The sequence below is a fragment of the Mobula birostris genome, chromosome 25 (assembly GCF_030028105.1).
Source record: "Mobula birostris isolate sMobBir1 chromosome 25, sMobBir1.hap1, whole genome shotgun sequence".
Lineage (NCBI taxonomy): Eukaryota > Metazoa > Chordata > Chondrichthyes > Myliobatiformes > Myliobatidae > Mobula > Mobula birostris.
This window is the reverse complement of record NC_092394.1, coordinates 8,439,845-8,584,023: the sequence shown is the minus strand read 5'-3', so window position 1 is coordinate 8,584,023 and position 144,179 is coordinate 8,439,845. Positions and strand designations below refer to the sequence as shown.

At 43.2% G+C, this 144,179-nt stretch overlaps 2 protein-coding genes, 1 long non-coding RNA gene and 2 other non-coding genes across 6 annotated transcripts in view; 3 read left to right on the top strand and 2 right to left on the bottom strand.

Annotated features, from left to right (window-relative positions):
- Positions 1 to 37,954, bottom strand: part of ppm1e (protein phosphatase, Mg2+/Mn2+ dependent, 1E) — a 168,351-nt gene extending 130,397 nt beyond the window's left edge. Inside the window, exon 1 of the mRNA XM_072242866.1 lies at positions 37,752 to 37,954. Coding sequence (XP_072098967.1) covers positions 37,752 to 37,933 — 182 coding nt within the window. The 5' untranslated portion in view covers positions 37,934 to 37,954. The remainder of the gene's footprint in view (positions 1 to 37,751) is intronic.
- A 14,694-nt stretch (positions 37,955 to 52,648) lies between these two features.
- rad51c (RAD51 paralog C) lies at positions 52,649 to 85,637 on the bottom strand. Of its 2 annotated transcripts, XM_072242854.1 has the most exons (9): positions 85,443 to 85,637; positions 84,447 to 84,705; positions 82,484 to 82,650; positions 72,152 to 72,285; positions 61,196 to 61,327; positions 59,629 to 59,695; positions 56,774 to 56,834; positions 55,669 to 55,729; positions 52,649 to 55,370 (listed from the first exon to the last, which is right to left on the bottom strand). In XM_072242854.1, exons 1-9 carry the CDS (start codon positions 85,558 to 85,560, stop codon positions 55,272 to 55,274), a joined length of 1,098 nt encoding a protein of 365 aa, XP_072098955.1. In that variant the 5' UTR covers positions 85,561 to 85,637; the 3' UTR covers positions 52,649 to 55,271. The 2 variants fall into 2 exon arrangements, with proteins under 2 accessions (XP_072098955.1, XP_072098956.1); XM_072242855.1 differs by lacking the exon at positions 55,669 to 55,729.
- A 5,734-nt stretch (positions 85,638 to 91,371) lies between these two features.
- LOC140187806 (uncharacterized) lies at positions 91,372 to 112,744 on the top strand. The gene is made up of 4 exons (XR_011883156.1): positions 91,372 to 91,445; positions 97,515 to 97,651; positions 112,182 to 112,296; positions 112,454 to 112,744. It is a non-coding gene; the product is annotated as an uncharacterized lncRNA (long non-coding RNA).
- On the top strand, positions 104,284 to 104,355 carry trnah-gug (transfer RNA histidin (anticodon GUG)). The gene has a single exon. It is a non-coding gene; the product is annotated as a tRNA-His (tRNA).
- On the top strand, positions 109,723 to 109,794 carry trnah-gug (transfer RNA histidin (anticodon GUG)). The gene has a single exon. It is a non-coding gene; the product is annotated as a tRNA-His (tRNA).
- Positions 112,745 to 144,179: the final 31,435 nt, after the last annotated feature.

Genomic DNA, 144,179 nt, shown 5'->3' with positions numbered 1-144,179 from the left:
GCTGGAAAAAAGATACAGAAAGAACAAGAGAGATAAAAGGGCAAAGGTTAATCGGCAGGGGGATAAAGAAAAAGTATGATGGCATGGGCAGAGAGTGCAAGACATACAGAAAGGGAAAGGAATGGAATGAGAAAGGAGAATGGACAGAAAAGAATAAGAGGTTGGAAAAGAAAGATGTTGGACAGAGTGGCAGATGGGAGAATGGACAGAATGGAGAAAAGAAGAGGTGTGAATACAGACATAGATGCAGGATGTTAAGGACAGCGGGTGCTTGTGAACGGTAGAGTTAGGCAAGTAAGAGGGAAGACATGCAGGGATGGCGAGGGCTCACGAGGGGTGCTTACAAAAGAATAAGCATGCAAGAGAAAGAGTGGTACACAGAAACAAAAGAGTAAAAGGGGGAGGCACAAGGAGAAAGATAGAGGAGCGTGCAAGAGGGAGAGCAGTTCGAGAGGGAGTGGGCAGAGAGGCTAGGTGGGGAGAGTGGTCAGGAGAGGGGGAGAGAATGGATGCAAGGAAGTGTGAATGGAACGGAATTGGGAAAAAGAAGACGTGGGGGATGCAGAGGACAGACAGTAAGAAAGGATAGGGTTGCAGAGAGAGAGAGAGAGAGAGAGAACAGAGTGACAGAAAGGGGGAAGAATAAGAGAGAATGAGGAAATTGAAGAGAGCAATGAATGAGAGAAGTGTACTCTGAGGAGAAAAGGAGTGGGGTGAAATTGCGAGGAGACAGAAAGGGACGGAGTAGATTTTGTAGGGCTGAGTGAGATGGGGAGCATCACAATAGGGTCAAGAGTTAGGTGGGTGAAGGATGGGATCAAATTGGGGCAGGATGAGGGGTGCAGGAACAGAGCATGAGCCAAGGAGTGGTAGAGAGAGAAAGCAAAAGAGAGGGAGAGAAAAGCCAATTAAATACAAGAGAGACAAAGAGGAGAGACAGAGAGAAAAGGGGACAGAGAGAGGCAGACAGACAAAGGGGAAGAGAGAGACAGGAAGACAGGAGAGAAAGAGAAAAGGGAGAAAGAGAGACAGTGGGGGAGAGAGACAGGGGAGAGAGTAAGGGGGAGAGACAGATAGAGAAGGGACAGAGACAGACGGGGGAGAGACAGACAGAGAGGGGGGAGAAATGGACAAAGAGGGAGGAGAGACAGACAGAGAGGGAGAGACAGAAAGGGGGAGAAAGAGGGAGGGGCAGAAGAGAGGGGGGGAGAGACAGAAGGGGAAGCAAGCTAAAAGGAAGCATAGAGAGAACAATTTTGAGGGAGGGAAAGAGAGCAGGGCAAAGAGAGAGGGAGTGACAGCGACAACCCTCTCACCATCGAGAAACCTTCAAGAAAGCAACATCCATCACTGATCCTCACCACCCAGGACACGCCCTCTTCTCATTACTACTGTCAGAGACGAGGTACGCAGCCTGAGAGCCCACTTTCAACAATCAGTTTCTTTCCCTCCATTATCAGATTTCTGATTGTCCATGAACCCATGAACACTCCCTCATTGTTCCTTTTATTTGTACTATTACGTATTGCAATGTACTGCCACAGCAAAACAACGAATTTCACTTCACATAAAGCTGTGATAACAAACCTAATTCTGATTCTGAGTGGGAGAGGCAGAGAGAGGGGGAGAGGCGGAGAGAGAGGGGGAGAGGGGGAGAGAGAGGGAGAGGCAGAGAGAGAGGGGGAGGCAGAGAGAGGGGGAGAGGCAGAGAGAGGGGAGCAGAGAGAGGGGGAGAGGCAGAGAGAGGAGGAGAGGCAGAGAGAGAGGGGGAGAGGGGGAGGGAGAGGGGGAGAGAGAGGGGGAGGCAGAGAGAGGGGGGAGGCAGAGAGAGAGGGGGAGAGGGGAAGAGAGAGAGGGAGAGGCAGAGAGGGGGGAGAGGCAGAGAGAGAGGGGGAGAGGGGGAGACAGAGGGGGAGAGGGGGAGAGGGGGAGAGAGAGGGAGAGGCAGAGAGGGGGGGAGAGGCAGAGAGAGAGGGGGAGAGGGGGAGAGAGAGGGAGAGGCAGAGAGAGTGGGAGAGGCAGAGAGAGAGGAGGAGAGGTAGAGAGAGTGGGAGCGGCAGAGAGAGAGGGAGAGACAGAGAGAGGCAGAGAGAGGGGGAGAGACAGAGAGAGGCAGAGAGAGGGGAGAGACAGAGAGAGAGGGAGAGGCAGAGAGGGGGAGAGACAGAGAGAGGCGGAGAGAGAGGGAGAGACAGAGAGAGGGGGAGAGGCAGAGAGAGGGGGAGAGACAGAGAGGGGGAGAGGCAGAGAGAGAGGGGGAGAGGCAGAGAGAGGGGGAGAGGCAGTGAGGGGGGGAGGCAGAGGGGGGAGAGAGAGAGGGGAGAGGCAGAGGGGGGAGAGAGAGAGGGGAGGCAGAGGGGGAGAGGCAGAGAGAGAGGGGGAGAGAGAGAGGGAGAGAGGCAGAGAGAGAGGGAGAGGCAGAGAGAGTGGGAGAGGGAGAGAGAGGGGGAGAGACAGAGGGGGGGAGAGGCAGAGAGAGAGGGGGAAGAGGCAGAGGGGGGGAGAGGCAGAGAGGGGGGGGAGAGAGAGAGAGGCACAGAGAGGGGGAGAAGCAGAGAAAGGGGGGAGAGGCAGAGAGAGGGGGAAGAGGCAGAGAGGGGGAACAGGCAGAGAGAGGGGGAGAGGTGGGGGGGGAGAGAGAGGGGGGAAGGCAGAGAGGGGGGAGAGGGAGGGGCAGAGGCAGAGAGAGAGGGGGAAGAGGCAGGGGGGAGAGGGAGAGGGACAGGGGGAGAGAGAGAGAGGGGGAGAGGCAGAGAGAGTGGGGAGAGAGGGGGAGAGGCAGAGAGGGGGAACAGGCAGAGGGTGGAGGAGAGGCAGAGAGGGAGGGAGGAAAGGCAGAGAGAGGGGAAGAAGCAGAGGGGGTGAGAAGCAGAGAGAGGCAGAGCGAAGGAGTTGGGCACACTAGGTTGTGTTTGTTCCATGATGCTCCTGCTCTTCAGCCCCACCCGGGTTCAGCCCCTAACTAATCAACACCAAAGCCCGGTTAGTTTAATATTACCTTGCAGTTCGCTCACTGTCCAAACAGCATTGCCTGAAATCTAACGCTTGTGTCCTGCCCTGTGCCTGCAACCTCTCCATGGTGGATACAGCCCAGTCCATCACAGGCAAAGTGCTCCCCATTGCTTCAAGTCGGTGGACATAGACTCACTGGAGATTCTTAATGAATACATTACAGTTATCATGGACTTTATTAAAACAGCTATAGATGACTGTGTCCCCACAAAATAATACAACCTTCCCCAAACAGAAGCCCTGGATGAACCAAGAGATCCACAATCTGCTGAGGGCCAGGTCTGGCAACCAAGTAAAATACCAGAAGTCCAGGTACAATCTCCAGAAAGCCATGTCACTGGTGAAGAGGCAATTCCAGACCAAACTTGAATCACTGAAGGATGCTCAAAGCTGTGGAAGGGCTTGAATGCCATCTCCTGCTACAGAGTGAAACCAACCGACATAGGTGACAACAAGGTTTCCCTCCCATATGAGTTCACTTTTGTGCTCGCTTTGACGATCAAAGCATGGAAGCACCATTGTGAGCCCGCAACGACTCTGTGATTTCAATCTAAGGCTGATGTGAGAGCATCTGTCAGGAGTGTGAACCCACAGAAAGTATCTGGCCCAGATGGGGTACTTGATCGAGTACTAAGGACCTGTGCTGATCAACTGGCTGGAGTGCTCACTGAGATCTTTAACCTCTCACTTCAGCAGTCTGAAGTATCCACCTGCTTCAAGTATACTTCAATCATACCAGTGCCTAAGAATAATATGGTAACTTGCCTCAATGACTATCATGTAGTAACACTTACATCCTCTGTGCTAAAGTGTATTGAGAACTTGGCAATGAAACATATCAACTCCTACCTGCGAAGCAACTTGGATCCGCTCTAATTTGCCTACTGTCACAACGGATCATGAGCAGATGCCATTTCATTGGCTCTTCACTCAACCCTGGAACATCTGGATGGCAAAGATGCAGACATCTGGATGCTCTTCACTGACTACAGCTTGGCATTCAATACCATCATTCCCGCAAAACTAATCGATAAGTTCCAAGACCTAAACCTCATTAGCCCCTTGTGCAACTGGATCCTCGATTTCCTCACTTGCAGACCCCAGTCAGTTCAGACAGGCAAGAACACCTCCTCCATTATCTCCATCAGCACAGGTGCACCACAAGGCTTTGTACCTAAACCCCTGCTCTACTCACTTTATACTTATAACTGTGTGGCTAAGCACAGCTCCAATGCCGTATTTAAGTTTGCTGACAACACCACTGTCGAAGGCCAAATCAAAGGTGGTGACAAATCAGCACACAGGAGGGAGATAGAAAATCTGGCTGAGTGGTACCACAATAACAACCTCTCACTCAATGTCAGCAAGACCAAAGAACTGATTATCAACTTCAGGAGGAGGAAACTAGAGGTCCATGAGCCAGTCCTCATCGGGGAATCAGAGGTGGAGAGGGCCAGCAACTTTAAATTCCTCGGTGTTGTCATTTCAGAGGACCTGTCCTCAGTCCAGCACTATGTACCATTACAAGGAAAGCATAGCAGTGCCTTTACTCTCTTAGATGCTCACAACGATCTAGCATACCATTTAAAACTTCTGTTGATGTGCAGTGGAGAGTATATAGACTGGTTCCGACATGGAACCACCAATGCCCTTGAACAGAAAAGCCTACAAAAAGTACTGGATACATGCCAGTCCATCAGGGTGAAGCCCTCCCCATCTACATGGAGCGCAGTCGCAGGAAAGCAGCGTCCATCATCAGGGACCCCCACCACCCAGGACATGCTCTCTTCTCACTGCTGCCATCAGGAAGAAAGTACAGGAGCCTCAGGACCCACACACCAGGTTCAGGAACAGTTATTATCCCTCAACTATCAGGCTCTTGAACAGGTAGGATAACTTCACTCAACTTCACTTGCCCCGTTACTGAAATGTTCCCACAACCTACGGACTCACTTTCAAGGACTCTATCTCATGTTCCCGATATTTATTGCTTTTTTTCATTTCTTTGTATTTACTGTGATTGCTCACAAATAATTGAATCTCAGGATTGTATATGGTGACATATATGTACTTCGATAATAAATTGACTGTGAATTTTCATTATTGAACACATTTATAAGGAGAACTGCCATAAGAAAGCAGCATCCATCAAGGACACCCACCATCCAGGTCACGCTCTCTTCTCACTAATACCATCAGGCAGGATCGACAGGAGCCTTAGGTCCCACAGCATCACACAGGTTCAGGAATAGTTATTAACCTTCAAACATCAGGCTCCTGAACCAACATGGGTAGTTTCACTCACCTCAACACTGAACTGATTCCACTGCCTACAGACTCACTTTCAAGGACTCCACAACTTGTGTTCTCAGTATTAGTTACTTACATTTTTTATTACTATTATTTGCACAATTTGTCTTCTTTTGCACATTGGTCATCATCAGTCTTTATGTATATTTCATTTCATAATTCTATTGTATTTTTTTATTTTCCTGTAAATGCCTGCACGAAAATGAATCTCAAGGTGGTAAATGGTGACATACAGAATAGGCACCTTGATAATGAACTTAATTTTGACTTTGATCTGTCCAGAGACCATGTGCCTGCACTGAAGTTATGGGGCTTTTGTGGCTACGTCTGTGCTGGAGGGAGGAGCTTGCTTGCTTGGCACCTTTAACACAGCACCAGGTTGTGGCTGCTTGTCAAAATGAGGCCAGAGCAAACAGTCAGGAGAGCTAATGGATGACTACATATTCTAAGGAGGTTAAGTGCATCGTCTGTTCTGAACAGTTTTCAAGCTGCTCGCCCTAAATCCTGTCCTGGGTTGTCAAACCCTTGTTCCAATTAAACACAGGCAGAACAAAGCCAACAGCTTCAGCCCACACCATATACCTTTTGCCACCCATCAGATCCTGGCTACTGAGTTAGGAAGTGCACTGACAACCGATCTGACTCCAGCTCACGTACCCCTCCCTGTTGCCCAGTACAAGACCATAGATCATAAGACAAAGGAGCAGAATTAGGCCATTCAGCCCAAGTCTGCTTCACCATTCAATGATGGCTGATTTATTTTCCCCCTCAACCCCATTCTCCCGCCTTCTTCCCATAACCTTTGACAACCCTATACTAATCAACAACCTATCAACCTCTCTTTCAAATATACCAATGACTTGGCCTCCACAGCCGTCTGGTACAATGAATTTCACAGATTCACAGAACTCTGGCTAAAGGAAGAAAGTGCAAACTCATTATAGACAAGGAGAAAGTGCAAACTCATTATAGACAAGGAGAAACTGCAAACTCATTATAGACAATGACACCAATTGAACCCGGATCGCTGGCACTGTAAAAGCATTACACTAACCGCTATACTACCATGCTGCCCCTGGGATGCCCGGGAATTGGAAATAAGTCATCAGTGGAAGTGTATTAATTCACCAAGTTATTGGCAGAATTCATTTTGTTTTGGAAAATCCCCACATGCTCTGGATTATTTTTTTAAAAGATGCTGGAGTATGCTACATGATCTCTGGATTAATTTGGACTGTTTTACACCCTCCTTGTAGCTGTAATTCACCTCTAATACACCAGTCACATGCTTTTAATCTTTCAGTTGCAATCTTTAACTTTGGGTGCCAAATTAAGAGGTGAGCATTCTAAGCCTTTAAGTGAGTACGTTGTGACGTGGATCCATGTGGGTCTCAGCCCTTTCGGAGTGGGGTCATAACTTTAGGAGGCGGATGTTCAACCCTCGAACAAGCTCCACCACTCTGCAGACACATAAGGCCGCGGATGCTTGAATCTGGAACAAGAAACAATCTGCTGGAGGAACTCAGTGGGTTGAGCACCATCTCTGGATGGTGGGGGTTGCAGGGGTGCAAGGAAGGAATTGCTGACATTTTGGGCATCTTGATTTGAAGCCCTGCATTGTCAGGAAATAGAAAGTCTTGTGACATGGTGTCATGACAATAACCTTTCCCTCTAGGTCAGTGAAACAAAAGAGCTGATCATTGACTTCCAGGAGTGGGCAGCGCACACACTCCTGTTTACATCAGCAGAGTTGGAGGTCGGGAGGACTGAGAGTTTCATGTTCCTAGGAATGAACATCACCGACTGTCCGTCTTGGTCCAACCATGTTGACATCACACCCAAGAAAGCTCACCAGTGTTTCTACTTCCTCAGGAGCCTAAAGAAATCTGCCATGTCCTCTTTGACCCTCACCAATTCTTATCAACACATCACAGAAAGCCTCCTATATGGCTGCATCACAAATTGGTGTGGCCACGGCTCTACCCATGATTACAAGGAACTGCAGGGAGTCATGGACACAGCTCAGCACATCACAGAAACCGACATCCCCTCCCTGGACTCTGTCTACAACACCAGTACCGGGCCACAAAGCACGTGCTACCGGGCCGCGAGGAAACGATATGAGTCAGCTGCACCTTTCCTCATTCCCTGTCACGCACTGTTGAACTTGAACATAGGGTTGCAAACCGTCCCATATTTGCTGGGACATCCCGTTGTATTGGGCTAAACTGGTTTGTCCCGTATTTCCCCCGCTAAGGTAGAGCGTTCCTATGAAACCTTTTGTGCCGAAATGGCGTGAAGCGAAGAAGCAATTACCAGTAATTTATATGGGGAAAATTTTTGAGCGTTCCCAGACCCAAAAAATAACCTAACAAATCATATCAAATAACACATAAAACTGAAAATAACACTAACAGATAGTGAAAGCAGGAATAATATGATAAATACACAGCCTATATAAAGTAGAAATAATGTATGTACAGTATAGTCGGGAAGATGAAGGCAAAACCAATTTGTGGGAAAAAAATCGGCACATACGCGCATGTGCACACAGGTGCCCGCGCAAGGCTTCATGGTCATGGTAGTCTTTCCTGGGGTAAAGTGTGCCGGGATTTGACTGCTACTTTTGTCCCTTATTTGGGAGTGGGAATGTTGGCAACCCTAACTGTAAAAGACATGTTGAGGTGAGTTTAACCTTACTTGAACACCTCCCCCCCCCCCCCCCACTGGTCGGCCAGTCCGCAAGAATATTGTCAATATTAAACCAGTCCGCGGTGCAAAACTGGTTGGGGACCCCTGGTCTACAATTCTCACTGCCTCGGTAAAGCAGCCAGAATGAAAAACTCCGGCAACCCCAGACATGCTCCTTCCTTCCCTCTTCCATCCGGCAAAAGATACAAAAGCCTGAAAGCACCAGGCTCAAGGACAGCATTTATCCTGCTGTATAAGACTAACTGAACGGTCCCTAGTACAATAAAAAAGCCTCTTGACCTCACAATCTATTGCATTATGGTCTTGCACCTTATTGTCTGCCTGCACTGCACTTTCTTTGAAACTGTAATACTTTATTCTGCATTCTGTTATTTTTAATTGTTCCATTTAACATCAGAGAACATATAACTATATAACAATTACAGCACGGAAACAGGTCATCTCGGCCCTTCTAGTCCATGCTGAACTCTTACTCTCACCTAGACCCACCGACCTGCACTCGGCCCATAACCCTCCATTCCCTTCCTGTCCATATATCTATCCAGTTTAACTTTAAATGACAATATCGAACCTGCCTCAACCACTTCTGCTGGAAGCTCGTACCACACAGCTACCACTCTCTGAGTAAAGAAGTTCCCCCTCATGTTACCCCTAAACTTTTGCCCTTTAACTCTCAACTCATGTCCCCTTGTTTGAATCTCTCCCATTCTCAATGGAAAAAGCCTATCCACGTCAACTCTGTCTATCCCCCTCATAATTTTAAATACCTCTATCAAGTCCCCCCTCAACCTTCTACGCTCCAAAGAATAAAGACCCAACTTGTTCAACCTTTCTCTGTAACTTAGGTGATGAAACAAACATGTACAATATACAACTGGAGATTCTTACTCTCAGCAGACATCCTCAAAACAGAAGACCCCCCCCCACAAAGAATGAATGGCAGAAAAAAGACATAAGAAACCCAAAGCCCCCTGCCCCCTCCCACGCACAAGTGGCAACAAGCAGTGTCAATGCTCCCTCCACTTGTTCTAGCATAAAGCATCAGCATTAGCATTCCCACTACCCACAATGCCAGCAACAGCAAAGCCCCCAAACAGAGACCATGGTTTACAGTACGTCAAAAACTAACTGTTAACTCCAACATTTTCAACATTCCACAGGCTCTCTCTCTCACTAACAAGGGAGAAACAGATATCGCTCCTTCCACAGCGACTGGTGAGACAAAAGTCGCTATTTCGATGTTACAGTCAGTCTGAAGCGTTGCTTTTTATTTCGAGTTCTCCGACTTGAGAATCAGCAAATTGATTACCAAGTGCAGGGCCCTCCGACAGCCGCTGTCATTGTCTCCCCTTGTACGACCTCAATGCACTGTTGTAATGAAATGATCTGTTTGAATTCCACTGTATCTCAGTACATGTAACAATATAAACCAATTTACCAATTTACAATTCATTTCTCTCCACAGATGTTGTTCAATCTGCTGAGTTTTGCTGGCAGATTGGTTTGTGCTGTTGGGACTCGAGCACAAATAATCTCAGCTGACAACAGGTATTGAAGGAGCCTTGCAATGTCTCTCCGATGAGCATCACCATCCTAACCTGGAATATATCGCCTTTTATTGTTACTGCCTCTAAGCCCTGTAGTTAACTTCCCAACACTGTGAGAGAATTCTCACCACTGCAAAAGCAGAAGGTCAAATAGATGACTCACCATCTCGTAATCAGAAGGTACAAACATTCTGCTGGAGGAACTCAGCAGGTCGAACAGCATCTGTGGGAGGAAGGGAACATTCTGGGTCGAAACCTTATATCATAAGTCCTGACAATTCCTTTCCACCCACAGATGCTGTGCTGAGTTTCTGCTGCAGGGTGCCACAGTAGCGCAATTACTGATTGGGGCGTCGGGGTTCGAAGTTCAATTCCGGTGCCATCTGTAACAAGCCGCTGTCCTCCCACAGATGCCACACGAACCACAGCGCTGTTCCAGCAGGGCGCAACGCAATTACAGCTTGGGGCGTCAAGAGTTCAGAGTTCACTTCTGGGGCTGTCTGTAACGAGTCTGTACGATCCTCCCCATGAATGAGTTTCCTCACACACTCCAAAGACGTACCGGTTAGTAGGTTAACTGGTCATTGTAAATTGTCCTGGGGTTGAATCGGTGGGTTGCTGGGCAGCTCAGCTCATTGGGCCAGAAGGGCCTGTACTGTGGGCATCTCTAAATAAATAAATTGTTGCTCCCAATTCCAATATCTGCAATCTCTCACTTGTCGGCACAGAATCAGGTGTGATGAGGGACAGACGGGGGTGACTAGGCCAGTCTCTCTCGTGGTCTGTGAATGAATTAATCCTATCACTGACTGACCTAACTGGGAGAAATTATTACCTCATTAATACTCTGCTGTCCGTAAGTGCTATATTTAGTTGCCATATTTTCCACATTATTTAAAAGGCCCCCCTCCAATGAGTGTATGTACGAGGAATGTAGAGCCATAGAGAAGTACAGCACAGAACCAGTCCCTTCAACCCGTCCAGTCCATGCTAAACCATTTAAACTGCATCGACCTGCACTGGGACCAAAACCCTCATACCCCTACCACCCATGTACCTATCCAAACTTCTCTTAAACATTGAAATCGAGCTCACATACACCACTCGGGTTGGCAGCTCATTCCACATTCTCACGGCCCTCTGAGTGAAGAACTTTCCCCTCTTATTCCCCTTAAACTTTTCACCTTTCACCCTTAAACCATGACCTTCAGTTGTAGTCCCACCCAACCTCAGTGGAAAAAGCCTGCTTGCATTTCCCCTATCTACACCGCTCATAATTTTGTAAACCTCTATCAAATCTCCTCTCAATCTTCTGTGTTCTAAAGAAGACGGTCCTAACCTATTCAATCTTTCCTTCTAACTCAGGTCCTCCAGACCCAGCAAAATCCTTCTAAATTTTCTCTGCACTCTTTCGACCTTGTTTACATCTTTCCCGTAGGCAGGTCACCAAAATTGTACACAATACTCCAAGTTAGGCCTCACCAACATCTTATACAACTTCAACATAACATCCCATCTTCCGTACTCAATACAATGATTTATGAAGGCCAACGCGCCACAAGCTTTCTTCAACCTGTGAAGCCACTTTCCATGAATTATGTACCTGTGAGTGCTGTAACAGGAAAGCTGCATCCATCATCAACGTCCCTAACTGTCCAGGCCAGCTCTCTTCTTGCTGCTGCCTCTGGGAAAGAGGTACAGGAAACTTAGGTCCCACACCATCAGGTTCAGGAACAGTTATATTTCAATCTTTAAGTTTATTGTCATAAGACCATAAGACATATGAACAGAATTAGGCCATTTGGTCCATTGAGTCTGCTCCACCATATCATCATGGTTGATCCATTTCCCTCTCAGCCCCAATCTCCAGCTTTCTCCTCCTACCCCTTCATGCCCCGACTAATCAGGAGTCTATCAACTCTGCCTTAAATATACTCAGTGACCTAGCCTCCACAGATGCCTGTGGCAATGAATTCCACAGACTCACCACCCTCTGGCTGAAGAAATTCCTTGTCATCTCTGTTCTAAATAGATATTATTCTATTCTGAGGCTGTGTCCTCTGGTCCTAGACTCCACTATAGGAAACAGCCTCTCCACATCCACTCTATCGAGACTCTTCAACATTCGATAGGTTTCAATGAGATTCTCCCTCATTCTTCTGAATTCTAGTAAATATCAGCCCAGAACCATCGAACGCTTAATATGATAAACCTTTCAATCCCAGGACATCCCTTTCAAGATAAGGGGCCCCAAAACTGCACACAATACTCCAAGTGAGGCTTCATCAGTGCCTTATAAAGCCTCAACATCAGACCACACAAAACGATGTAACTCTGCACCACGGTGCACCCACAATATCACACACAGCACATTAAACAAAATACTACCACAAGTAAGTTAATAAAATATAATTTAAAATGCATGTGAAGTGTGCAGCACAGGTAAACAGGAAATAGCTTGCTGGCTTAGCGACGAGACCTGGGCAGGGTACTCATCGGCCTCACAGGCTCCTGAATCAGTGTGGATAACTTCACTCACCTCAATGCTGAACTGATTCCACAACCTATGAGCAACACACTTAAACGCTGCTGGTGAACACAGCAGACCAGGCAGCAAAGTGTGTCACTTGAAATTAAAAGCATCTGCAGATTTCCTCGTGTTTGCCACAACCTATGAACTTATTTTCAAGGACTCTACGACTTGTGTTCTCAATATTATTTATTACTTATTTATTTGTTATTTACTTATTTATTTTTGCATTTGCATTTTGTTTTCTTCTGCACGTCGGTTGTTTGTTCGTCTTTACTTTTGTGTAACTTCTCATTGGTTCCATTGTATTTCTTTGTATCTACTGTGAATGCTCACAAGAAAATGAATCTCGAGAGTAGTGTATGCTGACATATAAATATTTTCAAAATAAGTTCACTTTGAACTTTGAACATTACCATAGTGATTATGATTCAAGAACTCTGCCAGCTGTGAAGGGACTTGGGAGATCCCGATAATCTGTAAGGCACAGTAGGAAGAGGCCTGCAGAAAGATCGACCTACCACTTCAGTAGAATTCTAAATGGTTTTGCCAAAGGATTTGCTTAGCACAGGCTCCTAGGACACAACCACGAAGGAATCCAAGTGTCATTGTGAATGCAGACTTTGTGTAAGTGTCTGGCTCTGACAAGCAGGAAGAGTTATGGCCTTGAAGCAGGTTGCACAGCTGACCGAATGCTAGACTGGGCTGATTCCCCTGCCAGCTGAGATTCTTGGCACCTCGGCTACAGTGTACGGTTGGTCAGGACAAGGAAGTGTTGGCTTTGTTTTCCCAGGCAGTTTGATGCTGTCACAGCCCACTGTTTGTTACTCAGGAAAATACCACTCACTCACAAAGACATTCTTCACATCGATCACTCCTGGGGGAAGCTAGCAGAAAGAAACAGCAAAGATATAAGAGCATCTTGGCCCCCAAGTGAAAACACAGACACACACAGGCTCACGTACATACATTCACACAGACACACTAACACACAGACTCAACACATAAGAGCCTCAGAAATACTCACACAAATGCATGCTCACGCCCTCCAATAGAAATTCCAAGTTTATTTGATGTATTGTTGGATTTGTTAGGGTTTATAGTGTTCTAAAGAAGGTGGATGGTGTGATGTGGGTGGCGGGGTGGAGATACGCTTCTACCAAAGGAGGTGTAAGACACTCCTTCCCTCCACAAGCCTGCAGGTCACCCTTGGGCAAGGTGTAGCACCTGCTTAGCCCCCCGATCAGGGTCACGTGAAGCCATGGGAGCAGGAGGCGGATGGTCATATGAGCAGCTGGTGCATATCACAAATCCTGGTTATGTGACCACTGATGCCAGGAAGATAATCCCTGAAGAGTATTGATAATGGCTCCGGTCACCCATCTTGTAAAGACACTGCCCAGAAGGTGGCAATGGCAAACCACTTCTGTAGAAAAATTTGCCAAGAGCAATCATGGTCGTGGAAAGATCATGATCGCCCACATCATATGACCCATCACATACTGAACAAACGATGGTGTGCTGGCCTTCGTTAGTCAGGCACTTGAGTCCCGGTTAGACTGCTTGGAGTATTGTGTCCAGTTCTGGTCGCCTCATTACAAGAAGGATGTGGAAGCTTTAGAAAAGTTGCAGAGGAGATTTACTAGGATGCTGCCTGTATGGGAGAGCATATTTTATGAGGAAAGTTTGAGTGAGCTAGGGCTTTTAGAGTGAAGGAGGATGAGAAGTGACTTGATAGAGGTGTACACGATGATAAGAGGCACAGATAGCCAGAGACTTTTCCCCAGGGTGGAAATGGCTAATACAAGGGGGCATAACTTTAAGGTGATTGTACGAGGGGGGGGATGTCAGGGGTAAATTCTCTTCACACAAAGAGTGCTGAGTGCATGGCGGATACATTAGGGACATTTAAGAAACTCTTTGATGGGCACATGGATGAAAGAAAAATGGAGGGCTATGCAGGAGGGAATGATTAGATTGATCTCAGAGTAGTTTAAAAAATTAGCACCACACCTGAGCTAAAGCCCTGTACTGCTCTATGTTCTATGAAAGTATTTTATATTTATTAGAAATTAGGCATGGTAACAGGCCCTTCTAGTCCAACGAGTCAGTGCCCATTTACATACCGTGTACTAAAAACACACAGCCACACATAGGTTCACTCACATGCCTGCAAGTTCACACAAAGGCACACTGTGACGTTCCTTCAGGAATGGCAGTGTAATCTAAGCGAGAGTGTGAGAACCTAATCTACCTTGTAATGTAGGGAACATAGTGGCCAGTTTGCCACAACAATGAGGCAGTGACACGATAGACTAGATTTGGGAATGTTGACTGAGGGATCAATGTTGGCCAGGAGACCATTGGGATCTCTTCCACTCCTCCTCAAGGTTATGCAACTGGATCGTCTATGTCCTGTAGAAATCACAAAGGGCCTTGATGTACCAAGAAAAGTGTTCTTCTGACACTTCCTCAATGCCAGGTTATATTTTTATGCATGAGTCCCAGAACCTCCCACTCAAGGGTTAATAACCCAAAACTGACATTTAAACAAAGGGATGGAAGTCACCTGTACTGAAATCCTTTTACACAGGCAACGTGAGCTCTCCAGGACATTTTGTGCAGAGACCCAAAAGCAGCTCAGACATTAACTGTTACTGTGTTCCTCTGTCAGTTGACTTTCATTGGCATTTCTGATGGGACAGTGCACACTGGGAACCTACTACCAGAGCTGAGAGTACATTGCTTGGAGATGAAAATACTAGGAGGAGAGATGACTGCAGGCTGGCCCCAGCACATTGACGCTAAACAACATATTTCACTGTCTGTTTCGATGTTTCGATGTACATGTGACAAATAAATTTTTATCTTTAGTGTAATAGATCTTTAGTGTTTTACTGGAACGGGGTTGCACGAGGACATATCCGATCAAAACTTTTCCATAACCGTTCAGGCTGACCGCAAGTGCACTGAGAACGGTAAGCGTAAAGGAGTTGGGGGCTTACTGTTCTGGTTAACAATGGATGGTGCATTCCTGGTCACATTACAATCGAGGAAAGTGTTTGTACACCGGATATTGAACTTTTTGCTGTTGGACTCCGGCCATATTCCACCGAGATACAACACTGGGCGTCACGGGAGGTTGTTCCTGCCTGTGGCCATTGACCTTTGCAGCTCCTCCCGTGGAGGGTCAGACACCCTGAGCCAATAGGCTGGTCCTGGACTTATTTCCATCTGGCATAGTCTGCATATTGTTGTTTGATTGTTTGTGGTTTTTGTATTGCTATATTGATGCTTTATTCGTGGTTGGTGCGGCTGTAACAAAACCCAATTTCCCTCGGGATCAATGAAGTATATCTATCTACCTATCTAGAACACATCACCCAGTTTGCAATGAAAGAGAAGACTGATAGTTCAGGTTGGCTGCTTGTTTGTAGGGTCATTCACTGAGCCTGGAGGTTAGATTGCAAACGTTTCATCACCAGTTGAGGTGACATCATCAGTGCACAATTGAGTGTTGTTTCCGCCAAGTGCTCGCGTTTATGTTGGTCCGACTTGTTCTGACTGGCCGGCTAGCCTTCGCTGAGCCCTGACCAACCAGAGACCCAGTCCCTTTCTTTCCTAAAGGATTTCAAGGTGATCTGCTGTTGTGGTTGGGAGCTCTAGAAACCAGAGTCACAGACTGAAGATTAAATGTTAGATATTTATCAAAAAACATGAAAAACCTGTTTGCTTAACCTTGAATCTTCAACACTAAAGCAGGCCATTCCTGCCCCTTTAGGCAAATTACAGGCTCCTGCTTGAGCCTGTCACTTGGGAACAGGCACACATTGCAAGATTTGCTTAAAAAATGTGAAAGAAAAAAAAATCCAAACCTGCTCTGAGTCCAGATGTCAATTGCATTGACTGAGAGAATCACAGATCATCCGCCCTCAATAACCGGGACATCTGCCAGATAGTAGATCTGCCTCTCTGTTCTCCTCCCGAGCAGAGTAAACGTGAGAAATCAGGGCATCCCATAAATACTAACACACTGCCAGATTGGTGGAACTGGACTTTAACATATGGCAAAATAAACTCTAACTTTCAAAGTCACCTCAGTTATCATTGAGTGAGGGTTGTTGCCGCCGTCTCACGTTAACACATATATTATCTTCTGGAACACACCAATGTTAAAGATGGAACGTTGGTCCAAACACATAGAACAAATCTCCCCAGAGTTGTGCCTCCATGTGTTTTAATTCCAGATGTTAAACAGTGCACTGTCTGTGTAGGGCTGTTGAGTTCAAAGTTCAAAGTGCAGCACATTTATCATCAAAGCATTTATAATCTTGAGAATCGCCTCCTTGAAAGCAGCCACAAAACAAAGAAACACAATAGAACCCTTTTAAAAAACCCTACACAAGAAAGACCGTTAAACACCTAATGTGTGAAAAGAGAACAAATCATGCAAACGATAAATAAGTAAATAAAGTAAAAGGTAAACACAGAACATTAGCTGCAGCATCCCCAAAAGCGAGTCCACAGAGCCAGTTCCGCGCTGAGGCGAGTGGCGATGGCCGCAGGCCACAGCTGCAGAGTCAGTTCAGCGCTGAAGTGAGTAAACCTCGCAGATTAGTGAGCTGAACACCAATTTGTCCTTAAACACAAGGAATTCTGCAGATGCTGGAAACTCAAGCAACACACATCAAAGTTGCTGGTGAACGCAGCAGGCCAGGCAGCATCTCTAGGAAGAGGTACAGTCGACGTTTCGGGCTGAGACCTGACGAAGAGTCTCAGCCTGAAGCGTTGACTGTACCTCTTCCTAGAGATGCTGCCTGGCCTGCTGCGTTCACCAGCAACTTTGATGTGTGTTGCACCAATTTGTCCTTCCCCTTCAGCCTTGATCAAGTCATACAAATCACACAAAAATAAGTACAGAGAAACATGTGGAACAGGAACCACAAAGTCCCTGAAAGTGAGTCCACAGCTGTGGAGCCCATTCAGCGCCAAGGCAAGTGAAGTCGGTCCAGGAGCCCAATGGGTGCAGGGCAACAACTGCTCCCGAACCTGGTGGCGTGGGACCCAAGACTCCTGCACCTCCCGCCTGACAGGGGTAGCGAGAAGAGAGAGAGACAGCCTTGAATACAATCTGCCTTCAGTAATGAACACTAAGCAGATGAGAAGTATCACCTGCCAGTCATACTTCAGACTAAGAGTTGGTTCTTCTGAAGTTATTGAGGAACTGCGCAAGGGGTTAGTGCACTCAGTAGCCAATACCATCGTGGCTTGCTTCATGACTATAGAAGGATTTATTAAATGGCATGGTAGTGTAACACTTCACAATGCCAACGACTGGAAGATAAGAATTCAATTTGCACCACTGTCCGTGAGGAATTTGTACATTCTCCCTGTGACCTTGCCGTTCTCCTCCAGGTGTTCCGGCTTCCACACACATTCCGAAAAATGAAGTTCATTTAAGGATACCAAGTGTTGGCTGCCCCCAGCACATTGCAAACAACCACAAACAGTGCACTTTGCTGCTTCGAGGTACATGTGACAAATAAATTTAACTGAAGGACATGTTGTGGAAACACTCGAGTGCAGAATACACAGATGGAGAAGTTTCTAATATCAGTAGGCGCAATCACCCTCACTCAGGTCTCAGATCCCACTGTACATCAGGCGCATGAGGTGGCAGCACATCGGTTAAGTCTCTGGATCAATATCGTAGAAGTCTGGTCTGAAAATCCGGAGTTCCGAGTTCAGATTCCAGCCCAGCAGCTGCGGAGTTTAAACCTGGTTCATATACACTCCAACAAAAACACAGCTGCCTTCAATAGTGATGACCACAGAACCAGTGAGGCATCTTAAAACCCCACTGGGTTACTAATGTCCTTCAGCACCGACATAACCGAATGGCAAAGTACTGCACACTGCAGGGGCTGAATGATCCGCAGCTCCTTCTATGTACTTACCCAGTCTAGCCCATTATGACTGGATGATACAAAAGTACAGTACTATGCATAAGTTTTAGGAATGTATATCGGGTGCCTAAGACTTTTGCACTATACTGTACTCCTGTCACAAACAAAAATCATGACATACGTGAGTGATGATAAACCTGATTCTAATATGAACACAAGAAAATTTGCAGATGATGGAAATCCAAGCAACAGACACAAAACGCTGGAGGAACTCAGCAGGTCAGGCAGCATCTATGGAAAAGAGTAAGCACTTGATGTTTCGGGCCGAGACCCTTCACCAGGACTGATGAATATGGTTCTCTAATAGAGACTGAGAGTGGGAAAGGAGCAGGGAGAGGGGAATCATGGTTGGGAAAAGGGGAAGGGAGAGGGGAGGGAGTGGGAAACACCAGAGAGGCATTCTGTAATTATCAATAAACCAATTGTTTGGAATCAAATGACCGTGCCTGGTGACTCAGGGATGGATGTGTCCTCACCCACGCCAATCTCCACCCCTGGCACTCCTCTGTCACCTGTCCCATACCCCTCCCTCAGCACTCCACCCTCCCTATTCCCAACATCCCCATTCCTGCCTGGTTTCAAATCTTGCTCTCTGCTCAATGATGACAAATACAGTACTATGCAAAAGGTTTAGACACCCTAACTACAAGCATGTGCCAAAGACTTTTGCACAGTACTGTAGGTGGAGGGATGGGTAGTGTTGAGAAAGCAGGGAGTCTGCAGAAGGACTTGGATAGATGAGGAGAATGTGCAAAGAAATAGCAGATGGAATAGAGAGTAAGGAAGTGTATGATCATGAACTTCGGGGGAATGAATAAAGGTGTTAACTATTTCCTAAACAGGGAGCAAATTCAGAAACTGGAGGTGCAAAGGGACTTGGGAGTCCTCAAGCAGAATTTCCTAAAGGTTAACTTGCACACAGAATCAGTAGCGTAGAAAGCAAATGCAATGTTAGCGTTCATTTCCAGAGGACTACAATATAAAAGCAAGAATGTAATCCTGAGGCTTTATAAGGCATTGGTCAGACCACATTTGGAGTACTGTGAGCAGCTTTTAGCCCTATTTCTAACAAAGGATTTGAGAGGGTCCAGAGGATGTTTACAAGAATGCTACATGAGAATGCAAGTTTGTCCTCTCTCCTCCAGCAAACAGCTCCATGCCAGTGACTGTGGGTCCGTGAGCTAACCCAGTAGCTTACTGTGTTGTGAGGCGGAAACCCTCATCATATTTTTTTTAAATGCCCAAATGGTAATTACTACAGCCACGCAGCATCTCTAGGAAGAGGTACAGTCGACGTTTCAGGCCGAGACCCTTCGTCAGGACTAACTGATGGAAGAGTTAGTAAGAAATCTCTTACTAACTCTTCCTTCAGTTAGTCCTCACAAAGGGTCTCGACCTGAAACGTTGACTGTACCTCTTCCTAGAGATGCTGCCTGGCCTGCTGCATTCACCAGCAACTTTGATGTATGTTGTTTGAATTTCCAGCACCTGCAGAATTCCTGTTGTTTGCATTACTAGAGCCACGATGTGCAGGGCTGAGAAGAGAAGCAAACACGAGATTCTACAAAAGCTGGAAAGAAATCCAGAGTAACAACACAAAAAATGTTGGAGGAACCCAGCAGGTCCAGCAGCATCTATGAAAATGAATGAACAGTCGACGTTTTGGGCCGAGACCCTGCTTCAGAAGTGGAGTATTTTTGAGCAGCCTCAACATGAAGGGCCGAATGGCCTTTTGCAGTACTTTCTATAATTCCATCAAACTGCAAGCTGGACTGACCAGTTAATTGGTTCTGGGGTGGCTCTGGCTGTGAGTTAAACGTTAACCTGATCTTCAAAGTTGTGCCCAGTGGGAGAAGCTGTTTGTCACCATTGCGCACTGAGCGACTCATCTGTTATGCTAACCTTTTGTTCTTTTGTTACTCTATCACCATCTGTTCTTTTGCAAAAGCATCCCTCTCTTTTATACCTCCTGATGCTAAGCTGCCTCTGGCACCTTTCCTCTTCCACAGACTCTCCACCTCCAATTCTGTTCCTTTGGCTTTGAGTCAACATCTCAAACACTGACTGTTCATCCCTTTGTCACACACTGTATCTTACAACACATTAAAGAGTTCTTCATTTACTTCAAAGCAAATGTATTATCTGAGTACTTATCTATTACCATATACTACCTTCACATTCATTTTCTTGTAGAAATTTCAAAGTTCAAGTTCAAAGTGCATTTATTACTAAAGTATGTATACTTCATACAACCCTGAGGTTTCGTCCCCTTACAGGCAGCCACAAAACAAAGAAGCCCAATAGCACTCATTAAAGACCGTCAAACACCCAAAGCGCAGAAAATAAAACACAAATCGTGTAAACAACAAAAACAAACAAACTGAAGTTAGAACATAAGACATAGGAGCAGAATTAGGCCATTCAGCCCATCGAGTCTGCTCCACCATTTCATCATGGCTGATCCCAGATCGCCATCAACCTCGTACACCATATCCCTTGATGTCCTGACCAAACAGGAATCTATCAACTTCTGCTCTAAATATACCCACAGACTTGACCTCCACCATAGACTGTGCACAGCATTCCACAGATTCACCATTCTTTCACTAAAAAAAATTCCTCCTTACTTCAGTTCTAAAAGCTTGCTCCTCAAGTTGAGGCTGTGCCCTCTAGTTCTCAATACCCCCACCAGAGGAAACATCCTCCCCACATCCACCTTATCTAATCCTGTCAACATTCAGTAGGTTTCAATGAGATCTCCACACGTTCTTCTAAATCACAATGAGTACAGGCCCAAAGCTGCTAGACACTCCTCATATGTTAACTCCTTCATTCCCAGAATCAGCCTCATGAACCTCCTCAGGACTCTCCCCAATGGTAACACACCCTGAGTTCATGAGAGTGAGCCCACAGCCATGAAGCCAGTCATCACTGCAGCTGATCCAGGAGCCCATTAGTTGCAGGCCACAGCCACTGTTCAGCACAGAGAGACAAGTAAACCTTGTGGAGCAGCGAGCTGAACTGGCCCATCCCTTGCCTCCAGCTCCGAAACCTTGACCTTTTCAATATTGCCTAGCGCTTAAACCGTCCAAACCTTGGATCACTCCTCAGTCTCAGACCCACTTCGCTATGCCCCCATTCCAAGTCCTGCCACCTGAATTCAGCCCGTACCTAACATTTCTAATTCAGCCTGGCGCTTAAATTGATCAAACTTCAGGTCGTTCCTTGCCCTCAGAACCGGGCCTGCTATTTCAATAGCTCTCAGGCCTGGGCCCTGCTATTTCAATAGCTCTCAGGCCTGGGCCATGCTATTTCAATAGCTCTCAGGCCTGGGCCTGGTCCCCTGCTGTCTCGACTTGGCTCAAACCTGACCTTTCCAATTTGGCCGGGTGCTTAAATTGACCAAACCATGATTGTTCTTGGGCCCGGGCCTGGGCCTGGGCCCTGCTGCTTCGACTCTGCTCTGCCTCCACTCAGCTCAGTTCTGCTGCATCAAATTGCCTCCAAGTTTGCTCCAGCAATGGCCAAACATTGGTTCATTCCCTGCCAATAGAATCTATGAAACAAAGACTAACAAACAACCAACCTGCAAAGCACAGTCACTTGACAAAGCCAACAATCACCAGTCGGGGTTCGATTCCGTCGCTGTCTATAAGGAGTTTGTACATTCTCCCCATGACTGTGTGGATTTCCTCTGGGTGCTCTGGTTTCCTCCCACATTCCAAAGACGTACAGGTTAGGGTTAATGAGTTGTTGGCATGCTGTGTTAGCACTGGATGCAAGGCAATACTTGCAGGCTGTCTCCAGCACAATCTTTGCTGATTTGACTTGACACAAACAACACACTTCACTGCATGTTTTATGTTTCAATGTACATGTAACAAATAAAGTTAATCAAAAGAAGACAAACTGTGCAAATAAGATAATGGTGAGAACATCAGTCATAAAAGAATCCTTCAGAGTGAGTCTAAGTTGTGAAATCAATTTTGTAGCCTTTTTCTTTCCTGGACATTGGTGCTACCATACCAGATCATGGATACTCACTACTGGTGCAACTACTGAAGTTTTTGATGACATGCCTTACAAATGTCTCCCTTGGAAAGCATTCACCCAACTCTCTTGGGTAATGAACCTGCAATGAACCTATATCGAACAGCAAGTTCAATTTCAGGGTCTCGACCCAAAATGTCAACTGTCCAATTCTCTCTACAAATGCCGCTTGATCAGCTGAGTTCTTCTAGTGGTCTGTCTGTTGCTCCAGGTTGGTAAATTGGTATATTATTGTCACATGCACCAAGGTGAAAAGCTTTATTGTTATTTAATTCAGAAATACAGCACAGTAATAGGCACTCCTGGCCCAACAAACCTATGCTACCCAATTACACCCATGTGACCAATTAACCTACTAACCCACATTCTTTGAAATGCAGCAGGAAACTGGAGCACCCAGAGGAAACCCACGCAGCCATGGGAAATAGTCCTTATATACCGTGGTGGGAATTGGACTCCTATCCTCCAATCACTGGCACTGTAAAGCTAACCACTACACTACCATGGCATACCTTGCGGCATGAAGCACCTTGGGACTTTTCCCATTGTTAAAGATTCTGTGTATATTCAGGTTACTAATTAGTGCAAGGTGCATCTGCAATTTCCACAGACAGGGATGACTCTGGGGAGGATGCATTTCATCAGAGGGACGCAATCCACAGGGAGCCTGCTTTTGACACACTGTGAGGATTCCACACATTAGAGGCTGGAAGTGCAAAGATTGTACGAGTTAGCAAGCTGTGGACTTATTAACCCTTACTAAATCATCCGTTGGCACTGGAAGCATGGCGACACTTGTGGGCTGACCCCGGCACACCTTCGGACTGTACTGGTCGTTGACGCAAACGATACATGTCACTGTGTGTTTCGCTGTGCATGTGACAAATAAAGCTATTCTAATTTGATCTGATTATCAAACAAAATTTACAACACTGGTGCTTGTTTGGAAAGCTGTGATCGACACAAAGATCTTGGTCAAGGCCCCAGTAAGTTCAAAGCTCAGGAGCCAGTGATTAAAATCAAGCACAGATGAGGGTTGAATTGATGGACCACGGAAATTTCAGGCCACTCTTAGGCTGTAGAAGGTTTACAAGGACTGGGGGGGGGGGGGGGGCAGGGAGTGTTGGACGGTGTTGTAGTTAGAGACTGCAGAGATTTGGAAACACCCTGGTGTTTAACTAAAGGAACCCTACAGTGCCAAAGGTACCACATTCCACGCAAATTTCAGCAATGCCTGTGCTGGCTTTGGAGAGAGTCCAGAGGAGTTCACAAGAATTATCCTGGGCATGAAAGGGTTAAGGTATGAGGAACATTTAATGGCTTTGGGCCTGTATTTGTTTAAGTTTATAAGAATAAGAGGGGATCTCATTGAAATCTACCAAATATTGGAAGGTCTAGATAGAGTGGACCTGGAGACGATGTTTCCAATAGTAGGGGAGTCTAGGACCAGAAGGCACAGCCTCAAAATACAAGGACCTCCTATTAGACCAGAGATGAGGATGAATTTCTTTAGCCAGAGGGTGGAGAACCTGTGGAATTCATTGCCACAAAAGGCTGAGGAAGCTAGGTCCATTGGCTATATTTTAAGTGGAGGTTGATAGGTTCTTGAATAGTAAGAGTATCAAAGGTTACGGGGAGAAAACAGGAGAATGGGGTTGAGAGGGATAATTAATCACCCATGACCGGATGGCAGAGCAGACCTGATGAGCTGAATGGCCTAATCCTATTCGTATGTCTTACGGTCTCATCGGTTCCCATGACTACCTGTCAGTGTGGAGGATGGGCCTACAATTATATTATTTTTAGTTCATTTATTTAGACATACAGAACGGTAACAGGCTCTTCCAATTACACAGTTTCCATACTGCCTGGCTAATTATACTCATGTGACCAATCATCACCTCACTAACATCTAAAACAGGAGAGCCAGTACTTGTGCATGAGATCTCGCTGAGCATTTCCTACAACACCGACTACAACTGGCTTAAGTCATATGAAATGTAACAGAAATAGATGCTTGGTTCTTTCTGACTCCTGTGGGTTAATGGCCAGAATAACTGAAGTATTTCTACAATATAGAAAACTCCACCTCAAGTTACCCAAGTTATAGGGAAAGGTTAAATAGGCTAGGGCTTTATTGTCTTTTGCACAATTGATGTGATCTTTCAGTAATTCCATTATGGATTTGAGTATTCCCACAAGAAAATGAATCTCAGGGTTGTATATAGTGACATGTATATACTAACGTAATAAATGTAATTTGAAGCTTTGAATCTTGCAGTGTAGGAGAATGAGATATTTGAGGGGTACAGATAGGGTAAATATCAGTAGGCCTTTTACACTGAGGTTAGGTGAGACTAGAACTAGAGGTCATGATTAAGGGTGAAAGGTGAAATTTAAGGGGAACGTGAGGGGAAATTTGTTCACTCAGAGGGTGGTGAGAGTGTGGAACAAGCTGCCAGTGAAAGCGGTGGATGTGAGTTTGATTTCAACATTTAGAGAAGTTTGGATAGGTACGTGGATGGGAGGGGTATGGCGAGCTATGGTACGGGTGCGGGTTGATGTGATTAGACAGAATATTATTTCAGCATGGACGAGATGGGCTGAAAGGCCTGTTTCTATGCTGTGATGTTCAATGACTCTATAACTCTAATAGCAATGAGATATTGTTTTGGTCATCTTGCCTGCGCACCAGGCTGCAGGAAGAGGTCGAAAGAGGGAAGAATTCTTCTGCTCAGCTGTGGGATCCTTTCAGTTTCACCCCCCCCCCAACCCCCTATGGAGATAGGTGGACCCATGGTTTAAAGCTTGATCCAAGAAGAAGCGAATCCAAGTGTGGTATCACCTCAGTGCTGCCTTAAGAGCGTCAGTATAGAGCTTGGAACTTGTTGTCACAAAATAAGAGCTTCTGCCATATTTGTGTAATGCCGAGCAATCAAATGTGGTTAAGAGTACCACACATCAAAGTTGCTGGTGAACGCAGCAGGCCAGGCAGCATCTCTAGGAAGAGGTACAGTCGACGTTTCGGGCCAAGACCCTTCGCCAGGACTAACTGAAGGAAGAGCTAGTAAGAGATTTGAAAGTGGGAGGGGGAGGAGGAGATCCAAAATAATAGGAGAAGACAGGAGGGGGAGGGATGGAGCCAAGAGCTGGACAGGTGATTGGCAAAAGGAATATGAGAGGATCATGGGCCAGGAGGCCTAGGGAGAAGGAAAAGGGGGACAGGGGAAAAAACCTAGAGGATGGGCAAGGGGTATAGTCAGAGGGACAGAGGAAGGAAAAGGAGAGAGAGGGAAAGAATGCGTGTATATAAATAAATAACAGATGGGGTACGAGGGGGAGGTGGGGCATCAGCGGAAGTTAGAGAAGTCAATGTTCATGCCATCAGGTTGGAGGCTACCCAGCCGGAATATAAGGTGCTGTTCCTCCAACCTGAGTGTGGCTTCATCTTTACAGCAGAGGAGGCCGTGGATAGACATATCAGAATGGGAATGGGATGTGGAATTAAAATGTGTGGCCACTGGGAGATCCTGCTTTCTCTGGCGGACAGAGCATAGGTGTTCAGCGAAACGATCTCCCAGTCTGCGTTGGGTCTCGCCAATACATAGAAGGCCACATCGGGAGCACCAGATGCAGTATATCACCCCAGCCGACTCACAGGTGAAGTGTCGCCTCACCTGGAAGGACTGTCTGGGGCCTTGAATGGTGGTTAAGAGTACGCTACCTTTGCCTCTTTCTGCCCTGCAGGTGAATACACTGTAGAACAAGACTGGCTCTGATAAGAAGTGTTGGCCTACAGGATGTGAATTTGCCACACAAGTCCCAAGGCTCGGGGCAGTGGAGTGGGGAATGGAAAATTAATGGGCCTCAGCTGTGACCGGGTTTTCAAAGGACTGAACCCGCCCTGCACACATCTACCGTCTGCTGGCCACTCGTGGAAGTGCTCAGATCCCTTTGTTGAGCCACGTTGCCCTCTAGTCGGAACAATAAGCAAGTGTAACAGGACACCACAAGCAAAGTACAAACGTACGTTGTGCAAGCTTCATTCATACTGAGGGTGTTTACACTCATAAAGCAGAATTTTTTTTTTAGAAGAATTTTTCCCCCCACTCAGGTTAGGTGAGACTAGAACTAGAGGTCATAGGTTAAGAGTGAAAGGTGAACTGTTTAAGGGGACACTCACAACATGCTGGAGGAACTCAGCAGGTCGGGCAGCATCTGTGGAAATGATCACTCAACGTTTCGGGCCAGAACCCTTCGTCAGGACTGAAGAGGGAAGGGGCAGAGGCCCTATAAAGAAGGTGGGGGGAGGGTGGGAAGGAGAAGGCTGGAAGGTATCAGGTGAAAAACCAGCAAGGGGAAAGATAAAGGGGTGGGGGAGGGGAAAAAGGGAGGGGATAGGCAGGAAAGGTGAAGGAGGAATAGGGGAAAGCACAATGGGTAGTAGAAGGAGGCAGAACCATAAAGGAGGTAGTAGGCAGCTGGGGGAGGGGGCAGAGTGAAATAGGGATAGGGGAAGGGAGGAGGAGGGAATTACCAGAAGTTGGAGAATTCTATGTTCATACCAAGGGGCTGGAGACTACCTAGACGGTAAATGAGGTGTTGCTCCTCCAGCCTGAGTTTAACCTCATCATGGCAGTAGAGGAGGCCATGTATGGACATATCCGAATGGGAATGTGGAGCAGAGTTGAAGTGGGTGGCAACTGGGAGATCTTGTCTGTTGTGGCGGATGGAGCGGAGGCAATGGTTCCGCCTCCTTCTACTACCCATTGTGCTTTCCCCTTTTCCTTCTTCACCTTCCCTGCCTATCAATCACCTCCCTGCTTCCCCTCCCCCACCCCTTTATTTTTCCCCTTACTGGTTTTTCACCTGGAACCTACCAGCCTTCTCCTTCCCACCCTCCCCCCACCTTCTTTATAGGACCTCTGCCCCTTCCCTCTTCAGTCCTGACGAAGGGTTCCGGCCTGAAACGTTGACTGATTGTTTCCATGGATGCTGCCCGACCTGCTGAGTTCCTCCAGCGTGTTGTGAGTGTTGCTTTGACCCCAGCATCTGCAGAGTATTTTGTGTTAACTGTTTTAAGGGGAGCATGAGGGGAAACTTCTTAACTCAGAGGGTAGTGAGAGCGTGGAACGAGCTGCCAGTGCAAGTGGCGGGCATGGGTTCGATTTCAACATTTCCGAAAAATGTGGATAGGTACATGGATAGGAGGGGTATGGAGGGCTATGGCCTACATGCAGTTCAATGGGAAAAGCGATAATAATAGTTCAGCACAGACGTGATATGCCAAAGAGCCTGTTTTATGTTGTTATATTCTATAACTCTATAATATTATTGTTTAATAAGTTCACAGAGTCCCCGCTAGTGTCTACAAGTAAAAATCAGCCATGACTTTGACAATACATGATGGACAAGGGAACAGGCAACACACCAAATGCTGGAGGAACTCAGCAAGTCAGTGAGCATCTACAGAGGGGAATAAAGTTGATATTTCTAGCCAAGACCCTTCATTAGGATGATAATTTGACCCAAAACAAGGAAACTGGGGTCTTATGTAAGGTCACAGAATTAAGCATCACAGAAACAGAACCTTTGGTCCAGCCCCACCATGCCAACCAAGGTGCCTCCCAGATTTACCTAGATTTGGCCCACATCCCTCTTAATCTTTCTGCTCCATGCATCTGTCCAATTATTTTGTAAATGTTCTTATTGTACTGGCCTCTACCATCTCTCCTGGCAGCTCATTCCATGTACCCACCACCCTTGTTGTGAAAAACATGCCACTCCATTCACCTTTAAATCGCTCCCCTCTCAGCTTAAACCTGCGCCCTCTACTGTTAGACTCTCTGACCCCGAGAAAAAGACTGACAATCACCAATTTTATTCATGCCTCTCAGACTTTACAAACCTATGAAAAGTCACCCTTCAGCCTGCTTTGTTACGGGAAAAACAGTCCCATCTGTCCTTACAACTCAAGACCACTATCGTAAATACTTTTCGAACCCTTTCGACCTAAATTGCGTTATACCATATGACAATCAAAATGTACGCAACATTCAGGTATAGCCTCACCGACATCTTGTACAGTTGTAACATGACATCCCAATTCTTGGACTCATGCCCTGCCTGATGCAGGCAAGCCTTCTTTTCCACCACCCTGTCTATCTGTGTCACCACTTTCAGAAAGTTATGTGCTTATACACTTATATCTCTCTGTTCTATGACACTCTCCAGGGTCCTTCCATTTGCTGTGTAAGTTCTGGCCTGGTTTCACATCTCAAAATGCGTCACATTCCATTTGTCTGAGTTAAATTCCATCTGCCGTTTATTTTGTCCACTTTCACAGTCAATCTCAACTTTGTGGTAACCATTGACAACCTTCTTCATTGTTCACTACACCAGCAATTTTGGTGTCATCTGCAAACTTACTAATCATGCCAGTTACATTCTCGTTCAAATCATTAATATACGGTATACACTCAGTGGCCACTTTATTAGGTACACTTGCTCATTAATGCAAATATCTAACCAGCCAATCATGTGGCAGCAACTCAATGCATAAAAGCATGCAGACATGGTTAAGAGGTTCAGTTGTTGTTCAGACCAAGTATCAGAATGGGAGAAGAAAACATAATTTAAGTGACTTTGACCGTGGAATGATTGTTGGTGCTAGATGGGGTGGTTTGACTATCTCAGAAACTGTTGATCTCCTGGGATTTTCACGCAAAAGTCTTGAGAGTTTACAGAGAATGGTACGAGAAGCAAAACTCGTTCAGTGAATGGCAGCTCTGTGAGTGAAGACGCCTTGTTAATGACAGAATGGCCAGACTGGTTCAAGCTGACAGGAAAGTGACACCAACTCAAATAGCCACATGTTTCAAAAGTGGTGTGCAGAACATCTCCAAATGCACAACACGTCAAACCTTGAAATGGATCGACTATAGCAGCAGAAGACCACAGACATACAGAAATACACTTGGTGGCCACTTTATTAGGTATCTCCTGGACCTAATGAAGTGGTCATCAAGTGTATATACAACAAACAACAGGAATCCCAGCACCAGTCGGTCACAGGGCTCCATCTGAGGAATAACCCTTCAATATCATCCTCTGATTCCTTCCACCAAACCAATCTTGTATCCAATTCACTATCTCACTCTGGATCCCAAGTGACCTCAACTTCAAGTGTAAACGTAACTTTGCTACTTATCGTTACTTATCTTTTCACCCGTTTATTTCTTCGAGCTCAGCCGATGAGTGAACTCGGACCCGACATCAGGGAGAGACCCTTTCTCATCTCCCCGGCGGTTCTACAAGTTCACTGCCCGATGTCAGAATTGTCAGAAGTTATAAGGCCACCGATACAAAAGAACAATCAGTTTGATAACCATTCCGGTCAAGTCAATGGACTATTGATACAGAGAACAATCAGTTTGATGACTATTCCGGCCAAGTCAATGGACTATTGATACAAAAGTACAATCAATTTGTTAGACACTCCAGCCACCTTAATTAAAGAAAAGAATGTCCTACCTGGCTTGCTGGAGCCACAACTTAATGACAAAGACATCTGTCAAATTTATGCTTTAATTAAGAAAGGAATGTTCTGTCTAATTTCCATCAGGTACTGCTTTTTGTCAAAATCAAAAGGTGTGAAAAGCCCAGAGACATCTATGTGGATATGGGCAAACTTTAATCATCTTGCTCCAAAGAAAGCAGCTGTGAGACATTATTCAAGCACACTGCAGTCACAGACACAGTCAGTACTGAATCCATTGTTTACAGGAATCTTGAGAATCCCCCATTCCCTTAAACTTTATCACAAGAACCAGTCTACTGTGTGGGACCTTGTCAAAAGCCACGTAGACAACATCTACCACATTCCCTCATCAATCCTCTTCAAAACTACTTGATTCTAGTTACAAGATGTCTATAACACAGAAATAGGCCAGTTAAACTACTACTGTCTAGATGAGGGGCTCCCAACCTTTTTTATGCCATGGACCCCTACCATTAACCATGGACCCCAGGTTGGGAAGACCTGCTCTAAACACACACAAAATGCTGGAGGACCTCAGCAGGTCCAGCACTATTTATGAAGAAGAATAAACAGCCGATGTTTCAGGCCAAAACCTTTCATAAATGCTGGTGAAGGGTCTCAGCCCAAAATGTTGACTTCTTATTCCTCTCCATCAATGCTGCTTGACCTGCTGAATTCTTCCAGCCTTTTGTGTGTGCTAAACACAAAATAATCAGCAAATGCTGGGGTCAACCCTCCTGACGAAGGGTTCCGGCCCGAAACGTCCACCAATCTTTTCCACGGATGCTGCCCGACCTGCTGAGTTCCTCCAGCGTGTTGTATTTTGTGTGTGCTGCTTTGGATTTTCAAAATCTGCAGAATCTTTTGTGTTTAGTCTTTAGATATTTATGTTCCTTCTTCCATGTTGCTCCATGAGGTAATGGGTTTCATGTTCTCACTATACTCTAGCTGAATATGTTTATCCACAATTTCCCACTGGATGCATGGGAGCTAGATTACATGTTTGGGCTCTAGTTTTTGTCTGCCCTGTAAGTGAAGACAGCTCCTGTATCCAAATTATCAAATAACTCCAGAAGTTTTAAGATGACCATTATTCCCCTCATACATTTTTTGAGTGAAATTATCCCCAACTTGTTTACTTATCCCCAATACATAGGTACATTAGGGGTATAGATAGGGTTAATGCAAGCAGGCTTTTTCCATTGGGATTGGATGAGACTAGAACTAGATGTCATAGGTGAAAGGTGAAATATTTTAGAGGAACCTCTCCACCCAGAGGATAGTGAGAGTGTGGAGTTAGCTCAAATTCAAGTTTAATTATCAGTGATCCATACATGAATATGGCCAAACAAAACAGCATTCCCCCAAGGCCAAGGTGCAAAACAGATTACCAACAGCACACAGCACATATGGTTACGGTAGAAGAAAAACATACAGCCACAAAAATATAACCCAAGTCCCCAAATGGCATGGCCCATAGACTGCTGGTGCATGGTTGCTGTCCTGCTCCACCTTGTTCTTCCACCAAGCAAACACTGAAGGGCAGCACCAAGTCTACACCGAAGGGCAGCACCATCCGGAAAGGGCAGCCTCCAACCCAGTATGGGTTCCAGCGCACTCACACAGGCCTCTGTTCTCTCACATACTGCCTCTAGCGTCTCCTCCCCTGGGCGACTGCAACAACAACCTGGCGACAACCAAGGCAATGCAGCTCACTCATTGTTGGTCTCGCCAATGAACCAGTGAACCAGACCTGCAGTATTCTACGCTACCAATGTCCAACAGGGCGTTGCGATCAAAAGAAAAACGTCTATAGTTCATGTTGAATTATCAGTCAATCATACATGAATACAGCTGAACAAAACAGTGTTCCTCCGGGGCCAAGGTACAAAACACACGGCACTTGACAGCACAAGGCACACATGCAGATTCAAGATAGCAAGCAAACATATAGTCATGCAAAAAATATATATATATAACCCAAGTCCCTGAGTGACATGTCCCGCAAGTTGATGGTACAGTTCCCGTAAGTCCACAGACGAACACATGCACAGATGCAATCCAGCTTGTCATTCTATCGATTGAACACTGGATGGCAGCACCCACAGGAAAGGCCAGCCCCTAACTGAGCATGACACCACCTCTGGTGACATCTTCCCTGAACTGCAGCAGCAGGCAAGCCCGTTACTTGAGGCCTGGTCTGTGCTACAACCAAAGCCATGCAGCTCCCCACTGTCTGTTGCACCAACAAACAAGGGAAATGGGCTTGCAGCATTTTACATTATCAATGTCCAATAGGGTCATGCAGTGGCAAGAGAAGCATCCAAGATAATCACCCGCCACTACACAGCATCCCGCTTTCACGCCCCAACTCCGATGTCTTCCTGTAGCAGACCCAACACGGTTCACAACAAGTCCAGCTCCTATGCCAACAAGCAGCATGCTGATGGGGTAGACAAGTAGTACCCAAAGTGTCTAAGACAATCATTCGCACTGCTTGTTGGACCACGCACTGTCTTGGCACAACAACGGTACACAACAAGTTCAAGCAACAACACAACAATGTACACAATAAGTCCAGCTCCATCACTATTGAGCAACTCACTGGTGGGTAGATCCGCAATACTTGATGTTCTCAATATCCAGCAGTGTCTTGTGATCATAAAACAGACATTACACCTTTGACTGGACCTGGAGTGGTCACTGCATCCGAGTGTGTCGCCACCTTACTGAAAGCAAGTGGTGGATGCCTAGAAGAGTAGTGGATGTGGGGTCGATTTGAACATTTAAGAGATGTTTTGATAAGTACATGGATGGGAGGGATCCATCCACGGAGGGCTATGGTCCAGGTGCAGGTCAATGGCACTGGGCAGAGTAACAGTTTGGCATGGACTAGATGGGCCAAAAGGCCTGTTTCTGTGGTGTGGTACTCTATGACTCTACTTAGAAAACTAGTTTTCTCTCTTTCTGGTTCTGATGAAGGATCACATATCCAAATCGGGAACTATCTCCTTTCACCGATGATATCTGGCCTGCTGAGTTTACCTAACACTTAACATTTTTTAATTTTAATTTTCCACAATCTGCAGAACAACTGAGACTCAGCTCAGCATCTCACAGGAACCTGCCTCCACTCTATGGACCGCCTACACTTCTTGCTGCCTCAGTAAAGCAGCCAGCATAATCAAAGACCCCACCCATCCCAGACATTCTCTCTTCCCCCATTCCGTTGGGCAGAGGATAGAAAAGCCTGAAAGCACATACCACCAGGCTCAAGCATAGCTTCTGTCCTACTGTTGTCAGACTCTTGAATGGACCTTTTGTAAAGTAAGATGGACTCTGAGCCTCACACTCTACCTCATTATGATCTTGCTCTTTATTGTTTACCTACTTCTACCATCAGGCAGAAGGTACAGAAGCCTTGGGTCCCATACCATCAGGTTCAAGAAGTTATTACCTTACAACCATCAGGCTCCTGAACTACCATGGATAACCTCACTGACCTCAACTCTGGACTGATTCCACAACCTATGGACTCACTTTCAAGGACTCTACAACTCATGCTTCTCAGTATTATTTATATACATTTTTTCAGCACATTTTATCTTCTTTTGCACATTGGTTGTTTGTCAGACTTTGTTTACGTATAGTTTTTCATAAATTCTATTCTATTTCTTTATTTTCTTGTAAATGCTTGCAAGAAAATGAATCTCAAGATATGGTTATATATACACACGCTTTGATAATAAAAAGCACTTTGACTTTGCACTAGGTATTTTTCGATAGCTTTTATGCTTTATTCTGCATTGTTATAGCTTTATCTAATCTAGCTCAATGCATCGTGTTATGATTCTATCTGTATTAACAGTATACAAGATAAGCTTTCAACTGTATCCTGGTAAGTGACAATAATAAACCCATATCAACAGCACCAAAATCAATAGTATCATTTTTTAACTTTTGTCTTTTAAGTCCTTTTACTACTTCTAGCAGAGCCTTTTTACACCAGGATGACCAGAACTGGGCTCAATCTGAAACAAACTAGTGCCAAGACTCATTAAATAGGAATCTGGAGGACCTTTATTGAGACAGCAGCTGAAGAAACATAATGGGATGACAGACTTCATAAGTAAGACAGAACGCAAAAGCAGAGAGGTTAGGTTATAAAGGACTGCTTTTATAATAAGTAAGATTGGGTGAGACTAGAACTCAATGGTCATAGTGGGCATAGGTTCAAGGTGAAACATGAAATATTTAAGGGGAACTCAAAGGTAGGCCATGACCAGAGCTTCTACACCCAAATCTAATTACTACACATTAGGAAGGATAAGAGTCCCTGAACAGATATCAGAATCCACAAGTTCAGACAGAAACAAGGGGGTTGTTTTCTTTGAAGCAAAGAAGATTGAGAGGAGATATGACAGAAATATGCAAGATCAGGATGGTTCAATTAGGGTCTTCTTCTTCTTGGATCCTTAGCTCACAGTGGAGGGTAGTCTATTGATGACCTCCCGTCTCCAATCACTCTCTATTCTAAGCCAGTTTCCCCAGGGTGGACCACAAGAGTCCCCATCGTCTAATTTCTGCCTCAATGTCTCTTCTTCATATGTGTTTTGGATGTTCCTTTTCCCTCTTTCCTTGGGGATTCCATTTTAATGTCTGCCCGATGATGTCGTTGGTTGGCTTCCTCAAGGTGGGGCCAATCCACCTCCATTTCTGTTTGCGTATGGACTCCTGGTTGGTGTTTTCCCACAGTGTCTGGTTTGTTACTATATCAGTCTATCTGATGTTGAGGATCCTTCTCAGGCACGGTGCCAAGAACTTTGGCCCACAAGTTTGAACAGAAACAGGTGGGTTGTTTCCTTTGGAGCAAAGAATATTGGGAGGAGATATGACAGAAATGTACAAGATCAGTATAGTTCAGACAGGGTGAAGAGAGGAAAACCGTTCCTCTATCAGTGGATGGTTTATGGACCAGGGCACATGGAAAGACGTGCGACAAATGCAAGAAAAAACTTCTTTAATGCTGAAAACAATTGTGATCTGGAATTTACTCATGTAAGGATGAAAGGCACAAATTTAACGCAGATCTTCAAAACAGAATTGAATAGACACTCAATAATAATTTGCAAAGTTACACTTTGAAATAATTTGCAAAGTTACAGTAAAAATTTGAGAAATGAGAATGAGTTTTATAAAGAGTGGAAATGAAATCAAGGGGCCAATGGCCTTTTTTCTATGGCATTGTAATGATGCTGTTTTATAACTGAGCAGTACCAAAACCACAATACTAGCTAAACTGAGCTTCCTTCCCAATGGAACAAATACAAAATGCTGGAGGAGTTCAGCAGGTCAGGCAGTATCTATGGGGAGGAATAAATAGTTTGTGCCAAAAGCTTTCTTCGGGACTGGGAAGGAAGAGGGAGGAAACCAGAATAAGATGTGGGGGAAGGGAAGGAGTACAAGCTGGCAGGTGATTGGTGACACCAGTTGAGGGGCAAGGAGTACATGCTGGCTTGTGATCAGTGACACCAGGTGAGGGAGAAGGTGGGTGGGTGGGGGAGGATGTTATGAAGTGAGAAGCGGGGAGGAGGTCGGTGGAAGAGGTAAAGGGTTGTAGAAGAAATCTGATAGGAGAGGAGGGTAGAACATGGGAGAAAGGGATGGAGGAGAGGCACCACAAGGAGTTGATGGGCAGGTGAGGGGGAGGGGGATACATCACCATAATTTAGAAAAGTCGATGTTCAATCCTTCCCAATTGACATTGTGACCAAGTTATGTTCCTGTACTGTGCTGATGTAATAAAACGTCCATAGAGTTGGCACACTCTGGGAAACTTGGAGAATAGCAGGGTTACCTGGCCCTTACACACTACAAGTAGAAGGTGGAGCGTTCTGAGCCTGGATTCTCCATGGATACATTCAACGGAATGCCTTGGTTACTGAAACTATGAGGTAGGAACACTCGACTTTGACCTATACTAAAGCTGAGCCTGAAACTTTCAAGAGTTGTGTAATGGTCTCGTCGATACATAGAAATAACAACTTCTGTACCCCATGCACAGTATCCCCTGCTTGTAGAACAGGTTTAAGAGGCATAGTCAGAATGGGTAGAAAGGCATCAGAGGAACTCGTGAAGTTAAGAATGGTCGGGATCAAATTGTCTCAAATTCCAGAGCTAGCTCTTCAACCAGTTCCTCTTTCAAATATCCTGACTCCCTTCGAACGATGTACAAATGAAAGTCTTTAATCCTCTAACACATTGTAAAGAAACCCTCATGCTAACAATTCAGAGCAGGAAAAATGTGTGGTGATTTTAAACAAACACAGGTAACACATTCATCGTGAGCGCGCGCGCGTGTGTGTACGGGGAGGGAACCGTTATCATACGACCGGAACAAAAAACAGTTACAACGAGAAAACTGAAAAGGCCTTTGTTCTCATAAATAAAATATTACTGTCCCTGTACTTAACCGATCAAATATTGTTCAGTTTATTTTGAATACAATTGGCAATAAAAAAAAATGAAACCAATGGTCACCACAAGAAGAGATAAATAGTTGGAGGCAGCGGGCGCGCGTCAAGCCGGGGACGCGCCTGTCAGCTTCTGAAGGCAGAATGTACACCCTCAAGTGGGGATACAGTACAGTATCCTGTCTTCACTGTGAGACAACAGTAGGAACTGGGAGAGGACAGGGAACCAATCTCCTGCACAGATTGAGGGCGCCAAGACTCAGGAATCCAGTCACCTGTACAGCCTGCTTTGAACAATTGTACAGGGATTCTCCGGCAAGACACCACGGGCAAAACCAGCCGGGTTAAAGCCATTTATTTTTTTTCTGCCTCGTCAGAGAAGATTTCCCCAGTCAGTGAAGAGTGAAGTGCGAAGCTTCGATCAGACAGCCCTCGTGGGAGGGGGTCTTCGAGCCGTCTGTGTTCTGATTTAGGACAGCTCGGAATACAACAATTAAAAACGAGCACAATCGCCACAAAATTGAAAATTAGGCTACATCCCCTACATTCCACATCTTATTTGGGGGGGGGAGGAGTCTTTAAATAAACCAAGGTCACACAATAATCGGTCAGACATGGATACAATACTCAGACGAAACACTCGCCTTAAAAATACACCGCTACAACTTCACTGTTAACTGTAACTTTTACTCTTTTTAAACAACTCTAGGGAACACAACCGGCTCAAAGCCTCTCGCCAACGAGGTCGGTCCAACCGACCGTAGACTCACACTTCGCCGAATGGGGAAGTCCTTTCTGACTAGGCAGAAAACTAAGTGGCTCTGACCCGGTGGATTTTGCCCACTGTACATTGGTTTACATATTGTTCAAACCAGAGTGCATTGACGATTGCGTTTGCAGCCTACATCAATAAATTTGCGTTAAATGGTAGGAATCCCTGCCAACGTCAGGCGCTGTGAGTCTTAAAACTAACAGGAGATTAAACGGTTCCCCCGGGTCACGCTTATCCTTTCCGAATTAGTGGCTAAGGATAAACTCCGATCAAGGCACAGACTGCAATGTGCCTTTTTTGGTTTTCAATTACTCCTGAGTGCAGGGGGAGTTACAAACTGCTATCATTTACGTCACTCTCCCCCGCGATATAGACCCCAATAATCCCGGTCCCTTGTACAGGATACCACGCCAGGGCTTTCAATATCATATTCCCGTTTTTCCCCACACGAAATCCACAATGCAAAGACAGTTTTCTTCATAACCACGATCAGCGCGTTTAAATCCCCGTCAATCTAACAAATACTCTCCCTTTTATCAATCATCTCCAATTGCATTATATTTAAAGCAAGCATCACATTCTAATGCAATCACTAGTTTGCCCCCAAGACGAATTTAATTTGCTCTCAGCCCTCCCCGAGGTGACCACAGTTCTGCAAAGGCTGCATTTTGTTTGACGTTTTGACCTTCAGTTCACGCCGGCTGGCGAACACTTCAAACCATCCAAAAGGGGCTCCCCGATCTCACTTTTTTGCTTACACTGCAATTGTTTCCAAAGCCTCTCGCTCAATGCAACGCTGACTATTGTTATACATTTGAAGTCTAACATCGATACTTAACTATCTGCAGAGATGCTGGAGACACAGATCTAGGCACTCTCCTTCGACCTCCTCCTCAGTGATGTGGTTCGAGACAGGCCGGAGTGGCAACGGGTCGTCCTCGCCGAAGGGCCCTCGGAATTCCCGCAGCAGGAGCTCCAGGAACCTCCTAAAGGCTTTCTCCTCGCTTGCCGACGATGCCATCGCTTCGCATTCCCGGAGCCCGGCAGCCCGCACGCGATCTGGGCTCAGCGTTCGTCTGCTTCCAGTGACAAGAAGGTGCGCGCCCCCGCCCTCCCCACAAGCAGACAATGCTCGGGCGTGCGCGTCCCCGGCAGCTGTACGCGCGCGCACCCCCCCCCCCCCGTCTCCCAGCAGACGTGGGCGCGCCTCCAGGTGCCATGGGTAGCTCCCACCTTGGCTTCCTTCAGCTTCATCTTGAGTTCCTCCAGCATTTTGTGTGCGTTGCTTGGCTTCATTTGGATATTTTTTCCTTGACAAAATCGGTACATAACATATATTAAAACAAATTAAAATGTTGTAAACGTTCAGCAAGTCAGGCAGCATCAACGGAGAGAGAAACAGAGTGGACCTCCTTTGAAATTGCAGATGGGTCCTGGATACTCTAAGGTCAGAAGATATAGGAGCAAATTAGGCCATTTAGCCCATCGAATCTGCTCCACCATTCCATCGTGGCTGATTTATTATCCTTCTCAAACCCATTCTCCTGCTTTCTCCCTGTAACCTTTGTCGCCCTTACTAATCAAGAACCTATCAACCTCCGCTTTAAATATCCTCAGTGAATTGGCCTCCACAGCAGTCTGTGGCAATGAATTCCACAGATTCACCACCCTCTGGTTAAAGAAATTCCTCTTCATCCCTGTTCTAAATGGACAACATCCTGCAAACATAAGAGAGTCTGCAGATGCTGGAACATGCTGGAGGAACTCAGCAGGTCAGGCAGCACCAATGGAAATGAATAAACAGTTCACATTTGCAGATGCTGGAAATGCAGAACAACACATACAAAACGCTGGAGGAACTCAGCAGGTCAGGCAGCACCAATGGAAATGAATAAACAGTTCACATTTGCAGATGCTGGAAATGCAGAACTACACATACAAAACGCTGGAGGAACTCAGCAGGTCAGGGAGCACCTATGGAAATGAATAAACAGTTGACATTTCAGGCTGAGACCCTTCATTGGGACTGGAAGGAAGAGGAAAGATGCCAGAATACAGAAGTGGGAGAGAGGATGGAGTACAAGCTAGAAATTGATACGTGGAAGGTGGGGGAGGGGGATGAAGAAAGAATCTGGGAGGTGATAGGTAGAAAAGGTGAAGGGCTGAGGGAGATAATCAATCAAAGTTACAGGGAAGTAGTTACCCCAAAGTTGCAGGAGACGGGTAGCTGGGTGACTGTCGGGAGAAATGCAAATGTGAATAGAAAGTTAGTGCAGAGCACCCTGTGGCCATTTCCCTCAAAAATAAGTATACAGTTTTGGATAGAGTTTTGGGGGATGACCTCCCAAGGGAACGCCATTGAGACCAGGTTGCTGGCACTGAGTATAGGTCCATGTTGCAAAAGATAAAGAGGGGGAAGAGGGCAGCAGTAGTGATAGTGGGCTCAACAGTCATAGGGCCAGACTAGAGATTCTGTGGACACCCAGATGGTATGGTGGGGAGGGAGGGAGGGAAGGAGGGAGGGAGGGGGAGAGAGAGAGAGAGAGATAGAGACAGAGAAAGAGAGAGAGATAGAGAGGGAGAAAGAAAGAAAAAGCCTTGGTACATATTGGTAACAATGACATATGAAGAATCTTAGAAAATATCAATGACTATCTTAGAAAAATAGAGGGCTATGGGTAACCCTAGGTAATTTCTAAAGTAAGCACATGTTCGGCACAGCATTGTGGGCCAAAGGGCCTGTATTGTGCTGTAGGTTTTCTATGTTTCTAAGAAGGAATCTGATAGGAGAGGAGAGTGGATCATAGGAAAAAGGGAATGTGGAGCGGCACCAGGGGCAGGTGAGGAGAAGAGATATGAGGGGAGCCATAATGGGGAAATAAATAAGAGGGAAGAGTGAGAGAAGGATGAGGGGGAAGGGAAGAGATGGGGAGGGAAGAGAAGGGGGAAGGAAGGGGAAGAGAAAAGGAAGAGAAGGGGAAGGGAAAGGAAGAGAAGGGAGGGAAGGGGAAGAGAAAAGGAAGAGAAGGGAGGGAAGGGGAAGGGAAAAGGAAGAGAAGGGAGAGAAGAGGAAGGGAAAAGGAAGAGAAGAGTGGGAAGGGGAAGAGAGAAGGGAAAGAGAAGAAGAGAAGGGAGGGAAGAGGAAGAGAAGGGAGAGGGAAGAGTGAGGGGAGGGAAGATGGAGGGGTGGAAAGAGTGAGGGGAGGGAAGGGGAAGGGTGAGGGAAGAGTAAGGGGAAGAGGAGGGGGAGGGGGTAGATGTGGAGGGGAGGGGAGAGGGGAAGGGCAGCGGTTAGAGGGAGGGGAGGAGTAGTGGGAAGGATGAAGGGTGGGAAGAGTGAGGGTGAGGTGGAGGGGAAGGGTATGGTAGGGAAGGACAGGGAAGAGTGAGGGGAGGGAAGAGTAGGTGGAGGGAAGAGAAGGGGAGGGAGGAGTGAGGGGAGTGGAGGGGGAGGGGAGGGAGACAAAATTACCATAGGTTGGAGAAATCAATGTTCATGCCATCAGGTTGGAGGCTATCTAGATGATCTATATGGTGTTAATCCTCCAACCTGAGAGTGGTCTCATCATGGCAGACTTGGGGGGGGGGGCGCGGTGGGGAGAGGAGGAGAGTGGAGAGGGGGGAGGGATTGAATTTGGGTCACTGGCACTGTAGAAGTTTGATGCCACACTTCATCAGATGCTTCAGGACTTGGTCAGTATGGAGGTGCCAATAAACCACTCCTGGTGATGGACGTACGTGGGGCAATTTGGTAGGACAGCAGTTAGCATAATGTTTCACAGTGCCAGCAATTGGAAGATCAGGGTTCAATTCCTGCTGCTGTCTGTAAGGAGTTTGTACATTCTCCCCGTGACCACATGGGTTTTCTCTGGATGCTCCAGTTTCCTCCGAAATTCCAAGGACATACAGGTTAGGGTTAGTAAACTGTGGGCATGCTATGTTAGTGCCAGAAAGCATGGCAACACTTGCGGGCTGCCCCCAGCACATCCCCAGACTGTGTCGGTCAGTGATACAATCGACCCATATCACTGTATGTTTCAATTGACATGCAGTAAATAAACCTAATCTTAATCTTGTGCTCTGATGACTGTTAATTTCCATCCACGTATTCTGCCTGACCTGCTGAGTTCCTCCAGCTTTTTGTCTAGTTCCCAGCATCTGCAGTCTCTTGTGCCCAGGCTGCTTTCAGTGCTTCTTCACAAGGAGCACTGCCAGAAGAAAACAACACCCATCATCGAGGATCCAGGGCAGGGGGTACAGAGTGGTAGTTCCCATACTACCACATTCAGGAACAGCTATTACCCTTCAATCATCAGGCTCCTGAACCGGCGTGGATAACTTCATTCACCTCAGCCCGGAGCGAATTCCACAACCACGGTAGCGGAGTAGTTAGTGCGATGCTATTACAGCTCAGGGCATCGGATTTCGGGGTTCAATTCTGGCATCACCTCCAAGGAGTCTGTCCGTCCTCCCCGTGGAAGGCATGGGTTTTCCCCTGGGTGCTCTAGATTCCCCCCACAGTCCAAAGACAGACGCATTGTAAATTGTACCGTGATTAGATGAGGGTTGAAGTGGGGTTGTCAGGTGCAGCAGTGGGGCAGCATGGCTCGAAGGGCCGGAAGGGTCCATTCTGCTCTGTGTCACTCAATACAATAAAGATAAACCTATGGACTGTATAGCTGTATTCATGTATTGCTGAATGACAATTAAACTCAAACTTGAATTCACTTTCAAGGCCACAACTCCTGTTCTCAGTATTATCTATCTAGCTATTTTTATTTGTAGAATTTCTCTCCTTTTGCATATGGTTGTCAGTCTTTGTTTATGTATACTATAGTTTTTCATAAATTCTATTGCTGGGGCGGGGTCGAAGCGCTCGGCAGAGGTGGTGCCAGAGGCTTGAAGTTTTTGGACGGGCTCAGAGTTGGCTGCGGTCGGGTGCTTCCAATGCATCGGCAATTTTGCGGCGCTTGGAGGTTCATGGCAGGGAGAGTTTCTCCCTTCTACCGTCTGCGTGAGATGACGGGGCTATCGGGACTTGAGACTTTTTTTTACCGTGCCCATGGTCTGCTCTTTATCAAATTACGGTATTGCTTTGCACTGTTGTAACTATATGTTATAATTATGTGGTTTTTTCAGTTTTAGTCTTGGTTTGTCCTGTGTTTCTGTGATATCTTTCTGGAGGAACATTGTATCATTTTTTAATGCATGCATTTCTAAATGACAATAAACGAGGACTGAGTGTCCTCATAATCTGATCTAATTTCTCTAATTTCCTGTGCATGCCTGCAAGAAAATTAATCACTATGGTGACATTCACGAACTTTGATAATAAATTTAATCTGAACTTTGTTTAAAAAGGGGCACTGGTTCAATGGTTGAGAGGGGGACAGTGGGCAGTAATTAGCAGGTAGCTATACCTGTTTGATCTGATGTTACAAGATTTAAAGTGTGTCTGAAATCAAAGCTGAGGTGTTACTCCTTCGTAACGCTAAGTAAACATGCCCCCTCTCTTCCAGCAGGTCTGCCCCCCCCACCCCCCACCCCCTCAGTGAATGCGTCCTGCTGGTGGGACAAGACGGGCCCAGGAGATAAGATGGAAGTGAATACAGACCTATGAGCATAATTGTTCAGGTTGTTCCTGAGGACACCAGATCCCCAGATGTTTGTCAGATTTATAAGGTCGATGGTGGCCAGCTGCAGATTTGCCACAACTGAACCTGCTGCCTTGATTGATGTCAGGTCAATCACTCAAAACGCCAGCAGCTTGCTTGTAGAACCAGGGTGATACTGTAATTGTGTTAAGGGAAGTACTTCCACAAACCATCCGGCACACCCTTAAAGTTTTCCAATACTTCAGAAATATTGACACAATCGCAGTACGGGAAAGCCAGCAGCCAATTTGCATGTAGAAAGCTCCCCCCAACCCCCACCCCAGTAGTAATGTGATAATGACCAGATAATCTGCTTTAATACTGTTGGAGAGGTTTAAATGTAGGCCAGATCAGTGGAGAAAACTGTTCTGCTATTCTCCAAAATCATGTCATGAGACTTTTTACATTTGTTTAAGAGAGAAGTGAGACCTTGGTTTAAAATCTCGTCTGCTGTTCTTCCTCGGTACTACACCCCACTGTCCATTTGCAGATAGGAGGAAGAACACCTCGTATTCTGTACAGATGGCCTTCAACCTGACGGCATGAGCATTAGTTTTTCTAACTTCTAGTAATTTCTTCCCACTCCCTCCTCTCTACTTTTTCCATTCCCCGTTCCTGTTCCCCTCTCATCCCTTTATTTCTCTCTGGTGCCCCTCCTGCTTCCATTTCTCCATTGGTCTATTCTCCTCCCCTATCAGATTCCTTCTTCTTCAGCCCTTTACCTCTTCCACCTATCACCTCCCAGCTTCTGAATTCATCCTCCCTCCCCTACCCACCTACCTTCCCCCTCACCTGTCAGCTTGTACTCCTCCCCTCCCTCCACTTTATTCTGGCTTCCTCCCTCTTCTTTTCCGGTCCTGATGAGGGGACCTGGCCTGAAATGTTGACTGATTATTCCTCTCCATAGATGCTGCCTGATCTGTTGAGTTCCTCTAGCATTTTGTGTTACTTTCCAATATCAATTTTGTTTCTCTGTTCGAGTGACTACATCCAACTTAATTACAGTACATTGGAAAGGCAAAGGTCAGCACACTTCTGAACCTGTTCCACCATTCACTTAGACACTGCCTTAGGAGTTTACGAAGATTTGGCATGACATTCAAAACTTTGACAAACTTCTATAAATGTGTGGTACAGTATATTTTCTGGCTGCATCACTGCCTGGTATGGAAACACCAATGCTCTTGAACACAATATTTATGTAAATCTCCAGAAAGCCATAACACCAACACCACCAGAAAAGTCCTAAAATTCCTAGGAATTGAGAAATGAGTGTACTTGGCTATACCTGTACCTCAGGCCGAGATGTTCAGACTGAGACCCTTCGGCGGGACTCATAAATCACATATTCATCATTGAGGCCTATAGAATATCAAAAAGCCTAGATAGAGTGGATGTGGAGAGGATGTTTCCTATAGTGGGGGAGTCTAGGACCAGAGGGCACAGCCTCAGAATTAAGGGATGTCCATTTAGAATAGAGATGAGGAGAAATTTCTTTAGCCGTAGGGTGGTGACTCTGTGGGATTCATTGCCACAGACAGTTGAGCAAGCCAAATCATTGGGTGTATTTCAAGCGGAGGTTGATAGGTCTATAATTAGTCAGGATGTCAAAGGTTACAGGGTGAAGGCAGGAGAATGAGATTGAGAGGGCTGGACTGGATGAGCAGACTTGATGGGCCAAATGGCCTAATTCTGCTCCTATAGCTTATATATTATATATTATTACAAATTTTGGAGTAATTTGTCCCATCCAGTTTGTGCAGGCTTCCTAGCAGTGCAAATCCAGTTTTTGTCACCCCATTCCCCCATAGTTCTACATTTTATCCTCCCACTCGTGCAATTCCTGATTCTTTTGTAACAGTCCTGTACCAAAAGACTAATCAGCCACTATAAGTTACTCGCTGGCACATCTGCATGACCTGGGAGGAAACAGGAGCAAGCAGTGAGAAAATGCAATGACATAGTGCCCGAGAATCATGATCAGACCCTGGAGCCAGAAACTGTGCGACAGCGGCACTAACAGATGCACTGACCAACACAGCACTGACACTGTTGTGCCTGCATTCAGAGCAGCAGTGCCCACAGTTGCAAGGTAATGCGATACCCAGCCACTTCTGTGCCTATCACTGAAATCCAAATTGAGGTTCCTGGTCTTGAGTTCAATCCTGCTGTAAACTGACTATCAGGAAGAACATTTCTGTACATGGGAAACTGAGAACTCAAGGCAAATGCTATCATCCAGGAGGAGCTACAGGAGCCTGAAGACATACACTCAACATTTCAGGAACAGCTTCTTCCCCACTGCCATCAGATTCCTGAATGGACAATGAACCTACGTACACTACCTCACTACTTTTTTCACTTTTTTTTGTTCCATATATATATATTTCCTACTGTAAGTTATAGTTTTTTATTATGTATTGCAATGTACTGCTGCTGCAAAACAACAAATCTCATGACAAATGCCAGTGATATTAAACCCAATTCTGATTGTGATATTCTAAACTATTTAGCGTAATTGTGCAAACACGAGGAAATCTGCAGATGCTGGAATTTCAAGCAACACACATCAAAGTTGCTGGTGAACGCAGCAGGCCAGGCAGCATCTCTAGGAAGAGGTACAGTCGACATTTCGGGCCGAGACCCTTCGTCAGGATAAAGGGTCTCGGCCTGAACCGTCGACTGTGCCTCTTCCTAGAGATGCTGCCTGGCCTGCTGCGTTCACCAGCAACTTTTATGTGTGTTGCTTGGCATAATTGTGTTGCCCTGGCTTCAAACAGCTATCTGTAATATTTGATTGATGGCCTGGAGTTTGTGACTGGGATGAAGGAATCACTGACATCTCCCTCCAGGCCCACTGTTGTGACACATGGAACAACTTGCTTTGTACAGTGGCTACACCTGGAAAACACTTTGGTTGCAAGGTGCTTCAGGACGCCCTGAGGCACAATGGAAAAACAGGTTTGCCATTACTTTGAAATATAATCAGATATTTGTCTGGGTCAAGCATGACCTGTCTGAAAAATAATGTGGCGTTAACCTTTCATCAGCCCTTGACAATGACTTAAGCAATCATTTGCATATGATAAATATGCAAAGTGTCACAAGAATGATTCCATGACTGATCTAGTGGCCTGTATACCTTATGATAAAAAGGTGACTTCACTGCTGTCCGCGGCGTCATGTTTCAGCTCACCTCTCCCTTTAGTTTTCAGTTCAGTCTCCCATTCTATAAGGGTGTGACTGAGGGTCTGGTACGTACATCCCTCCTCCCACCACTTGAGAACATCCACCCGCTCTTTCCCCATATCTCTATAAATTAAACATTTTTAAAAAATTAGCTTTGTCATGTACATTGAAATGTATAATGAAATGTGTTGTTTTGCGTCAACGATCAACACAGTCTGAGGATTGCACTGGGGGCAGCCCGCAATGTCGCTATGCTTTCGGTGCAAACATGGCATGCTCATAACTTACTAACCCTCACTCTCACTTGGAATTCAAGTTTAAGTTTATTGTCAGTCAACTGTATACGTGTATACTGCTAAATGAAACAATGGTCATCCAGACCAAAGTGCACACACAGTACATCTTACTCACACACATACACATGAAGTAATATTACCACAAATAAATTAACAAATAATGAGATGCATATACAAGTTTTAAAGTAAACGGTATAATGCTTCTGGTGCTTCATACGTGATGAGACCTGGGTGGTGGCAGGCAGTTCAGTAGTCTTAATGGCCTAGGAGAAGAAGCTGTTTCCCATCCTAACAGTTCTTATCCTAAAGCTACAGTACCTCCTGCCTGATGGTAGGGGGGTCAGGGACTGTTGGACATATGGGAAGGATCACTGACAATGCTAAGGGCCTTGTGTACACAACACTCCTGATAAATATATCCCTAATGGTGGGAAGAGAGACCCCAATGATCCTTCCAGCAGTCCTTACAATCCTTAGTAGGGACTGCGGTCAGATGCCTCGCAATTTCCTTACTGGACGGTGATGCAGCTGGTCAGGACACTCTCAAGGGTGCTCCGGTAAAATCTGGTTAGAATGGGGTGGGGGGGGGAGGGAAGCCTTGCTCACCTCAACCTCCTCAAGGAGTGGAGACACTAGCTACTATGTGCGATTCCAGATACTTGGTGCTCCTAACTCTCGCCATGGAGGAGCTGTGTATATACAGAAAGCAGTGGTCACCCTGCACCCTCCTACAGTTCACAATCATGCTGAGACTCAAGTTGTTGCGCTCACACCATTGTATCAGCCACTCTACCTCCTTCTTGTACGCCGTTTCATTGTTGTTGTCAAATCAAGAAGGAATTTCTTTAGCCAGAAGGTGGTGATGCTGTGAAATTCATCGCCACGGATGCCTATGGAGGCCAAGTTATTGGGTACATTTAAAGCATAAGTTGAAAGGTTCTTGATAGCAAGGGCATCTGAAATTACAGGGAGAAAGAAGGAGAATGGGGTTGAAGGGGATAATAAATCAGACATGATAAAATAACAGAAGAGACTTGATGGGTTGAACTGTCTAATTATGTTCCTATGTTTTAGGGTCTTATGGAATGTGGGAGGAAATCAGACCATCTGGAGGAAAGCCACATGGTCACGGGGTGAACGTTCAAACTCCTTACAGACAGCAGCAGGAATTGAACCCTGATCGCTGGCACTATAAAGCATTTGCACTAACCGCTTTGCTATCATGCTGACCCTTTATTCTACATTGATATTACTGTCCTATGAAGGCAACAGGCGATTCTGTTTCCATCGTCCCAACAGGCAATGAATTCCAGACAAAACCACTCTTGGAGTAAAGTTCCTTGTCACATTTGTCATTTTGATATATCTATCAAATCTCCTCTCAGTTCTCATTATCAAAGGTCAACCCACACTTGACAGTTTAAGCTTATGACTGAAACCCTTCACTAACTGGACTCCTCTAATAAATCTTTTCTACTACCTTCAGATCTCCCTTAAGGTCAGGTAAATGGAATTTGCCACATATTGCCAATTTTGACCTAACCAAAGTTTTATAAAGGTTCAAAACATTTAAGGGGACTAAAAAGATTGTTCTTCTAGAAGCCGGCATGAAGACAATGCCCTGAATGTTCATCAACGATTTCTGGGGTCGAAAGTGAAGATCGAAGCCCAAAGGTTGTTTGGAAGTTGAGGTCTGGTGGCCTAAGCTCTGGGTCTGTGAGACCACAGGAGAAGTCAGAGGTCCAATGTCTGTGTGTCCATAAAACTATTGGAGGCCCGGAGGTAGCCTGACCTATGGTTGGACGACTATGTGTGCATGTGACCTGTGGTTGGAGGACAGTGTGCGCGTGTGAGTAGGTGGGAGGGAGGATAGAGGCTTGTTTCGCTACTGATACTTAGAATATAGAACAGCACAGGCCCTTCACCACCATGTCGTGCCGACTTTTTAAACTACTTCAAAAATCAATCTAACCCTTCCCTCCTACATAGCCCTCCATTTCTCTTTCATCCATGTGCCTATCTAATAACCTCTTAAATGTCCTTCATGCCTACTATTCTGTTGCTGATGTTGCTCACATTGTTCTGCAGAACAATGTGGGTATGCTGTGTTGGTGCCAGAATGTGTGACAACACTTGCAGGCTGCTCCCAGCACATCCTTGGGTAGTGTTGGTTGTCAAAGTGAATGATGCATTTCACTGTATGTTTTGATGTATATGTGATAAATAAATACGTAGTTGAATCTGAATGAATCTGTATCTGGTGGTGTTACAAGTTCAGTATTTATGCTGCTCAGGATCCCATACACTAAACTGACCAGCTAACATGCTAATGGATGGTATATAAAATCAGAGAAAGCAAAACTGCCCTTTGGCCTGCTGAATTCACGTAATCAGAATCAGAAACACAAGAGATTCCACAGATGCTGGAAATCTTGAGGAACAGGTTCAGAAGTATGCTCGCCTCTGTCACTACATTGGATGCAGTCACTTAAACAAAGGAAACAAGATTGACACTGGAGTGTAACACAATCAAAATGCTGGAAAAACTCAGCAGGTCAAGCAGCATCTACAGAGAGAAATTAACAGTCAACATTTTGGCCCAAGACCCTCATTCAAGAACCTGAACCAGAATCAAGTTTATTAACACTGACATAGAGAACATTGTTTAGTGGCAGTAATACAGTGCAACGTGTAAAATATGCTATCAATTACATACATATATATATATATATATATACACACACACACATACATACAGACATATATATATATTCATTTATATATACATAAAAATAGTTAAGCAACAATTTTTACTAATCCTGCATGAACCCTGTTGTATAGACCCCACATTCCCATCAACTAAGGGAATGTGGGAACACAATGCCAACATCTCCCTCTGTTCTCGCAATTACAAGCATCTGGGAGGTGCAGAGTTATGTCAAGAACGGTTGTTGCCCTACAACTACCAGGCTCCTGGACTGGTATGGATGGCTTCACTCTCTTCAGTACTGAACTGACTCACCTTCAGGAACTCTACCTTTGTTATGTATAGTTTTTTCATTGATTCTAATGCATTCTTTTATTTTCCTACAGGTGCCTGCAAAAAAAAAATCTCAAGGTTGTGCATGTTATGTATACTTTGAAAATAAATTTACTTTGAACTACTTCCCTGTTCTACCACTCATTACGGGAAATTTAGTGGCCAATTAACCTACCAATTCATACTTCCTTGGATGAAACACAGCAACTGGAGGAAACTCGTGCATTCACAGGGGAAAACATGCATTCACCATACAGACAGCACTGGAGATCAGGAACAAGAAAGCCGCCGGAAGGAGGGTGGGTGAGGGAGGGAGGGAGGGACAGTGAGGGAGACCATGTGAAATTGTGCATGTGTCAGACAGCAGGAGACGACTACCACCCGGGTAGGAGGTGGCTGCAAAGCAACAGGAGCAGCTGAAATCATGCTCCTTCAACAGAAATTACAGGATAATTGCAATGTATAAAATTATAAATGTTAAAAGGAAAAAGGGAGAAAATGTTCCTTTTTTAGACATGATGTTAAATCGAGGCACTGTCTGCTCTCTCCAAAAACTGCCACGTAACCTTGAGAATGAGAGCTCTCCCTAGTGACCTGGCCGACATTTATGCCTCAGACAATGATGGTGGGCAGGGCGAAGGACAGGACAACCGGATGACACAGATCTGTAATTGCCAAACAGCGAGATTGAGAATAAATTTCACAGTGATTTACGAGCTTCGCTCTACTGTATGAAAGGCCCCTGAAAGCATATTCGAAAATACCTTTCCTGAATGAATTTACATACAGTAGCAGAAAAGTGAAACGTGTGCAGAGAAGGGAAAGGTGAGAGGCGCCAACTTAGATCATTCCAAGAACCAGAATAGACAATGGGCTGAATGGCCTCCTCTATGATTTACACTCACAATTGATAGACTTCAAGCACATTCATCTCAAACAAACTTAAGTTAACAGTTGGGCAATGATGAGTAACAATTTGTTCTTTTCACTGTGATTTACTCTTCAATCCGAAACCTTAGTGACCAACAGCCTCAGCTCCTGAGAAGCAAATTTTCTACTCCTCTGTGTCTGATGCAGCTTCTATTCCCGAAGCCAGCATGCTTAATTACTAGTCTAGAACCAGTGGGCATAACCTCGGAATGGTAGAGCAGAGATGAGGAGGAATTTATTTATCCAGAGGGTGGTGAATCTGTGGAGGCCCAGTCATTGGGTATATTTAAAGCCGAGATTGATCAGTTCTTGATTCGTCAAGGTGTCAGAGGTTTCAAGAAGGCAGGAGAATGGGATTGAGGAGGTTTAATAAATCAGCTATGCTGGAAAGGTGGAGCAGAATCAATGGGCTGAATGGCCTAATTCTGCTCCCATGTCTTATGGAATTTGCAATTAGAATCCATTTTTCCTTATCCTTTCCTTTCTTTCGATGCATCTTGGTCAATATCCAGTCTCATTTATACACATATTTGGCTGGTAACAAATAAACAGTTTGGTGTCAGTTTCAAGGTTTGCTCAATCTCAGTGGCCAGTGGTGATATTCACTTCTTGTTTAATACTTCACTGGTAGCCTTGGTGGCTTTCATAGACATTGTTCCTGGTCACTGACTTAATCACACCAACAGCCACCGTCTGTCTCACATCATGGACAGCATCAAATTTAATCAAAATTATTATTGGGAACTACCAGATAACTGAAATTCCTTCCTCACTCCGCACAGATATTGCTTGACCCAGAGCAGAAATGGCTAATACGAGAGGCAAATACTTTTAAGGTGATTGGAGGATAGTATAGGGGGATGGCAGAGGTAAGTTTTTTTAACACAGTGGTGAGTGCATGAAGCGCCCTGCCAGGGGTGATGATAGAGGCCGATATATTAGGGACATTTACATGGGCACATGGATGATCGAAAAATGAAGAGTTATGTGGGAGGGGAGGGCAAGATTGATCTTGGAGTAGGTTAAAATATCAGCACAACATCTTGAGCCAAAGTGCCTGTACTGTTCTATATTCCAGGACCCGCAGACTTCCTGAAACAGACTGACTGTCACTTCAGGTTCCAGCATCTGCCATCTGTGGCACCAGAAGAGGAAGCTTAGTCTCAGCCTCACGCAAAGGAGTCCATGGGTTTGTGTCCCACACTTGTCACTGGAGTATGCAGCCAATACTCTCTGCATCGTGATGACGTGCTGCAATGCCATCTTTGATGAAGATCAGTTTAGCTTTACTTGTCACATATACATTGAAACATACAGCAAAATGCATCATTTGTGTCAACGACCACAATCCAAGGATGCACTGCGGACAGGCCACAAGGGTTGCCATGCTTCCAGTGCCAATACAACATGCCCACAACTCGTATGCCTTTGGAATGTGGGAGGAAACAAGAGCACCCAGAAGAAACCCATCCAGTCACAGGGAGAACATACACACACCTTACAGACAGCGGCAAGAATTGAACTCGATCTTACAGCCAGTGCCGTATAGTGTTACGCCAGTCGCTATGCTGCCATGCCGTCCCATCTTTTAGAGGAGCCACTGACCTGAGGCAGTGGACATGAAGGGTACAATGCTGGCGAAGAGCTTGCAGTGTGGTGGCCAATCAACTTCCCAAGAAAGTACGTCACCTCACCACTGATTTTTCCAAAGCAAAGATGTCCTCCTTCTTCAAAGAAAGGGGCTTCCCTTCCTCCACCATCAATGCTGCCCTCAACTGCATCTCTTCCATTTCACGCACGTCTGCTTTTACCCCATCCTCCCGCCACCCTACCAGGGATAGGGTTCCACTTCTCACCTACCACTCCACCAGCATCCAGCACGTAGTTCTCCAAAACTTCCACCACCTCCAACAGGATCTCACCACCAAGCACATCTTTCCCTCCCCCCAACCTTGTGCTTTCTGCAGGGATCACTCCCTACACAACTCCCTTGTCCATTTGTCCCTCCCCACTGATCTCTCCCTCCAGGCACTTATCCTTGCAGGCAGAACAAGTGCTACACCTCCTCCCTCACTACCATTCAGAGCCCTAAACAGTCCTTCCAGATGAGGTGACACTTCACATGTGAGTCTGTTGGGGTCATATACTGTGTTTGGTGCTCCCAGTGTGGCCTCCTGTATATCAGTGAGACCCGATGTACATTGGGAGACAGCTTCGCCGAGCACCTACACTCCGTCCATCAGAAAAAGCAGGATCTCCCAGTGGTCACCCATTTAAATTGCACTTCCCATTCCGATATGTCCATCCATGGCCTCCTTCACTGTCATGATGAGGCCACACTTAAGTTGGAAGAACAACACCTTATATTCAGTTTAGGCAGCCTCCAACCCAATGGCATGAACATCGATTTCTCAAACTTCCAGTAATGCCCCCACCTTCACCATTTCCGATCCCCTTTTCCCTCTCACCTTATCTCCTTGCCCGCCCATCGCCCCTTTCTGGTGCTCCTCCCCTCTTTTCTTTCTTCCATGGCTTTCTGTCCCTTTCAACAAAAATCTTCCCAGCTCTTTACTTCATCCTCCCCCTCCAGGTTTCACCTATCACCTTGTGTTTCTCTCTCCCCTCTCCCCACCTTTTAAATCTACTCCTCAGCTTTTTTCTCCAGTTCTGCCAAAGGGTTTCAACCCAAAACGTCGACCATACTCTTTTCCATAGATGCTGCCTGGCCTGTTGAGTTCCTCCAGTATTTTGTGTGTACTGTTTGTGGGAGCTTGTGTACATGAATATTTCCTACAACACTGCAGTGGCACATCAATGGTTGCAAAACACTTCAGACTACCCTGAAGTAGTAAAAGGTACTGTCAAAAGCAAGAACATATTCTCAGCACTTTATTTTGACTGCTTGCTGGGGGATAAGATGTTGTGAACACCTTAAAGTGGTCAGATAGAATGTCTGAAAAGAGCGAAAGCAAGTCTAGACATATAAACAATGTGGTGGCCAGACAGGGAATAGAGAAAATGAAATAGACTTTTACAACGCTTTTACACACACACACATTCATTATTTTAGAAGAATAATGAGCTAATGTTAATGGGTTCAGGGACTGTTAAGAAATCTAATGGCAGAGGGGAAGAAGTTGTTCCTAAAACATTAAGTGCTGTGTTTTCAGTCTCCTACACCTCCTCCCTGATGGTAGAAAGGACTGATTATACACAAGAACTGTCACTGGCTGCAGTGGGAAGGAATTGCATTTATGTAGTGCCTCAGAAACCTTTTACAAGAAGTCTAACACAAGAGGGCTAGTTTAAGGCAAACTAAGGTGAAAGGCAAGAACCAAAATCAGTATCAGGCTTATTATCACTGGCACAGGTCATGAAATTTGTTGTTCTGTGGCAGCAGTGTAGTGTAATACATAAACATTACCAGAAATTACAGTAAGAATATACAGTATATTAAAAAATAGTGCAAAAAAGAGAAAATTAATGAGCTAATGTTAACAGGTTCATTGCCCGTTCAGAATTCCAATAGCAGAGGGGGAAAAAGCTGTTTCTAAAACACTGAGTGTGTTTTCAAACTCCTGCACCAAGGAATAGAAGTTTGTTCACCAAGTTCTGTGGGAGAATAGTGCTCAATGCCGAACTGAAACACAGAACCAGCATTCTGACACAAGAGTCCTCATTTTCTAGGTGTGTTAGGGCCCGGCACACGGAAGATATCATAGCATCTGTCATAGAGCAGTTCTGTCAGTACGTTATATACCTGTCGGTGTCATATATATAAGTGACCACTCCTGCCATAGTGTTGAGAAAGCAGGGAGTCTGCAGAAGGACTTGGACAGATTGGAAGAATGGGCAATGAAAATGCAGATGGAATAGAGTGCAGGGAAACGCATGGACTTGCACTTTGGAATTCAGCAGAAGGAAAAAGAGGCGTAATTATTTTCTAAACGGGGTGCAAATTCAGAAATCAGGTGCAAAAGGCCCAGGGTGTCTTAGTACAGGACTCCCTAAAGGATTAGTAGTAAGAAGTCAAATACAATGTTAGAATTCATTTTGAATGGTCTGACTTTAGACAGACGCATTGGAGGGGGCTGAGAGGAGATTTACAAAAATGATCCCACAAATGAAAGGGTTGATGTATGAGAACTGTTTGATGGCTCTGGGGCTGTACTTACAGGCATTTAAAAGGGTGATGGGGGTATCTTGTGAAACCGACCAAATATTGAAAAGCCTAAATAGAGAGAACGTGGAAAGGATGTTTCTAATAGTAGCAGAGTCTAGAACCAGAGGGTATATCCTCAGAATAGAAGATTGTCCCTGTAGAGAAGGATTTATTTAGCCAGAGGGTGGTGATTCTGTGGAATTCATTGCCACAGATGGCCGTGGAGGCCAAATCATTGGGTATATTTAAAGTGGAGATTAATATCTTGATTAGTAAGAACATCAAAGATTAAGGTAGCAGGAAAATGAAGTTGAGAGGGAAAATATTCAGGCATAATCAAATGGCTGAGCACTCGATGGACCAAATGGCCTAATTCTGCTCCCAGTCCAACTGAGAACAAACTCCTGGCCTAAATAGCATTGAGGAACCTGCAGGTTATGTAATTTTCATGGTCAGATACCGATAATGGCTGTTTCTTTCACATTTATCTGATTAAAAGGATTTGAAATGTTTACGCGGGCCAGGATCACTGGTGTAGTATTTCAAATAGTATGCTATCAGATGTAGCAAAGCAGCAATCAGTGAGGGATAAACCAACACCACCATGACTTCAAAATACTTTTACTTGCAACATGTCAGAACGAGAGAGAGAAAATTATTATCACCTTAAATACAAAGGGAGATCAATGAGCAGATGCAAGGTTTTAATAAACTTTTGACTCAGGAACTTGCGATGCGCAGAGGTTTGGGCTTCTGAAGGTAGATAGTGAGGTCCAGAGTGCCTCAAGCCCACAAAACCAGGAAGATCAATCCTCCATCACAAGCCTCTACCCAACAATCCTCCAGTTCAGTGGGCAAGATAGGAAAACCCAGTGATGGGGTGGGGGAAAAAGAACCCAGAGCAGGTTCCTATTAGAAAGGGAATTTTTCCAGTTCTCCAGTCCAGCTGGATTCATGGAGCCGACTGCCACCTCAGGCCCCAATGCAATCCCGATGCAGTCACGGCTTGATAATGGATCCAAGACCATCCATCGTCGGCCACACTTGGTCCCCACTACACCGTGTGGAGCAGTACCTAGTGGACATCATCAACGCCCATCCTGGTCATCCGTCCGCGGACGTTTGCGTGGGTTGGCGGGTGAAGTTGAAGGTGCCTCCAATGATTGGACGTCACGAAACCCAAGTGACTGAAAAATGAGACAATGGGGACAGGAGAGAAGGGGGATTAACCAGCTCGGCAACAAGGACAAAAGCCTCAAACGAAGGAGAGCTTCTTCCCTCCCAATCACAGCCTGTGACCACTCCACAATCTTCCTTCTACTCCCCTACTAACAACTTCATTCTTGCCCTCACATTCTTTCCCGTCTTCCCTCTGCCTCTGTCTCCTCTTACCGTACCCAAGCTGCTCAAAGAGTAAAACAATCTCTGGCACCACAAAGCAAAACCAAGACAAAGGGAATACAGAATTACTGGCAGGTGACTCACAGTTATCTGGAATGGAACAGTCGCTTCTTTTTGCGTCGGCGATTTATAGAGGGAAGCAAACCTATTCAGAGAAAGCAAAGCAAAGTCTGGGAGTCAGGCTTTGAAAGTGCAGCTCATTTCATGCCAATGAGCAACCCTTAGTAAGCAGCAGTGACCAGGGGGGCAGCATTTTACACAGAAAATAGCAGGATTACACCATTCAGCCCTTCTAACTTGTTCTGCTATTCAGTATAATTACCATCTTTGCTTATGTTCCTGTTCTCTCCCTATGCCCCTTGATGTCTGGTAAACTACCTTAAATGCACACAGATTAACTGGCCTCCACTGTGGCAGAGAATTTCACAAGTTCACCTCCTTCTGCCTGAAGACATTTCTGCTGGGACTTGAGGGACTGAGTTACTGTGAGAGGATGAGATGCTTGGGACTTTATTCATTGGAGTGCTGGAGAATAAGGGGAGATCTTGCAAAGCTCTATAAAATTATAAGGTGAATCCACACAATTGTTTTCTCCACAGTTAGGGAATCAAGAACTAGTTAGGGTGAGAGAGGAGAGGAACAAGAGGGTGGTCAGTACATGGAGGGAGCTGATGGATGAAGTAGTTGAGGCAGGTACATCAACATTTAAAAGGCACCTGGACAGGTTCACAGAAAGGAAGGGTTTGCAGGAATATGGGCCAAATTTAGGCAAATGGGATGAGTTCATATCAGAACCTTAAACACAAGAGATTCTGCAGATGCTGGAAATCTTCAGCAACACAGACAAAATGCTGAAGGAGCTCAGCAAGTCAGGGAGCATCTATAGATGGGAACAAAGTGTCGACGTTGCAGGCCAACTCCTTCATTGGGACCGGGAAGAGGAAAGAAACTAGAATAAAAAGATAGAAGGAAGGGAAGGAGTACAAGCTGGCAGGTGATGCCAACTCACCCTTGTTATTGTCACTTGGACAGTGCAACATATCAGAAACAAGGCAGTGTCTATTCACACTGGAATGGTTCACCCCTCCGAGACTGGAAGTGACCAAGTCTTCCAGCTCATTGAGGACTGACAATTTCACTAATACTAATCCAGCTGCCTCATACACAACTCGAACAATTCACCCCTTACCTCAGTTTGCCTTCCCAGCGTAGAATTAAGCGAATGGTGGCCGCGTGACCCCAGCTTTCACCTAGACAAAACAAGAATCCGTCATTAGTGGGGTTGGACTTCAGTTAGCCCCAGGGTAACAGATGTAAGGGACAGAGGAGCTTTGGACAATTTCCACAAAATACATAGAACAGTACACTACAGATTCTTTGACTCACAACGTTGTGCTGATCTTTTAGCCCACTCCACGATCAATCTAAGACCTCCGACTTAGCCTTGCAGTTTTCTTTCTTCCATCTGCCTATCTAAGATTCTCTTAAGTATCCCTAATGTATCTGCCTCTACCACCACCTCTGACAGTGTGTTCCGTGCACTTATCACACCCTGTGAAAAATAAAAAAACATGGTGCTAGCCACTGCCATTCTGGAAAAAAGCCACTGGCTGCCCATTTTATTTCACCTTGTCACCTTTTTCAAGATGCCTCTAATCCTCCTTCATCCCAAAGATAAAATCACTTTCCTCACAAGACATGCTCTCCAATCCAGGCAGCAGCCTGGTAAATCTCCTCTGCAGCCTCTCTGGAGCTTCCACCTCTTTCCTATAATGAGGCAGCCAGAACTGAACGCAATATCCTAAGTGTGATCTAACCAGTTTTATAGAGCTGCAACATTACCTCGCATCTCTTGAACTCAATGCCCCAACTAATGAAGGCAAACACTGCGTACATCTTCTTAACCACCATATCAAATTGTAGGTTTTATGGTCTTGGACTCCATGATCCCTCTGCTCCAGCTCACTGCTAAGAATCTTTGCTTGTGACATAATACTGAGAAAGAAAAATCTGTACAACACTCACTCTACTCTGAGTAGGAAGGCAGGGTGAACTGTAACAGGAGAACTGAACTCGAACATTTTCCCTCTCAACCACACACACTGCAGAACGATTAATGCACCTATGGGGAGAAGGAAAGCTTTTTCCAGTTGAGGCACTGACCAATAATACAAAGAAGTAACAGCCAGGACAGAGTGAAACCTTTACTTTTAGACGGAGTTGTAGGAAGAATGGCAGACATTTTATGTTAAAGAAAGAAACTGCTGGGTTCTACTGAGTGAACAATGAAACTGGAACAATTAAGGGCGTGGGAGAAAATTATTTGTCAATATTGTCCATAAGATATCTTATAGATAATGTTCTAAGATTTTGCTCTTTGCACCATGCATTTGTGCCTGCTGTACAGTACTGGTCCAACAATACTTGCATAAATTATGTAACTGTAACATTTTTTAAGTCTCGAGAAAATACAAGGTTATGAAGATGAAGAAAATTGACATGGGAGGACTTGAACATAAGCTGATCCCATTACAAGAACGAGCTTTGCCCAAACTTTTTAGAATATCTTGTTGGCTATTGACTAGATAACATTATCCTGTTATAAACAACGAATGATTAACATAGCAGTCCAAGAACTCAAATGCTAGTATAAAGGTAATAATGGATGTTCATCATTAACCACTCACTACATCAGTTTAATATTCAAATATCACACACGCACACACATACACAAAATTAAGATGGAGTCATTCTAGCCATACCAAACATGTGACCTTTTAAAAAAAGGAAGTATGACCACTAGCTTGTAAGATTCAAGTCCAGTCCTTTATGAATGCTGTTACAGGGTCCTGTTATCCGTATTTAACAGTTCTGAACATAATGGTTTGCCACTTCTTTTAAAGAATAGCTTTGTCACATGTAGCTCTAGACTTACAGTAAAATGTTTCATTTGTGTCAACAACCAGCAGTCTGAGGATGTGCTGGGGGCAGCTCAAGAGTCGTCAAGCTTCTGGCGTCAATATAGCATGCCTAAATCTACTAACCGTAACCCGTACATCTTTGAAATGTGGGAGGTAACACCGTGGCCATGGGGAGAACATACAAACTCCTTACAGACAGCATGGAATTGAACTTGGATCACTGGCGCTGTAAAGCATTTCAATAGGTCTCAATGAGATTCTTCCTCATTCTTCTCAGCTCCAGTGAGTACATGCTTAGAGCCATCAAATATTCCTCATGTATAAATCCTTTCATTCCTGGGATTATACTTGTGAACCTCCTCTGGAACCTCAGGATGTCAGCACACCCTGGTGGCTTGCCATTAGATTCCAAGGATTTAAACTCCGAAATTTCATTCATGAACTTCTCCCCTTCCTCTCTTCTATTACGTCGCTACTAGGGTGGGACAGTTTGACTGCTGACAGAGTTGAAGACTCTCAGTTCCAGCGACTGGGTTCAATCAGGACCTCCTGCACTATTTCAGTGGAATTTACATGTCCGTCATCCTTCCCTGGCCTCTCCCCTTCCCCTCCTCCCCCATGTGAGATTCCTTGCACATCCCAAACACTCACAGGCTAGTAGGATAAATAGCCGTTGTAAATTTCCACCCACCCTGGTTCTGTGGACAACAGAACTGATGGTCATGTGGTGGAAAATAGATTACAGGGAATATTAATGGGGAATGGGACGGTTCTGAGATCCTGCAGTCTGGTTGGGCTGAAGGGCCTTCTTCTATCCTACAAGCAAATATGGAAATAATATGGAAAACTCCACCTCATTAACTATGTCATTGGTTACCTGTCCCAAGATCTGCCTGGCTAATGTCAAATTTAGCCTGATAACAATCACTGCTGTAGAATAATTTAAATTAAAGTGCTATATAAATGCAAATTGTTTTGCTACGTGAGTGCACATATGTGTGCTGTTGGGGAAGGGGAAGGAAAAGATGGTAAATAACCAAGATCCCGTGGCCCAGAGAAGATGCACCACTTGTTTTAATATAAAACTAGACCAAAAAAAAGAGAAGGAACTGGAGAGTCTCACCGAGGGCAGGCACCAACGAGGACTGGGCTTCTCCAAATCGTGTGGTCATCTGGTTGGTCAGCACCACCTTGAAGAGGACAACAGTAACTATTAAGCTTGTTATGTACTTACATAATCTATCAACTCAAAAGAGGCAGGTGAAGTAGAGCTCTAAAACCAGGTCATCAGGATAATACCATAAGATGTAAGAGCAGAATTAAGTCATTCAGCCCATCGAGTCTGATTTATTATCCCTCTCAATCTCATTCTCCTACCTTCTCCCCGTAACCTTTGATGCTCTAGCTAACTAAGAACCTATCAACCTCCGCTTTAAATATATTCAATGACTTGGCCTCCACAGTCGCCTGTGGCAATGAATTCCACAGATTCATCACCCACTGGCTAAAGAAATTTTGCCTCACCTTTGTTCGAAAGGGACACATTCTGAGGCTGTGCCCTCTGATCCTAGACTCCCCGGCCATAGGAAACATCCTCTCCATGTCCACTCTATCTATCTCTTTCAATATTCAATAGGTTTCAATGAAATCCTCCCATCATTCTTCAAAAATCCAAGTACAGGCCCAGAACCATCAAATGGATAATCCAGTCTTTCTCAATGGTTACTCTTTTCCATCAGATGTCAAGGGCAACAATTTAGCATTAAATCACTTTGTTGAGTCCAGTTCCAATGCAGGGTTGACTGAAACAAGATTTTAAAGAAGTTGCATGGAGGAACTCAGTGGGTCAGGCAACACATGGAGCCAAAGGGATGGTTGATACTTCAGGTCAAGACCCTTCATTAGGCTACAAAATGTACGTTATCCCTCTGCTTGCACAGGTGCTGCCTGACCTGCTGAGTTCTTCCAGCTACTTTTTTTTGCCATTGATTCCAGTGTCTGCAGGTCTCTCATGTCCCTTTGGCCAAAATGAGGTCTAGCCTGGTCTGGAAGCACATTCGATACAACTAGTAGAGCCACTACCTTGTAGCTGCAGAGATTCCGGTTTGATCCTACCCTCCAGTGCTGTCTGTGTGGAGTTTGAACGCTCTCCTAATGACCACAAGGGTTTCCTCCGCATGCTCTCATCTCATCCCATCCCATCTTCTAAAGACATGTGGATGAACAGGTTAATTGACCCCTGTTATGTGGGTGAGCAGAATCTGGGTAGTTAGACCATAAAACATAGGAGCAGAATTAGACAATTTGGCCCATTAAGTCTGCTTCACCATTTGATCATGGCTGATTTATTTTCCCTCTCAAACACATTCCCCTGCCTTCTCCCCATAATCTTTGGTGCCCTTACTAATTAAGTACCTATCAACCTCTGGTTTAAATACATCCATATTGATGGATATGTTGGGAGAACTAATAACAGGGAATATCTGTGGGGGAATGAGATTACTCTAAGAGCTGGCATTGACTCACTGGGCTGAATAGCCTTTGCTGTAAGGAAATTAGTAGTTCTGCTAGCCAAATTGAGGCCTTGTATTGAAGGGGAGTCTGGAAGATCTGGATAAATGGTATTTGTGTTTGACTGCTGCCACTCCACTCCACTCCTAGGTGATGACAAGATGTCAGGTTTTACTTACTGCCACACTGTGCTTGTTGGCCATGGTGATCAGCTGCTGAGCAAGTCCATTCAGTAACCGTGTCCGTAGCGACAGGTCCTCCAGGTGGTGGCGGAACGGGAACGCAATGCTGTCAATTACCACAATCCGGACCTAGAAAATCAACATGGAACACAGATTAGCCTCAAAATCTGGCCACATTCCATCTCCAAGCAAGATTCACTTCTGGGAGGGAACAATTCTCAGGGGCAGGTTAATGAGGGAGACCTGGCAGTATTGAACCTCCCTCTGCTCTCCCTGCTGCACCAGCTCCCAATTCAGAAACAACCTTAATCATGGGTCCAGCCACTCCTGATTTCCTCCAACCCCGAATTTGTTACTTACTCTCACAATCTAAAAGGCCCTTCAGCCCACAAAGTATGTGCTGAACACAAACGACACCTTTTCTACCTACAAAGACCCCCACAATCCAGGACATGTGCTCTTCTCACTACTACCATCGGGCAGGAGGTACAGAAACCTTAGGTCCCACACCACCAGCTTCAAGAACAGTTATTTCACTACAATCATCCTGTGCCAGCGTGGATAACTTCATTCACTACACTGAATTGATTCCATAACCTACAGACTCACTTTAGTGTTGGCCTGTGGCCAAGTGGTTAAGGCGTTCGTCTAGTGACCTGAAGGTCGCTAGTTCGAGCCTTGGCTGAGGCAGCGTGTTGTGTCCTTGAGCAAGGCACTTAACCACACATTGCTCTGTGACGACACTGGTCCCAAGCTGTATTGGTCCTAATGCCCTTCCCTTGGATAACATCGGTGGTGTAGAGAGGGGAGACTTGCAGCATGGGCAACTGCCGGTCTTCCGTACAACCTTGCCCAGGTCTGTGTCCTGGGTATCTTCCAAGGTGCAACTTCATGGTCTCATGAGACTAACGGATGCCTATGATAAGACTCACTTTCAAGCACTCTACAACTCGTTCTCTGTATTATACTTTATTTGCATTTTGTCTTCTTTTTCAGTTTGTCAGTATATATATCTGTGAGAAAGTGAATTTCAGTGTAGTATATGTTAACATACAAATACTTTGATAATAAATTTACTTTGAGCTTTGATATCTATTCATTCCCTGCATACCCATCTGCCTATTGAATACTACTATCATATTTGTGATGTGACGTTGCTGACATGAGGTATGGTTGTGGTGGCCAAGTCAGTGGGTGTGTTTAAGAGATACACAAGTTGCTGGTTGGTAAGAAGGTTAAGGGTTATGGGGAGAAGGTGGGAGAATGGGGACAAAGAGAAACCAGCCATGGTTCTGTTTTCATTTGACTTCCGCTCACATCTCCTGCACAGATCAACTGATTAACAGGCCAAAAGTACTTTCTCTCCACCAGCACTATACTACAATCTCTTTTGCTCTCCACCCCATCACAGATACTCATTTCCCCTTCACCACTCCTCACCCTTCTATGCAATGTAAAACAGGTTGGAATCCTAAACTGGTCCCAATTCTGATCTCCTCCGTCTCTACCTACAGATCCCCCCACAGCCGCTGAATATTCCCAGTGTTCTCTCCCACTGATAGGATCTTGGTGACATGGAATCAGGCCTTTCAGCCCACCATGTTGGTGCTAGCCACCAAGTACCTACCTAACACAACACCCCAAATGCTGAAGAAACTGTGGGTTAGACAGTATCTATAGAGGGAATTGGACAGAGGAGGCTTTGAGTTGAGACCCTACTCTTGGACTTAAAGACAGCCAGTATTAAAAAGAGGGAGACAAGGGATGGAATTTATTACCTCCACCCACATATACTAACACCATTCTCCTGCACTCCGTCAGGAGCCTTTTAAGTGCTCAGCTAACCACCTCTTGAACTTATTAATGTATCTGCCCCCCTCAGACGGTGCAGTCCAGATTTTGGCCACTCTTTCTCTCATCTCTTGCCTTCTGTTTATAGACACCTCTGCTAAGGGGGTAAAACTTCTTACTATTCCATTTATTCATCTCCATTTGTATACTTCAATCACATCCCGGCTCTGTCTTCTCCACTCCACAGAAAACAAACCTAGCCTTTCCTCATAGCTGAGGCGACCTCACTCCAGGCAAAGGTGGGAATCCTCTCTGTGCCCTTCCAATGCAGTCACATCTTTCCTATTATGTGGTGACCAGAACTGTACAGAGTACTCCAACTATGGCCTAATTAATACCTCAAACTTTTGCTCTGTTACAATTGACAACAGTCTGGGCCCTGAGCTCGAGCTTCCCCTCCCTTTATCTCCTCTTCACTTTTAACATACCCTTAATAGATCTAAAGCTTTTTCCTCAAACTGGTTCAGGTGCCTTAATTATTCCCCTGATGTGGTTTGGTGTTCTGTCTGATGATGCTCCTGTAGCAAATCTTAGGAATCATTTTGTTAAAAAACTGCAGATCATGAGCTATGAGCCAGATTGCAAAGCATCTAATAGCCACACTGAGCCCAGGGCTCCACCCAGTGGCCACATTGACTAATCTCAGACAGTGCTCAGTTTGTGTCCAGAGCCCCACCTCCCGTGGCCAAAGTGAGCAGCTGAAGCTGGAACTCCATCCAAGTTTAAGAGAAGAGTCCCAGCTTGTGCTTGTGCAGAGAAATTCAAGCTGTGCATTATTTTGTGATCCAGCAAAGATCTAACCAATTTAAAGGTGGCGTGGTAGCATAGCGGTTGGTGCTTTAACATTATTATAGTGCCATAGACCAGGGTTCTACTCCCGCCAGTGTCTGCAGAGAGTTTATTTTGTGTCCATGTGGGTTTCCTTTGGGTGCTCCAGTTTTCTCCACATTGCAAAGATGTAATGGTTAGTAGGTTAATTAAGTCACATGGGTACAATTCATTTCACGTAATTTTCTTTTAATTTACATTGCTCTACACTGAGATCTTAAAATAGGTAACTTGAATAAAGAGGAGTGGATATAGAAATGAACCAAAGGATACAAAACAAGAATGAAAATATTGCAGTGGATGCTGGCCTTTTACCTTAGAGGCAAGCGGACAAGGCAAGGGAAGTTACATGGTCAGATGTCACCTGGAATTGTTCAGCTTTAGTCATCACAGGAGGAACATGAATCTTGGAATCACAGATTCAGCTGAAAGAACACTGGGTTACAAACTTAAGTTACAAATGCAGAGTCTAAAAATATGGTATGTATTCCCACGAGCTTAGGAATTTGAAGAGTGTTTAGATAGATGAAAAGAATTAATGCAGCAGGATAACAGAAAGAGGAAAGAAGTTCAAAGTTAATTATCTAAGCACATATATGTCACCATATACTACCCAGAGATTCATTTCCTTGCTGACATTCACAGGAAAACAATGAAATACAACAGAACCAACGAAAAACCACAAATACCAATGATTGTCAAACAACCAGTGTGCAAAGGACCAAGTGAGCAAATAATAAAAAAAGTAGATAAATAATGCTGGAAACATGAGTTGTAGAGACCTTGAAAGTGGGTCTGTAGGTTGTGGAGTCAGTTCAAAGTTGAGGTGAGTGAAGTTATCCACACTGATTCAAGAGCTTGATGGTTGAAAGGTAATATCAGTTCCTGAACCTGGTGGTGTGGGACTCAAGGCTCTTGCCTGATGGTAGCAGTGAGAAGAGGGTACGGCATGGATGATGGGAGTCCTTGATGATAGATGCTGCTTTCTTAAGACAGTGCTCCACATAGTTCGCAGTAAAAATATCAAAGCACATATACATCACCAAATACAACCTTGAGATTCATTTTCTTGTAGGAATTCACAGCAAATACAAAGAAACACAAAAGAATCAATGAAAAACTACACACAAGATGGACAAACAACCAATGTGCAAGATAACAAACTATGCAGATACAAAAAAAATGAAATAATAATAAGCAATAATTATTGAGATCATGAGATGAAGAGTTCTTGAAAGTGAGTCCATAGGTTGAAAATGAGTATCAGGAAGCAAAGATGCTGGGATGCTCCCCAGCATTCAGGACAAGGACATCTTCAAGGAGCAATGCCTCAAAAAAGTAGCACCCATTCTTAAGGACCCCCATCACCCAGGACATGTCCTCTTCTCATTGCTACCATCAAGGTGGTGATACAGGAGCCTAAAGGCACACACTCAATGATTCAGGAACACCTTCCTTTCTGCCATCAGATTTCTGAATGCACATTGAACCCATGAAAACTACCTCAATACTTTTTGTTTCCCTTTTGCACTACTTAGTTAATTTAACATATATATATATATATACACACACACACTATAATTTACATTTTTTATTATGTGTTGCAATGTACTGCTTTCCACTGAACTCTGCAGATACTGAAGGATCTTGACTGTAAGAGCTAGATAGTTAGAGGGGAAAGGAATATTGTACAAGGGTACAAGAAGAGTCCAGGTGCTGGAATCTGAAGCAACAAAAACACACGGGAGGCACTCAGCAGTAAAGCAGCATCAGCGTGGGAAAAGAATAGTCAATTTTTTGGGAAGGAGCTACAGAAGCTTGAAGACCCACAACTTCCCTTCAACCATTTGGTTCTTGAGGCAATCAGCACAACCCTAACCACTGATAAAGGAATTTGGCCCGAAATGTTGACTGTCCATTCTCTTTCATAAATGCTGCCTGTCCTGCTGAGTTCCTCCAATATTGTGTGTGTGTATTGCTCAAGATTTCCTCATGTTCACTACAATTCAGTTACACTACGACCACCTTGATCTCTTTGACCAAAATGGATTTTTCTTTATTGCGTTCTAATTGTGCTGTTTCTTGTAAAAATTGCATATAATTTGTTTCTTAAGAATGCTACTAATATGATGTTATGTGCCTATGATGATGCTGTGTTTTTCACTGCACCTGTTTATATAGAGTCATAGAACACTACAGCACAGAAACAGGCCTTCCAGCCCACCTAGCCTGTGCTGAACCATGAACCTACCCAGTTCCATCGACCTGCACCCAGAGCAGAGCATTCCATACCCCTCTCATCCATGTACCTATAGAAATATCATCCCCACATCCACCACTTGCGCAGGCAGCTCATTCCACACTCTCACCGCCCTCTTAGTGAAGATGCTCTCCTTCATGCTTCCCTTAAACATTTCATATTTTACCCCTAACCCACAACCTCTAGTTGTAGTCTCACCTAACCTCAGTGGAAAAAGCTGGCTTGCATTTACTCTATGCCCCTCATAATTTGGTACAAGTCTATCAAATTTCTCCTCAATTTTCCAGGAAATAAAGTCCTAACCTATTAAATTTTCCACTACAACTCAGGTCCTCAAGTTCCAGCAATATCCTTATAAATTTTCTCTGCATTCTTTCAAACTAATTTGCATCTTTCCTGTAGGCAAGTGACCAAAACTGCACGCAGTACTCCAAATTAGGCCTCACCAATATCTTATTCAATTTCAACATAACATCACAACTCCTGTACTCATTACATTGATTTATGAAGACCAATGTGCCAAAAGCTTTATGACCTTATCTACTGTATCTGTGATGCCACTTTCAAGGAATTATAGATCTGTATTCCCAGATCCCTCTGTTCCCCTCAGTGCCCAACCACTCACTGTATAAGACTTACCCTGGTTGGTCCTCCCAAAGTGCAACAATTTGCACTTGTCTGCATTAAATTCCATCTGCCATTTTTTAGCCCATTTTTTCATCTGGTCCAGATCCTGTTACAAACTTTGATAGTCTTCAACACCATCCAATACACCCCCAACTTTGGTGTCATCTACAAACTTGTTGATTGAGTTTATCACATTATAATCCAGATCATTGATATAGTTGACCAACAACAAAGAACCCAGCTCCGATCACTGCAGCACACCGCTAGTCGCAGGCATCCAGTCAGAGAGGCAACCTTTTACCACCACTCTCTGTCTTCTCCCACAAAGCCAATATCTAATCCAATTTACTAACTCATCTTGAATGTGAAGCAACTGAAACTTCTTGACCAATCTTCCATACAGGAACTTGTCAAAAGCATTGCTAAGGTCCATGTAGGCAACATCCACTGCCTTGCCTTTATCAACTTTCCTGGTAACTTCCTTGAAAAACTGTAATATTGGTTAGATACCACACACAAAGCCATGTTGACTATCCCTAATCAGTTCCTGTCTATCCAAATAAATATGTTTCCAGTCCTTTTGAATCCCTTCCCTTTACTGATGTCTGGCTCACTGGCTTATAATTTTGCTGGCTTATTCTTAGATCCTTTCTTAAACAATGGAACATGATTAAACTTTTCTCCAATCCTCTGGTATCTCACCTGTGGCTAAGGATGACTTCAATATCTCTGCTAGGGCTCTTGCAGTTTCTGCACTTGCCTCTCGTAGGGTCTGAGGGAACACCTTGTCAAGCTCTGGGGACTTATCCACCTTGATTTGCTTCAAATCAGCAAACACCTTCTCCTCTGTAATCTGTATAAGGTCCATGATCTGACCACTGCATTGCCTCACATCCATAGACTTTGTGTTTGTCTCCCAAGTAAATACCGATGCAAAAAGTTCATTTAAGATCTCTATCTCTTTCAGCTCCACACATAGATTACCACTCTAATCTTCCAGAGGACTAATGTTGTCTTTTGCTATCCTTTTGCTTTTAATATATCTGTAGCAGCCCTTAGGATTCTCCTTCACCTTGTCTGCTCAAGCAACCTTGTGTCTTCTTCTAGGCCTCCTGATTTCCTTCTCAAGTATTCACTTGCATTTCTGATACTCCTCAAGAACCTCATTTGTTCCTGCCTGCCTATACCTGCTATGCACCTCCTTTTTCTTTTAAAACCTGGGCCTCAAAATCTTTTGAAAACTATGGTTCCATAAACCTGTTATCCTTGCCTTTTATTCTGAGAGGAACATGCAAACTCTGTACTCTCAAAATTACACTTTTGAAGGCCTCCTACTCACCAAGTACACCTTTGCCAGAAAACAATCTATCCCCATCCACACTTGCCATGTTCTTTCTAATAACATCAAAATTGTTTTTCTCCAATTTAGAATCTCAATCCGTGGACCAGACCTATCCTTCTCCATAATTCCCTTGAAACTAATGGCATTATGATCACTAGATGCAAAGTGTTCCCCTACACAAACCTTTCACCTGTCTTCTCATTCCCTAATAGAAGATCGGGTATCACTCTCTCTCTAGTTGGCACTTTTATGTACTGATTAAGGAAATTTTTCTGAACATATTTGACAAATTCTTTCCCATCTAACCCTTTTACAGTATGGGAGTCCCAGTCAATATGTGGAAAGTTTAAAATCACCTACCTTGTGCTTCCTGGAACAGTCTGCAATCTCTCTTATAAATTTGCTCCTCTAAATCCCAGTGACTGTTTGGTGGTTTATAATATAATCCTATTAAGATGGTCATACCTTTCTTATTCCTTATTTCTACCCACAAAGTCTCACTAGACGTGCTTTCCAGATTGAGCACTGCCATGACATTTTTCCTGCCTGGTAATGCCGACCCTCCCCATTTAACTCCTCCACTCTATCACGTCTAAAGCAATGGAATCCAGAATATTGAACTGCCAGTCCTGCACCTTCTGAAACCAAGGCTCACTAATGGCTATAATGCCATAATTTCATGTGCTGATCTATGCCCTAAGCTCAACCACCTTTCCTACAATATTCCATGCATTGAAATATACACAGCTCAGACTATTAGTCCCACCATGCTCACCTTTTGATTCCTAACCCTGTACGTAGGTTTAAAAACATCGTTCTCCACAAACACTCCACTATCTGTTCTGGCATTCAAGTTCCCATCCCCCTGCAACTCTAATTTTAACCCTACCGTGCAGCATTAACAAACCTTCTTACTATGATATTAGTCTCCCTCCAGTTTAGGTGCAAACCATCCCTTCTGTACAAGTCCCATCTTCCCTGGAAGAGAACCCAATGATCCAAAAATATGCACTCCCTCCTGCACCAACTCCTTAGTCATGATTTAAACTGTATGATCATCCTATTTTTGACCTCACTAGCACGGGTAGCAATCCTGAGATCACAGCCCAGGAGGCCCTGTCCTTTAACTTAGCACCTAACTCCCTGAACTCACTTTGTAGGACATCTTCACCCATCCTACCCATGTCATTGGTACTGACATAGACAACACCTTTGGCTACTCACCCTCCCACTAAACAATGCTGTGGACTCAATCTGAGAGTTCCCTGATCCTGGCACCTGGGAGGCAACAAACCATCCAGGAATTCTGTTTTGTCCACAGTACTTCCTTTCTGTTCCCCTAACTATGAATCCCCTAGCTCTACAGATTGTCTCTTCTCCCTCCTTCCCTCCTGAGCCACAGAGCCAATCTCTGTGCAAGAGACCTGCTCGCTGCGGCATCTCCCTAGTAGGTCGTCCACCCAGCAGTATCCAAAGCAGTATACTTATTATTGAGGAAAACAGCCCCAGGGGTACTCTGCACTGGCTACCCATTCCCCTTCCCTCGCCTGACAGTCACACAGATACTGACCTCCTGCAATCTAGGGGTAACTATCTTCCTGTAGCTTCCATCTATCACCTCATTTTCCGTAGGAGCTGAGGGTCATCAAGCTACAGCTCCAGTTTCTTAACATGATCTCTAAGGAGCTGTAACTCAATGCACTTCAGGCAGATGTAGTTATCAGGAAGACTGAAGGTCTCCCAAAATCCCACATTTCACACAAGAAACATACCACTAACTTGGGACCCATTGTCAGTGCACCAGCTGTGTACTAACAGAAAATAAATCTTACTGGAAACTTACTTAGCGCCTGCATCTGTGCTAGCCCAAGCCTGTTTTCACCAAAGTCTGTTGAGCCAAAGCCAGACCACTCTCACTCTAACAATGGCCACTCTGCTTACACCTCCTTTCTTTTTATTGGCTTAAATTCTCAGCAAGGCAGTTTTCAAATGGCTCTCTTTCTGCAAGGTGTTATTCTCTCACTCACTACTTCAGTGATTGTAATTCACTGCTTGAAGTAGCTAGTGAGTGGGCGACATCTTGCAGACTGGAGCCGGTTCACGTAATTGTGTGTAGGACAATAAACTTGACACTGACCCTGCAGTGGGACTGACAGAAAGAAGCCAAGTTATAGAAATCTTCCTCCTTTGCCCCATGAATGTTTCTTCTCTGAAGCAAGTACAAAGAAAACATCTCCTCTGATAAGACAATCAAGAACAAGGCACACAGAAGATAAAATGAAAGGCAGACTATTTGGAAATGAGTATCAGGAAGCACAGAAATGAATGAGGGATTCTGGAACTCTTCCACAGAACACTGCATATGCTGGAGGATTCTTGAAGCTTTTATGACTGAGGCTGCTAGTTAAAGAGGAGAGGGATACCAGCTCAGATTCAGATTTATCTATCATAGGTACAAAATAGATAGATAGATATACTTTATTCATCCCGAGGGAAATTGGGTTTCGTTACAGCTGCACCAACCACGAATAGAGCATAAACCTCCAGGCTCAGTGAATGGCCCTACAAACAAGCAGCCAACCTGAACTACCAATCTTCTCTTTCATTGCAAACTGGGTGATGTGTTCTAGATAGATAGATAGATGTACTTCATTGATCCCGAGGGAAACTGGGTTTCGTTACAGCCGCACCAACCACGAATAGAGCATAAATATAGCAATACAAAAACCACAAACAATCAAACAACAATATGCAGACTATGCCAGATGAAAATAAGTCCGGGACCAGTCTATTGGCTCAGGGTGTCTGACCCTCCATGGGAGGAGCTGCAAAGGTCGATGGCCACAGGCAGGAACAACCTCCCGTGACGCCCAGTGTTGTATCTCGGTGGAATATGGCCGGAGTCCAACAGCAAAAAGTTCAGTATCCGGTCTACAAACACGTTCCTCGATCATAATATGACCTGGATTGCACCATCCATTGTTAACCAGAACAGTAAGCCCCCAACTCCTTTACGCTTACCACTCTCAGTGCACTTCCAGTCAGCCCGAACGGTCTGGAAACCCTCCATGGAAAAGTTTTGGTCGGTATGTCCTCGTGCAGCCCCAGTAAAACACATAACACTGCTCTCCCGAAATGTTCTCTGACGCCTGGCTAGTGCCATCAACTCAACAATTTTATTACCCACCGAACTCCCCTTCTCCATAAGACTCTGTTGTCTCGACCCGGTCCTCTTTCCTCGCCTTTGTGATCCCCCTCTGCATCCTCTGTGTGTTTTCCTCCAGATTTCAGCAGGGGTGTCCGCCGCTCTGCTCACTAAACCGGACAGCATAAGCGCAATCAGCTGGTCCCTGGAATAAACAATGCGACCATACTGCTGCCCCGCTAATGAGACGTGTCGGAATGTAACTATTTCCAGCGCTAAAAAACCAAATAAAACTCTCTCTACCGGCATTATATGTACAGTATATGTACACTTGATAGGGAAATGCATCGTTTGCATTAATAACCAACACACCCAAGGACGTGCTGGGGGCAGTCCACAAGTATAGCTACACATTCTGCCACCAATAAGGCTGACCTACAAGTAAACCTCAGCAGAAATAAATGGTGCCACAGACCCAATGGGCTGAGTGACCTCCTCCTATTTCAAAGCTGCCATTCATGATGAGGTTGTAAAGGTGGATGCTGAGGGTCATCGGTACTTTGTGAGAATCTCCTCCCTCCAGTCTCTGATGGCCAATGCTGGGCTGCCCCAAGGCCCTGGCACTGTCCTCCACAGGACGGAACAGCCTGTTTGCACTTTTAAGGTCCATAACGTTGCCTCATCCCTTGAAACTGCAAACCTACTGAGCCCATGATCTCTGCCTCACTGGAGGAGCAGGGACACCTACATCTCCCTGTCCATTCCTTCATCCTAACTCCTGGAACTCTCTGCCCATCAGCACAGAGGTGGCCTTTGCCAGAAGGACTAGTGACTCAAGGAAGGAGATAATCCCAACAGCTTTATCTGCAAGGAATTATTTGGATGGTAACCACACCTTACCTTGTGATGTTCAGCTAGGAAGTCATCCAGCAGGTGAGCCTGAGCCAGTAGCTCTACGTAGTCATGGCAACGGAAGTAGTAGATGCGGGAGAGGATGCTTGAGACAGAGAACTCTTCGACTGCCTCTCGCTGGGCTGTGGGGCAAAAGCCATCATTCTCACTTTTGGCATTTGTTTTTGACCTCCCTCCCATCCCCCCTTGCTAGAGCCTCAAAAAGTTCTGACTTCCTTCCCATGGGAGAGATGGAAGTGCCTCTCAATCCCTCTTTCTGGACTCCCTCTGCCACAGGAAAAAGCTGGGCTCTCAAGCAACATAAAAAATAGTTGGAAGAACTCAGCAGGTCAGACAGCAGCTATGGAGGGGAATAAACAGTTGATATTTTGGGCCGACACCCTTCATCAGGACTGGAAAGGAAGGGGGCAGGAGCCAAAATAAGAAGGTGGGAGGAATGAAATCTTAATAATAATTTTTAATCTTCTAAACTCAAAGGAAGTACGGTCTCTTAATTCTCATGATTCTGTATGAGAACCTCAGGATGCATGTATTGATTTTTCTGAGGCTGTCTTTTTAATGCACAGCATATCCATTGAGGGAAGGGGAGGGGGAGAGACATGGCAGATCAGTACCTCTTCCTCCCCACTTCTCCCAATCTGTCAGAGAGCAAGGCCCACCAGCAGAACCAAACCAATCCCAGATTTCCTCTAACATCCCGGTCAGCAGGACTAAATTTGAGATTCAAGAACTACTGTCTTTGAGCTCAGGAAAATGAATGCTTGTTTCCCTGCTGTTCGAGTACTCCAGTGGTTGTGAGGTGCATTGGGGTATCCTGCAGTTGTGAAAGGACTTTAGAGAAAGCAAAGTTTCAACATGGTCATTCAACAGAAGAAAATCTTAAGAAGCGGTCTTTCATTGATTGTGTTATGGTTATTATTCTATTACTGATTTATTGAGTATGCCCACAGGAAAATGAATCTCAGGGCTGTATATAGTGACATATATGTATTTTGATAATAAATTTACTTTTGAACTTTGAAGGTCTCAGCCTGAAACACTGACTGTTTATTCCTTTCTGCACCAGTATTTTGCATCTGAACCCATTCAGCTGGCTCTGAGTTGCTCTTTTAATCCTTTTCTCCCATTCTTTCACCATAGGATAGCACATTTTTCTTTTACAAACATGCAACCTCTTTTGAAAGTCCCACCATTTAAGCTCCTTCCACTGCCCTCTCAGGTAGCATATTCCACATTAAAAACTCACTGCGTTGAAACAAAATTACACCCCCCCCCCCCAACTCCAAATCCACAATCAACAACCTTGCAGAAAGGACATGGGATAAAGAGAGGATCTGATGGACAATCACCATCATCGTGCTGGGGCGTTGAGGATGAGCAGAATGCTAACAACAGGCACTGTACATGTCCTTACAGCACCAGTGATCAGCAATCGGTTTTCAATTGCCACCACTCTCTGCTTGTACGTTCTCCCTGCGACCACACAGGGTTCATCCAGGTGCTCTAGTTTCCTCTCGCATTCCAAAGATGTACAGGTTAGTAAGTTGAGGGCATGCTATGCTAGTGCTGGAAGCATGGTGGGCTGCCCAAAGCACATCTTCGAAACAAGTGATGCATTTCACTGTATATTTTGATATACATGCAACAAATAAAGCTAGGGTAAGTACATTATCTAGGCTCTTTACAGAACTCAGAACTACACTAGGAGCCTAGCTTACCAATTCATCAAGTGATTCTGAACAGTAGCTAGCTCCCTATCCTCTGTCCCCTGAAATTGATCCTCTGGTGCTCTGGTTTTCTGCCACAGTCCAAAGACATACTGGTTGGTAGGTTAATTGGTCATTGTAAATTGTCCTGCGATTAGGCTAGGTTTACAGTAAATCGGGGGATTGCTAGGCAGCGCAGCTTTACTGATTAGAAGATTCAATTCCCACCACTGTCTATAACAAACAAAATATGAAATAAAGTGGGTTGGGGTATTAACTGAAGGATCATCCAATATTCCAGAAAATCTGCTCGTTTGGTACCAAGGTCCCGGGATACAGATTATACTAGAACAATACAGCACAGCACAGGCATGATGTTGTGCCAATTTCTTAACCTACTCCAATATCAATCTAATGCTTCCCTCCCATATAGCCCTCCATTTTGCTATCATCCATATGCCTCTCTAAATGTCCATAACCTATCTGCCTCTACCACCACCCCTGGAAGAGCATTCCATGCACTCGCCACTCTCTGTTGAAACAACCTACCAAAAAATACCATTCCTATGCTTTCCTCCAATCACCATAAAATTATGCCCCTGGTATTACCATCCTCTGAACGGTCTCTGAATACAATCAGCTCCAGATATGGAAGCAACTCACATAAAATGCTGGAGGAAGCCAGCAGGTCAGGCAGCATCTATGGGCAGGAATAAACAGTTAACATTTCGGGCCAAGACAGAGTCCTGAAGAAGGGTCTCAGCCCAAAACATCGACTGTTTACTCATTTCCATAGATACTGCCTGGCGTGCCGAGTTCCTCCAGCATTTTGTGTGCGTTGCTTTGGATTTCCAGCATCTGCAGATTTTCTTGTGTTCCAGATACGGAATGCTGATCTTCTCTGACAACAGGAGTACTGCGGACAACTCAACGTGGTCAACAAGGCACCCAACAAAGAGCTGGGGCTGACTGTTACCTTGATCCGGGACGCTGGCAACACTCAGAGAGCACCTGGGTCACGCATCGTGCTAGGCATCAGACCAGCGTCAGCAAAACTGGTGTACCAGGTTACAGGACATCTGAAGTGCATCTGCGCCTTGAACGAATGTGCAGTTGGACTGACTCATGAACCTGAAACCCATTACCTGGGGGACTTCCGGGTCATCAAGGGAATGGCGGCGTAAGGAAAAGGTCTCTCGACAAAAAAGAAGGTAAACTGCCCCATAATCGAATTTAGACAAATACTTAATATTGCATAACTATATTAATAAAAGGGGCAAGGATGATGTCTAAGAACAAGATTAAAAAGTCCGCTCCGAAGGCTGATAAACATAAAGAGACGCAGCAAGGCGACGGGCCTAGCTCCCCCACGGCATGCCAGGACGGAGATAATGAGGGGGAATCGGTGACTCTGTCCTTGATTCTCGCAGAGGTTTGCGAGTTCCGACAAGATAACAGCAAACAGCTGGAAGATATTAAAGGAGAAATAGTAAAAACTAACTCGCGGATAGATGAAGCCAAAGCGAGGATTGTTGGAATTGAAGAGAAGCTACAAAACGCAGAGGAGGCGATAGCAGAAATGATGAAGCTGCAAGACCAGCTCCAGTGGAAACTAATAGATCAAGAAGGCCGCTCGAGAAGGGAAAATGTGAGGATTTACGGAGTTCCCGAAGGAACTGAAGGTAAACCCGGATTGATGATTCCCTTCGTGGAGAAGCTACTTAGAGAGAACCTTGATATACCGGCCGCAAAAGACCTACAGATAGAAAGAGCTCACCGCGCGTTGGCACCACAGCCTCCGGCAGGCGCCCAGCCCAGATCGATTCTGGTCAGATTTCTCAGTTACAGAACGAAGGAAGAGGTGCTTAAAAGGGCATGGCAAAAGAAAGGTTTCATGTGGAACAACTGTAAAATCAGTTTAGACCACGACTACGCACCGGGGATTCTTGCCAGACGGAAGGAATATACGGAAACACGGAGGGTCCTGAAGGAAAACAACATCAGATTCCAGACCCTGTATCCAGCTCGGCTGAGAGTCTTTTATGACGAAGGGACAAAAACTTACGCTACGGTGGAGGAGGCAACATTGGACCTGGCGGACCGGGGACTACCTATTAAAGTTATCACCCAACCGGAGTCGCTACTGGAGAGGATTCGGCAGAAGTCCTGGCAGTTAGTGGGGCGAGGACGCTCCACTCGAACCAGAGTGTCAAACTACAAGGAAAAGCTGCAAATATTCAGACGCGAATGTACAGAGAACACAGATTAAGAGAAATGACTGAAAAGAGTAAATCGCACTTAAAGGTAAAATGAAAACTGGTAACTGAAAATAAACTAGACGGAATAACTTGAATGATAGCAATATGGTCGAGACATAAATAGGAGAAAATTCTCTATGATTATTCAAACTGCTGAGGGCCCTCTAACACAGGGTGAAGATAGAGGTTATCCCTCTGAACTGAGGTGGGTCGGTACTCAGGCCTCACTGTGGGAAGTCGGGAAAAATTTTCAAATGTTGCACGTTCAAAAATGTCTAGGGTGTGGTTATATGTCTTGGTTTACTGTTGAGAAGGGATTGCTTACTGTTTGGTTAGAAAAGGAGAGTGTTTTTTTTCTACTAGAGAAAAATGCAAACTGAATTGGTAAAAATAATTTCCTATAATGTTAATGGGGTTTTGAATCCAATTAAAAGAAATAAGATTATGTCTAATTTGAAAAAAGAGAGGGCACAAATAGCTTTCCTCCAGGAAACACATATGAGCCAATCTGAACATGGAAAATTAAAAAGAATGGGCTTTAAGCATGTATTTTATTCATCATATAAATTGAGTCACAAAAGAGGGGTAGCTACTTTAATATCAAGTACTCTTAATTATGAACATATTTCAGAGACTAGAGACAAGGAAGGACGGTTCGTAAAAATCACAGGAAGAATAGAAGGTACAGAAATAACATTGTTGAATGTTTATGCTCCTCCAGGTTGTGAATGGTCATTTTATAGACACATTTTTGACCTAATGGTCAGTTCTCAAAGGGTAGTAATTTGTGGAGGGGATTTTAATATTAGATTAAATCCTATATTAGATTCTTCAAGAATAGTTACTCAGAATAAACCTCTGACTCAGAAAGTGAATTCATTGATGGAGGAGTTGGGAATGATAGATGTCTGGAGGGAATTACACCCTACTAGTAAAGATTATACATATTACTCTTTCCCTCATTCAGCCTATTCAAGGATAGACTATTTCTTTATCTTTAATACAGATAGACTCAGGATAAAAAACTGTAATATTGCAACAATTGATCTGTCGGATCATAGCCCAGTCTCTGTGTCTCTAATCCTGGAAAGGAAAATGAAGAAAACACTATGGAGGCTAAACTCACATATACTCAATAACCCGAAAGTAATGGAGAGATTAAGGGGAGAAATCAAAGAATATCTGGACCTTAATGACACGGGAGAAACATCACCAGTGATCTTATGGGATACATTGAAAGCTGTACTGAGAGGGAAAATTATTTCCATTACCACTCACATGAAAAAAATCAATGCACAAAAATTAGCAGACCTTCAAGGAAAATTAAAACAACTTCAAGTTGTAGATAGCAACAAAAGTAATTCAAATCGAAAACAGGAAATTAGGAAATTGCAAAGTGAAATTGACGATATTTATACATTGGAAACTCAAAGAAATTTTCTTTACCTGAGACAAAAGAATTATGAAGTAGGAGGTAAATCAGCTAGATTACTAGCATATAAATTACGAAAACAACAAGCAGACAATACAATTCATAAAATAAAGAATCCAAAGACAAAGCTTGTGGAGAGTACAATAGGGAAAATTCAAGAGAGTTTTGAAACATATTATCGAGAGCTGTACTCCCAACCCCGGGCCCCCAATGAGCCCTATATAGACAGTGTATTGAATTTTTTAGATCTACCTAAACTTACAGATTTACAAAATGAAAGTTTATTAGAACCAGTAACTGTCAAAGAACTGAACGTGGCCATCTCTAGGTTAAAGACTGGAAAGTTCTCGGGTTCTGATGGGTTTACCTCAGAGTGGTACAAGTCCCTGAAGACACAGTTAGCCCCATTACTAATTAACACCTTTAATTGGATCTTGCAGAGAGGAGAAACTCCACCTTCCTGGAGAAAAGCGATTATTTCAGTTATTCCTAAAGAAGGTAAAGATAAACTAGAATGTGGCAATTATTGGCCAATTAGTGTTCTTAATTTAGATAACAAACTATTTACATCTATATTAGCGCGCACATTGGAAAAGCTTTTACCTGGCCTAATCCACTTAGACCAGACTGGATTTATTCAACAAAGACAAACACAGTACAACATAAGGAGAACTCTGCACATATTAGAACAGGTTAATAAGAACAAGACAGAGACAATGGTAGTAGAATTGGATGCTGAGAAAGCTTTTGATTCGGTTAGTTGGGCATTCCTATACAGAGTGTTAGGAAGATTCGGCTTTCAAGAAAAGTTTATTAAAGTAATTCAGACTCTATATGACACCCCTACAGCCCGAATTAAGATAAATGGGGACCTCTCTGACTCCTTCATCTTAGAGAGAGGCACTAGACAGGGATGCCCAATTTTTCCTCTCCTTTTTGCGCTATATATTGAACCGCTTGCCCAACTAATAGGACAGAGCGAAATCGTAAAAGGTATCAAGGTGGCAGGGATTGAACAGAAAGTGGCGTTATTCGCAGATGATGTTTTGGTCTATCTGAGTGAACCAGAAAAATCATTTATAGGATTGTTTACACTGTTGGATGACTTTAGGAAAATATCAGGTTATAAAATAAATGTAAAGAAAACGCAGGTTATGTCCCTAAATTATACACCATCCAAAAAATTGCAGGATACATATGATCTTAAGTGGGAAGCTAAATCATTAAAATATTTAGGAATAACCCTGCCGAAGGATCTTTCAACACTGTCACAGGTAAATTATGGGCCATTAATCTCAGAGATAAAAGCAGATATGCATAGATGGAATCTTATCCCCTTTTTAAGTTTAAATTCAAGGATAAATACTATAAAAATGAATATTCTTCCTCAGTTATTGTATCTTTTCCGTACTTTACCGGTGGAGGTGGATGATAATCGATTCAGGGAATGGGACTAATGGATTTCCCGCTTCATTTGGCAAGGAAAGAAACCTAGAATTCAATATAACACCTTACAGTTAGGGAAGGAAGGAGGAGGTATGGTTCTTCCTTGCCTGAGAAATTATTTTTATGCCTCACAGATAACCCCTCTGTTATATTGGTGTAATAGGGAATATAAGGCTAGATGGAAGGAAATAGAATTTGGATTAGTTGACAGTTTTCCTCTTCAGGCCTCAATAGCTGACAAAGGATTGATGGCCCAGTTGGAAAAATTTAAAAACGCTTGGATAAATCTTACATTAAAAGTATGGCAGAAGGTGGTTAATTCATGTGGAATTAATAACATGTTAAAACTCTTTAGATGGTGTGCATATGATACCGAATTCCTTCCCAACAGAGGAGATAAAAGATTTGAGCTATGGATAAAGAAAGGTCTTACAACCTACCTCTCATTTATAGATAAAAGAGTATTACAAAGTTTCCAAATCCTGCAGGACAAACATGGCCTAGAACATAATGACTTTTTTTAGGTACCTTCAAGTACGAAACTATGTTAACCAGAGTTGTAAATATACAGACCTATCAACAGTAGAATTAGAATTTTTCAAGATTCTGAATTCGGCTTGCAGTTCAATACCTAGTAAATCAGTTTCTCGATTATATAATGCACTCTCCCATGCTAAAAATGTAAATACACTGTATATTAAAGAGAAGTGGCAGAAAGAAGCGGGGTTGGTACTTTCAGAGGAGGCTTGGGAGAAAATCTGCAGCTTTCAATGGTCCTCGACTAATTCTTTGACTTGGAGAGAACATTGTTGGAAAAACATTATAAGATACTTCAAGACCCCATATCAGGAAAAATATAAAGATACAAATGCGATGTGTTGGAGAAGGTGCGGCTCCAAGGAGGCAAATCATTTTCATATTTTTTGGGATTGCCTTAATTAAGTCTATTTTGGGAAGGTATTCATAGAACATTAGTTAAGGTACTTAGGTCCCAGATACCTCTGAACTTTGAGACGCTCTATTTGGGGCATGTATTGTTTCTTGAACAGAAGGAAGATATAAAGTTGCTGCAGGCCCTCTTAGCGGCAAGTAAGAAATCAATCACTAGAAAATGGCTAAATCCAATACCACCTACATTAGAAGATTGGTACGAAATTATCTTGGAAATATTTAAAATGGAAAAGTTGACTTACTCCCTGAGAACTCAAAAAGAAAAATTTTATCAAATCTGGAATAAATGGATTGAATATATAACCCCAATGCGAGCAGACTTTAGATGACTCTCCTAATGATTTATACTACTCTTCTCATCAACACAGTAATATTGCTAACGTAAGCACCCCTAGTCTAAATGTTTGTTTTTTTTGTTTTCTTTTGGAAAATAGAGAATTAACACAAGTAAAGGGAAAGATTTGGGAAAGGGATAAAAAAATGAAAAAATTAAGTAAATAAGTTCATAGGGATTGGATAATTATGTCTGCGGGCAGGAGCAAGCATAAACAAATTAGGATATAAACACCTACAATGGTTGATACATAGGCTTATATACAACATTTTGGACCAGTGGAAATGGTCCAGAAGGGTTATATGGAAACTATTATTACCATTTTTCTTAACAACTAATTCCATTACTTAGCCTAATAGGTTAGATTTACCACAGTACATAATTATCTATTTAAATGTTTATTTTCCTTTTATATCATCTCAATGTGTACTTAAGAATGTATAAATAATTGTAGTTTTATACATATAAAAAAAGGGAAAAGGTTATATGTGTGAAAAAAGTACATCATATTTGTGAATTCCTTATCCAAATAAAAATAAAATTTAAAAAAAAAAGAAACCCATTACCTGGACAGTTAGTGGTATTTCTCAGCAGACAGGCTCCAGGACACTGAGCCGAATCAGTCCAAATTATTTGGGGTTGATGCTGTGCTCTGCATTCATTAGAACATAGAACCATACAGGCCCTTCAACCCACAATGTTGTTTCTAAACCTTTCATCCTACTCCAATACAAATCTAATCTTTCCCTTCCATGCAGCCCTCCATTTTTCTATTATCCATATGCCTATCTAAGAATCTCTTAAATGTCCCTAATGTATCAGCCTCTACCACCACGAGTAGTGTGTTCCACATACTCACCACTCTCTGTGTAACCCTCTGACATCCCCCCACTAAATCTTCCACTAGTCACCTTAAAATTATTCTCCTTGTATTAGCAATTTCCATCCTGGAAAAAGGTAGTGGCTCCCCAAAGTACAGCTGTATGGAAAGTCCAACAGAAGGCCAACTCATGTCAAACACCACGCGAAAGCGCATTGACTCTATCGATGCCCCTCATGTCACACCTCACCCTCCTTCACTCCAAAGAGAAAAGCCCTTCGCTCAACCCACTCTCCCAAAACAAGTTTTCTAATGCAGGCAGCATCCTAGTCAATCTCTTCTGCAGCCTCTGTAAAGCTTACACATCCTTTCTATAATGAGGTGACCAGAACAAAATATCCCAAGTGTGGTCTAAGTTTTATAGAGCAGCAACATTACTTTGTGGCCCTTAAACTCAATCACCCAACTAATAAAATCTTTCAAGTTTTTACTTTCTAGTCATGGATCTTAATTTGGACATGGCAGACCTCATACCATTGATGTCTTTATTTTACAGTCTGCACAAGAAAACCCATAGTGTAGCAATGAAACAAAAGGGCCTTTAACCCATCCAGCCAGGGTAGAGGGAAGAGACAGGGGTGGGTCATTTCTCCTCTTTGAAATGTTGCTCAGGTATCATCTACATCCGTCCTGTGACTTTGGAAGTACAGCACTCCCATGGGGAAGCCGGGGGTTGCCTACCTCTCGCTTTATGCTCAAGTGACTGGGACAGGACTTTGATTCCGAGACTTTGCCCACCAAACCGCAGCTCTGTGGAAAGTCCAACAGCAGGACAAAAGATGAGCAAATGCCCATTGCCTTATTCCTACGCCATTGCTCTACTGATCAGCCAACCATAACATCATAAAACATAGGAGCAGAACCAGGCCATTCAGCCCAACAAGCCTGCTCCACCATTCGATTACAGCTGATTTATTACCCCTCTCAACCTCATTCTCCTGCCTTCTCCCTGTAACCTTTGATGCCCTTACTGATCAAGAGTCTATCAACCCCCACTTTAAATATACCCACAGATTACACATATTAACCACCTTCTGGTTGAAGAGATTCCTCCTCATCTCTGTTCTAAAAGTTCAACCTTGCACTCTGAGGCTGTGCCCTCTGGTCCTATATTCCCCCACCATTGGAAACATACGCATACACACTACCTAGGTTTTTCAATATTCAATAAGTTTCATTTAAACTCCCCCTCCCCCACCATTCTTCTAAACTCCAGTGAGTGCAGGCCCAGAGCCATCAAATGCTTCTAATACTTTAACCCTTTCATTCTAGGATCAATCTTGTAGACCTCCTCTCGACCCTCCCCAGCCTACCTTCGTCCTGACCAGTCTCGGCGATGAGATGACAGTGGTGGACAGCAGCTTGGGCAACCGCAGCTATCCGCTCCACAATGAAGCTGCCTTCAGTGTCAATGAACACACTCTCCCCACCTTGGCCGCCAAAGCACTCAGGGATCTGTGCATCCACAGCTAGTTGGATACTGTACAACATAGAACAAAGCAGAAAGAGGCAGTTTCAGTAATTTCAACAATCATACATGGGTTGTTCCCACCACTGTGAACTTCCATCCCATCTCTGCCTCTTTCAAGATTCTGGCACTGTTGGTCCTTGAATAGAGTGACTTCCAGATTGCTATGCATTGTGGGTAAATGCAAGCTCCATTCCTTTGGACTTTCATTACAGTACAGTACTAACCTGCCTGCCACTATACAGTCTCCCCAGCAGGAGTCATCAAAGAGCCACATAATTAAGCTTAGTTTTATTTGTCACTTGTACATCAAAACATACAGTAAAAAGCTTCATTTGCATTAACAACTGATACAGTACAAGGATGTGCTTTGGGGGAGGGGGGCAGCCCACAAGTGCCACCATGCTTCCGGCACTAACATTGCATGCCTACAACATAGAAGGAAACCAGAGCATCTGGGGGAAACCTATGCAGTCACAGGGAGAACATACAAACTCCTTAGAGACAGTGGTGGGAATTGAAGCTTCTAATCAGTGGCGCTGTAAAGCTGTGCTGCCCAGCAATCCCCTGATTTACTGTAAAACTAGCCTAATCATGGGACAATTTACAATGACCAATTAACCTACCAACCAGTATGTCTTTGAACTGTGGGAGAAAACCAGAACACTCGGAGGAAACCCATGCGGTCATGGGGAGAGCGTATAAACTCCTTACAAGCTACACTATACTTCCATGCTGCAGGAGTCCGCGCAATTTGAATGATCTGTACACAAGTTGTCCCCACCACTGCTGGCTTTCACCCAGGCTCTGCTCCCTGCTGTGTTGGTCGTTGAATAGAGTGATTTCCGGTTAGCTGATCATTGTGGGTAAACGTTCCTTTTGGAACTAGATTACTGCTCTGCCAGCCAACACAGTCTCCCTCACCCCCCCCCCCACCCGCAGGAGTCACCCAAGAGCCACATGAAGCAGAAATCCTAGCTGAACCCCAGCTGAAAGTCACCAGTGGCCTATCCAAAAAGTTGGGCTCAAGCAGGTGAAAACAACCCCCTTCTACCTGAGGAGAGGCTGATAAACTAACTCTCAAATCTTGGAATTTGCAAATATTTTGTACAAAAAAGTGCATGCGTATTTTATGTTTAATTTACATGTGGCATGGTAGCACAGCGGTTCGCGCAACACTTTACAGTGCCAGCAATGGGGTTCAATTCCCACCATTATCTGTCGGGAGCTTTCATGTTCTCCCATGACCATGTGGGGCTCCTCCAGGCAGTCCAGCTTCCGCCAACATTCCAAAGACGCTCAGGTTAGCATTAGTAAGTTCTGGACCTGCTATGTTGGTACTGGAAACATGATGACATTTGTGGGCTTCCCCAACACATCTTCGGACTATGTTGGTCGTTAACATAAACACATTTCACTGTATGGATGTTTAGATGTACATTAGATAAATACTAATATTTAAAACTAATCTTAATTCATGTTCTTCCTGCAAATATGTATCTGATGTGCCTGTGATGCTGCTGCATACAAGTTGTTCATACGTGCGCCTGTGCATACATTCACTTGTTCATATGACAAGAAACTCGATTTTCCAGATGCCGACACTTTCAGGGCACAGCAAATGTGCCACACGGAGGTGAGGAACAGATTATTTCAAAATATAACAAGAGCACTAGATACAAATGAGCGGACAATTCCTACAAAATGGCACGAGTACCAGCGTGGAATCACACTCGTGAGGAGCAGTTTCCTGCAGGACATTGCAATAATACCACACAGAGTTCCACAGGTGATGAGCAGGTTTGTACCTTAGCTGGGTTTTACCGATACCAGGAGCCCCGCAGATCTCTGTAACCTTGGCTACAGGCACCCCTCCGCCAAGAATTTCATCCAGGGCTGAGCTGAAGGTGATTATGGAGCCCTGAGCGTGCTCCTCCTTCAGCAGTTCCAGGGCCGTGCATTTCCGAAAAGTCGGCAACCCAGCATTCTGCTGGGATTCCTCTCCGCAGCTCTTGCACCTCACGATCTGTAAGACCTCCAATGCCTCCTCTTTGGAGATGCCCACCTCTAAACAGTAATGAGAAGGAACAGAGATTAAGACTCCTAAAAATATCAGGAAACACTTCTCGCTACTGTTCCGGCAGTACAGTGCGCACAAGAGCCGTTCTCTTTGTTTGCAGATGACATCGCTCAACTTTCAATCGATTGTCGTATTTGCTCTAGGTGGGTTTATGTAGGAAAACTCGGTGTTTGCCTCATTTAGGTACAGTTCTGTTGCTCAATATGATCAATCATCAATCAATATGACTGCCGATGCGCATACTTTAGATATATTACATTATGCTCCCACCCAAAGCAAGAAACGACCAATGAAAGGTCATAACCCAAATAGTTATGCACAAGAAATTCTGCAGATGCTGGAAATCTTCAGCAACGAATACAGAATAATGGAGTCAGGCAGCACATGTGGAGAGGTATAAACAGTTGACGAGACCCTTCATCGGGACAACGAATAAGGCCCGAAACGTCGATTGTTTATTCTCCTCCACAAATGTTGCCCGACTTGCTGGTCCTCCAGCACGTCATGTGTGCAACGGCCTCCATGTTATCCGATCTACGAATAGCTTTCAAGATTTTGTATTTGCTATCAGACTTAGGGCATTCTCACTACTTTGCTTTTTCATAGTCTTACTGTTCCTATTCTCGATGGTTTACGGTAGAGTGCTCTACATTTACGGTACGACCCCCATTGCCTGGAACTATGCCGCTGCCCATGACGCTTTACGGTAGCTCACGGCCCGTACCTTTGCTGAGCTCGGTCGCTCTCACTGCGGCCACGTCCTCAGCGCTCTGGAAGCCGCAGGCAATGAGCTTGGCCCTGAGAGCGGGAGGAAGCGGAAAACTACCCAGGTCCCTCTGCATTTTCAGAGTGTATAGACCGGCAACTTCAGCACGGCCATATCCCCGGTGATTTCTTCACTGATCGGCCCGGCAGCTTTCCCGCCCGCACACGGAACCACCTAGCGGCCGTTTATGGGAACAGCGGGTGTTTAAAGGGGTAGCACAGGACGGGGTTTTGGCTCAACCCATTGGATGCTGCAGTCACGATAGGGTAACCTGCTCTTCACCTTTCCTTTATTCCATGATATCACATTCCTACTGTTCAGCCCTTTGCTTTCCCCACCCCATCATTTCCCAGCTTCTCAGGCTTAGAACCTTGCCCTCCACAACCCTCCTGCCTTCCCCCTTCACCTGTTTCACCTATCACCTGTGCCAGATCTCGTTCTTCTCCCAACCCATTCTGGTTTCTGTCCCCTTCCTCCGCAATCCAGATGAAGGAGCCAAGTCCAAAACATTGGCTGTTTTCCTCCATGGATGCTGCTTGACCTGCTGACTTCTTCCAGCAGTTGTGTGTGTGTTGATCCAAATTTCCTGCATCTGCAGACTCTTTTATGTCTCCTGAGGATTTGGTGTTGCATTTGGAGTCAAACTTATCACCTTGGAGAGAGAAGCAATGAATGTTTTAGGGTCTACTACCTTTTTATTAGATGTAGGAAAAGTTTGACTAAAGCATGCAATAAATGGTAGAGCAACACACATACTTGATTAGAAAAGTACGCTGGCAGGGACGACAGCAGAGCAGCAATGGCTGGGATTTCTGGAAGCAATTTGAAAGGCACAAGATATATACATCCCAAAAAAGAAGTATTCTAAAGGAAAGATTACACCATCATGAATAACAAGAGGAATCAAAGCCAAAATAAAAGCCAAAGAGAGTGCATATAATAGAGCAAAAAAAAATTAGTGGGAAGTTAAGAGCATTGGGAAGCTTTTAAAATCCAACAGAAGGCAACTAAAAATTCATTAAGAAGGTAAAGATGAAACACAAAAGCAAGCTAGCCAATAATATTAAAGAGGGTACCAAAAGTTTCTTCAAAAAATAGTGTAAAAGAGAGGTGAAAGTGGATATTGAGCTGCTGGAAAACAATGCTGGAGAGGTTATGCAGGATTCCCTAAATGTTAATTTGCAGGTTGACTCTGTGGTGAGGAAGGCAAATGCAATGTTGCATTCATTTCATGAGGACTAAAATATAAAAGCAAGTACGTAATGTTGAGACTTTATAAAGCGCTGGTGAGGCCTCACAGAGTATTGTGAGCAGTTTTGGGTCCCTTATCTTAGAAAGGATATGCTGAATCTGGATAGGGTTCAAAGGAGATTCACAAAAATAGTTCCAGGATTGAACGGCTTGTCATATGAAGAGCATTTGATAGCTCCGGGCCCATATTCACTAGAATTCAGAAGAATGAGAGGTAGCCTCATTGAAATATATCAAATGATTAAAGGCCTTGATACAGTGGATGTGGAGAGGACGCTTCTTATGATGGGAGAGTCCAAGACCAGAGGACATAGCCTCAGAAAAGAGGGGCATCCTTTTAGAACTGAGATGAGGAGGAATTTCTTTAGCCAGAAACTGATGAATCTGTGGAATTCTTTGCCACAGGCAGCTGTGGAGACCAAGTCTTTATGTATATTTAAGGCAGAGGTTGATAGATTCTTGATTGGTCAGGGCTTGAAGAGGTATGGGGAGAAGGCAGGAGATTGGGGCTGTGAGGAAAATTGGATCAGCCATGATTAAATGGTGTAGCAGAGTTGATGGGCCAAATCAGCTATATCTTACAGCTGATTCCACATAGGTACCACCCAATGTATAAATAAAAGTTGCCCCTCAAGCTCCTCTTAAAATCTTTCCCTTCTCACCTTAAACCTCTGCCTTCAAGTTCTTGATAGTTAAACTCTTGGTGAAGAGACAAAGTACATTCACCCTAGTTGTGCCCTTCATGATATTATACACCTCTTGCCCTCTTTTACCCCAGGCAATAGTGTCCTAGCTTGACTATCTTCTCCCTATAACTTAGTTTCTCAAGTCCTGGCGGTATCCTTGTCATTCTTCACTGCACTCTTTCCAGTTTAATAACATCTTTCTTATAGCAGAGTGACCAAACTGAACACAAAACTCCAAGTGCAGCCTCACCAGCAGCCTGAACAACCACACCAAGACCTCCCAACTTTTATACTTAGTGCTTTAACATATGTTGGCCAACATCCCAAATGTTGCCTTCACCATCCTGTCTACCTGTACTTCCAATTTCAGGGTCCCTCTGTTCTACAACACTTCCCAGGGCCCTGCTGTTCACATGATTTCACTTTCTCTGGAAGTCCTGTCTGGACCTGACTGATATAAACAGGCTGGCAGGTGTTCACAAACAATTATCATCTACATACAGCCCTTGACAAATAGTTCATGTATTTTAACACAGATTCTAGCTAATTAGTGTGCGATGGTGAGTAGGGTAGGGGGTCCTTAAACTGTAGCCTTTGTAATGGTTGCACCCAGTTTCAATAAATAAGCATGTGGTCCTGGATGTAGATTCTGATTTCAGATTAATTTATTTATCACATGTATATCAAAACATACAATGAAATGCAATGTTTGCATCAACAACCAACACAATCTAAGGATGTGCTGGGAGCAGTCTGCAAATGTCACCACACATTCCAGCACCAACAGAGCATGCCCACAATGTTCAGCAGAACAAAGCAGGCAGCAATAACACCTAACCATTGCAAAACAAACTTTGAAGCTTGACCTTTTCTTCCTCCCATCCACCCACTCACAAACAGAGAGACCTCCAAACCCCCAGCCGCCTACAGGCTTTTGGCCTCCAGTGGACTTGCATTAGAGCATCAAGTTTAAGGCAGATCAAAAAATATCCTTCATTGCAATAAACACAGAACATAGAATAAAATAGCACAGTACAGGCCCTTCTGCCCATGATGTTGTGCCAACTATTTAAACTACTCCAAGATCAACCCAACACTTCCCTCCTGCATAGGCCTTCATTTTTCTATCACGCACATGCGTATCTAAATGTCTATTAAGTGTCTCCAATGTATCTGCCTCTACCACTACCCCTGGCAGCATGTTCCTTGTACCTACCACCCTCTGTATAAAAACTTACCTCTGACATCCCCCCCCAAAACATACCTCCAATCAGTTTTAAATTATGCCTATTTTCGCTCTGGGAAAAAGGCACTGGCAGCCCACTCTATCAGTGCTTCTTATCATCTTATACACCTCTATCAAATCACCTTTCATCCTCCTTCGCTCCAAAGAGAAAAGCATGAGCTTGCTTAACCTTTCCTCATAAGATATGCTGTCTAATCCAGCAGCATCCTGGTAAATGTCCTCTGCACCCTCTCTAAAGCTTCCACATCCTTCCTACAATAAGGCAACCAAAACTGAACACAATACTCCCAAGTGTGGTCTAACCAGAGTTTTATAGAGCTGCAATATTACCTCATGGCTCTTGAATTCAGTCCCCTGACTAATGAAGACCAACACACCAAATACCTTCTTAATCACCCTATCAGCTTGTGCAGCAACTTTGAGGGATCTATGGGCATGGACCCCAAGATCCTTCTGTCCTTCACATTGCTAATGATCCTAAATTGATCCCTGGAATCAGCCCATACAACATGTAGTCCTATATTATGCAGATGTTCTAGACAAATACCGTATGTCATTACAGTCCTTTCTGACTATGATGCATTCTCGGAGAAGATGGACAACTGATTCACTTTCTTTACAACTATTATGCCACAAGTGGTGTGCCAATATTTTGACCGTATATGAGGGGTCTGGTATAGACCATAAGAAATAGATGCAGAATTAGGCCATTCAGCCCATTGAGTCTTCTCTGTCATTCTATCATGGCTGATTTATTATCCCTTTCAACCCCATTCTCCTGTCTTCTCCTCATAATCTTTGACATCCTGACTAATCAAGAACCTATCAATCTCTGCTTTAAATATACTTAATGACTTGGCCTCCACAGTTCCCTGTGGCAATGAATTCCACAGATTCACTACCCTCTGGCTAAAGAAATTCCTCCACTTGTCTGTTCTAAATGGATGTCCCTCTCATCTGAGGCTGTGCCCTCTGGTCCTAGGCTCACCCATGACAGTCTATTTCATCACAAATCAAGCAAAGTCTCGGTATTTGTTTGAAAGCTTCAGTGATGAGACATTCTGCTAAATTATTTTGAAAATCTGATTGGGGAACAGGATTTACTGGCCCCCTTTCCTTTCAGGGCTCTGTTGTCATTATGAACAGCTGCTGGCTTACAGCACCAGAGCTCTGGGTTCAGACCCAACCTCGGGTACCTTCAGTTTGCACGTTCCCTCTGTAACCACATGAGATTCCTCCAGGGGCTCCAGTTTCATGTGGGTGGGAGGTTTATTGGCTGATTTAAATTATCACTAGTGTGTAGGTCAGTGGTAATCTGGGGGAACTGAACAGAATGTGGGGAAGAATGAAGAATGAAATTAATGTAGGAACACTGTAAATGGGTGGCCAAAGGTTGCTGTGAACTCGAATGCCTATTTCTGTATTTATGAACGAGGGATCACAGTTTGAGGATAAAGGGGCAGCCTTTTAGGAAAAACTTCTTCACACAGAGAGTGGTGAATCTGTGGAATTCTCTGCCACAGGAAACAGTTGAGGCCAGTTCATTGGCTATATTTAAGGGGGAGTTAGATATGGCCCTATCAGGGGGTATGGAGGGAAGGCTGGTACAGGGTTCTGAGTTGGATGATCAGTCATGCGGTGCAGGCTCGAAGGGCCAAATGCCCTACTCCTGCACCTATTTTCTATGTCTAACTGATTTGCAATCAAAGGTGTTGTACTAGATGAAGTGATGCAGAACTATCCAACTAAAAGGAACATTATGAGGCAATGTGGACAGAGCCATCCTATAGTACTTTAGGAAAAGACAGCTTAACAGGTGACATTTGATCAAATGATCCTTCTTATTGCAGAACATAACAAAATGCTGTGCAAGCAACTTGAAGTACAACTGATGCACTGTAGGTAATCTTCAAACAAGCAGAAGTAGAGTTATGCTGTATTATCAACTTTAATGGTATTCATAGGAAGATGGCTATTGGTCAGCACATACAGGGATCTTCTTTAAACATAAAAGTCTACTCAAAGTTTTATGCAGCCAATGCCATATCAAAATGATAGGAATGACATTAGAAACAGGGGCAGTAGACCATTTGGCTTGATGACCCTGCTGCTCCATTCAACAAGATCATGGCTGATCTAGCCTTTACTCCATAATCCTCAATTCCCTTACAATTAAGGGTATAACAACATTGGATACTTTTGTCCCTTATTTATACACCGAGATTCTGTCAGTTCCAACACGAGAAAATCTGGAGATGCTGGAATTCCAAAGCAACACACACAAAATGCTGGAGGAACTCAGCAGGTCAGGCAGCATCTATGGAAAAGAGTAAACAGTCGACGTTTCGGGCCGAGACCCTTCATCAGGACAGTCCAGCTGGGTTCCTCCAGTATTTTGTTTGACAGCTCAAACTATAAAGGAGTACTATAATGAGTTAACAGGAATGGAAACGCCTGCAGCAGTAGTGACCAAGCCCCACCCCTGTGATAAAGGATACCGATACACCAGATTATTCTTTAATTCCGTTCAATTCTTGGAGTTTACACTATCCACCTCAGGATAATCCCAGCAGGTCCTTTGGCACCTCGGGCAAACCGCGACGGTTGGCACTTGCGCCGGGACCTGTAAGTCACGTGGCCTCGGTCCTCACGTGCCGCCGGCGCGCGCTCGTGGGTCACGTGGCTTCCCACCGCCTCTCGTGCAGCGGCGGTTGGCGCATGTAGTGGAGTCGCCCCTCGTGGCCCCGGTGGCTGGGTACCCGTAGGAAAACTTTTTAGGTAATAAAGCAGGATACCCATAGCACAGTGTGGGGAAAGGTAAAAAAAACACGATCAAGGTGAACATTAATAATAACAGCCTGTAATTTTTGCGCCTAGACTTCACAGTGTCGAAGCCACGGTTTGAATGGATGAAGAGGTGGGCAAAATGGTGCTCAAATCCACGGTGGTAGCATTAAAGTAGCAATAAACTTTACAGTTTTTTTTTTCTCCAGGACCCGAGATGACAATTAACTTTATGCACTTGTCTCCTGCAGGTCCGTGTATGGAGACTAAAACTCAGTGATCGGCAGATTTATCTTTTGTTCTTTCAGGGAGTTTGGAAGCAATGAACCATAGCTGGCTCAGTAATAAATAGTTTTCCCTATTCTTTCCAGGTTTTGAAGTTGCAATAAGTTTAAAATGTTACTGTTTTCAGGCTAGTGTGAGGTTGTGGGCAATGATAAACCAGAGCCTTTTAGCCTTTACCAACTTCCAAGAGTTTTAGAGTTCCTTCATAGCTCTGTGTCTTTTATTTGGCCAGGTTGGGGTAGGCAGCAATAACTCTTGTGTTTTCTTTTTCCAGGACTAGGGATGGGGTGCAAATTAAGGTTCTTGGTTCTTGATCCTCCAAAATATTCTGCATGGAATTTAAACTGGAGGTAGTGGAGAGTAGGTTTAAGAAGGAGATTTTTGAAGAAGAAAAGCTGCCTTAAATTTAATTGGGTTTGGCTGTGTAACTGTGTTAGGATTAAGATTATTCTATGCTTTAATTGTGCAGGAAGGGGGGGGGGAAATGAATTGCTGTACACATCTGACTTGGTAGTTAGTATTTCAAATTGAGTTGAGTGCCCTCATCTGCTCCTTATAGGTTTGGGTTTGATGTGGGATTGGTAGTCTATGTCGAGTTGACCATTTAACATTTTGTAAAAACGGGTCAGGCGGTGTGCTTCACATCTATCTTGGAGAGAGTTCCACTTTAATGAATTTAAAAGTTGAGTAACACTTGCTTCTCTCTCATAGGTATTTGTGACAAATCGGGCTGCCTGTCTTTGGACTCGCTCGATGGAAGTAGAGTTTTTGTTTGTGTATGGGTCCCATGCAGGTTGATTGCTCTTTCAGAGCTGAATTGTATTAACGTGCAGTTTGGCCTTTACAGTGGTGGTGGGACAATAAACCGCTGGTGTTTATCCTTACCTGGGTTAGGATAGGGCTCGGGGAGGGAAGATGGTCAATAAATTTGAAGCTGTTTGTCCTATACAGGGACACACACCTAAGAACTTCCAGCTCTTTGTTCTTTGCAGACTTGAGGGCAATAACTGGTATTTTTTCCCATTCCATAACCATTTCATTAATCATTCCAGGATCACAGACAATGCACCTTGAGCTATGCTTTTCTTGGGGCAAAGAGGCAAAAAAAGCTTCACTTTTGCACTTTGTAGGGTATGAGTGGCAATTAGCTTTGCCCTTGTGCTATTTTACGGCTGCGCTGGGGATTGTAGGCAGCAGTAAACCATGGCTTGTTTAATGTCTCCAGTGCAATAGTGGGATATGATAACATTCTTAACTTTGTTCAGATTGTGGTTGGGGTGAACAGCAATTAATGTCTCCATGGACGCATGAATCCTTGGGTTTCTCATTGTCCCTTCCCCGTTTGCCCTTTGCTGGGTCAGAAGGAATTACTCTTGTTTGACAGTCCCATGATGATGGTGAATTACTCTCAGTTTGATGGGTTCAAAGTTAAGGCTAACATGGGACCTTCAGTCTGATGGACAGGGTAGGTGGTGCCTGTTCAGATGGGTACACAGTGGTTAGTGAGATGGAGTGCTCCTGCAACATTTGCTGGATTTTGTGTTCTATGAACACATAGGCTTGAGGTTCTCGGTTCCACCCAAAAGCTGCTGCTTTGCCCGTCATGGCTCAGAGATTCACCAGATATCAATAGGGTCTGCATTTCTCAGGCAGGTTTTACGAACATTCTTAATTTTTTTCCTATCTTTTCCTGGTAATCTCTTCCTGTAATGGAACTAAGAGTGAGTTTCTGAAGTGTGCTGTTGGGCATGCAAATGACATGACCTGCCCAATGGTGTTAACTGAGTTTAATTGTCACAGTGCTGGGGTATTGACCTGGAAGAGAGCACTGATGTTGGTTTCCTTATTCTGTTAATGTATTTCAAGGATTCTGTGGAGATAACAATATGGTATCTCTGCACTGCCTATTTTAAATATTTCAAGTGTCAACAGTATACAGGAGGGCAGTGGTCACTGCTACCGGGTAAACCTTGATATTTGTTCTGTGTTTGACTTGGACTTCAAATGCCCTTTTGTTTTCAATCAACCAAGGTCTGTGCTGGAGCACTGAAGACGATGATGAACCTTATCATTTATGTTGACACACACTGAGAAATGACTTTTGAGGTATGGAAGTGGTCCGCGATTTTCAGACGCTTGCTGTGGACTTCTATTGGTGGAAGATGGTACTGCACAACTGGGTGGATAAAAGAAAGATGTCTGGTATTTTGGCTCAACTGCTCATTGATTACAGGAATGAACTTAATTATCAGATGTGAGGTGCACTTGGTGTTGTACTTGACACAGGCGTGACATACCCTGCAGCTACACCATAACAATCACCTGGAGTTTGAAGATGGACCACATGGGCTTTAAATTGGGAGGACTGACCACCTTCCTGTAGGATGAGGCTTTTGCCAGTAAGTTGTGAAAGAGGTACAAGGGTATTTGTCAAGGTTTGTTCTTGTGACCAATGAAAATTGAGCCACATGAAAGCTGTAACTAGGAAATACTAAAGTTTCTATTCACGCACAGACAAGAGAATCTCGGTCCTCTGACACTTAAAAATAAAGTTAACAAATGATGAAATACAGTTTCAATTGTTATAATCATCTACTTTAAACATTTTGAATATAGTCACGTAAATTTATAGAATTACATCTTTACATGCTAGCACACCACAACTTGCAGAACCTCTTTGACTATTCAATACTGGTGTCTGTTCCAAAAGCCTCTTGAGTACAAATTCCAGACACTCAAAAATATACTCCTTGTATTGTTAAAGGATGACTCCATGAATATATAACTAACCTGAAGGTTAAACAAAATAAATTCAGTCCTGAACTGTGCATTAAGCAGCAGGGATACACCTTTAACAATGTGGTATAGCAGGCATATAAATCTATTGTCTTCCCTATATAGCTTCAATGGGACAGAATCAGAATGTCCCACACTCAATAAATACATGATCACACTATCCATAATTCCATAACTCCAGAATGATCCCCAAGAGTTCTGAATAGCTGTATAACATGGGCTTCGAGGTTATATGGAGCGTTGACAGAGACAGAAGTATACAGTAAAAAAAAACTGCAGCAATTGGAAATCTATGAGTGTATTGAAAGGCACCCTCTAGAATGCTTCCAGAACAAAGATTTCTCCACAACCAAATGCTTCAAGCTAGCAGACTCTGAGGACCAGATTCGTGTGCTGAAGGAGGCACCAAAGTGGGTGCAGCTACTACAAATGATCTTTGGGGAAGCACAACAATTTATTGCTTCCATACCACTAAACATTTGTTAGAATCTCAGGTTCTTAAAACTGTCTCTTTCACTTCAGGCACTGTCAAGCTTGTATCGCAGAGGATTACAGTATAGGTGTAAAGCTGATTTCTGTAAATATTTAAGAGCGCTGTGAGGCAAATCCTGAAGAATTGTGTAGTTACATAAAATGATATACTGTGGTTTGCTGGAATGTGATAAGAATTTTGTGCAGTCCCTCTTGAATGATGGTGTCAAAGGTTGAGGTGAGTTTGGAAAAGTGTATGGTGGCTGGTGTGGTTCTTGCATTTTTCTTAGAGTTGTGCATTGAAGATCATGTCCATAGTGCCTCCAGGTAGATGTAATTTAAACTGTGAATCCAGCAGCAGCAGTCTTGCCAGAGGAAGAAGGTAGTTGACCCTGGCAATATCTTTCCTGTGTCAAATAATAGAGATATCTTTACTTACTGTGGTTGAACTTAACTCCTTTCTTGAAGCTTAGTTACAGACATAAAAACAGACTCAAATTGTACTTTCAAGAAGTTCATCTCCATCTTGTGTTTGCTTCATAAGGGGATGCAAGCCAAGAATAGTTACTAATATATCTAGAGAAGAGCCATTCTCGATTAGGAGTGACGTCAGCAAAGGCAATGTCGTTGCCCCAATACTCTTCTCAATCTTGCCACAGTATTGCATCTCACTCCCAGCGAAGTTACTGCAGGACTGAAGCTGATCTTTAGAACTCAAGGGAAGCTATTCAGCTGACAATGACACAGTTCAAGAACCAAGGTTATCCAATCCTCAGGAATAAATCAGCCAATGTGTCTACGCTGAAGGACTTCAAAGGGTCAGTCACTGAGTTCATTCAGACAGTAATGGATGAATTTCAGGATGTTAAGGGAACTAAAGGAATATGGAGAAAGCACAAGCAAATAATGCTGAAGTGGGAGATCAGCCATTTCTGGATGAATGTTGGAGAAAGTTTGAAGGACAGGATGGCTCGATGCTCCTCATCCTAATTCTCATGTTTATTCCTTAGCATTTTCTGTTTTAAGATCCCCAAATCTGCTGTGTTTTGTATATTTAATGATGACCCTATTTCTAAACACATCATCCCTCCTTTTGATTTAATATACCATATATGCTACTGTATATAGTCACCTTTGCATTGGGGTAAAAAGAAGTTTAAAAAAATGCCAAATGGATGATTCATATTGGCTTCTGATGCTCCCACAATCACAGAAGGTCTTCACCCAGTGCAAATCACTTCATGTGATATCAATAAATGTGGGACCTGGCATCATCCTGTCTGTAGTTCTGAAGAAATAGTTAATTAGATAAGATAATAGCCAAGCAGTTAAAATATAATCAAAGCACTGGTGTTCTCTGAACAATCTGGAAAATAACTATTCCCTCTCATACCATCATCCTTTTCATTAGTGAATCTATCTGCCTTTTAGCTTCCACTTTCCACTTGTTTTTGTTTTAAATAATAAAAATAAATTTATTATTAAAGAACATATATGTCACCATACACAAACCCAAGATTCATTTTCTTGTGGACGTGCTCAATAAATCCAATAACTATAATAGGATCAATGAAAGACCACACCCAACAGCGCGGACACCAGTGTGCAAAAGACAAACTACAGAAATACAAAAAGAAATGATAATAAATAAATAAGCAATAAATATAAAAAAACATGAGATGAAAAGTCCTTGAAAGTGAGTCTGTGGTTGTGGGAACAGTTCAGTGATGGGACAAGTGAACTTATTCCTTCTAGTTCAAGAGCCTGATGATTGAGGGGTAAAAATTGTTCCAGAACATGGTGGTGTGAGTCCTGAGACTCCTGTACCACCTTCCTGATGGTAGAAGCGAGAAGAGAGCATGACCTGGATGGTGGGGGTATCTTAATGATGGATTCTGCTTTCCTGCGACAACGTTCCGTGTAGATGTGCTCAATGGTGGGGAAGGCTTTACCCATGATGGACTGGGCTGTATCCACTATTTTTTGTAGGATTTTCTGTTCAAGGGCATTGATGTTTCTATACCAGGCTGTGATGCAGCCAGTCAATATACTCTCCACCACACATATAGGAGTTTGTCAAAGTTTTAAATATCATGCCTACCCTTCGCAATCTTCTAAGGCAGTAGAGGTGCAGGTGTGCTTTCTTTGTAATTGTACTTACATGCTTCTTAAAATGCATTATATCTTTTTTTTTCAGTTCTGATAAGTTATTGACCTAAAACATTCATATTTCCCCTCCACAAAACTTCTTTATTTGCCATATATATCCAGCATTTTGTTCTGATTTCAGATTTGCAAGATGTGCTTTGCAATTTTGTCTTTATTAGATTTATTTATTAATCATGCGTACAATGAATTTATGCTGGGGCAGCTCACAAATGTGGCTACACATTCCAGTGACAACATAGCATACCCACAATGTTCAGCAGAATAACATGAAATTATTTGTATTGGCAGATATCAGACAATGATTTTACACTGAAATCTTAACCTGTATTTTCCTTGTTTTAGGATGTCACACCTGGTGCCACTCCCACTGCCCTGCCCTGTGCAACTTGGAACAGTGAAGGCTGATGCCTCAGGGTCACAGTTACATCAGTTTGTGAGAGAGGGTAGCCACACCAAGGTGAAAAAAATTCTATTGAAAGGTGGGAATCTTGCATTTGAGGATTTTGTATTAGGTTAGGTTTGGCTTTGGATTTGCTGTATGCATTTATTCAATTTAGACCTGGCCTTAGAAAGCGTTTCTGTAAATAGCTATGTACCCTCATATCTAATTATTCTTTATTATCTATACTTGATTAACATTATATATTCAAAATAGTATACCATAGAAACAGATCTGTGTTCCTGACATTTTTCCACTGAAAAGATGAGGAAATTATTTCTGTTTCAATCCTCAGAACATGATATTTAAGTTTTTTCCAAGCACAAAATCTGATACTGTTTTTTCAGAAAGAAATTTATAGACTACTGTTTATCACTAGTATAAATGTTAATTAAAAGTGAATTAATTTTGTAATTTAAAAGCAAAAAGTGCAGATGCTAGAAATCTGAAGTAAAATGAAAAATGCGGATCCCTAGCAGTTTAGGGAGTATTTATAGAGAGAAGGCTGTTCAGTGTCACAAAGCAGTGTCACAGTTTCAGTACTGTCTGTGTTGTGTTAGCATATTCTTGTGACTGCAATGGGTTTTCCCCACTTCTCCAGTTTACATCCCAGAGTGCTGTTCTACAGGTTAATTGGTTATGGGAAAATACTCTTAATATAATATAGAGAAATAGGTAAAGGGATTTAAAAAAAAAACTGCATATACTGTGTTATGGCGAGGTGAGCGAACACAACATACTAATAATCTAAAATAAAAACTAGATTAATCTTCTAACAGAGTAGTTGCTGAACAAAATCACTTTAATTATTTACTCTGGTGGTCAGAACCTCCCAAGCTGCTGGCAGAATCAGTTCTTCTCCAATTGTATGGGGCTTTCCAGGTTTAGCAATGAATAATGAAATGTTGTATGAACCATGCATTTTGATTTCTTCAGTCCAGATTTCTCATGATATGCCAGATACAGAAGTGTCACATTGCTTTTCAACAACTATAGCATGCTTCAAGCAAAGTCTAAGAACAGTGGGTTAGCAAGGGATGAGGTGATTATGCGATCATTGTAATCAATTATAAGGCACTCAGGATCAAATGCTGATAATAAGTAATTCATTTCTTAAAATAAGCCTCTAATTCCTCAGCTGCCCCCCTTGTTACTGGTGAGGTAGGGAATTGAGGTGATGCCACCGTCTTTACAGATGTCATAGAATGCAACGAACACAGGCAGATGCAGAACTGGCTGAGAGGTGGCAGATCGTATTCATTCCGGAAAGGTGTGAAGTGAAACACTTTGGAAAGATGAACTTGAAGGCAGAGAACAAGAATAGTGTCGAGATTCTTAGCAGTGTGGAGGAACAGGGGACTCTTGAGATCCATGTCCATAGATCCCTCGAAGTTGCCTCTCAAATTGACAGGATTCTTACGAAGATGTATGGTGATTTTGCCTTCATTAGTCAGGGTGTTGAGTTCAAGAGCCCTGAGGTAATGCTGCAGCTTTATAAAACTCTGGTAATTGTATTACATTCATTTCTGGTCACTTCATTATAGGAAGGATGTGGAAGGTGCAGAGGAGATTTTCCAGAATGCTGCCTAGATTAGAGAACATGTCTTATGAGGAAAGGTTGAATGAACTAGGGCTTTTCTCCTTGGAGCAAAGGAGGATGAGGCAATTTGATAGAGGTGTATAAGATTATGAGGCATAGATGAAAGGGTACGCCAGTGCCTTTTCCCCAGGATGGCAGTGGCTAATAGCAAAAGACATAATTTGATGATGAGTGGAGGAAAGTTTAGGGAAGATGTCAGAAGTAGGTTTTTACACAGAGAGTGGTAAGTGCCAGAAATACACAGCCGGGAGCATAGCAGTGGTAGAGACTGATACATTAGGGACATTTCAGAGACATTTAGCTAGGTAGATGCGTGAAAGAAAAATGGAGGGTTACGGGCTATGTAGGAGGGAAGTTTTAACATGATCTTTGAGTATGCTGAAAGGTCAGCAGAATAATATGGTCCAAAGGGCCTTAACTGTTATATGTTCCATTATTTCACGTCTGGACTGAATTCAAATTTGTCCCCATAAAAGAAGTTTATTGTTCTCGTAGCTTTGAATTTTCTTTCCCATTGTCCACCACACTGACAATTTTTGTATTATCAGTAAACCTGTTCATTATAGCACTTATATTTAAGTCCAAAACATCCATATCATAATAAACAAACTATCCCAAAACTAGATCTTGCAGAATTCCACTGTGCAAAAATCTTCCAATCACTAAAATTGATGTTAATAATTACCTTTTAATTTCTCCCACATAACCAATTTTTAATCCAATTTGCCACTGTATTGACACCCAAGAAATTTACTTAATGTGTTAGTTCATCTGGTTATTGGTATCATAATTTCATAGGTAGATTCATTCTTTATAACTTGCAATGCAGCATTTGTGCAAGTATGCATTTTATTAATATTTATTGCACTTTATGTCTGTATATTTTCAAATAGGTAGGTCATTGTAATTCTTCTCAAACCAAAAAGAGCAAAATATCATCCGTATAGTTGGTGATCTACTTTTATTAAGAGATTTGACAAAGCTTTTACTTAGTTATGAGTCAGAATGGAGTAACCTGTCTCATACTTCTTATTCAGACTGGTCCAGAACAATCACTTTATTCTTACAGATTTCTTTGTATTGTTCTGTTGAGATATATATATATATATATATCTCAACAGAACAATACATATATATAGAATGTGTGTGTATAAATAAGATTTATAACATGTATTATTTATTGGAAGTATACTGAAAATTGTTTTTGCATGTTTTATTAACAATAATTGGCGAAAGAGTCCTGCACCTAAAAAGGTCCCATGTTGCTGGGTGGGATGCTGTGTGGAAGAAAAGCACTCTTTAGAGAAGTATGTTTATGGAGACTTTCTCAGGAAGCCTTGCACTCTCTATAAGATAAAGGCTAATGAGTTTTTGTTGTCAATTTAAGAAAAGAGGGGAAGATTTCTTTTCAAACATAAGCCCATTTAGCCCGGGAGTATACTTCACAATTCAGTAAGATCCTGGCTCATCTACCACAGCACCATTTTTCTGCCTTATCCCTATGTAATACTCTTTATGTTTAATCCTTGCATAGTAATAATTATGTTTTATGTCTTTACATTGTGTGGCAACTGCAAAACAACAAATTTTACGTTATATTAAACTGTGAAAATAAAGCTGATTCCATTGATTCTTCAAATATCCAGATTTTTGCTGATCTCTGTTTCAAATGCATTCAATGACTGAGCTTAAATAACCCTTTAGGGCAAAATATTCATAAGATTCACCACCCTCTGAGTAAAGAAATTGTTCTTCATTCCCGTGCTAGAAAGTGGTAGTGCTTTGTATTCCTGCTTATCTCCCTCCTGCAGCCATCTCCTATCTCCACACTCCCCAGCTTGCTCTATCTGCCTTTCTTCCCCTTTTCATCATCTCTGTTTGTCTCCACCTATCGTTCACCTACCACTGTCTTCCAACTCCACCTTACCAATTACATTGGATTCCTTTTTTGATATCCCTTTCACTTCTTTATACTGGCAACTCATCTCTCCACTGTCAGTCCTGATACAGGGTTTCAACCCAAAACATCAACAATTCCTTCCCTCCCACAGAAGTGTGCATCCTGCTGAGTTCTTCAGACAGATTATTCCTCCAGATTCCAATATCTGCAGTGCCTTTCTCTCTCGTTGTACCCATTTCCTCTGCACACTTATAAATTATGGCACACTCTTATTGTTAATTATGCCATCACAAAGCCATCAGTTTTGCAGGCGTGTTGTAGTGACTGCAAGCTGCCTCTCCAGCTCCAAAACCCAGAGTTCAGGCTGCTGGAGATAATTGAATTTTTCCTTGCAAGTGTCAATATGCCAGACTATACACATTCTTAAAAGAGCATATAAACCAATTGCGATATAGCTTTATCAACCAACCACTTTGACAGATTTTACTTTGATATGTCGTGGGCTGAATGGAGTTTTGTGTGAAAATGGAAAACAAAACAGCAAAACTAGAAATCAGGTTCAGAGTTAAAAAGTTGTTTTCTCTTTCTACATAAGTTGCTAGACCAGCTAAGCATTTCTTTTTGTTTTTATTTCTGCGTTGATAGGCTGCCATCTTGAAAAAAAAACCTTTATTTGACTTTCAAAATTACTTAGTTATTTCCAGTACGCAAGTGTAAAGGAGAAGGAAATAATTGTTACTGTGGATCTAATGCAGCACAAAAAACACAATAAGATAAAGAACACTATAATAAAAAACAATAAATATAAATACATAAGATAGCTTATATACTTTGTATGTTCATAAAGTGGCGCTAGGCTCACGAGTGTCTGTAAATAAGGTGACTGACAGGAACTGATAAAATAGTGGTGGGATGGCTTAGTGGGTAGAGGCATTGATCCGCCTAGCTGCTTTGGAAAAGTATGGTAACTGTTTTTGACTGTAACTCGGTGTGCTTCAGTTAGGAGCCAGTTTGAATGTTTTTTTGTAAGATTCCACAAACTAAACAATCTCTCAGTGCATCGTTAAGACCATCATTGAACTGATAATGCTCAGACAATGTCTTCAATTCAGCCACGTAAACCAAATGGACTCCCCTTCCTTTTGATTCCACTTATGAAACCTAAAACATTCTACAATCAACAACAGTTTTGGTTCCAAATGTTCCTGCTTTACTTTCATAATATCACCCAATGCACTCAGCAAAACTGGCACTTGCTTTTCATTGGCTATTTCATTTGCTTTAAAATACTGCTCAATTCACTGTTTACAATATCCAGTTACCTTTTGTGCGATCAAATGTGTCTATCTTTCTGATGTTGTCAGCCATTACTGCTTTTTTAAAAATTTATGATTATTATCACCCAGTAGTCACTGTTTATGAACATGTGAATTCGTCAGTTTTCTGTCCTTTTTTTAACTTGAAAGTCTTGCTGCACTTCAACAGTTAGGTTGTTGTCTCGGATTTATTTAAAACTTGCTCATCACTACTGTTATGTTTTGTTAACTCCAAAACATAAAACAACTTGAAGGGAAAACATGGATCCTGAAATAATTTGTCCTTGTTTCTTAGTCCTGCTGAAGAGTTTTGGCCCAAAACATCGACTGCTTTTTTCCATAGATGCTGCCTGGCCTGCTGTGTTCCTCCAGCATTTTGTGTATATTGTTTGAGTTTCCAGCATCTGCAGATTTTCTCTTGTTTGACTTAGTTTCATTTTTACTTTAACGATGGGCACACATTTGACATAGTGGCATAATGATGTATGCCATTCACATACCTTTACACATGACCATAATGAATTATGTAGACAAAGAATCCTGGCAGGGGGTAACTTCCATAGCTGAGGTGGTGCTGTATGCCTTGAAGCATATATAAAAGTTGTTCAGAGCATTAGGGAAGGAGGTGTCACAGGTACAGATGGCATTGATACAGTTTTTCCTTGAGTAGTCAGCAATACGCTGGGGATCGCGGTTAGATGTTCATGTCTTTTTTGTGCGTAAGCAGTATTTGCCCTATTGGTGCCTAAGGTGAGGTTTCTCCTGGTTGCTCCGAGAGCTGTTCTAATCCAAAAAAAGAAGGCAGCGTACTTGACTTAAGTAGGAAGCGCGCCTCTGCGTTCAGCCAAGGCTTCTGGTTGGGCCTTAGAGATGACTGTTCTTGAAGTACCAACATCCTCTACACACTTACAGATGTAGCCGAAGACAGATAAGGCATATATCTCGAGGTCTATGCCTTCTTGGTTTGTGGTGGCCTCCTTGAACTACATAGATAGGCTCTGTCGCCTTGCAGAGTGCTGTACTTAGCGAGCCAACACTGTTGCAATATGGTAAAATACTCGTTTTTTCAAAGCTTGGCACCTTTATTCCAAAAAGAAAGACCTTGCTTGTTGATCTGACAATTTTATAGACAGAGTAACAAGCAATTTCAGTTTAGCGGCTCTCATCAGAACTGCTATGCAAAGTTAAAGCAGGTGGCGCTTCTTTTCCCTTGCAATTGTACATCATCAAACGCTGGTGTGCCGTGAAGAAGCAAGGCAGCACCGCATGGAGGTCTCATTCACGTCTGGAGATGAGTTTTTTTTAAAGGGTTCTGTTTTGCAGGCGGGGGAAACAAAAGAAAATACAAACGTATTAAATTAATTGGGTCCTGTCTCTCTTACAAGGCATAATATGTGAAACCGTACAAGGCAGGAAAACAAATAGGTTGGAATCTTATTAACCTGGTCTTACTTACGCTTTTTTAAAGTTGAGCTTTGCAGTTAACATAGAATTACTTCACGTAGTTTTAAAGAGGTTGACGATTCAGTCATGAGCATATTTCATGTTTAACGTAATGATTAAACTCACGAAGTTACGATTGGCTAAAAAAAAGTTCTTGCAACGATGTGACTGGAAGTGACTTATTCTATTTTGTTGAGACAATGCAGAAAACTAGTGTTTTAAAAAATTTATAAATAGGCCCTCTTGTGCGCTTTATGCTTCCCACCAGTCACAGTAGCAACAAATAATCTCAGTCGAGTGCCGTTACACTGCAGAGTGTTAGCGTCGAAAAATGTTTGGTGGCATTCCCTACGTGATCATATTGTCTAGTTAAGGCTATTTGCAAGTATTGTTCGTCAGCGCCCATGTAGCTCGCCGTGATCGTATAGTGGTTAGTACTCTGCGTTGTGGCCGCAGCAACCTCGGTTCGAATCCGAGTCACGGCATTGCGGATAAGCAATGACACGGCAATGGGTCTGATTTTTTCCCTAATCATCTGGGGTTTAATCGTACAATTCATTATAAATATAATAGAAATATTATTTTCCTAGTGGCAGTATATAACTAAACAGTGCTTTTTTTGGCTGTGCATGATTTTAGCCGGTGTCTTAGTCCCTGTCTTATCAACACTGACTTTGGCAAAGTCTAGTGAACCATGTTATGATGAATCACAAAGGTTTATATGAACATAGGAATCAGGGGCAGAAATCAGCCATCTTGCCCATTCCATCATTCATTGAGGTCATAGCTAATCTTATATCTCTAATTTCCAGCAATCTCCCGAAGTTCCTTAATACAGTGAAACTCTGATAATCCACTGTCCTGTTGTTTGGAAATTCTGATGGCTTAGTATCTGGTTTATCTGTTTCTGTTTCCCTTAGTTTCTTTAAATTCACTGGATCCCCTCTACATGTCCATTTTAAATTAATTGGGTCCTTGTAGCAGTGTTCCTTTTGAAATCAATGGAGTCCTAACTCTGCTTCCCTACGATTCACTCTGGCCCTTTTTCCTGTGCTTTCTTTAAATTTGCCCGTTTAACTGTGTAAATTTACTATAGTATAACATGTTAGAAAATGTAAATTATATGGTGAATTAATAGGTGAATTATCCACAAGTACCATTCCATGCAATACCTCAGTCTGCCAATTTGAAAGATGTCTCATTATTCCCACTCTGCACTTTCTCAGTCCATGCCAGTATACTATTCCAGTTCTATGTACTCTACTTTTGTTGACTAATCTCTTTGTGAGACCACACCACATCTATTGGCTCTCTTCAAGGTCTTCAAAAAATGCTGGAACCTACTTTTTATTAGGTTAATAGGTTGGTATCTTATGCAGTGGGGTCACACATACTGGCCTCTAAATTGTGTGAACAATTTTGTAAAGTCCAAAACCTTTGAAAATATTAAGCAGAAAATCACAGGTGTACTTAACAAATCTATAGAACAGTAACTGTAAACAGGATCAATGAACAACAAACTGTGCAAATGCAAATATAAATATAAATAGCAATAAATAACGAGCATGAAATAACAAGGTAAAGAGTCCTTAAAGTGAGAAGAGTTTCAGCCTGAAACATCGACTGAATTTTTTCCATCAATGCTGCCCGGCCTGCTGAGTTCCTCCAGCATTTTGTTTGTGTTCCATCAGTTATGAGAACACCAGAAATAGAATGAGTGTAGTTACAAACAAGAGAAAATCTGAAGATGCTGTAAATAGAGAGATAGATAGACATACTTTATTGATCCCGAGGGAAATTGGGTTTCGTTACAGCTGCACCAACCAAGAATAGAGCATAAATATAGCAATACAAAAACCACAAACAATCAAGCAACAATATGCAAGCTATGCCAGATGGAAATCCAAGCAACACACTTCCTTTTGTCCTCACCTACTACCCCACCACCCTCTGGATCCAGCACATTAACTCAGCAACTTCCACCATCTCCAATGGGATCCCACCGCCAAGCACATCTTTCCCTACTCTCTCTCACCCCCCCCCCCCCCCCACTGTCTGCTTTCTGCAGGGATCGCTACCTTTGTCCATTCATCCCTTCCCACTGATCTCCCTCCTGGCACTTATCCTTGCAAGTGGAAGAAGTGCTACACCTGCCCCTATAGCTCCTCCCTCATTACTATTCAGTCCTCAAAACAGTCCTTCCAGTTGAGGCGACACTTCACCTGTGAATCTGTTGATATTACCTATTGTACCCGGAGCTCACAGTGAGGCCTCTTGTATTATCGCTGAGACTTGAAGTAGATTGGGAGACTGCTTCGCTGAGCACCTACGCTCTGTCCACCACAAAAGATGGGATCTCCCAGTGGCCAACCATTTTAATTCCACTTCCCATTCCCATTCTGATGTGTCCTATGGCCTCCTCTACTGTCATGATGAGGCCATACTCAGGTTGGAGGAGCAACAATTTATGTACTATCTGGGTAGCCTCCTGATGGTATGAACATTAATTTCTTACACTTTCAGTAATGCCCGTCCCCTTCTCTATTCCACGTCTGCTTTTTCCTCTCTCACCTTATCTCCTTGCCTGCCTGTTACCTTCCTCTGGTGCTTCTCCCCCTTTTTCTTTTTCCATGGCCTTCTGTCTTCTGTTAGATTCTCCTTCTCCAGCCCTGTATCTCTTTCACCAATCAACTTCCCAGCTCTATACTTCCCCCCTCCCAGTTTCACCTATTACCTTGTGTTTCTTCCTCTCCTCCATCTACATTCTAGCTCTGACTCTTCATCTTTCTTCTCCAGTCCTGCTGAAGGGTCTCAGCCCAGAACATCAACTGTACTCTTGCATGGATACTGCCTGGCCTGCTGATTTCTACCAGCATTTTGTGTGTGTTACATGAGTAGTTATTTTTATCCCCTTTTGTTCAAGACCCTGATGGTTGAGGGGTAATAATTGTTCTTGGTGGTGTGAGTTCTGAGGTACTTGTACCTCCTATCTGATGACAGTGGTGAGGAAAGAGCTTGGCCTAGGTGATGAGGATCTTTGATCAAGTCAAGTCAGGTCAACTCACTTTTTATTGTCATTTCGACCATAACTACTGGTACAGTACACAGTAAAAACGAGACAATGTTTTTCAGGACCTCCGTGAACAATACAAAAACTACATTGAACTATGTAAAACAACACAAAACTACACTAGACTACAGACCTGCAACACACATAAAAGTTGCTGGTGAACGCAGCAGGCCAGGCAGCATCTCTAGGAAGAGGTACAGTCGACATTTCGGGACGAGACCCTTTGTCAGGACTACAGACCTACCGAAAACTGCATAAAGTGCACAAAACAGTGCAGGCATTACAGTAAATAATAAACAAGACAATATGCACAGCAGAGGGCAGTAGGTTGGTATCAATCCAGGCTCTGGGTATTGAGGAGTCTGATGACTTGGGGGAAGAAACTGTTACATAGTCTGGTCGTGAGAGCCCAAATACTTCGGTGCCTTTTGCCAGATGGCCGGAGGGAGAAGAGTTTGTATGAGGGGTGCGTAGAGTCCTTCATAACATAATGCTGTTTGCTTTACGGATGTAGCGTGTGGTGTAAATGTCTCTAATGGCAGGAAGAGAGACTCCGATGTCTCTTTGATGATGGATGCTGTTTTGCTATGGCAACATTACATGTTGATATGCTCAGTGATTGGGAGGGTTTTACCTGTGATGTACTGGGCCAAATCTTCTACCTTTTGTAGGACTTTCCACTCAAAGGCATTGGTGTTCCCATACCAGGCTGTAATGCAGCCAGTCACTACACTTTCCACCACACATCTATAGAAGTTTGCCAAGGGTTTGATGACATGCCAAATCTCCATAGACTCCTGAAGAAGTAGAAGTGTTTGTGCTTTCTTTGCAATTATATTTATATGATGGGTCCAGGAGAGATCCTCTTGAGATAGTGACACCCAGGAATTTAAAGTTACTGACACTCTTCATCTTAGATCCTCCTATGAGTACTGGATCATGGATCTCTGGTTTCCCTATTCTGAATTCTACAATCATTTCCTTAGTCTTATTGACATTGAGTGAGAGGTTGTTGTTATTACACCAAACAAGCAAATTTTCAGTCTCCCTCCTGTATGCTGATTTATCAGCACCTTTGATACGGCTCACATAGTGGTGTCATCAGCAAACTTGTATATGGTGGTGGAGCTGTACTTAGTCACACAGCCCCAGGTGTAAAGTGAGTAGAGTAGGGGGCTAAGCACACATCCCTGTGGTGCTCCTGTGCTGATGGAGATTGTGACGAAGGGTTCTGGCCTGAAACATTGACTGATCGTTTCCATGGATGCTGCCCGACCTGCTGAGTTCCTCCAACGTGTTGTGAGTGTTGCAAGTACAATTTATTGTTGGCTGGACTGGAAACTTTAAGGATTGTGGTATATTTTATTGGTGACAAATCAGCATATAGGAGGGAGATTAAAAATTTGGCTGAGTGGTGCCATACCAACAACTTCTCACTCAAATGTCAGGAGGACCAAGGAGGTGATTATTGACTTCTTACTTGCTTACTGCTCATTACGCCTGCTGGCATTTAGGGCAGCAATGAAAGTCCTTCATTTCTGTCTGTCCTTGGCCATGCTCTCTATTAGCTCCACGTGTGGTTCAGGGAATACCAACACACACAGGTGTAGAAGGATTCTTCATTACTGTTTTCATAACAGTTTTGTTTGACCACTCAAGGTTGTTAGCCCTGAGCTGAACTCCAAACCTGGAAGACCACTTTTAGTCTGGCATCTACCCTTTGACCTCTTTGCCATGGGGGACCCTAACAAGGGTCAAAAAAAAGGCCCTGACTCCAACCAGCATAACTCTCCAGGTCATTGAAGCACGCAAGCCTCCAAACGGTAACAAAGTTGTGGTCCTCTTGGATGACTATTGACTTCAGCAGGAGAAAATCAGAGGTCATGAGCTAGTCCTCATAGGGGAATTAGAGGTGGAGAGAGTCAGCAACTTTAAATTCCTCAGTGTTATAATTTCAGAGGATCTGTTCTGGGTCCACCAGGTAAATGTCATTACAAAAAAAGTATGGGCAGTGCCTGCACTTCCCTAGAAGTTTGCAAAGATTTGGCATGTCATCTAAAACATTGACAAACTTCTTATAGATATTTGTTGAGGAGTATTGGTCACATCACGGCCTGGTATGGAAACACCAATGTCCATGTATAGAAAAACCTACAAAATGTAGTGAATGTGGCCAGTCCATCACAGATAAAGCCCTCCCCACCATTGACGGCCTCTACATGGAGCGCTGTCGCAGGAAAGCAGCATCCATCATCAAGGGCACCCACCATCCATCTCATGGTCTGATCTTGCTGCTGCCATCAGGAGGAAAGTACATGAGCTTTATGACCCATACCACCAGATTCAGGAACAGTTATTATCCCTCAAACCATCAGGCTCTTCAACCAGGGGACATAACTTTACGAGCCCATCAGTGAACTGTTCCCACAGCCTATGGGCTCACTTTTAAAGCGTCTTCACCTCATTTAACGATATTTGTTGGTTATTTATTAATTATTTATTTTTTCTCTTTTTGCATTTTTAGTTTGTTCTTCGCACATTGGTTGTTGGGTGCAGTCTTTCACTAATTCCATTGTGTTTCTTGTATTTACTGTAAATGTCCCAAGAAAATGAATCCCAGAGATTTATGTCGTGACATATGTGCACTTAGAAAATAAAATTTACTCTGTATTTTGAACTTTAGTCATAATGATGGTAACTGCCCATTGAGTAAAATGTACACGAGAAAGATAGTACACTTGAGAATAATTTTTTGGCCTTGCGCATAGCGCCCATGTAGCTCGCCGTGATCGTATAGTGGTTAGTACTCTGCGTTGTGGCCGCAGCAACCTCGGTTCGAATCCGAGTCACGGCATTGCGGGAAAGCAATGACACGGCAATGGGCTTGCTATTTTGTTTCCCCTCCAGTTCAGTGTTTTTCTTGACGTTCCTGCTCTGTTTTAATATTTATATAAAGGTATAACCACGTTGTCTGAATTTACTTTGTGGAAACACGGGAAGGGAAAAGATGCGGCTTGCTTTTTTAAAAAATATTCTGCACGTTAAACTTTTACGGTTTCTCGACATGTTTGCTGCTTGACCTGCTGAGTGTTTCCAGCATTTTATATGCAGCTTTTAAAATACTACAAGTTCAACTTTTATTATGTTCTAAAAAGAATATTAGAATATGAAAGTCCACTTGCTCCACCTTTCGAGTTTTAAACTTTTTGCACGTTAGGTGGCATCTGTGAGCTAAACTTCTACGGTTTCTCGCTACGTTTCCTGCTTGACCTGTTGAGTGCTTCCAGCTTTTTATACGCAGCTTTATTAACATACTATGAGTTCAACTTTTTTTACATTCTAAAAATATGATATGAAAGGCCATCGATTTAAAATGTTAATTCTATTCTCTCGGAATATGGTGCCTAATTCCCTCTTGAGTACTTACAATATTTATTACATTTTAATTATATATATCTCATGTGCTTTTATAACCTGTACTGTTTGTGTTGAAATCGCCTGTTGATGGGTTCTTGGCATTTTCGCTATAGCTAGAGCTGTGAATATTTCTCTGCCTCACGACGTACATATTATTCAGATAGTTTGGTGAGCTCCGAGTTTATTCAAAGCAGACCTGGAAATATTAACCAATTTCAAATAATTGATATAATTTAGATAAGATTGTTGGTTGCTTTCTTCAAACAATTTTTGGTGCAGAAGATGCCGCCGGTCCTGGGAGATTAGAAATAGAAATTAAATTCCTATTGTAAATTGTGCTGAAAATGTTTACCGTCGAACCTAACATCGAATCCACATTAGAAAGCAAGTATGCGAAATGAAATATATTTAGTGGAAATGAAGGCGGAAAAATACATTTTGTTCCATTATTCAACATAATATTTGAGCATTAAAAAGGGCGGGTGGAAATACGCTATTTACCGTGAGGGGTCACTAATAAGCTTAGCAGAAAGCTCCGCCTCCCTTATTCAACTCCAACGCAGATACGAGTTTAGTTGGCTTTTTAGACACAAAGCTCCTAACAGGGCATAATATAAATTTGTTGAAAAGTACATATCAGTTCTCTCTTGCTTCTATTGAAATTATATCTTCAGACATAAAGTAGGGCTGTATTTTTCTCTTGTGGGTTCATGAAGAAGGGCAACATCACCCTCGGCCGCAGTCACCGAAAGGTCTTTGCAATGAAGGACCATGGTTTAGGGACCTTTCAGGCACTTCATGAGTGTATTGCTTCATGAGGAAACAGTTGATGCATTATGAGAGAATGATGAATTGATAATACAATAAACATAAAGATACTTGTTGAATATATTCACTGTACATATTATGAATAAAGTACTGTATATACAGAGGTATTTTAAATGTAGAAGAGATGAACAATATTCTGAAAGATTGATTTCACAAACCACAAGACATAGGAGCAGAATCAGGCCATTCACCATTCAATCAGCTGATTTATTTTTATTTATTTAAAGATGCAGTGTGGAACAGGCCCTTCCAGTTCTTTGAGCCGCGCCGCCAGCAACCCACCTATTTCATCCATGCCTTATCACAGAACAATTTACTATAACCATTTAAACTACTAACTGGTACATCTTTCAACTGTTGGAAGAAACCCATCATTCCATGGGGAGGATGTACCAACTTTTTACAGATAACACTGAGAATGAACTCTGAATTCCAATACCCCAAGTGGCCACCACTGCTGGCCCACCAACTGGAGAGTGTCGTGGTTAAGGGTTGAAACACACTGTGAAGGTTGGGAACCACCTGATGACATCTGCTCCTGGCTGAAGGCTACAGTTACCTTATAAGGTATCTAGAGAATGCACCCTAACAGGTGTATGTGACAAGGAGAAAGATGAGAAAGTTGGATAAAAAATGAGACACTAGCTGCAATGAATACATATATAAAGCTAAAATGTGTGTAGAACATGATAAGGGTTGTAAATTTATTAGTGCATCATTTGTTCTTTTGTTGTAATTATGTCACACTGGTCCTTATATACTTCTTGGAATGAATGGGTTCGACAAGGAAGCTGCTGGTAACAAAGGTGGAGAGTTGAGAGTATTATCACAGTGAACGTTTAATGTCAGGTGTCATAACTTACATTATGTATCTCACACATTTTGCCACAATGTAGTATATGGATTTATCAGATAATGATAAATATGTTGAATTAAATTTAAGTGCTATTGCAGCATCTGATGTGTGTCTTTGAATTTTGATGTCTTTTTTTTCAGGTGTTGCAGTTGATACCAGAAATAGCCTGGGACAGACGCCCCTGTTCATAGCTGCATTGCTGGACCTTGTCAAAGTTGTTGATGTATTACTGATGTTCGGAGCAGATCCTAACTAGTGAGTATCTTGACTAAAAGCCATATGCTTAAAAAGATCTATTTGTGTTTAAATAGTATTATATATCAAAAACTTTGGAAGTTTTTATAAAGTGTGAGAAAAGAAGAATGGAAGAAAAAATGCCTAATCTTTTTCAATAAACATTCATTCTATCTAGTCGGTGTGACGACCGGAGTACACCTGTGCATGCAGCAGCTTTCTCATGCAATCAGTGGATTCTTAGTAAATTACTGGATGCTGGAGGTGATTTGCGTTTGAATGATAAAGATGGAAGATTACCCCAAGTCTGGGCACTGTCAGCCGGGAAGGAAAGGAGTGTTCGGGTATGAAGCAGTGGAGTTTACCTATCTGATTGTTTTTTATTATTCATAGTTTGAAGTCCATCCCACACTGGAGGCATGGCACATTTTCCCAAAAAAGGAGGATGTAATAATTGTGTTATGTAAATCCTGCAGCAGGTTAAATATTGATACTGGCAAAGACATTGTTTTTTATCTGCCCTTGCAGGGAATGCTGTATTGTTTGGAGAGATTAAATTTCAGGGTCGAAACTACTTCTGTGTTCTGAAAACCGTGGACCATTTTGTTAAGGATGTCCTTAAGGTTTCATACTTAATTGGTGACTAAATAGCCGTAGCACAAATATTTTCTTCTCTTGACTCAGAAGTTGGTGCGCCCTAAGATTATTGTAGGGTCATAGCCACAAAAACTAAGATGTCACTTTAGTGCCAAACTTGGCATTTGGTACTGCCATAAGCCCTATCTTTTAAATGAGGTATTAAACAAACACTCTGACTGTAAGTTTACATTAAAGATTAGATTATTTATTTGTGACATGTAATTGAAACACACAGTGAAATGTGTTGTGTGCATCAATACCTAACACAGTCTGGGGATATGTCGGGGGCAGCATAACATGCCCACAATTTACCAACCCTAACCTGTACAAGTTTGGAATGTGGGAGGAAACTGGAATGCAGATGAAACCCACACGGTCATGGGGAAAACTTACAAACACCTTACAGGACAGCAGCAGGAACTGAACCCTGCTCTTCCGATTGCTGGTGCTGTAAAGCCATTATGCTACTGTGTCATACCATAGAGTATTTAAAGACGAAAAGATAGTTTTTGGTGTGCTGGGCATTATCTATCCTTCAACTAGCATCATTTAAAAGTGATTATCTTTTCACCTGCTTATTTATCTCATTGCAGTTTATGGCACATTATTTTGAATCAACTGGAATTGCCAACATCATTACAATTGATAGTTCCCTGGAAAATCATTTGCACATCGCTTTTTTGAGCATTACTTATTTGAAAATTGTTTTTTTTCTGGAGTGAAACTCTGGAAGTTCAATTGGATTGATCCACCAGTTCGAAGCTATTAAAGGACATAAACATTTCTACTTTTGAATCATAATTATGTTATTGATAGCAAAGCACTTTTGGACATCTTATGATGTTTTGTAATAGCCCTATCCTTCGTTTGATTACAGTGTTATAATAGCCAGACATTAACTTGCCCTCTTGTGATACTTATGCCTGCACAATCAAAATAATTGAGAGCATGAACTTTGCTAGATTTCCTTTTGATTTACCTTGGGCACTCAGACCTGCTGAAGTCCCATGATGTTCAGTTCAGCTAAAGACTACAGGAGTACAGGTGTCCCCCCGCTTTTCGAACGTTGGCTTTACGACACCTTGCTGTTACGAAAGACCTACATTAGTTACCTGTTTTCGCTGACAGAAGTTGTTTTCACTGTTAGAAAAAAGGCAGCGCACGCCCCGAGCAGCCAAGCTCCTCCCCCGGAACTGCATTCTAGCTGGCATTGCTTGAACACGTGCCTGTGAGCATCTGTGTTTTATGTCAATTTATTTTGAGCATCCGTTTGCAAGATGAGTTCTAAGGTATTGGAAAAGCCTAAAAGAGCTCATAAGGGTGTTACACTTAGCGTAAAACTAGACATGATTAAGTGTTTCGATCGTGGTGAACGAATTAAGGATAAAGTGAGTTTGGTTGAGAAACCGAATGCAGTAGTGAACGAACCAAAAGTGAAGTTGTCCAGGAACTGAACGTGAAGCAATTGCGTGAGATTTTTCGCTGCAATGATTGCAGAAAAGTATGACTTTAATTTTGAAAGGGTACGTAGGTTTAGGGCATATTTGCAGGATGGTTTGAGTGCTTACAAAGAACTGTATGATAGAAAAATACGCAAGGCCAGGCAGTCAAGCATACTGTCGCTTTTCAAGCCTTCCACATCAGCCACAGCAGATGACGAACCTCGACCTTTGACATCGAGGCAGGCAGACATAGAAGCTGATGAGCTGCCTGCCCTTATGGAAACAGACGATGATAAGGTGACACCTCAGTGTCCCACCACCCCAGTGGTCCCAACCTCTGGGTTGCGGTCCGATATTGATCCGTGAAGAATGCAGGGTGCAGCGGTAGCCGGGACGCACCCAGCACATCTTTACGAAAGAATGCCAAAACAAACAAGCTAATTAATTAGGTGCCGCCCAGCATGTAAGTGTTGGCCCAGATCAGAGGCGATTGCTGATTGCGTCGCCTCTGATCTAGGCCAATATTTACATGCTGGATGCGTCCCGGCTACCGCTGCATTCTTCGCGGATTGGTATCGGTCCGGAGTTTGGGGACCACTGCACCACCCCAACCTCCGATGACTCAGCCTAACACACCATCATCAGTGTGCTCGGCGCTGTCTTCCTGATTCCAGTATGTGATACTACACTGTACATACATTATTTCTACTTTATGTAGGCTGTGTATTTTTATGTGTTATTTGGGCTGATTTGGCAGCTTCATAGCTTAAACGTTACTGGAGAGAGTGTTTCTGCCGAGAGCACTTGCGCCGTGTTTCTGCCAAGAGCGCTTGTGTGAGATGCTACGGTGGACAGCGCGGCAATGATTGTAGAAAAGTATTTCTACTTTATATAGGCTGTGTATTTATCATATCATTCCTGCTTTTACTATATGTTACTGTTATTTTAGGTTTTATGTGTTATTTGGCATGACTTGGTAGGTTATTTTTTGGGTCTGCGAACGCTCACAAATTTTTCCCATATAAATAAATGGTAATTGATTCTTCACTTTATGCCATTCCGGTTTATGAACCGTTTTATAGGAAAGCTGTACCTTCAGATGGCAGAGGAAACCTGTAATCATATAAACTAAATATAGGTGATTTGTGGCAAAGTTTCTGGATGATATGAAGATAGGTGGAGGGGTAGGTTGTGCTAAGGAAGCCATGCAATTGCAGCAGGACTTAGACAAATTGGAAAAATGGGCAAAAAAGTGGCAAATGGAATACAGTGTTGGGAAATGTACAATAATGCATTTTGGTAAAAGGAACAATGTTGCGGACTATTTTCTAAATGGGGAGAAGGTTCAAACATCAGAGGTGTAGAGGGACATGGGAGTCCTCGTGCAAGACTCCCAGAAGGTTAATTTACAGATTGAGTCTGGTAAAGAAGACAAATACAATGTTGGCATTTATTTCAAGGGGAATAGAATATAAAAGCAAGAAGATAATGCTGACCCTTTATAATTAGTGTTGTTAGTGGAGTTTTGTCAACAGTTTTGGGCTGCTTATCTCAGAAAGAATGTGTTGTCATTGGAGAGAGTCTAGAGGAGGTTCACAAGGATGATTCTGGGAATGAAGGGGTTAACATATGAGCTCATTTGGCAGCTTTGAGTCTGTACTCACTGGAATTTAGAAGAATCCAGGGGGGATCTCATTGAAACATACCTAATGTTGAAAGGACTAGATAGGGTGGATGTGGAGAGTATGTTTCCTATGGTGGAGTTATCCAGAACTAGAGGGCACAGCATCAAAATTGAAGAGTGATCTTCCAGAACAGAGGTAATGAGGAACCTGTTCAGCCAGAGAATAGTGAATCTGTGGAATACTCTGCCAAGTCCGTGGGTATATTTAAGGTAGAAGTTGATCGTTTCCCAATTGGTCAGGACACCAAAGGATATGGTGTTAAGGCCTGTGTATGTGGTTGAGTGAGATCTGCGATCAGCCATGGTGGAATGGTGGAGCAGACTCAATAGGCTGAATGGCCTAATTCTGCTTCTATGTCTCATGGACTGTGCTTTACATTGGGGAGGGGTGGGGGTGCTTTCCTAGAAAATTGTCTACATTATGGAAATTATCATGAATTTCCATAATGTGAAACTTTCATTTAAGCATGCATTCAGAAAAGTTAGAAACAAGATAATTTTGTGTTTATTTACTTTCTTTCACACAAATTCATTGAGAGTGAATTTTATTCTGTAGCTCATATTTTTGGGTAATGATTTATAAATTCTGTATAGACAGATTTCCCATTACCAGTAATTGCAGGGGCAACCTGTAAGCAGATGAAAATGAGTTAGAAACAAAATTTTTAAATTATGGATGTTGCAACTTAGAAATAAATCAAATGCTCGACACACTCAACATGAATGGAAAAAGAAATGGTGTAACATTTCACATCAAAAGCCCTTTGTCAGAAATCAGGAAGAGAGTTAGATTTAAGATGTAGGGGAATGTAATTAAGACCATAAGACATGGGAGCAGAATTTGGCAATTTGGCCCATTGAGTATGCTCTGCCATTCAGTCATGGCTGATCCTTTTTCTCCCTCCTCAGCCTTCTCCCTGTACCCTTTGATGCGTGACCAATCAAGAACCTATCAAGCTCTGCCTTAAATACACTGAACAACCTGGCCTCTACAGCTGCTTGTGGTAATAAATTACACAAATTCACCACCCTCTGACTTAAGAAATTTCTCCACATCTCTGTTTTAAATAGACACCCTTCTATCCTGAGGCTGTGCCCTCTTTCCTAGTCTCCAGCACCATGGGAAACATCATTTCCACATCTAGTCTGTCTAGGCCTTTCATTATGATCCTTCTAAGTTCCATTGAGTACAGACCCAGATCAATCAAACATTCCTCGTATGATAACCCTATCATTCTGGGAATCATCCTTGTGAACCTCATCTGAATCCTCTCCAGTGCCAACACATCTTTTCTTAGATGAGGAGCCCAAAACTGTTCACAATACTCAAGATGAGTCCTCACCAATGCCTTATAAAGCCTCAGCATCACATCTCTGCTCTTGTATTCTAGACCTCTTGAAATGAATGCTGACATTGCATTTGCCTTCCATACCACTGATTCTACCTGCAAGTTAACCTTTAGAGTGTTCTGCACAAGGACTCCCAAGTCCCTTTGCATCTCAGATTTTTGGATTTTCTCCCCATTTAGAAAATAGTCTGTACCTTTATTTCTACTACTAAAGTGCATGACTATGCGTTTTCCAACATTGTATTTCATTTGCCACTTCCTTACCCATTCTCTTAATCTGCCTTAAGTCCTTCTGCAGCCTACCTGTTTCCTCAATACTACCTGCCCCTCCACAATCTTTGTATCATCTGCAAACTTCCTTGCCCATTTTCTTAATCTGCCTTAAGTCCTTCTGCAGCCTACCAGTTTCCTCAACACTACCTGCCCCTCTACAATCTTTATCATCTACAAACCTTTCAACAAAGCCATCTATTCCATCACCTAAATCATTGATACACAGCATAAAAAGTGATCCCAACACTGACCCCTGCGGAACACCATTAGTCACTGGCAGCCAACCAGTAGAGGATCCTTTTATTCCAACCCGCTGCCTCCTACCAATCAGCCAATGCTCTAACCATGCCAATAACTTCCCTGTAATACCATGGACTGTTAACTTGGTAAGCAGTCTCATGTGTGGCACCTTGTCAAAGGCCTTCTGAAAGTCCAAATATACAACACACACTGCATCTCCTTTATCTATCCTACATGTTATCTCCTCAAGGAATTCCACGGGTTTATCAGGCAAGATTTCTTCCTAAGGAAACCTTGCTGACTTTGTTCTATCTTGTCCTGTGTCACCAAGTACTCCATAACCTCATTCTTAACAAATGACTCCCAATATCTTCCCAACCACTGAGATCAGGCTAACTGGTCTATAATTTCCTTTCTGCTGCCTTCCTCCTTTCTTAAAGAGTGGAACAACATTTGTAATGTTCCTGTCCTCTGGCACCATGCCAGAGTCCAATGATTTTTGAAAAATCATTACTAATGTCTCCACAATCTTTACCACTACCTCTTTCAGAATTCTGGGGTGCAGTTCACCTGGTCTGGGTGACATATGTATCCTTAGGATTTCAGCTTTTTGAGCGCCTTCTCCCTTGTAATAATAACTGCACTCACTTCTCTTCCCCCATACCCTTCAATATCTGGCACACTGCTAGTGTTTTCCAGAGTGAAGACTGACGCAAGATACTCATTTAGTTCATTTGCCATCTCCTTGACCTTGTTATTATTTCTCCAACCTTACTTTCTAGTGCTCCTATATCCACCCTTATCTCTATTTTTTATATATTGAGATAGCTTTTACTATGCACGTTGATATTGTTTGCTAGCTTGTTTTCATATTTCATCTTTTCCCTCCTAATGATTCTATTAATTGCTCTCTGTAGGGTTTTAAAAGCTTCCCAATCCTCTGTCTTCCCACTAATTTTTGCTTTGTATGCCCTCTCTTTTGCTTTTACATTAGCTTTGACTTTCCTTGTCAGCCATGGTTGTACCAATTTTCCATTGAGTATTTCTTTGATTTTGGAATACATTTGTCCTGCACCCTCCTCATTTTTCCCAGAAACTCACGCTATTGCTTTTCTGCTGTCATCCCTGCCAGCATCTCCTTCCAATTAACTTTGGCCAGCTACTCCCTCATACCACTGTGATTTTTTTTAGATTAGATTATGAGGACACTCAGTCCTCGTTTATTGTCATTTAGAAATGCATGCATTAAAAAATGATACGATGTTCCTCCGGTATGATATCACAGAAACACAAGACAGACCAAGACTAAAACTGACAAAAACCACATAACTATAACATATAGTTACAACAGTGCAAAGCAATACCGTAATTTGATAAGAGCAGACCATGGGCACGGTAAAAGAAAAGTCTCAAGGTCCGGATAGCCCCAACATCTCACGCAGATGGTAAAAGGAAGAAACTCTCCCTGCCATGAGCTTCCAGCGCAGAAAACTTGCCGATGCAGCATCCTGGAAGCACCCGACCACAGTCCGACTCTGAGTCTGTCCGAAAACTTCGAGCCTCCGACCAGCGCTCCGACACTGAGCACCATCTCTGCCAAGCGCTTCGACCGCAGCCCCGGCCGCCAAACAACAGACAAAGCCAAGGATTTGGGGCCTTCCCCTCCGGAGATTTCGGATCACACAGTAGCAGCGGCAGTGAAGCAGGCATTTTAGAAGTTTCACGAGATGTTCCTCAGTGCTCTCACGTCTGCCTCCATCAAATCAGAATTGTGCACGGCCTCCTACTTGACAGATTACAGATATTCATCACCGGAGTGGCTGCGCGCGCTGCATCGCGCTGCCATCTTCTCCTCCTTCCTGATTTCCTTTACTCCACTGAAGTACTGTTACGTCAGATTTCAAGTCGAACTTGATCACTGTCTCATAAGAGTTCTTTTACCTTAAGCTCCCTAAATGCCTCCAGTTCATTACATAGCACCCAATCCAGTATAGCTGATCCCCTAGTAGACTCAATGACAAACTGCTCTAAAAAGCCATCTCGTAGGCATTCAACAAACTCACTCATTTGAGATCCATTTCCAACCTGATTTTCCCAATCAACCTACATGTTGAAATCTCCCATGACTATGATAACATTGCCCTTTTGACATGCCTTTTCTATTTCCCATTGTAATCTGTAGCTCACATCCCAGCTACTGTTGGGAGGCCTATATATAACTGCCATCAGGATCCTTTTACCCTTTCAGTTTCTTAAATCAACCCACAAGGATTAAACATCTTCTGACCCTATGTCACATTTTTCTATTGATTTGATGCCATTCTTTACCAGCACCCTCTCTGACTACCTTACTATCCATAAGAACATAAGAAATAGGAGCAGGAGTAGGCCATCCGGCCCATCGAGTCTGCCCCGCCATTCAATAAGATCATGGCTGATATGTCCGTAAACTCAGCTCCACCTACCTGCCTTTTCCCCATAACCCTTAATTCCCCTACTATGTAAAAATCTGTCCAACTGTATCTTAAATATATTTAATGAAGAAGCCTCAACTGCTTCCCTGGGCAGAGAATTCCACAGATTCACCACTCTCTGAGAAAAACAGTTCCTCCTCATCTCCGTCCTAAATCTCCTCCCCTGAATCTTGAGGCAATGTCCCCTAGTTCTAGTCTCACCTACCAATGGAAACAACTTTCCTACTTCTATCTTATCTATCCCTTTCAAAATTTGTATGTTTCTATAAAACCCCCTCTCATTCTTCTGAATTCCAGAGAATATAGTCCCAGGCGACTCAATCTCTCCTCATAGGTTAACCCCTTCATCTCTGGAATCAACCTGGTGAACCTCCTCTGCACTACCTCCAAAGCCAGTATATCCGTCCTCAAGTATGGAGACCAGAACTGTACACAGTACTCCAGGTGCAGCCTCACCAGTACCCTATGTAGTTGCAGCATGACCTCCCTGCTCTTGAATTCAATCCTTCTAGCAATGAAGGCCAACATTCCGTTTGCTTTCTTAATAACCTGTTGTACCTGCAAGCCAACTTCTTGCGATTCATGAACAAGCACTCCCAAGTCCCTCTGCACGGCAGCATGCTGCAATCTTTCACCGTTTAAGTAATAATCTGCTCTTCTATTATTCCTTCCAAAGTGGATGATCTTGCATTTACCAACATTGTATTCCATCTGCCAGACCTTGACCCACTCACTTAATCTATCTATATCCCTCTGCAGACTCGCCACATCCTCTGTACAATTTGCTTCCACTCAGTTTAGTGTCATCAGCAAATTTTGCTACGCTACACTCCGTCTCCTCTTCCAAATCATCAATGTAAGTGGTAAACAGCTGTGGGCCCAGCACTGACCCCTGTGGCACCCCACTCACCACTGACTGCCAACCGGAAAAACACCCATTTATACCAACTCTCTGTCTTCTATTGGTTAACCAATCCACTATCCATGCCGGTACACTTCCTCTGACTCCATGCATCTGTATCTTACTTAAGTCTCTTGTGCGACACCTTATCGAATGTCTTCTGGAAATCCAAGTATACGACATCCACCTGTTCCCCTCTATCCACTGCACTCATTATCCCTCCAATACAATGTGTAACTTCGGACATTCAGCTCCCAACTACAACCATCCTTCAGCCAAGATTCAGTGATGGCTACCACATCATACCTGACAATCTGTAATAGTGCAACAAAATCGTCCACCTTATTTCTTATACTCTGTGCATTGAGATATAACACTTTGAGTACTGTATTTGATCCCTTTTTGATTCTGCATCCTTAATGCAATGATACTAAACCTGCTGGCTGCAATTATCCCCTACCATCTGCTTGTCCCTCCTGACAATCTGACTGCATGCTATCATTTTTACCATCCATCCTGTCCTGAGTTCCTTCACTCCAGTTTCCACAACCCTGCCAAATTAGTTTAAACCCTCCCGAACAGCTCTGACAAGCCTACCCATGAAGAAATTGGCTCACCTCATGTTCAGGTGCAACTCGTCACTTTTGAACAGGTCATATCTCATCCAGAAGAGATCCCAATGATCCAAGAACCTGAAGCCCTGTGCCCTGCACCAGCTTCTCAGCCACGCATTAATTTGCCAAATCATTCTGTTTCTGCCCCCACTGGCGCGTGGCACAGGCTGCAATCCAGAAATTACTACCTAGGAGGTCCTTCTTCTCAACTTTCTACCTAGCTCTCTAAATTCTCTTTTCAGGACCTCTTTGCTTTTCCTTCCTATGTAATTTGGACCAATATGTACCAAGATATCTGGCTGCCTTCCGTCCCTCTTTAAAATGTGGATGTGATCTAAGACGTCCCTGATCCTGGCTCCTGGGAGACAATGTACCATCTGCGTGTCCCGTTCATATCCACAGAATCTCCTATTTGTTGCCCTGATTATTGAGTCCCCTATCACCACCCACCCCCCCGCCCCGCCACACCCTCTTTCCCTTCTACACCACGGCTTTATGCTCAGTGCCAGGAACCCGGTCACCATGGCATTTCCCCCGGCAGGTCATCCCCCACAACAGTATCCAAAGTGATATACTTATTATTGAGAGGAATGGCCACAGGGGTGCTCTACACTAACTACCTATTCACATTTACATTTCTCTTAACAGTCACCCAGCTACTCGCCTCCTGCAACTTAGGGGTGACTACTTCCTTATATTTTTGATCAATGATCTCCTTACTCTTCCTTACAACCCAAAGGTCATTCAACTGCTGCTTCAGATCCCTAACACAGTCTTTAAGGAGCTGCAGCCGGATGCACCACACAGATGTAGACTCCAACATCTGGCATGAAAGACACATAACAGCCATTTACTCTTAGTTGCAGTAAGAGAAAAAAAAAAGGAACCTTAACAGAAGCTTACCCAGAGCCAACGCCTCTTTTGGGCTGAAGTCTCGTTTGAGCTGAATCCTGACACTCCTCTTCTCACCACTGGCCTCCTCCCAACAATGGCCATCCTGCTTGTCCCTTCTGTACTTTTAAACAAGGATCGCTGACCTGTGAGAAATCTGGTCGCTGTGCTCTGCTCTTGCCACTCATTGGGCCATTGTAATTGGGATGGATAGGGGAAAATCAATATCTCCGATAGGGTGAGACCAGGGTTACCATGAACATAATTATGTTGATAAATTAATGAGGGCAGTTAGAGAAAACGCCGATAAGAAGGAAGCTGCAAAATGCAGAACAGTAGTGAGTGTCCAGTAGATTAGACTGAGCCGATGAGACAGAAGTGAAGTCAGTGTTACAGATGGATGATGACAGCTGACCTAGCCAGTTCTTCTACAAAGAAAGCACTTGGTTGTTGAGTTCAATTTTGAATACAGAAGGCAGCGATGTCCTAGATGGGAGATGAGGTGAGGTTCCTCAAGCTTCCTTTGGACCCTATTATTACCAGTGCAAGAAGCCACAGGTAGGTATGCCAGATTGGGAATGGGATGGGGAATTAAAGTTGCAGCAAGTGGACCGAAGTAGGTTTTCTGTAAAATGGCCACCCAGTCTGTAATTGAATTGAATTGACTTTATTTCTTACATTCTTCACATACATAAGGAGTAAAACTCTTTTATGTTACATTTCTGTCTAAATGTGCAATGTGCAATTTATAGTAATTTGCAATAAATAGTATGTACAACAGGACAGTCAATATAGCATAGAAATACAATTGTATCAGTGTGAATTAATCAGTCTGAAGGCCTGGTGGAAGAAGCTGTCTTGGAGCCTGTTGGTCCTGACTTTTATGCTGTGGTACCATTTCCCAGATGGTAGCAGCTGGAACAATTTGTGGTTGGGGTGACTCAGGACCCCATTGATCCTTCGGGCCCTTTTTACACATCTGTCTCTGTAAATGCCCTGAATTGTGGGAAGTTCACATCTACAGATGCGCTGGGCTGTCCGCACCACTGTCTGCAGAGTCCTGAGATTGAGGGAAGTACAGTTCCCATACCAGGCAGTGATGCAGCCAGTCAGGATGCTCTCAATTGTACCCCTGTAGAAAGTCCATAGGATTTGGGGATCCATACCAAACTCTTCAACCGTCTGAGGTGAAAGAGGCGCTGTTGTGCTTTTTTCATCACACAGCCGGTATGTGAGATCTTCGGTGATGATAATGCTGAGGAACTTAAAGCTGTTCACCCTCTCAACCCCAAATCCATTGATGTCAATAGGAGTTAGCCTGTCTCCATTCCTCCTGTAGTCCACAACCAGCTCCTTTGTTTTTGCGACATTGAGGGAGAGGTTGTTTTCTTGACACCACTGTGTCAGGGTGATGACTTCTTCTCTGTAGCTGCCTCATTATTATTTGAGATTAGGCCAATCAATGTAGTATTGTCAGCAAATTTAATTAGCAGATTGGAGCTGTGGGTGGCAACACAGTCATTGGAATACAGAGAGTAAAGGAGGGGGCTTTGGACACAGTCCTGAGGGGCACCTATGTTGAGGATCAGAGGGGCAGAGGTGAGGGAGCCCACTCTTACCACCTGCTGGCAATCTGACAGAAAGCCCAGGATTCAGCTGCACAAAGCAGGGTGAAGGCCGAGGTCTCTGAGCTTCTTGTTAAGCCTGGAGGGAGTTATGGTGTTGAATGCTGAACTGTAGTCCAAGAACAGCATTCTTGCAGTAGCATCCTTTTCTAGTTATGTAAGGACGGTGTGTAGAGCTGTGGCTATTGCGGTTGTGTCGGTTGGCAAATTGTAGGGGGTCCAGTGTGGGTGGTAGCATGCTGCAGATGTAGTCCTTGACCAGCCTCGCATTTGCTTATTATTGAGGTGAGTGCCACAGGATGCCAGTCATTCAGACATGTTACTTTGGTCTTTTTAGGTACAGGGACAATAGAGGATGTTTTGAAGCAGGAGGGCATTCTACACTGGGAGAGGGAGAGATTAAAAATGTCTGTAAACACACCTGCCAGTTGTGCCCCACACACCCTGAGTACCTACCTGCCCTCCGCTCCGTCCGCCACAACAGACAGGATCTCCCGGCTGCCACCCACTTCAACTCTGCTTCACATTCCCATTCGGATATGTCCATACATGGCCTCCTCTACTGCCATGATGAGGAGGTTGGAGGAGCAACACCTCATATACCATCTAGGTAGTCTCCAGCCCCTTGGTGTGAACATAGAATTCTCCAACTTCCGGTAATTCCCTCACCCTCCCTTCTCCTATCCCTATTTCACTCTGCCCCTCCCCTAGCTGCCTATCACCTCCCTCATGGTTCCACCTCCTTCTACTACCCATTGTGTTTTCCCCTATTCCTCCTTCACCTTCCCTGCCTATCACCTCCCTGCTTCCCCTCCCCCACCCCTTTATCTTTCCCCTTGCTGGTTTTTCACCTGAAACCTTCCAGCTTTTCCTTCCCACCCTCCCCTCACCTTCTTTATAGGGCTTCTTCCCCTTCCCTCTTCAGTCCTGACAAAGGGTTCTGGCCCGAAACGTTGACTGATCGTTTCCACGCATGCTGCCCGACCTGCTGAGTTCCTCCAGCGTGTTGTGAGTGTTACCTGCCCTGGGATGTTGTTTGGTTTCCACAATGCCACACTCTCATTCCAATAGCCAGTTAAACAATGGTGTATTGTTAAATTAAAGGCATGTTTAGGTTTATTTATAAATATATCAAATTGCATCGTATATTTGAATTTGTACAGCTTGATTGTATATCAGTTTACATACTGTGTTGAAGTTGTAAAATCTGAAAGGAATGCAATTAGACAAAATTCTTCTGTATTTCTTCAGATTTCTATGTTTGAATGACCAACAGAGCAATTCGTTCCCACCAAGGAATGTGCTTAATCGCTCCCTAGGCCCATCTAAACTTCCTTTGCAGAGTTTCCCTATCTTCAAAGAAAATTACAGAAATGATACATACTTAAGAATTATATAAACATTAATGTTTGAGAAGCATTTGCAGATGTATTGAGCTGCATGTAAATTATTTGCTTATGGAAAACATTCTGGTTATAATTTTCTCAAATTATTCTGCGATCTAGATCCTAGAGTTCATGCAGAGGTGCACTTCACATATGCAGGAAATCACCCAACAAGTTGCCTATAGTATCTCACATCAAATTGGTAGTTCATCAGGATCACTGATACGGAATCCTTCCATACTGAATAAAATAACCTATAGGTAAGTGTTTTGTACTATTTCTGATGAAAGTAAGATAGCTAGAGCAATTATCAACACTAGGTAGCCTTTACAAAGTTGAAATTGAAGGACTTTGTCTCAAGGAATGTGTGGAGTAGTGGGGTTGTCACAGCCAAACATAAACCGACTCCCCTACTCCAAGAAGGGTGGCAAGTGGCAGAAGAGTTAGCACTGTTGTCTTGCAGCTTCAAGGTTTATTCCTGATCTTGTGCCGTCTGTGTGGAGTTCATACATTCTTCCTGTGACCCCCATGGGTTTCTCCAGATGATCTGATTTCTTCCCACATCCCAAAGATGAGCTGGTAGCTAATTGGCAACTGTAAGTTACCTGTGTCGTAAATGGGTGATAGTAGAGTCTTGGTGGGGACAGCTGAAGTGAGAGAGTGAATCTAAATGGAGGAGTATGATTGATGGCAATATTCTGAAAGCTAGCAGAGACTCGGTGAGGTGAATAACCTGTGTTAAGGGGAAATATAAAACTATATGTAATGTTTGTAATATAAAACATTCATATCAACTTAAAATAAATGGAATACATGATTTTAAATTGATTGTTTAATTGTAAAATGTGATCTTTTTTCCTTTTAAGAATCAAGGATGGAGAGTTTCTCAGTAATCCTAAAGCCAGAAGCATTTCATCACAAACTGTTCAATGCTTTGGATTTGGGAAGGTATGGATACAGACCTGGATGTGTGTGTTGGGAATGTGTAAATGTTCATAATATCCTTCTAGTAATTGCTATTTGTACTGTTTTCACTTTGTTTTACATTATTCTGTGGCAATCGCAAAGTAAATTATTAACCTTCTCTCAGGTGTCTACCACTTTTCAGTCTTAAGATGAACAATGGATGAAGTATTTGGAAAACACTCAATCCCTTTCTTTAGCGATTCTTGCTAAGATCTACTAGAGCTTGCTAATAAACATCAATTAAAATTAAAATATGACCAAATTCATTGATTAATAATTCACACAGCAATATCAATAACTTGATCCTTAAAACATTGTGATTGGTGTGGAATCTTAATATTGCATTTCTAAAACTTGAATCGTATTTGTGAGCAGATTATGGAATCTAACTCCCAAAACAGCAATTACAGTTCCCATATTCCCAACTAGAAAAGATGAACTTAATTTTTTTTGCTTCCACACAGTGGGCTATGGAAATCAGTGGCAGAGAATGTTTTGAGAAGAGAAAGGTTTCCTTTGATCATTATTTGTTAGTAATGTTGTTCCAGATTTACAAGGATGTTGCCTGGATTGGAGAGTGTGCCTTATGAGAATAGGTTGAGTGAACTTGGCCTTTTCTCCTTGGAACGACAGAGAATGAGAGGTGAACTGATAGGTGTATATGACAGGCATTAATCGTGTCGATAGCCAGAGGCTTTTTCCCAGGGCTGAAATGCTAACACAAGGGGGCATAGTTTTAAGGTGCTTGGAAGTAAGTAGAGAGGGGATGTTAGGGGTAAGTTTTTCACACAGTGGTGGGTGCGTGGAATGCTCTATTGATGGTGGTGATGGAAGTGGATACAATAGGGTCTTTTAAGAGACTCTTAGATAGGTACACGGAGCTTAGTAAAATAGAGAGCTATGCAGTAGAGAAATTCTAGACAGTTTCTAGGGTAGGTTACGTGGTTGGCACAAAATTGTGAGCCAAAGGGTCTGCAATGTGCTGTAGATTTCTGTGTTCTATGTTTAATATCAAAAGCATAATGGCAGTTTTTTTCTTAGATTGGTATAACAGTGAAATCTTAAAAGAGCTTATAACAGATGAACACCTGAAAGGGTCGTCTTGTTTTACTTTTTAATTCTGATAAAAAAGCCATGATTTTCCCGTTCCTGCTACTTTCCTCTATGTATCTTGAGGATTAAAAAAAAATAATGGTTAGGTTATGCTCAGATTTTCAATATGAAATATTGCAACAATTAATTCCAGCCTACCATAAAAATGGTAAACAAATTGTGACACTAAAAATTCTGAGACCAAAAAACCAACTGTCTTTCTCAATTCTCTGAGGGAGCACCTTCTTTGTGAACTTCTACAAAACCAAACTTTTTAACTTTTTTTTTACTATGCCGGTGATCTGGGTTCTTGTTTTTATCTTGTGTTTACAGTTCTATGTGCTTGGATCCACACAGTTGGCTTATCTTGCTTCCATCCCACTTGTTAGTGAGAAAGCTTTAGTGCAGCCAGATGATGAACCAACTTTCTCCTATACAACTGGCCCTTACACAACAATGACCAAGTATGACTTTTTGGTAAAAATCTGAATGATCAATGTACAGTTACTTTTTATTGTGTGATTTACAAGTACATAAAATACGAACAAGTTTTGTGTCCTAATATATTTCTTTTCAGTAAAAGTGTATAATTCATAAACAAGTAAATAATATATTGTCAAGAACTAATTTTTCCTCAATGCTTTCTGCAACTTTGTACCCTCTTTGAAGAGATTGATACCTTGCACTTATGACCATTCTTCATGCCTGAGTCCAAACTATTGGAAACCCGGGCAGTCAGGCAGCATCTATGGAGACGGACAGATGATCAATGTTTGGGTTTGAAATCCTCCATCAGGACTCAGGATCTGACATAGGGTCCTGAATCTTGTTGAAGGGTCGCAACCTGAAACATTGAATATCCTCTGCCTCTACGGATGTTGCCTGACCCACTGAGTTCCTTAAGCAGATCTTTTTTTGCACCAGACTACAGCATTTAGGCCTCTTCTGTCTCCTTGTTATTTGATTGGATGAATATTAACATGTATTAATCTCACCTTTAAGAACCTTTTATGGATTTGTACACTAAATAACAACCAGAGCCAAAAGTACAGCCAACTTCCATTTCCTTTTTTAAAACTCCTGAAGCCAATTAATGCATTTACTTTGGTGCCACTGAACTCATATACTCAATTTTTATTCTGCGTAAATGTGATAAGTGGTCAGGAAAACATACTTATGTAGACTTCTACATATGAGAAAATAGTTATAGTTATGAAGTTCATGACAGAACCCATCACTGACAGTCTGTTGTCCTTTGCTGTTGGATGCAGATTTTGATTCTACTATGGTTCTTGGATTTACTGAGTATGACTGCAGGAAAACTAATCTCAGGGTTGTATATGGTGACATTTATGTACTTTGATTATGCAGTAACTTTGAACTACTGAATTTTGAACTTTGAGATATCTTTGGATTATTTTATTTTTGATTAAGTTTAACGTGGAATGGAATTCGTGTCACAGTCAAACAGATGAATCTTCCTACACATCTAAACTGCAGCAAGCGATTGTCGGCTGATTTGCTGATTACAGAACAGGAATACAACAGGTCAGTAAAAACATGATCACTTTTTTGATATTATCAGTGGAAACTTCTCTATCAGGGCCAGCATTTTGGTACTCATTTTGGATCCCTCGTAAGAATGTACTGTAGTACAGACTACAGCATGCAACTCATTAATACCCTGAATAGTAAAGTGGATCACAAGACAGAATGTGTGACGTATGGATAACATAAACAAGAATGTACAGCATAAAACATAGGCTGAATAAAGTTTTGATTTTCTGTTTTGTTTTAAGTTTGATTGCACCATTTCCAGGCTGAACAAAATACTCTTGATTCATGAAAGCTCTCTGAAAGCAGAGAATCTGAGTATTTGAAATGTGAGTACTGTTGCTGGGACACTTAATCTGCACAAAACAGAGAAATTAGTTACACAGTAACTAAGTGAACAGCTGAACAATTGAGGAAAGAACATCTGTGAGAAAGTTGCCCCTAATTTCATGAATTTTCATAATGTTTTGTTTTTAAACTGTGCTCTTGTTCAGAAGTCCCAATTTTATTTTCTTTTGATCAGAAGAGAAATTTGTCAGAGAACATCACTTTATTTCATTCAATTTTGTTTGGAGTTATAATACAGAGAATATAACATGAGTCATGTTATTCACTGCAGCACAGTCAGCGCATAGAATAGATTTGAAGACGAGCAAAAGACAAATTTTGAAATAAAAGAAGAAAGCTAACAAACAAAAATATTTTTGTTCTTGTATTAGGAGAAAAAGGATGATCTGAATCAAAGTGTAGTCATTGAAAATTTACAATGGGAGCAATGCAAATGAAAATCAAGGAATTACAAATATATTGAAAATTACATGAGAGTTTACTGTGGTAGAAGTGGATAGATTTAATGTTAAGAGAAAGACCTTTTCAAAACCAACGTAAAGTAATGTTAATAAAATAATGTCCTCATTAAGTGACAGGCAGGACTAGATGGTTTCCATTCCAAGATTTTTGTGTAAGTGGGTGAGAACATAACCAAAGTCTCAATTGCAATCTCTCATAGTTTTCATTATTCAGAAACTATTCTCTTAGATTGAAAAATTAAGCAAGTCACTCCACTTGGGCTTCAGAGCTTCAAATCCTGGGTCTCTATGCCTCCCTCAAATGGTTCTTTGAGTTCCTTATCGGGAGACCACTGTCAGAGTGATCAGCAATCAGTGTTGATCTTCACTGGCAGTCAACATTAGCACACCTTGAGGATACGTGCATAACCTGCTGCTCTAATCTCTCTACTCTCATGATTGCGTGACTAAGCACAGCTCAAATGCCATTATAAGTTCACAGATGACTCCACTACTAATATTAAAATTTCAGAAGGTAGATGTATAGGAGTGAGATAAATTGGCAAGAGCAAGACCAAAGAAGTCTTTGTGGACTTAAGGAGGGGGAATTTGGGAGAACACATACCACTTTCATTGAGGGAGGGGTCATTGGTGGAAAGGGTGAACAACTTCAAGTTCCTGGGAGGATCTATCCCAGGCCCAGTCCCTTCATTAGGAGTTTGAATAGATTTTGTATGTTACCAAAGATTTTTACAAATTCTATAGATGTCTAGTGGAGAACATTCTAACTGGTTGCTTCACAGCTTGGTATAGAGGATCCATGCAGAGCATCACAAGAGGCTGCAAAGAGTTGAAGACTCAGCCACCTCTATCATAAGCACACCAACATTAGAGACACCTTCAACAGGCAGTACCTCAAGAAGACAGCGTCCTTCACTAAGGACACTCATCATCCGAGAACTGCCCTCTTTTCATTACTGCAGTCTGGGAAGAGGGTGAGGAGCCTGAAAATTCATACTTAATGATTCAGAAACAGCTTTTTACCCTCCACCATCATATTTCTGAACAGTTCATGAATGCTACCTTGTTATTCTCTTCTTTGCACTATTTATATATTTTTGTAATTTATAGTAATTTTATATCTTTACACTGTACAGCTGCTGCAAAACAACATATTTCACAGCACATACAGTAAGTCAGTGATAATAAACATGATTCTAATACTATTTAAGAAATGTGAAAGAAGAAATTATAGTCAAGTTAGCAAAGCATCGGTTTTCAGGAAATTATTATGAGGATAATTAGCCTGAAACTTTCCACCAGGAATGAGACGCACAAGGAGACTTTTTCCCAAGGTGGAAGTTGATTTTAATAGAAAGCTGCAAGTTACCCAGGCAGAAAGTTCTAAAGAGTTTGTTAAAAATACTAAAATCTTTCCAATGGTGTGTTAATTTTGAAATGCCTTTTAGACAATCTTACTAGCTGTTTGTTAACACAAAAAATTCAATCTTTATAAAACTCATTTTTAAATCCCTGCAGAATTTTGCTAATTTGTTGTAAAATTTCAGCAATTTCTTGGAAGTTTCTCAGAACATTTAAACTTTGCCTCTTTCTGGACTATTCTGGGAATGTGTATTCTCCTCCTAACAGTTTTTTCTCTGATATTTGTGGGTGAATCCATTCCAAATTGCCCCATTTGATCCCTTTTTTGCCACAGCATGGAACAATGATGCTAAAAAAAGTGTTAAAGAAACGTCTAATAGCATTTACTTCCAAATGATCATCAAAGTGGAATCACTGAAAGTAAGTCTGCTCTTTTTTGTTTCAATTAATGTGATTGTAGCACCTTGCAGCTTTTCACATACACACATCTGCAGATGGGCAGAACTCAAGTCTGATGAATTTTGAGTTATGGTCAGCTCTTGGGAATATGATATTGCAGTCACTGAGGACCTTCATTAGTCAAAGTCAACCATGGATGTACATCTTAACTGACTGTATGATACACAAGCCAGGACATACGATATGGAGAGCAAGCTGTTGGCCATGCAGTTTGGCACCAGCAGCATTGCAGGAGTTGCCAGCCAGCACTGAACTCAACGTAAGATTGCCTCAGGGACTCTAACTCCCAATTTTTTCCTCAGGGTTTACTCCTGAGGCCTTCCCCATGAATGGGTATAGCTGCAAGGCAGCGGTACTTTGAGATCAGAGTTTTCCTTCTAGAGGAGCTGCCATTCATGGCTGACGAGCCCTATCTGTCAAAAGTGACTGGTTTTAAGGTGCCAATAACCTGTCTTTGCCCCTTCTCATGTCAGTAGAAATAGTTCTGTTGAGCTTAGCTAAATCACTCATAAAACTGGATTTGATTGTCAGTGGCTATTTCAGACGCACGCGATTGGAGCATTTATATAGGAAGTGGGAGCTTATTCTCACTACCTCCCCTGATCATGACAGCCTTAAGGAACCAACGATGAGGCCCTCCAATGGTGGTGCAGTCACTGGGACATGTTTTATAGAAGGGAAGGTCTGGCAACTCAGCATTCAAGAGTGGGGAAGTTTCAGACATTATAGGGAGGGATGTAACAGAGGAGGGCCATTGCAGTTATTGGAAACTATCACTACAATAATGAGTGAAGCTGACTTGAAAAGGCTCTTCAAAGTGGTGATATGGTTATCAGAAATAAACTGGGATTATACAAGAGGCCTCCCTATGTCAGCAGCAGACAAATCACAGAGAGCTGTAATAGAGGGGATTACAATTTCCCTAATATTAACAGATTGCTCAGCAGAATCAGCACATGGGATTATGATATTATTGCAATCATGGAAATGTGGTTGAGGGAAAGGCAGGACAGGCCATTCAATGTTCTGAGGTATAGAAATTTCAGCTGTGACAGAAGGTGTGCAAAAGAAGTGGGTATTGCATTGCAGAGTACCTATTTTCAGTACATAAGGGTGACCCTGAATTTCCCGTCGGCTGCTACTTTAATTCTTTATTTCACCCCCACTTTGATCTAATGGTCTGTGGCCTCCTATACTGGCATAGTAAGGTGCAATTTGGAACAGCACCTCAGAATCAGGCTTATTATCATTGACATACAGTATGCTGTGAATTTTTTTGTTTGGCAGCAGTAGTACAATGAAGTACATAAAAATACTGAAAGTTATATAAGATGCATGAAGAGTAAATAAATAGTTCAAAAGAGTGCAAAATAGTGAGGTAGTGTTCATAAGTTCTTAGACCATTCAGAAATCTGCTGGCGGAGTGGAGGAAGCTGTCCTGAAAACATTGAGTATGCATCCTCAGGCTCCTGTATCTCTTCTCTGACGGTAGTACTGAGAATAGGGCATGAATGGATGGTGAGGGTCTTTAATGATGAATGCTGCCTTCTTGAGGCACTACCTATTAAGCTAATCCTCAATTGTGGGAAGGTTGGTGCCCATGATGGAACTGGCTGAGTCTACAATCCATCATCATCCCTTCCATTTGGGTACATTGCCATATTCTGTACTCGGTATTGAATTCTACAACTTCATATACAGTAGCTTGATTCTACAACTTTGGGTTGTCGGTATCAATCAGTCATCTGTAAGAATAGTGCAGTTTTTAATTTATTTCCTCTTCGGGAGTGGACCATATACCCAGCCTAACCTGCTAGGCCTGTCCTCCTACTCCGCGTTTCACAACTCTCACATCCTTTTTTCTGATCCTCTGACAGCTGCCATTCACTCTGATCAAATAACCTTGTTAACAGCTCATCACCATTATCACCCTGATTTTATCTTATCACTAGACAACCTGGTGACCCATTGGGGCACCCTTTGAAAGAAAGGTAGTGCAGTCTGATGTGGTGTGCTTTGGAAATTAAAGAAGAAAAACTCAGTTTATTAAAGAAGAAAGATGCGTAGCAAGACAAATATAGCTCCTCCTTGTTTCATGAAGGATGCTTTTGATGACAACATTTCTGGTTGATCTGCCAACCTTCAAGAATACTCTTAACGTTTTTATTTCTTTTTCCCTGGCTTAAAGCCAGATACAGCTGACCATGCTGGAATACTGGTTTCTCCAAATATATCAACACATTCTCCATGGTTTGGCCTTGTGCCTTATGTATAGTCATAGCAAAGCATGACTGTATCGGGAACTGGCTCCGCTGAAGAGGGACATCTTCCCCTTCTGATAAATTGAGAGTGATTCTTGGGATCATGACAATATCATTTTTGAATGCACCAATGTTTATCTTTGCTGCGATGAGATTGTCATACAGTTCTTCCACCATCATTCGCGTTCCGTTGCAAAGTCTTGGTGGAACCAAGTTCCTCATTGAAATGATGGGAGATCCCCTCTTCAACTCCAGTTTATGTGGTGGCAATCCAGAGAGTTCGACTGAGTCAAGGAATTCTGTTGGAGAGGCAATTGTATTGTCTGATGTTCTTCCTGAACTCATTTGCAATAGGGTCATCACTGCTGTATAAATTGAGGAATTCATTAGGTAGAGGCTGCAAATTGCCTATCCTGACCTTTCCCTTCATACAGTAGAAACTTGTGGCTTCTCCAGTGAATAAGAAGGCACAACAGTGAGGACATACTCTGGTTATCATACCAACATCAGCAGAAATGTTATGCTGTGCGAGTTGTGCATTTTGCCTTGCTGTTTCTCTGTCAAGGTATTGTCGTCGAAAGCGGCCATTGTTATCTTCAGCAACTCTCGCAATAATTACTCTTTGCCGCATATTCTCGAGTTGATCTTTCCTTTTCTCCTCTGTCTCTTCCTCCCTCCTCCTCCTCCTCTGCCTGTTTTTGTCATTCGGGAGACACGCAGCCCTTTCATCCTTCGTCTCTTCATCTCTTCTACCATTTGTTCTTTCTCTCTGATCCTGGAGTTGTGCGGCCCTGGTCTGATCCGATTCTTGTTCTCTCCTCCTTCTTTGCCTATTGTTGTCATTTTGGAGACGTGCATGCCTCTCCTCCTCTGTCTCCTCTTCTCTCATCTTTTTTGTCCTGGCCCTTTGATCCTGGAGTCGTACGGCCCTGGCCTCATCTGATTCTTGTTTTCTCCCTCTCCTTGCCACTTCCCGACGACGTTTGGCATCATCTCTTGACCATAATGTCTCCCTTCTCTTTCCACGTGGCATAATTAGGCTGTCCATATTTTTTTTTACAGTAATGCTTAATAGAAGATACGAAGCAGTAACACCAAAGCCTCCAGGATGCTGATTTTTCTTGATGATGTGGTTGACGCTCTCCTAAATGGACATGATAGCCCTGCCCTTTTACTGCAGTTGGTGTCGCTGCTGTGAGCATCATGAGGTGCTGCTGAGGCTGGCCGTGTGCATGTGTCATGGTGTCGCGTCACGGTTTCCATTAAAGCTGGAATCAGCTCAGGTTGTGGAAAGCGGGGCCTGTTGATTGACGAGTGAGCAATTTTATACGAATATGTAACCCTGAACTGTGCATGCATTCTGTAAGTTAGCACATTTTAAGTCAATTTAGTCAAAAAAAGTGCCACTGTAATGCACTGTTTGGGCTAATTGGAGGTCACAAACAGACAAACAAAAGCATGAGAATTTTAGTAGTATATGGATAGATACCAACCTGCCCCACCATCCCTAACTCTACCAGATTCTTTTGTCTTTTAAGGTCTTACAAAGGGTCTCTGACTTGAAATTTGTTCTGTTGCTCTTCCCGCAGTTGCGCCCTAACTTCCAACATTTTCTGTTATTGCTTTAGAATCTCAGTGTATCCAGTGTTTTTTTTTTTTTTTTGATTTTCTGATGCCAATATTCACCTTTATTGTGTCCTTTAGTCACCTTAGACACCCAAGCTTGCTGCTGCTGATGGCTGTGTGCCAGTTGTCTGAGCTGGATCAAATCCGCTTAGTGTATGAAAGAGTTAATCTCGGTTCCCTTTATGGAGTATTGCATGAAAGGGTAAGTTAATATTTAAAACTACATTCTTTTTATAACCCTGAGTCGTTTCAGTGACATTTTTTGTGTCAGATACTATTTGCTGAATAGATAGCCATAGAATAAATGCTGTATTCTGCAGTAATGTGATAACTTTGACTATGTAGTTCAAGTTAAATATTTTAATCGTTTATTAATCATAAGGACAGACACAGGTTGGATGTTGGTGGAGGATTTCACTTGACTTTATTTTACTTGTTTGAAAGTAACTACAATTACAGAAAAGCAATTTGTATACATCCTAGAAATCTGAAATAAAAACAAAAAGCTTAGAAATATTCAACTAACAGAAAACAACTATGGAAAGAACAGAATTAATGCTTCAGGTTGAGGTTACATTAGAACAAGAAAAAGTTAGGGACAAGATGGTCATCAGTTATTATTTGTAGATAACCCTTTAGCAAATAGTTCATTTGGTTTTTAACAAATATTTGGGGACTTCTGGTGAGGCACGAGGCAAGATGGCAGCACGGCACTGAGCGCTGACATACAACCCTCCTTTTTCAAGTTCTTCAGGGCTCATAGACGGTCTTAATACAAGGTTGAGTTGGAGAAAGATCTAACTAAAGACATGGCTTCAAAAAAAGATCCAAATTCAACCAGGAAACAAGATACCAGCAGACGACACCAAGCTAGTGATTCATCTGAAGAAATAGCTATGCTAATTAAACAAATAATGGCAACGGAGATGGAATCGCTGCAAGAAACGGTAGCCCACATGCTAAAGGAGTTGCTGGAAAAGGCTCTTGACACCATACAGAAGCATATGGCAGAGAATGGCAACATTCTCCGGTCATTAAAGGAGCAAGCGGACATGCACACTAAAAAATTTAACATGGTCTTCAATAAAATAGACAACATTCAGGTTTGCTTACGCAAGAATGAGAAAGTTACTAACTCCTGTCTTGCGGAGGTGTCTAAGATATGGAAGAAGTTAAACAACTTGGAGGACAGATCCAGGAGAAACAATGTGCTGCTGGTCAACTTACTGACAGGCACTGAGGGCGACAATCCAAGAGGTTACCTCCAGAAGATGCTGCCTAATTGGATTCCAGCACTCCATTGGAGATCGATAGAGCACATAGGATCTTTTCCAACGACACCTCAAGACCGCGGGACCATGATTTTTAAGCTTCTACAGTACACCGACTGGCAGGCTATCCTGGAGGGTGCAAGGAAAGCGAAACCTACTCTCCCTGATGACACCCAGCTGCAGTTCTTTGCCGACTACAGCCCCAGCATGATGCAGGAACGGCACGGATACAAGGAGATCAGCGCTAAACTTTGACAGAAGGGGATCGACTCGTTCCTCATATACCCAGGGATTTTGAAAGTGAATATCAAGAGCATTAAGATGTCGTTTAACTCGGCAGAGGAAGCGAAAGAAGGTCTGAAATCATTGGTGCTGGGAGATATAGAAGAAGACCCTGGGCAAAGTCCACAGGCCCCTTGGGAGGAGATGGAATGGCATTAAGAGCTCGGATTAGCCTGTATGCGCAATCTAACAAGCACGGGCAAGTTAACATTCTAGGTGTGAAGTTTTCTGGTTATCCTTTTATCGGAAAGTCATTCGTTGCACCTTTGTACTTAGTTAATTAAGGGGCCAATTTGTTTCTGACTATTGCAGGTCAGAGTTTTAAGGTAATATTCAATATACCCAAATGTAATACTTCATCAAGAATGAAGCTGAAAAAACAGCAGGTTGTTCTGACTAACTTTAGAATGTTATGCCTCCAGTAGACTTGTTTACATTTCTGGGCACCAGATAAGACGTCATTGGCGCTATCGCTAAGCGACGGTCTATTGAAGCGACAGTTTCTTGCAAGATAGCTGTTGGGATCTTGTTTATGTGTTACTGTATACTATACTTGAGACAGAAACAGTTTTACTTGTATTGATTAACGGGTTTGTCCAGGTTTCTTTTTTCTTGTCTCTTATGATTGTCTATGAGAATTGCTTTGCCCTTCTAATTTGTTGGTGCTGGAAGGGGGGCGGTTGATGTCAGTGTTCAGTGTCTGACATTGCTAAGTGACACTCACAGATGTTACAAAGTAAAGGGTTGAAGGGGAGGGGGGGTGGGAGGGGGGGAAGGGGGTAACTCAGGGCTCCACCACCAACTTACAACAACAGATCCAGGGGAAGATGAGCAACACTAATAAATTAGCAATTCTTACTATTGTATCATTTAATGTTAGAGGATTAAACTCTCCCTACAAGCATTCAAAGGTTTTAGATTTCTTATGCAGAAAGAAAATAGATATTGCGCTGTTACAGGAAACACATCTTAAACCTAATGATATACCCAGGGTTCAAGACCGTTTTTATAAACCCGTTGTGGCATCAGCTGATGGTACTCGTATGAAAGGAGTTATGATAGTAATGAGACGTAATATTAATGTATCAATTGAAAGGACGGGCGCCGACAATAAAGGACTTCTAGCTTTTTGCTGCACGTCCATTCAGGGTAAAAAAGTTGCATTCATTAGCCTATATGCCCCAACTATATTTGAGGTTGAATTTTTTTTCCCTCCGTTACCTCACAATTACTGAAGTTAAGTGATTACCAACTATATGTTGGTTCAGACATGAATGTTTTGGTAAATGTTAACCTTGATAAATCTTCCTCAACTATATCAAGCTCTCAAGAATCTGCTTCCAAAGCACTTAACCTTTTTCTAACGGATTTAAATTTAGTCATAGTCATACTTTATTGATCCTGGGGGAAACTGGTTTTCGTTACAGTTGCACCACAGATAATAAATAGTAATAGAACCATAAATAGTTAAATAGTAATATGTAAATTATGCCAGTAAATTATGAAATAAGTCCAGGACCAGCCTATTGGCTCAGGGTGTCTAACCCTCCAAGGGAGGAGTTGTAAAGTTTGATGGCCACAGGCAGGAATGACTTCCTATGACGCTCTGTGTTGCATCTTGGTGGAATGAGTCTCTGGCTGAATGTACTCCTGTGCCCACCCAGTACATTATGTAGTGGATGGGAGACATTGCCCAAGATGGCATGCAACTTAGACAGCATCCTCTTTTCAGACACCACCGTGAGAGAGTCCAGTTCCATCCCCACAACATCACTGGCCTTACAAATGAGTTTGTTGATTCTGTTGGTGTCTGCTACCCTCAGCCTGCTGCCCCAGCACACAACAGCAAATAAGATAGCACTGGCCACCACAGACTCGTAGAACATCCTCAGCATTGTCCGGCAGATGTTAAAGGACCTCAAGTCTCCTCAGGAAATAGAGACGGCGCTGACCCTTCTTGTAGACAGCCTCAGTGTTCTTTGACCAGTCTAGTTTATTGTCAATTCGTATCCCCAGGTATTTGTAATCCTCCACCATGTCCACACTGACCCCCTGGATGGAAACGGGTCACCAGTACCTTAGTTCTCCTCAGGTCTACCACCAGCTCCTTAGTCTTTTTCACATTACTGCAGATAATTCTGCTCACACCATGTGACAAGGTTTCCTACTGTAGCCCTGTACTCAGCCTCATCTCCCTTGCTGATGCATCCAACTATGGCAGAGTCATCCAAAAACTTCTGAAGATGACAAGACTCTGTGCAGTAGTTGAAGTCCGAGGTGTAAATGGTGAAGAGAAAGGGAGACAAGACAGTCCCCTGTGGAGCCCCAGTGCTGCTGATCATTCTGTCGGACACACAGTGTTGCAAGCACACGTACTGTGGTCTGCCAGTCAGGTAATCAAGAATCCATGACACCAGGGAAGCATCCACCTGCATCACTGTCAGTTTCTCCCCCAGCAGAGCAGGGCGGATGGTGTTGAACGCACTGGAGAAGTCAAAAAACGTGACCCTCACAGTGCTCGCTGGCTTGTCCAGATGGGCGTAGACACGGTTCAGCAGGTAGACGATGGCATCCTCAACTCCTAGTTGGGGCTGGTAGGCAAACTGGAGGGGATCTATGTTTGGCCTGACCATAGGCTGGAGCAGCTCCAGAACAAGTCTCTCCAGGGTCTTCATGATGTGAGAGGTCAATGCCACCGGTCTGTAGTCATCGAGGCCGCTGGGGCGCGGCATCTTCGGCACAGGGACGAGGCAGGACGTCTTCCACAGTACAGGAACCCTCCGGAGCCTCAGGCTCAGGTTGAATACATGGCGAAGTACTCCACAAGCTGAGGGGCACAGGCTTTGAGCACCTTGGTACTGACACTATTCGGTCCTGCAGACTTGCTTGGGTTGAGACGTTTCAGCTGTCTTCTCACCTATTCAGCTGTGAAGCCCACCGTGGTGGTTTCGTGTGGGGAAAGGATATAGTCATGAGAGCAGGGTGGGGGACTGTGAGGAGGGGTAGGAGGAGAGAGTGGAATATGTGTTGGTTGGGGGCGGACAACAGATGGCTCATGTGGGGGAATGGGCAGGGACCACAGTGTCAAATCTGTTAAAGAACAGGTTTAGTTCGTTGGCCCTGTCCACACTGCCTTCAGCTCCTCTGTTGCTAGTTTGCCGGAACCCAGTGATGGTCCTCATCCCCCTCTAGACCTCTCTCATGTTGTTCTGCTGGAGTTTCCACTCAAGCTTCCTCCTGTACCTGTCTTTAATGGATGTGTGGAGGGTGCATAATCCATCTGCTAAAGACTATACCTTCTTCTCCACAAGACATAAAACTTTCTGTTGGATAGATTACATTCTTATATCCTCCGGTCTGCTGCCTTTAGTACACTCAGTAGAATTTTTGCCCAGACATCTGCCTGATCACAACCCAGTCATATCTACTTTTAATTATGACAAAATTAAAAATAAGGCTACTAGGTGGAGGTTTAACTCCACCCTTCCAAAAAAACAATGAATTTCTGTCACAACTGAAAACAAAACTGACAGAATTTATAAATTTAAATAAAGATAGTGTCTCAGATGTGACAGTGATTTGGGCCTCCATCAAGGGTTTCTTACGAAATAACGCTATATGGTTCAGTTCTCACCTACATAAAAGCCGGCTTCAAAAGATTTCCACCTTAGAAGAAGAATGTAAGGTTTTGGAAAATGATCTCAAAGGGATATACACCATAACAAAAGAAAACGAGCTCAAAACAAAACAAGCAGAATTAAATGATTTATTAAGAAGGAGGGCAGAATAAATGATCCATATAACCAAACATAAGTATTACGCAGAAGGCAGCAGACCGAGCCATCTTTTAGCTCTAATGCTCAAACAACAGGAAACTAAAAGGTCTATACTAGCGATTAGATGTGCTAAACTTGGAGTAGTATCTTCAACAGAGGAAATAAACGAGACATTCAAGAATTACTTTTAAGAATTGTATACAAATGGCTCAGTTCCTTCTGTGAATGACTTCGCAGATTTTTTTAGTGGATTAGACCTCCCTACGTTGTCATTAGAGGACACCAAAACTCTAGACTCTCCTATTACACTGGATGAGCTACTCAAAGTGGTTAAAGCTACAAATAAGGGCCGTCCGCCAGGCATAGATGGCATACCTGTGGAACTTTACCTAGCACTTTGGGATATTCTTGGACCAGTATGGTTAGAAACATTAAATTATGCTTTTGGAAATGACGCTTTCCATTGAGATCTAAACACAGCCCTGATCACAGTTACACCTAAGCCTGGTAAGGACCCCTTGGAGTGTGCTAATTACCATCCAATCTCCTTGATAAATGCTGACCTCAAGATATTTTCCAAAGTCTTAGCCAGTAGACTTGAGACAGTAGTTGGGAAAATAATTAGCCCAGATCAGACTGGCTTTACCAAGGGGCGTCTCGCATCTGATAATATTCGCCGGCTCTTACACATACTGAGTGCAACACATAAAATCTGCCTGCCTATGACCTGCTATTTCTAGATGCTGAAAAAGTGTTTGATCGCCTTGAATGGCTATATCTTTGGAGAGTTCTAAAAGAATTTAAGTTCGGCGATAAACTTATCAATATGATTCAAACACTGTATGCTAATCTTTCAGCCCGGGTATGTGTGTGAGGAGGTTTCTCAGAGTTATTTGACATAGGATAGGGCACACGACATTTAATTTTTACTATATCTATTGAACCGCTTGCACGTTTAATTAGAAACTCTCCTCAGATCTCCCCTATTATAATAGGTAGAACATCGCATTCAATATCACTTTACGCGGACGACACGCTAGTTTATATGGCAAATGTTTAACAAGCTCTTCCCTATGTTTTAAAAACACTGGAGCATTTGGATTTCTTTCAAGATACAAAGTTAATTTGTTAAAATCAGCACTGATGCTGATTAATAGGGATAAAAGTAAGGTGTCTCTTCCTCCCCAGCTTAAAGTTACAAACAAAGTCCTCTACTTGGGTATTAAAGTTAATACTTCCCTATCATTTGTGGCTAAAACAAATTACTCTTTAATTCTGAAAAAAATAGAAGAAGATATTAATAGATGGAGACACCTGCCAGCATCAATCCCGGCCCGTATATCGGTCATTAAAATGAACATCTTACCCCGCATTAATTTTATCAGCTCAATGATCCCACTTGCACGTCCAGCAGGATATTGGCAAAAACTAGACTCCTTACTACGATACTATGTTTGGAATGGTAAGACACCCAATATAAAATGGCTATCTCTATAATTCAAAAAGTTGAATGGGGGATTGGCATGTCCAAATTTTAAATTGTATCACTGGGCATTTGTATTAAAAAGTCTCAGCCATTGGATGGAGGAGGATAAAGTTTCGTCCTGGAAAAATATAGAACAAGAGCTAATAGCACCAATAAGGTTGAAGGACTTTCTCCTTATACGTATGTCTACCAAAAAATGTGATTTGTATTACGGTCCAATTTTAACCCATATACTACAAGTGTTTAGAGCAGCAGAAAAATTCCTAAAATTTAAAAGCGTATGGTGCAAATCATCTCCATTATGGAACAATAATCATTTTCTGTTGGGGGGGGGAACCATTCATTAACAGAACTTGGAAGGATAAAGGAATTACTACTCTTCAAGATGTTAATGGGGCAAGTACTATCCTTAGCTTTCAAGAACTGATATCTCGATATAGTATTGATAAACATTCTCTTTTCTTCTACTTTCGAGTAAGGTCAGCTTGTAAAGCCTACGGCGTTCCCTGGGGGTCAGATTTAAAGGACCATCCCATTTTAAGTTGGATACAGAGTGCTCCAGGACAGATAGTGTCATATATCAATGACAAATTAAACTCCCAGAATTATATGCCCACATCGGGAATGAAAGCTTGGAACAGGGACATATCTGAATTGGGACAAGACTTAGACTGGAATGCGATTTGGGATAATGCTGCCGGTGCTTCGAAAAACCCAAATCCAGGTGTCCCCCACTTTTCGAACGTTTGCTTTACGAAACCTCACTGTTACGAAAGACCTACATTAGTGCCCTGTTTTCGCTTTCAGAAGGTGTTTTCAGTGTTACGAAAAAAAATCAGCGCGCGATAAAAAATTCAGTGCGCGAAAAACATCAGTGTGCTCTCCCCTGATTCCGGATTCGGAATGGCATTGCTTTAACTCGTACCTGTGAACAGTCGTTTGCAAGATGAGTTCTGAGGTGTCGGAAAAGCCTAAAAGAGCTTGTGAGGGTGTTACACTTAGCGTAAAACTAGACATAATTAAGCGTTTCGATCGTGGTGAACAAAGTAAGGACAAAGTGAGTTTGGCTTGTGGAAGTTGATGAAGATGATGTTGAAGAGGTTTTGGCATCGCATGACCAAGAACTGATAGATGAAGAGCTGAAGCAGTTGGAAGAGGAAAGGATAACAATCGAAACCGAATGCAGTAACGAAATAAATGTGAAGCAACTGCATGAGATATTTGCTGCAATGATAAAGTTCGACTTTAATTTTGAAAGAGTACGTAGGTTTAGGGGATATTTGCAAGATGGTTTGAGTCCTTACAAAGAACTGTATGATAGAAAAATGCGCGAGGCTCAGCAGTCAACCAAGCCTTCCACAGCAGCCACAGCAGACAACGAACCTCGACCTTCGACATCGAGGCGGGCAGTCATAGGAGAAGATGAACTTCCTGCCCTAATAG

Bases quoted from the DNA above. Each gene is read 5' to 3' on its own strand.
- rad51c (XM_072242854.1), bottom strand. From the start codon at position 85,560: ATGCAGAGGGACCTGGGTAGTTTTCCGCTTCCTCCCGCTCTCAGGGCC. The intron at 84,706-85,442 runs GTACGGGCCGTG...ATTACTGTTTAG, and splicing joins AGCGACCGAGCTCAGCAAAG to AGGTGGGCATCTCCAAAGAG. The intron at 72,286-82,483 runs GTAGGCTGGGGA...TTTGCCCCACAG, and splicing joins CGAGACTGGTCAGGACGAAG to CCCAGCGAGAGGCAGTCGAA.